This window comes from Lissotriton vulgaris, chromosome 6 (assembly GCF_964263255.1).
Source record: "Lissotriton vulgaris chromosome 6, aLisVul1.2, whole genome shotgun sequence".
Taxonomy (NCBI): domain Eukaryota; kingdom Metazoa; phylum Chordata; class Amphibia; order Caudata; family Salamandridae; genus Lissotriton; species Lissotriton vulgaris.
Window position 1 is genome coordinate 283,172,110 of NC_141694.1, and position 144,179 is coordinate 283,316,288.

The window sequence follows — 144,179 nt, forward strand, 5'->3', positions numbered from 1 at the left end:
ACTGCAAAGTATACCTGAGTTCACGCAATGTTTACATTCCCAATTTTGTATTTCAAAGTTTTTGTTTAAGGATATTTAGCATTAGTCTGTATTTGTGGTTTGTTGTCTCTACTTTGTCAGAGGATGTGACTTATTACATATATATAAAACTCTACTTTCGTAAATTTGCGGATCATTAAATCACCACCAATGCTGTTAGTAATATCCCAGTCCTAGCTCAGAAATAGTTTCTATTTTCCCAGTTAATCATATTTCAGAGCTACAGACTGGCAAGTGCAAACAAGATAATGCATATATTTAAGACATTAAGGTGTATATTTACAAGGAGCTCGAGTCGCCCCTTGATGCAACAGCGGCACACTTCTTGCTCCATACTTGCAAAGTGATGCAGTAGGCAACATATGTCACTTTTCTCTGCCTGTGTCATTTTGTTTACATGCGGCTCAGTCAGGTTACGTTATTCATATGCAACGTAAGCGTTCCCCTGTAAGATCCAACGCAGAATTGACACATCTATATTTACACGTTTTTGGGAAAGGGACACATTGTTGGTAAATGACGTGCTGAGTCCAAAATGTGTCAAAATCCTTGCTTATCGGCAACCCAGGTTTTGGTACATAAGCAGAACATACCCAAAGCACTTTGGCAAAATAACTACACCATGAAGCTACTCATACTGCAGCTCAAGGCAGGAAGAAGATGACGATGATCCCCCACCACCACCTCCTGCACCACAACCCCCACCACTACCGCATCCACCATCACCACGGAGGCAGCACAGGAGAAGGAAGCAGACATTCCGGCACAGGAATACCCTCATTGTCCTCAAGGAAGAGGAGGAGGTCATCACCTATTATTAGCTAAGGAGGGTGTCCGTTGTCCAGCACCTGCACCAGATTACACCAAAGCTACAGACAGCATCCCAGAGGTGTGCCAACATACCTCTGCAGGCCATGCTGATGTCACATACTAGTGTCTAGCTCATTCCAAGCCAGCAAAGCTAGAGTGGTAGGAATATCTCAGTCATCCTTTTCTGCATTCCTCCCCTCCATCCTCAATGCCATCATAAGCCTCACACACTCATGTTCCCCAACACGCAGCAGAAACAATGTGAAAACAAGCAGGGCTTCCATGCCATTGCTGGATTTCCAATTGTGGTAGGGGTAATGGGTTGCACTCATATGCAACTAATGCCTCCTGCTGCTACATCCCACCTGTACGGCAATCAGAAGCACACATATCCAATCAAGGTGCAGGGAATAGTGGATAGACTGGGGTGGTCATCAATGTGCTGGCAAAGTACCCTGGGAGTGCTCATGATGCATACATCTTCAGAAATTCCACCATAAACAAGTGCTTTCAGAATGGGACACATGGAAATGGCCTACTGGTTGGTAAGTACATCTGAAATATATGACTGACCTCATGATTGTAAAATATGTTGGATAAAAAGCCATATATGTGTTCAGTGAATGAGACAGTACAGTAGGTGTGGGCCTCATACTTGCACCATACTATATCAATCAATCAATCAATCACGGGATTGTAAAGAATGCTTCTCACCCGTTAGTGTCTCAAGGCGCTAGGGGGAGGGAGGATGAAGATCCGGATCAGTCGAAGAGCCAGGTCTTGAGGTCCATCCTGAACATGTGCAGGGTCAGTGAGCATCTAATGTTAACAGGGAGCTCGTTCCAGGTCTTGGCTGCGATGTAGGAGAAGGCTCTCCAACTGGTTCTGTTTCTGCGGATGCGAGGGACCTCTGACAGGGCGAGGTCGGCGGAGCGGAGGTTCCTCTTTGGTACGTGGAGGGATACTCTGTCGTGGAGATATTTGGGTCTGATGTTGTTGATGGATTTGTAGGCAATGATGAGAAGTTTGAAGGTGACCCTCTTCTCAACGGGGAGCCAGTGGAGGCCTCGGAGGTGTTGAGTTTTGCGCTTGTGGTGTGGCATCCATAGGATGAGTCTGGCTGCGACGTTCTGGATGGTTTGGAGTTTGTGTAGAAGAGTTTTGTTGATTTCGGCATAGAGGGCATTACCATAGTCCAGTCTACTGGTTATGAGTGCGTGGGTGACAGTCTTTCTGTAGTCTGGGGGATCTATTTGAAAGTCTTACGGAGGACGCGGAGGCAGTTGAAACTGGTGGATGCGATGGCGTTGATCTGCTGGTTCATGGAGAGGAAGGAGTCAATCGAAAGAAGGGGAGCATACGTTAAATGTTGGCATAAAATCAAAGAAGCAGCAGAAGGATCCCTGAACAGCCATATATGGAGTTATTCCGTCCTACAAAATCACCAGCCAGAGAGTACCTGCAGGACTCAATCAAACTGTTAGGACTGACAGACCTCTGGAGTATTACAGTGCCACACTCTGTATTTAAAAAAACCGTAACAAAGGTATCCCGACAACTGTCAGTTGCAGAAGATAAAAACTCGCTATCCAAACAATCTCACGGTTGGGTAGTACTGAACAAAGCTCTAAAACCGCAATCTTACTTGAAAATCGGAATAAAAACAACTACAAAGGAAAAATTCTTAAAACTCCGCTTGAGGATTGGTGCAATTAATCAGTTTCTTCCCCCTTGGGAGAGAAAAGGCAGTGATCAGCCTTCTCGCCTCTGCGGCTGCGGAGTGGAGGACCTATTACATGTCATGTGCACTTGAAATAACCTAAGAAACATAAGAATAAGCCTTCTAAATCCTGTGTTCAACCAATATGGAGTTAGGACTCATAGACAAGCGGCTCTGCTGTGTTTCAACCCAGAGAGAGTGCAGCTAAATTGTCGACTAACAAAGTTTTTCGACATAACAGCTAAGCGACTAGAAAAATTACGTATGTTGCCCTTGGAACACTCAACAACAGAATCTTTGCCAAATGGATAAACCCAGTAAATAGAACAACAGGGAGAAGAGTCACTAACGGAGCCATCGTCCTAAAAATCTCTACCTACTTTCGTTACACTTAAAATAGTAAAAAGTGGTAAAAAAGGCTTTCCTCTGTGAATTAAATTATAATCTCTCCGTAGAGGTTCCTCTTAACGAAATGTCACAAGCTGTCGATAGAAAACAAGAGTCAAGGCAATGACATTGAGGATTCACCCTATACCGGCCATGACCCTTTTTACAACAGCATTGCGTCCCACCTGTAAAAGGCCAAAAATGGCGCTTTGGAGAAGTCAAATAACAGTGACATCCACCCTCCTCCATCTCTACTTTGTCTTTTTTAATGAGTAACTGAAATTAAATATGTGGACCATATAACAGTATTTTTAAGTATATATGATCAGATGTTTTATAATAAGTTTTAATGTATGCAACGGTTTTAATTAATCATGCATAATAAAGAGTCAAGGATGATGCCGAGGTTCCGAGTGTGGTCTGTTGGGTTGGGTGGGCTCCCGAGGACGTAGGCTCACCAGGTGTTGTCCCAGGCAGAGGTGCGGGGTCCGAGGACGAGGACCTCGGTCTTCTCTGAGTTTAGCTTCAGGCAGCTGTCTTTCATCCAGGCTGCCATGTTCCTCATTCCTTCCTGGAAACAGACTCTGGTGTCTTCGAGGTTCTTTGTGAGGAAGAGGATGAGCTGGGTGTCGTCGGCATAGGAAACGATGCTGAGCCAGAGCCATCTGACGATGGCGTCGATGGGGGCCATGTAGATGTTAAAGAGCGCAGAGTGATGATCCTTGGGGTACTCCGCAGTTGATGACAGTGGGTTTGGAGAGGAAGGGGGGAGTCTGATCCTCTGGGTTCTGCCGGAGAGGAAGGATTGGATCCAGTCGAGGGTGGCTCCTTGTTTCCCTGCGTCGTGGATTCTGGCAGCTAGCGTGTTATGTGAGACGGTGTCAAAGGTGGAGAGGTCTAGAAGGATGAGGGCTGCGGTGTGTCCCTGGTCTAGTAGCATGCGGATGTCGTCGGTGGCGGCGATGAGGGTGGTCTCAGTGCTGTGGTTGCTGCGGAAGCCAGACTGGGAGGTGTCTGGGATGGAGTTCTCTTCAATGAAGGCGGTCAGCTGGGTGTTCGCGAGTCTCTCTGTGACTCTGTCTGTGAATAGAAGGAGAGAGATGGGCCAATTGTTTTTCATGTCCGTTGGGTCGGCCATTTGTTTCTTGAGGAGGGGTCTCACTTCCACGAGTTTCCAGTCGTCTGGACAGATGCCGGATCTGAGGGAGGTGTTGATCATCCTTCCTAATTCGGGTGCGATGGTAGTGGCGGCCCTGTGGAAGATGTGAGGGGGGCAGTGGTCTGTTGAGGCTCCTGCGTGAGTTTTATTCATGGTAGCGGTGATTTACTCAATGGACACAGTGGTCCAGGACGTCATGGTCGGCTTCTGGGTGGTGGTGGGTAGTGGGGTGTTGTCTGGTGCTGGTTCACTGAAGTTGTCATAGAGGGCCTTGATCTTTAGGTGGAAGTAGGAGCTGAGTTTGTCACAGAGTTCCAGTGAGGGGGTGAAGTCTGTGGTTTCGCGGGAGGGTTTTGCTAACTTCTGAATGACGTTGAATAGTTCCTTGCCATTGGCTGCGTTGGTCTTGACTTTGTCTCTTATGAAGGTCCGTTTGGTGTCTCTTATACACTGGTGGTATTCCTTCAGGGTGCTCTTGTGGTTGTTCCATGTTTCCGTGGTTTTCTGGTTCCGCCAGGCTTTCTCTAGGCGTCTGCAGGAGCATCTGGCTTCTTGGAGTTCTGTGGTGAACCAGGCGGCCTTCAGAGGGCGTAGTTTTGCAGGGTGTGGAGAGGTGCCAGCTTGTCGGAGCAGCAGGAGACCCAGCTGTGAAATTCCCTGGTTGTGGAGGTGGTATCTGTTGTGGCACGAGGGGGGGTCTTGGAGGAAGGTGTTGTTGAGGTGTTCCTCAGTGACCTTGCCCCAGTTCCATCATGGCGTGCGCTGTGTGGGATTGGGTGCGGTGGTGGGGTCGAAGGTGAAATGGATGCATTGGTGGACCATCCAGTTGGGCTGGGTGGTGAGGCTGAAGCGGATGTTTGATCCTCCCACGAAGATGGGGAGTGCTGATGAGCTGCGGGTGGGAGTGCTGATGAGTTGCTTCAGTCGTAGTTGGCGAGGTTCTTGAGGAGTGTGGTGGAGTCGGGGTTGTTGCTGTTGTCGAAGTGGAAGTTCAGGTCCCCAAGTAGAATGTAGTCTGTGGAGGTGAGGCCTAGGTGCTGAGAGCTCGGCGATGGTAGTGTGGGCTGGGCACGAGGTCCTGGCAGTCTGTAGATGAGGGTGCTGCGTAGCGTGGTCCTGGGGCTGGTCTGGATCTGGAAGTGGAGGTGTTCCGTGTTGGAGTGGGGGTCACTCTTGCTGGATGTGGAGAGTCAGAGGGGGGGTTTTGTGTGCGATGGCGAGACCTCCTCCCGGTCTGTGTGGGTGGTCTTTTCTCTTGATCTTGTAGCAATCTGAGATGGTTGTGGTCATGTCGGTGCCGGAGGTGGCGTCGGTCCATGTTTCTGTGAAGAATGCAACCTCGGGCGAGAGGGTGTTGATCAGGTTCCAGATTTCGATGGTGTGTCAGTGCAGGGAGCGTACATTGAGAAGGATGCACGTCAGGGTACCGGTGGAGTGTGCAGCAGGTGGCCCTTCATTGGCTGAGGGCGCCTTTTCGACAGTGAAGGTTCTTCAGCAGGTATTGCATGAGAACTGCCCGTGGGTCTTGGTTGGCGATGACCTTACGCAGTCTGCGTGGCATCTGTGGTTGAGAGCGTGGAGTGTGTCTGAGTCGTAGCAGTGGGGTCCGGGAGAACCAGGGTTCCTGGCGCTGGTCACGGTCGGGTCACGGACGGGCACAGACGGGCTTGCCTTAGGCACATGAGCTATACAAACCGGTAAGTCACACATGGTAAGATCTGCTAAGCCACTGTGGACCTCTCGTACAAGAGACCTGGACTGCCAGAGCTTCAATTTCCATGACACTCTGGTTTAAATGTGTATGAGTCATTCAGGCAGGGGCAGCTCATCGATTAGAACTTAGGAGCACTGCTTCCACCCCTGTCAACCTGCCGACAGCAGAAAATAAAACAATAAAAATAGGGTTTTGAACCTTTTTTATTATCGTTTTATTTGAATAACCTGGACCCGTCCCCACGACTCTGATGAGTCTTGGCGGGTCCAGGGGATGACACTGCTGGTGGGGGAGTGTTGGGCATCCCCTTCAATGAGTATCAGGTGTTTGGCTGGCTGTCTCAGGCCGGCCAAACTGCTAATGTGCAGTGAAGCTCTCGCCAGCCTCAGCTGTGTTGCTGGGGCTGGAGAAAGTAGTCACAGGCTCCCAGTCTGCCTGAGAGTGCAAGTTGCTGACACTCCAGCCAATCCTGAAGCTGCTCTCATGCGTGAACAGCTTCAGGATTGGCAGAGTGCAGGCTGGAAGTCAGTGCCTTGGGCAAGAAGAAGGACAAGGCAATGCACATGAGACGGCGGCGGCAAGGGCAGTTTATTCTCTTCTTTTGCCCCCTAATCCCTCCCCACCTCCCTCCTATGGCCCAGCCCTCCCCACCACTTTGGCAGGGGATTGCATTCAGAACATATAACTGAATGTACTTGGTTGTGGGACCATCAACAATCATGACCAATGACTGACTGTTCCCCTCCTTACTTTTCAGCTGATATAGGATGTGGTCTGCAGCCATGGGTCTTGACCTCATGTGCACAGCCCAGGACGGAGGGCCAGCAGAGCTACAACCGTGCATTTTGCAGGACCCGGTCCATAGTCGGAGCGAACCTTTTGAGTTCTTAAGTCACGCTTTAACTGTCTCTACATGTCTGGGAGGAGATTGGCTACTCCCCCATATAGTATGTAAGATCATAATTATGTGTTGCATTTTGCACAGCATATGTCTGCATACAAATGTCCCATGGGACGAGGGAAATGAGGACCATGCATGCCTGAAGGATTATGATGAGGAAGATGAGCACCAACTCTACAATATACATACAATTGCTGGGACACGGTGGAGAGCCCAAATAGTACAGACTTTTTATGCAGATGCATGTGTCACATCTACGGACACAAATATATCGACTTCATGAAAACAATGTGCTAAAATTCTAATAAATGTATGAACACTACTTTGCATAAGCAATCTTACTTCATAGTCAGTGAAAATATCAAAAAAATCAAAAAACTCACATCACACATGATAGTAATTGGCCCAAAATAATTTGAAGTAAACCCTCAACATAGCAATATATTGTGATACATGTCTATAGCAAACATATACCTCCTTGGAATAAATTAGACTTAATGTGTCTACCCAAGCTACCCAAGTCTACCCAAGCTGGCCTTGTGATCACCAAAATATAGCAAAGATTTGATTCAAACACTTATGTGCATTGGCACAGGGCATGTGCCACACAGAATCTTCCAGAACCAGGCCCATAAAACAGATCTGTGTGTCCAACTACATGATATGATTGTTGTTGGTTATCACTATATGGCAACTGTTGGTTTCAACATATCAACATGTGTCATATATGCCTAGCCACATCCATTACACATCTTGACAGTCAATCTGTCCCTCAGATGCCACATACACTGTAGACTGGGTGAACCAGTAATCGTATATCATACCCTGAGTGGGTAATGCATCCATAACCCATTCCAGGATAGCAATGGAGCCAGCTATGGGCCTGTGTACCACAGGCTGGTGTCGATGGTGGCTCACAACTTTGGCATCTCAGGTGGCACAAGCATCTAAACGATATCTATGAGGCCACGGAAAATCACAATGTATGACTCATCGTTGTCTCATAGCTAGGGAGTAAATCAAGGCCAAAATGGTGAACTCTGTGCCATGGGGGAGTTGCAGGGGTATTGCAGGGGAGGGGGTCACTCACTGCACCTGCCTGCAAGGGGATCGCCAATCCCCTTTAAAAGTCAAGGCACAGTGAAATACGGAGCGGATATAAAGCAGCCGCTCTGTTTTACATGTGAATACACTGCCATCAGTCCAGCGCAGGTTGGCGGCTGCCCTTGTGGCAGTGCATTCAATTTAATAGAGTTCACTTTCTCTGTTTGTGCACGCCGCACACTCTTGAAAGTTGAGCTGTGATGCAAACAGAGAAGTGCGTATTATGCATAATAATGCCCTAGTAATACAACAAGTCATGCATATGTGCACCTTCAACATACATATGCAACACATCGCAAATCTACAAGCACGTCAGCCAAGAAAATATATGCATGAAAAGTGACCAATGGGAGTGTTTACCTGCATTGCATCAATTACTACACACTTTACTACACACAAAGGGTTGGTTAGCTGCATCAATGAAACAAGCATTGGCATAGCCAATAGGTCTCGCCTTTTGGATCTTATAAGTGTTTAGCCATGCATCACATTATCTTGGGTACTGTACCCCCAGGGATTGAAGAGCTATAGCAAAGCTGTACTGGTCACCTGTTTGCTTTTTATTGCTATATTTGAGTGTTAAACTGGTGCTAATGAGGTCTAACCAATGTCCATTCAGTGTTACCAAGTTTAAAAAGGACAAAATAATGAATAAGTAAAAAAAACTGAAGTGTAAGACTTCACGTTTACATTTACTGCATCCTAAATACGTAGTAAATGTAAACGGGAAGTCTTATACTTCAGTTTGTTTTTACTTACAAGGTCCCAAAGGCGAGACCTATTGGCTATGCCAAAGCTTGTTGTTTTAGTGAACCTCTCGTGGAGGGCAGAACTCTGAGGTCGTTGTTTGTGTTTGCAAACTTTACCGCTCCTAAAGAAATGCGAATATGGAAATTAGTTGGCGAGAGTTGTTTAAAATCATCCTCGGGTAAAAGCGATCGCGATGCTGCTTGCGTGTGGCATCACTTGCCTGAATGCTGATTTAAGCCTCGGCCTGCACTCCCGGGCTCATAAATGAATAATGAAGAATAAATTGCAAATAATAGATATGAAAAAGGAAAATGGTCAATGAGTACTTAATAAGAGATAAATTTAAAACAAAGTGAGTATTTAACCAAAATTGCAGTGCACGTTTGAGTTCAGGTCACATAATTAGTAGGAAAGGTGACACATTTGTTGGAAATGTGACACTTTTGTATGAAAAGTCCTGCTTTACCTGAAAATGTGACGCATGATTAGAAAAGATGACACTCTAGTATGAAAGGTGACACTTTAGTAGGAAAGGTGGCATATTTGTTGAAAAGGTGATACTTTTGTAGGAAAAGTCCTGCATTACCTGAAAACGTGACAATTGAGTAGAAAGGTGACACTCTAGTAGGAAAGGTGACGCTTTATTAGGAAAGGTGGCAGATTTGTCAGAAAAGTGAGGCTTTTGTAGGAAAAATCCCACTGTACCTGAAACGTGACGCTTGAATAGACAGGTGACACTCTTGTAGGAAATGTGACATTTTAGTAGGAAAGTGACGCATAGGTCGGAAACTTGATGCATTCACCCAGGAAATGATGCAACTGCTTTGCCATGCTGCAAACCAGGAAGTGTGAAATTCCTTTCACTTTCACTTACAGTCTTTATGTCTGTGCTGGCTGGTGGAGGTGTTTGGTGTTTGCTCAAGTGTTTTAGGGCATTTCTTTGTCTTGTTTGGTTTCTGTGCTGTCCCTGTGTGTCCCCAAACTGTCATTTTTGTCGTGTCGTTGTAATTTGTGTTGTTTTGTGTAGTGTGTTGTGGGGTGTTTGTCCAAACAGGTATGTATAGGTATAGGGGAAGAGACAGTGTTTCTGTTGTTTGGTTTAGGGTGGCTTTTGGGATTAGGGATCTGTCGTGCAGGGGCAGGGCCAAAAGCCTGTTGGAGGAGGAGTTTGAGGGCATGCTGTGGCTGATATGCAGGTACCTGCCCAACATGATCGGCAGTGGAGGCTGGGTCAGCCAGGAATACCCAACACGTGAGAGGTGTCAGCGTTGGGTGAAGCTATCTCGCCTCTTCAATTTCCAATGAAGCGTCCACTAACTCAAGCACCCATGGGTAGATATCATCAACCAAGAGCAAGATCTCCTAGAACACCTGGGAATCGAAGCTGGAGGGGCTACCAGTAAGTCCCTAAATACCATGAGCTTGTAGTTGTATGGCTTTTACACATTACTTTGGGTCTCATTTATGAAAAAATGGCATAGGGCCAATTTGAAAGGACAGGAGTGCACCATATTTACAAGATACTGTACATTCCTGTCCTTTCAGACAGTGCTGGTACACAATTTGCAGCTGAGCGCCAACACAGGCACCCTTGCACCAGGGTGCAAGGGTGTCTGTGTTGTTGGCAGTGCTTAATTTGTGAAAAACATACGTGTCAGGGTTCTTATCAGGAGGCCACTGAAGCTTGCACCACACATTGTAGGCACAACGAGGAGAAACACATATTTTTTTGCAGGAAGGTGTGCCTTCCTGCACAAAAACAATCATCACCACAGCCAAACACCCTTGCAAAATGAAGTAAGGCTGTCTGCGTTCGCGCACAGTTGCTGTTTGTGCTCCAGCGCAGGGAGAAGGACAGAAATGCAGCGTATCTTGTAGATACAGCACATTACTGCCCTTTTATTTTGACACACAACACTACAGCAGAAAGGCTTGCTTAGTTTAGGTTAGTGTAGTGATAGTGATATAGTAGGAATAGTGGTTTTAGGGGTTTTGTAGGGGTAGGTTAGATTTGTAATGGGTAGGGGTACTTTGTGTTTTTGGGGGTAAGGGGTTGCTGTGTATCCTATGTAAAAAAAAAATACCCCAAAAATTACACAATTTATAAAAAATATGCAAAATAAGTATTTTATGTGGTTAGGTGTAGGTGTAGTTTTTGTTGTCCTTGTGTGAATACTTGTCTTAAGGGAAATCCGGGGGGGGTTGATGTTCATCATTTTGCTTTAAATGTGTAGAGTAAGGTAGTTTAAGTTAAGGTCGTTTTAGATAGTAGATAGGATAGGATAGTGTAGGTTAGGTTAGAATAGTTAGTATAGCGTAGGTAGTTTTATATATTTTTAAATTGTTCTATTGACATTAAATGTCATTGTTTCCTACGTACATGTCTAAGTTATGATTTACTGTGTGTTTGTTAGTATGTGAGCTCAGGTAATGTTATGTAAATGCACATGTATTTCCTAGCAGTATTTGGCAGCATATGTAAGTATTTGTCCTACCTTTAGACAGGGGTCTGTCTTCATGTTCTACCTATGGACAGTGATCTATCTAGTTGTCCATGACTTTACATCATCTATCAGACATTGTTGAGCAGTGGATGTGGCAACCATGATGCAAATTGAACACAGTGCAAATCATGTGTTTGCACACAATATCTCTATGTGGATACCTCATGCAACATGCCTTGGTGGGATGTTGTGGTCAAAAACATTTGCCCAATTAGTAGGTTTTTGGACTCACACACTTACTTCTGCCCCACACTCACTCACACTTGCAGCGTGTACTTGTCAGCCCATTGTTGTATGCTTGTTAGTAACCAGGGGTGGACCCAGCACTTGTGGGGTGACTAAATTCAACATTAACATTGATGGCATGACAACAGTTGAACTTCATGTTTGCAACATTGAGTAAGCACTTGCTAGTCAACACACAAAACTTGTTCACCAAATATGTTACACTCTCACTGCCTAACATTGTTCTGACTCCACAAAAAACATGTACTTTTGGCAAGTAGTTGGTCTTTTCGCCTCCCAGAATGGTCATTGGACAACAACTCCAAAAGATGTTTAAAACCAGTGGATGTCCAAACAATGTCCATGTGGGGAACATGTCATGAGACATGTGGAGGAAAGGAGTGCTTCACTCAAGAGGATGACCACAATATCAAAAGGGAGGATAGGCCACATTGGCAGTCCACAAATGGTCAAGGTGAATAGAGCGTAGTCAAAAAGAGGACAGTGGCAGAAGATGTTCCCTAGCATGTTCCTAAGCACAGAGCAAAGAAAAAACTGGTTCTGTGGCGCAAATGAATGTCTACAGAGACTTCTTAGTTGGAAAGAGGTATCGTCTACATCTTTCTCAGTTGATGTGTGTGGTATCTCCTTTGAGGGTGGTGTTGTAGGTGTGGCAGCCAAGGGAGGCGCTCACACACCAGGGATGGATAATGTGGATTCTGTGCCTGCCGCAGCATTCATCTATGCCAACACATTAGGCAGCACAGCAGTTTGGGGGATCTGCTGGTTTTGCAACACAGACAGACATGGCAGCAAAGTGGGAGTCCTTATTCTGCTCCATATACTCCAAGATGATTCTCATTGCCCCCAGCTGGTTGGCCCCTCGCTGGTGCCACTATGGCAGGGCAGTTGTTAATGCCTCTGCCTCGTGACACCAGTCATGTCAGCCAGGGACTGCAGGAGGCCACAGAGTTTAGAGTAGGTGCCTTTGGTGGTGGAAGTGTTGTCCCTATAGGGACTGAGGCACCCACAGACACCCTTTAAACTCTACAAATACACTTGTCACCCAAAACTCTCACTTGCCCTAAACTCTAAAAATACATGTGGCACCAAAATACCCCATACTCACCCTAAGCATTAAAAAACCACCCTAAATTAAAAAAATACCCTTACCCAAATAGTCTTACTATCCCTAAACCTTAAAAATACCCTTGCCACCCAAATATTTTCTTATCCACACTAAACCCTAAAATTACCCCTTTTTTTCCAAATACCCATACCCACCCTAAATCTTTAAATACAATTACCACAAAATGCCATTGCCTACCCTAAACCCTAAAAATACTCTTGCCACCCAATACCCTTATCTATCCTATACCCTAAATACACCTTTGCCACCCAAATACCCTTACCCACCCTATACCCTAAAAACATCTGTGCCTCCCAAATACCCTTACCGACAACTAAACCCTAAAAATACCTTCACCAACCCAAATACCCTTACCCACCCTAAACCCTAAAAATATCCTACCCCCCAAACCTTTACCCACCATAAACGCCAAAAATACCCTTACCACCCAAATACCTTTTACTCACCCTAAATCCTAAGAATAGTATTCCCTTTGTAAATGCAGGGGAAAATATTTTTAAGGGCAGGCAGTGGTCGAGGGGCCACTACATCACCTTAAAAATTGAAATGAAAACATTAATTTTCTTTTTTTAAATGCATCCTGTTTTCCTTTACGGAAAACAGGCTGCATTTAAAAATAAATCTGCTTTATTTAAAAGCAGTTCCAGACATGGAGGTCTGCTGATCCCAGCAGGCCACCATCCGTGGGAGGGCAGCCATTCCCAAAGGGGTCGCAAATTGCAAGTGCCTCGTGAATATTCATGAGGCATGCAATTTGCGACACCACTGGGAATCGCAAGCAGTGTCTCAAACAAGCCATTTTGCGACTCGCAATCAAGTGCAATTTGCGAGTCGCAAATTGTTATGGTCGTACATCTGGCACTCACTCACCTTAAACCTTACAAATACCCATCAAAAATGAAACAATTCTTATACGTGCGTATTGAAATGCCAAATTGAACACAGCTCACAAATGCTGCTTAACGGTGTTTATTCTGGTTGCTGAGTTGCCGTTACGCATTTCGGTCACAGCTGCGACCTTGATCAAACAGATATTACCTTATCGACCTCTACCCCTAAACCCTAAAAATACCCTTGCCAACCAACTACCCTTACCCACCCTAAACCTTAAAAGTTCCCTTGCCACCAAATACTCTTACCCACACTAAACCTTAAAAATACCCTTTACACCCAAATTCTCTTATCCACCCTAAACTCTAAAATTACCTCTTTCCACCCAAATACCCTTACCCACCCTAAACCCTAAAACACCCTTACCTACCAGAAACCCTAAAAAAACAGACTACCCAAATACCCTTGCCAACCAAACCCTAAAAACACCCTTGCCACCCAAATACCTTTTACTCACCCTAAATCCTAAAAAATACCCTTGCCACTCAAATACCATACGAACCCTAAACCCTAAAAATACCCTTGCTACCCAAATACCTTTACCCACCCTAAAACTACCCTTGCCCTCAAATACCTTTACCCACTCTAACCCCTAAAAACGCCCTTGCCACCCTAATACCTTTATCCACTCTAAACCCTAAAAATACCCTTGCCACCCAAATGCCTTTACCCACCCGAAACCTTAAAAATACTGTTGCCACCCAAATACCTTTACACACCCACAACCCTAAAAATGCCCTTGCCAACCAAAATCCCATTCTCGCCATAAACCCTACAAATTCCATTGTCACCCAAAAACCCATACCCACTCTAAACCCTAAAAATGTCCTTGCCACCCAAAATCCCATACCTACCCTGAACCCTATAAATATAATACACTTACCTTTATAATTACATATATAATACACTTACCTTTATACATACATATTCCGTGGTAAAGAGGCATCCATAGCAACGCTGGCATTGTAATGGCATGCATAGTTTAGACTGTGTTGTAATTGCTGTTTCTCGTGGAAACTCAATCAGTCTGCTCTGCATCGAAAGGGTGGAAGAATTTGGATAACTAGCCTGGGAATATGCATTAATATAAGCACACGTTTTCTATATTGCAACTTTAATATTCTTTCTTCTTCATGTTGACCAATAAGATTTCATCGCTCTCCTGGGAACATGTCCACTCCCCATCTTCTCTCCAGAGTGCAATCCTTTCAACCATGTGCCCCTGAATGTTGCAGGCACATCCTTCCTTGTTAGCAATATCCTCTTCTCATGAATCATCCTCCATGTTGTCTACATGTTCTGTTGTGTGAACCTCACTATCAGTCCTCTAATACAGCACATGTTTATTCATTAACTAATAAACAGTAGCTTCCGAAATTGCAAGGTCTGCAGCAAAGAGAAGTAAATACACTTGCACAATAATTGTTTAAAGTAAAAATCAAGCAGTTCAGTTTTAATGGGCCTGTACGTTAAAAAAAAGGGCACTGTCAATATTAGAATACGTACTGTATTTCTAGGTTACAGGTCTGAAGGTTTTAAGTTTGGTTGCTTACTAAAATGTCTGCATTAAATATATTTCATTTTTAAAAGTAAATTCAGCAAATTTTTATTTTTCATATATCCTTTTGTAAATTATTAAATTCGCATTAGCAAACTCATGTTTGGAATCGTTTTTTGTCGGCCTTAGTGCCACTGCACCTGCTGCACACACTCCTGGGAACGTTTACTCCGTTGATAGTTTTTTTTAACTACTTCCTTCAAGTCAGTATTAAGACTTGTAATTTCTGAGAAATATATTGATGCTTTAGTTACTGTTCTTTTTCCCCATGTTTCACTCTGCAAATGCAAGCGTTTCCATACCATCAAGCTATGAGAACTTGACCACCTCAATCAAAAGTGATAATACACTGCTGAAAAGGAATGCTTTGGGCGCTCCGGAAAGGTCTAATTTTAGAAAGGCACAGCTTGTGTTGGCGCCAGTTGTAGAATTATTCTGCACAGTCTGTTCCACTTATTTTATCGAAAAACACCATTTCATGAAAGATCGCTGTTGGTTTGGAAAATTATCACTCAATTTGTAAACAGTAATCCTACAGGTATCCCTTTGATTAGAAACCTATTGAAAATGGTGTAATATGTGCTTGGTTGTCATTCATAAAATAAAGGTTATTTAGCTTTGAATGCACACATGAAAACAGCAAAAATAGTCAATAGTTGGACTAAAAATAGTCAATGGATTTCCCCTTCACGAGTCAAAGGCCTGCATCTATAAACTCTATTCAGTAGAACTGCATGTAGAGTTCCCAACCTAGACCTAAAATCTGTTTGTCGGGTGATCTTTAATTCCGTCCTACTAAACCTTACCTTTCTAATGTTCTTGATTGTACTTTGGCCATCGATTGATCGCCCCTGAGGTCAGCGTGAAGGAGACTGCGATGTAGTTTTCATGACCACTCAATGATGTGATGTAATGATGGTGGTTATTTGTGTATCGCCTGCTTTCATTGAATTGCCTTCGTTCTCATCTCAAAATCCACACAATGTTTAACACAAATAGAAAGTGGTAAAAAACCTTTGGATTTAAGTGGTACCCTGTGCACCCAACAACATGACCACGTCTTAAATGAGATGGTATTGGTCAATAGTCACAGCCATCCTTATTATTCTGTTTTATACAATAGGACTAGACTTGTTGCTGACAAAGGTGACACCTCTCACCCGTACAATTACAAGTATGATAATAAACTAGAAATTAAGGGCCAGATGTATCAAGATACCCTTTAGCGATTCTCAAATAGCGATTTTTTGCGAATCGCTATTTGAGAATTGCTAAATGGTATGTATCTAGAAATTTGCTTTTTTTTGCGATTTCTTAAAATTCCTTAATTGCGATTAGCAAATTGCTAATCGCAATTAAGGAATAATTTCCCATTCATTTCTATGGGCCAGGAGGCCCATAGAAAAGAATGGGAAGTTATTCTCAATTTGCGATTCGCAATTTGCTAATCACAAATTGAGAATAATTTCAAGGGTGTCTTAAGGACACCCTGCTGCACCCCTGAAATTCACATATGTGCGCATATGGCGCACATACATGCCCTAAGGACATGTATGAGCGTCACATGGCACCTTTAAAATTTTTAAAAAGTGCATTTTGAAAAGAATTCGCAAATTACCACCAACTACAAGTTGGTGGTAATTTGCGATTTCTTAGAGTGAAATTGCAAAACTTTCTTCTTTCTTACATACCATTTAAGGAATCGCTTTTTGCGATTCCTTAAATGGTAGCGCAAAATTAAGGAATCGCAAATTTTGCGATTCCTTACTTTTGCGATGTGATTTTTTTAATACATCGCATTTCCCGTTTTTTTGTTGCAATCGCTGCTATTTTGCGATTTGCAGTGTTTGCGACAAAAAAAAACGCTTAATACATCTGCCCCTGAATGTAATGCAGAACTTGACTCAGGCTGACAATATTGTGAAATGTGCCTCTTGCTTGGAGTCCTGAAATACATGAGCCTCTGGGTCCTGAGAAGACCTGCAAAATATTAAAATCAATGCATGTTCCTGTTTATTCAGCCAGTGCCCATTGACACACATTATTGCTGTTATTGAATTAGTGCGCCCCCTAATCTACAAGGTTCTCGCTACTTGTTGGACAGAAGCGGTGGAGCAGGCAAATCCAGGGCTGCTACTAGCAATGATAGGATTCGGGATTCAGTACCTCCGATGTTCAGCTGCTTGTGACATGTAGCACCAATAGGGTCACCTAGCAGATGTAGTACTGAGCTGAGAGAGAAAATCGTTTTGACAGAGACTCCACATGCTGAAATACCAACCGAATGGGATGAGGGGAAATGGTGATTGTTGTGGTTACATCAATACAAATTACACAGCTTCAAGGTAACCCCTGAAGTTTATTGGTAATTTGGTTAATTAAAGTAGCCCATCCTCCAGTGTCTCTCCAACTCTGCCGTCCTGCAACTGACTCGCCTAACTGGCAGAAAGACAGCTGAACTTGGAACTGTGCATAAGATACACACAAAATACAGAATGCATGTCGCCCACTGACAACAAGGCACGGGCAACATGGGGAAGCAAAATCAGCCTAGATTACAATACACAAACTACCAAACCCAAGATACAACAGCATTGTTTGAGAAGCAACAGTATTAAACAATCATTAGCAAAGCCTGGCTTGCAATTTGAGTCCTGAATAAAACATTAAAAAAGACTGCAGCATTGGAAGAACAATTAAAGAAACTTTTTCGTGTATAGTGCATCCAAGAGATGAAGGGGCTTATTTGTGAGCCCTTGCGTCCCTTTTGCAACGCCGGTGCGTCCCTTTTTGTGACGCACCAGCAGCATAAAAATGCGCCATGTTGCATGATATTTACAAAGTGACACATCTAGGTAGATGCGTCACTTTGTAAACCCCTGAGCCACATTATACCTGCGCCAGGTATAATGTATGCAGAGTGGGCGTTTTTTGACGCAAGTAAGCCTCGTAGAAGTGACGCAGTGAAATCTATGAGCTTGTACTGTGTCAATTCTAGGACACAAAAGCATCAATATCTTACGCCTGCCTCACAGCAGGAGTAAGACTGACATAGGCATATTTGCAATGGGACTTACCCATGTGAAATGGCACATTGCTGGAGATGCGTCACTTTTGTGACCCACTCCAACAATGCGTCATTTTTGCACCTACAGATACGTCAGAAATATTGACGTATCTGTAACTCCTTGCGACATGATGCGTCATACTGTAAATATGACACATCCAGCATGTCGCAAGGAGGGCGCAATGAAAAGTGACGCATTTTTGTTTTCACACAGTGATGCGTCACTTTTCATAAATGAGGCCAAAAGAATTTAACGTGTGGGGATTCACGGTAATTTTGAAATATAAAATAGCTCCTAGTGCACTGCAACACAATCACTCCATAAAAGGAAGAATGAGTCACCAAACAGTCAATAGCATGAGGTGAGATAAAAGTTCTTCTCTGGGTGTAGTTTTTAAAATATTTTAATAACTAATCTTGTAGGAAGATACAATCGGTCTTGTAGACAGCTGCACAGTCAAGTCAGATCTAAAATAAAGCATGGAGCAAAGATGGAAAAAAAAAATCCTGCAGAAAGTCAAACATTGCTAATAACAAGGTTTTCATAGCTTCCCAGTGAGCTACTCACTCCAGTAAAAGAAGGGAAATACTGTCTCAGTTTGTCATAAGCTGCAGTCTATGAGCTGAAGTTCATTCCAGGATCAATCTGCACAGGTGGACAGACTAAACGAAAGAAAACAGTGCTCTACTTCATTCTGATTGAGAGCCAGAGGAGGGCATATGTCAGGCATATGTAGTTACATCTAGCCTGGGAGATCTGTTAGTGTATTTAGCTTGTGAGATCTCTGGAAATGATAAAGCCTAGCAGATCCTCTGGCCTCTGAAGAGAGCTACCAGAGCAGCAGCTACTCTCCCTGTGGATCCATCTAGAGTGGCTTGGAATCCTCCCACCTGGCTTCATCTAGCTTGTCTCATTCTCAGAATCCACGAGGTGTGCACAGGGCTCCATTTATATATATGAACTTCTTCTCAGTGCTTTTCCACTAGCATCACTATTTCACACCCTTGCCAAATTGAGAAGCCAGGGACAGTTGCTTCATGAGTGCGTCGGAGCATTGTCCCTCTGCCTGCGACCCATTAATTAGTCAAACACCCTTTAATTCCAAGCCCATTATTGTAAAATTCAAATCACCACATACAGTGTGCCACAAATGGTATTACCACAACAGTAAGTCTCTCCAAGTTAGATTTAAAGTGCATAAACATGTTTCATGTGACAGACCCATAGGCCAAAGCTGCAGCTTCCACATGCTTCAACACCCTTCACATTCTCAGCAAGACCTTCAAATAGACCCACCCCCCGCCCCCCGAATTAAAGAAGACCATCACCCAAGCACTCATCACCAGCGGGCTAGACTATAGGAGCACCCTTTATACAGATTTTTTTATATCCACTCATTCTTTAATGCAGATCGTTATATATATATAATACATATTTAAATAACAAACCAAACCACATCCACTGGATGTTGTCATCAGTGATGTCATATGAGATGTTATCAGTGATGTCATTAACCATGTCATGAATGAAGTAATATACATAAGTAAAGAGCTGCGTATGAAGGGGCCGTACTTCTAAGGAAAGGAAAAGTCATGCAAAGTAACTTTTTCTCTCTTTGTAAATATGGAGGAGGCACCTGCGCAACCAGTATGTCACAAAAAGTGACGTACAGGTGGCGCAGAGAGCTTGTAAAGCTGCTGAAAAAAATTCATAGTGTTATTCTACACAAATAAAAGTATCCCTTGCAGTTTATAAAGATAGATTAAAAATATTAGATAAATAAATGTATTAAAACTCGTAGTAATGGAATTAAATAAATTAATACTCGGATATAAATTAGAATACTCAAAGTTTAATAGAGAGTATCTCTTGCACGGGATGTAGGAAAAATAATGGTTTAGGGTGATGACGAATATTAAAAATAGTTTTACAAAAAAAGGGAAGTTACTAGAAAAATAAGTTGAAAAAAAGGTGAATAAATGTTAATACTCGTATAAAAAAAAAGTAACCTATAGAAATTCTTTAATAAGAAAAGAAAGTTTAAATAAAGCATTTTTGAAACTATACGAAAGTTAAAAAGTATGGAAAGAGGCACGTTTACATAAACACGTGACACACTAAAACAGTACAAATGAGACCACCTGTCAACTGAAAAACGTGACTTAAAAGTGGGAGGAGCAATAAATTGATCCTATAGACTGTTAAGTAACCAAAAAGTATATAAACCACACCAGTGGGAGAATTAGTTTCATTTCAGAGAATCAATACGGGCGAAGAAACTATGAGCAAGGCAATGATTCGGGACTGCGGAAGCATCTTGACAATATCTTTCATTTCCTCAGAGGAAACATATTGTTAATGTATATTTAAAAATACATAAAACATTATGTCCCCTCGCGAGGAGTTGGATGAATTTCGACGGAGGAAGGAAAGAATATCGAAGAGAGGTAAATTTTCTTAATGGGTATATGTTTTATATATTTAAAAAAAAAAGCAAAAATATTTAAATGATTATAGAATGTGGTATGATTACGTTTAAATAGAATATAATAATGAGTTCACTAAAGAACCATTACAAGAAATATAGGTTATTTAAGGAATTACTACGTGCAAAGTAATGATTAGGAGTGATTTATCTTTCATTTCCACAGAGGGATCATATTGTTAATGTATATTTTAATTTATATATAACTTTATGATACTTCAACTGGAGTTGGATGACTTAGAACCGAGTATTTCATACATTAATGAATAATATTTTTTTATTATGCAAGTATTTCTTAATGATTGGAAAATATAATATAAATAAACTATTGACGAAACAACGAAATACTTAAGAATTAAAAAGAATACTCTTCATCTTCTAGAGTGAAAATGGGCTAAAAGTATTTATATTTCCCAATTTTCACTCGTGAAGAACAGGAAGATTATCTTCACAAAAAAGTAATATAACTGTGGCTTCAAATGTTAATAATTCTTTCAATTTTTAAAAATTACTGTTAAATGTCAAAATGACATGAAATGTACATAAAAAAGAAAGATGAAGTAGTGAGGGAGTGTTTGTCATAGCACTTCTATTCTACTTTATCTGAAAGTAAAAAAAGCCCAAACATTTATAAAAGGATGGTGGGGCAACACTTATATAATGTAAACATAAGGAATGCGTGCATATGATAAAATAAAATAAATGCGGTCCAACACGTGATACTAATGAATGTAAAAGAATTTTTGCATTTCACCCATATGATGAATATAAAAGACTCAATAAAAATATTTTGAAAACATGAGCATGTTTCTTTTTGCAGAGTTTTATATAGCGCGAACTTGACCCAAACCGAACTGGGTATCGGAACGCTTTACATATCACGTTACATGAGGACACACACTCGTTTTGTTAGGCACGGGGAGATTAAGTGAAATGCCCAGAATCACAGGATGTTTTAGCGACATTACAGTGACTCGAACCCAGTTCCCCAGGTCTGAGGTCGAGCGCCCTAGCCGTTAGGATGGTTTGAAGAATTATACATTTTATAAAAAAATATAGTACTCCATGCTAAAGGAGAAAAGTCAGCACAACTATGATAGAATAGAAATTAGAATAATATTTTTAAATACCTTTACAGTCAACAAACTCATAAGCACAGTACACAGTTTAAGTTCAAAACACCCTCCACAACTAGTTTTTGAAACGCATAGTAAAATAAAGTGCGTCACAAAATGGGCTACGTACATGGTGAGTGTATCGTAACGTCACAGTAAAAACAAGCCAATCAACATTAGGATCAGGAAGGTAGACTTAACCCACAACAGCCAATCAAATGTTTTTCAAAATCTGCGCAAGGAAAAATATTGGTCGCTAATAAGTCTTCTTACAATGCTTCACAACCTATCAAAAAGAGTTGTAGAAAGTTTCTGTTTTTAATATACGAGCAAATCAGATAACCTTGCAAGTACATGCAGCGAGAGTCAATTATTAAAGATGACTTGCTTTCGCAAGACCCCGAAAGACTTCTTCCAGAATAAGTACGCACTTCACTGCCAGACCCATGCATTTAATGATTATCCAGGCTCTCAAACCTAAATACGTCACAAATCACCCCTCGTCACTTTCTCTTCTTCCACCATGAAAGTACGTGTCTCCTTCTCCTTTAACTCCTTCCTTTTTCATAGTAATTGTTACTCATACACTATCCTGCAAATACCCCACAGATGCAACCCCCTGGATGTGCAATAGTAATTGTTACTCATACACTATCCAGCACATACCCTACAGATACACCACCTTGGGGTTTTGGAATATTTTTTTTTAGTGATACACTATCTAGCACATTCCGTAGAGATGCACCCCTCTGGTGTTAGAATAGTAATTGTTACCGCTACCGCTACACTAACCTGCACTTACCCTACTGATGCACTATACTCTCTATTTCAAAATCCAAACCAGATTTACAACACCCTTGCACCACTTTCGCGTCACTTTTCCCATCTTAAAAGTGATGCAATAGCAACGCAATGAACTTGCAAATCTACCCCTATGCACATTACGAGCAAAACAAGTACACAACTCATTCACTTCTTAATCGATCACAATTAAACAGTGTTGTTTCATGATTCACAATGAACTTCAATAAATACTTTGCGCTTATCTAAATGGTAGACAAGTTTGTCGACATTACAAAACTTAGTGGCATATTTACAAAGACAGAGTTAATATTCCCTTTAACGCCTGCAAAGTACAGAAAATAACACCGAAAATGGACTTCAAAATCCTTTGCTATCTTACCGAAGATTTTCTCAACATTGCTGTTTCCTATACAAGACTGAGAGCCATCATCCGAGGCAATAAAATTAATGGTTGTAGGGGGCTCCAACGCCCCCCTTCAAAATTAAAAGTGTGGGGAACACAACGACTCCCCTTAATCCCCGGGAACCACCACCCCCGGGATTTAGTGTATTGTGCGAGGCAGACTGCGTGGCCCTATGCCTATAGCCCTCGAAGGTCCTGGAGACCACCACGCCCCAGGGCTGGCTCCTGCAGTGTCCCGGGGTACCTACCCCCCGGGACACTGCTGTTTGCTATGAGAGGGCGTGAATCTCGCGCCTTCTGCCCTCCCATAGCAAACTTAGTTTGCATTTTGAAAGACACAACAGTGAAATCTGTTGTCACTTTCAAAATCCAAACAAGATTGCTTTTCCACATGCAAGATAGCATCTCCCCATGTGGAAAAGCAATGCCGGCTCCCGAAGAACGCGGGAAGCTGGCTGGACCGTGGGGGCATTGTGGTTCCCCCCACGGTCCCCAACATTTCTTATAAGACCCGGGGAATATGGTCCCCTGGAATATTAAAAATTACTGATAGGGGCTATTTTTTTACGGTAAAATGAAAAGTCGCGCACCCAGCTCAGTGTGGCCCCTGGTGTGCACACGCTGGATGCACAACTCATAATCTGTAGAGTGCGCAACTCCAGCGCCTTTGGTGCCCAACTTCTACGCGTTTGGGAGCCGATATTGCTTTTCCACATGGAGACCTACTAGTTGCAGCTCACCATGTGGAAAAGCAATCTCATTTACATTTTGAAAGAGAGAAAAGATTTCCTTGCCATGGGAGGGTGAGATAGACACCCCAGGACACAGCAGGAACCGTCTCTCCGACAATACATAAAGCCCCGGGATTGGTGGTCCCCGGGGCTTTGGACACCTTGCAGCGCCCCCCACCCACAACCATTTTATTTTAGCCCCGGCAGTACGGCCCCCTGGTGTGCAAGTGTTGCATGCACGACTCATAATCTGTAGGGGACCGGCGCTAGGCATGGGCAGTGTGGACAGCTGCCCAGGGCCTCCGCTCAGCCCACCAGCATGGGGCCCGAACCAATCGTGTGCCCTGTTGTTTCCCTGTCTCCTTGCAATTAGGGTCCAGGGGAGGCCCCCCTCCCTGTGCCTCTGAGGGATGCTGTATGGAGGCCTAGGGGAGGGAGACGCTTCCCCTAGTCCCAATTGCAAGGAGACCCATTCAGAGATACTGCGGAAGGCCCATTGTACAGGATTTTAGCACCCACACAGTGTTAACTCTCAGCCCACAAGCAATTCTTACACCTATCAGGCTGGAGTTGTGAGAATTGCTTGTGGGCTGATAGTTAAAACTATAGGGGCGCTAAGATCCTGTACATTGGGCCTCCTGCGGTGTCTCTGAATGCTTTGCAAGGGGTCAATTCAATAAATTAGAGGGGCCTCGCGCATTCCCTTAAGTAAATTAGAGGGGCCTCCTGCATTCCCATTTGGCCCAGGGCCTCACAAATCATACACCCGTTCCTCCTGTAGGGTGCATGAATCCAGCGGCTATGGTGCACAACTTCTACACGTTTGGGAGCCACCATTGCTTTTCCACATAGGGAGCTACTAACATGCAGCTCTCCATGTAGAAAATCAATGTCATTTAGATATTGAAAGAGAGAACAGATTTCCTTGCTATGGGAGGGCGTGATGGGCACCCCTGGACACTGCAGGAGCCGGCCCTCCCACAATACATAATGCCCGGGGGAGTGGTGCTCCCCGGGGCTTTGGACACCTTATAGCCCCCCCAACCATTTTTTTTGTAGCCCCAGGGGTAATGGGCCCTCAAGTGCTCCAGGAAGGGGGCCACACAGTCCACCTCCCACAATACATAAAGCCTCGGGGGTGATGGTCCCTGCGACTTTGGGGACCTTGGACCCCACCTCCAATCATTTTTTTCTTTTTAGCCCCGGAGGTGACGATCCCCGGGACTGGAGGGCCCCTCTGGGCCCCCCATAAAATTTAATAATTTTGCTCCCGGTATTTAGCCCTCCCCCGAGGTCTAATTATAAGGGCCCCCCATAAAATTTAATAATTTTGCCCCCGGTATTTACCCCTCCCCCTCCCCCCGGGAGCTAATTATAAAAAAAAGCTCAGTTTAATTTTATTAATTTTATGGCAGAGTCTGAGCACTCTACAGGCACCTGCAGTTTTCTTTTTTTTAAATGTGGACCCTGGGGGTCCTTCTGGGACCCCTAAGCAGGTCTAGAGGGTAAAATTATTTCTACCCTGCCCCCTTTCTCCGTTTTGCACACATATTCCACTGACTTCCTCAGCCTCACTTCTACCGAAGCACAAGATGGCTGCCAACAGTTCCTGGTTTTGAATGTTTACAACCGCTTGACTGTCAATTAGCATTGAGCGCGTGTTCGGGACGGTGTGCTTATGCTATGATGCCAATCCTCGCCCAATCCGCGGATCCACTGCGCCCATAGATATATAAATTACTTTAACCGTAATTTTCTCAGGAATTACTGAACAGATTGACACCATATAAGCTAAAGACACAAGTTGGATTGAGGACTACCTCTCTGCCAAATTTGGTGTAATTCCGTTCAGCCGTTCGAGCTGTAGCCGTGGCTAACGGTCCTATGGGAAATTGCATGGGGAAAACACGTTTTGGGATACCTCTTTTTTCTCGGCCCCCGCTTTACCAATCACCCCCAAACTTTCAGGGATGGAGCGGAACTGAGCTGGCCAAAGGTTTGCAAAATTCAGAGAAGATTTATCAATCGCCGCCAAAAAGCTATTGGCAATAGAATATTGCGGATTTCCTATGGATAATAGGTCCTAACTATAACTACCTACTGGAGACCGCCAGTAGGTGATGTATGAATATATATATTTATATATTTTTTCCACTGAAATAAACAAAGCTTAAAGTGACATTATAATTAGGTGAATATGTCAGTGACAACATTAATATTTTGAACTAAAAAAAACATACAGAAACTGTGCCCTAACAATCAATTCCTAGACCTCTGTTTGGTTACATCACTCAGGATTCGTTCAATGACATCATTTATTACATCACTGATGACATCTCAAATGACACCATTGATAACATCACTGATGACTTCATTGATGACATCATCCAAGCTTCTTTCGCATACATTACTCTATAAACTAGTATGGCATTAGAGGCCTGAAAGTAATTACAAAATAGTTCAGAATTATATGAAACATCATTAATGCCATTACAGACTCAACTCCATTTGGTGTAGAAAGCATGTGTTATGCCCACCAGTGTACCATATATTTCACAGGTAGTCTAGTTCACATAAACAATCAGTCATAGATATATAGGAAACCCTTATTGGAACCAGTGTTCAATACAAATATACTGTTCAGACAAAGTCAAGTTTCTGAAGATACTCAGCACCTATCTCAACAAGATTGTCACTTTTTATGTCATCCCGGTGGCGATAGGGGCTTTGCCTTATTTATAAGGCAGTGTTAAGCCACTTAACGTGGCTAAACGCTGCCTTGTAAATAAGGCCCACGTTCACGCTATGATTAGAATGAAAGGGGAGGGCAATTGGTGTTGCTGTGGGTGTTCCACGGCAACACCCATTGATTCTGACACTGCCCCCTATTTACAAACGAGGCGTAAATAGGAGGCAGCAGCAGAATTAATACCAGAGAAAACATGGTCTTACCCTTGCGCAGCGAGGAGAAATGTTTCATTTGTCCTTGTTTTTGCTGTTTTCATGTGTGCTGCATTGTGCAGCACACATTAGAACAGCAAAAGGCCAATGATTGTTTATGTGCAGGAAGGTCTCCCTTCCTGCACATAAATAATCATTTTTTACAAATGCAGCTTTGCAACTTTTATGTGTGCTGCATTAAGCAGCACACATAGAAATTCCATAACTGCATTTAAAGATTGATTATGTGCAGAAGGGGGACCTTGGTGCAAGGTGCCTGCGTTGGCGCTAAACTGCTAAGTGTAGTGCCAGCACAGGAAGGAAAGCAGGGCTGCAGCATATTCTTGTAAATATGGTGCAGCCCTGTGTTTCTGAAGTGGCGGAGTAAGGCGTTAAGCCAGGAAGGTTAACGCCTCACTCCGCCACTTCCCTTGTCAATATGTCTCTCAGCGTCTGTTGCAAAATTAATGCCCTAATACGGACAGCTTTTATCTGTATCAAACCCCTCACAGTCACCAAACCTATACTGAGAAATGAAGTTGATATAAGCAGAAAAATGAGTACTGTAAACAGTGTTTACTCAATGGGGAGAGTTCACTCTACACCACACTGTGACACTCTCATGAGAAATACACCACAAAGTAGTCAAAAGTATCTACTAAGAACAGCGTATGGTATGCTCTATACAACACTTGCCAAAAATGACACTATTCGCTTAAAATAACAAAGGAATTAAGGTGCAAAAGAACATACTTCTTTCAGGGTTCATACTGTGGTGAAAACTGTACAGATAGCCTGCCTTCCGAATCAAAACAAGCACATGTACATAGGTCAGTATGGTATGTAGAAATTGTCATGCTGAGACAATTCTGTCTAATAACTCAAGGCTGCTTACAATACTTAGTATCTACTAACTAGAATCTTTGTCCTCTTGGAAACTTTTTATGCAGAGCCAATAAACGAGTCTGGAACATACTGGACACAAGTCATCAACTGTCATCTGCACATAGAGTTACTTTTCAATAGACACATTAATAACATGTTCAAAACCTCTACACATCTATGATGCATTAGGAGCAGGCGTGTTTTGTAAACACTTACACCCCTTAGCTGGACAAAGGCTGTACAAAACTTGGTAGAATAGTAGTATAGTAGTTACCCTGTACTATGTAAACTATAAAACAAACTAAGACACTCATTGGGTGATATCACCAATGATGTAATTTGAGATGTTATAAGTGGTGTTATAAATGATGTCCCAGAACATATCATGAGTGATGTAATATGTGAGATCATAAGCAGGGCATGGTGGGGGCGCAAGTTATAGTTAGCTCTGCTAACTATAAATGGTGATTTAAAAAAAAAATTGTTCAACATGTCAACGTTGTCACTGACATATTCACCTAACTATAATGACACTTTCGTCTTTCGTGTTTTCAATGAATTTTCAAGATTTTTAGAAACAAAAACAGATATTTTTATTACACCTAACTATAACGTTACTTTAACCTTTGGTTTTGCCTAGTGCATAATCTACAGTTCAGCTGTGTAAAGGACCACGCGGCAATGTCTCCAAGTGACCTTGCGAGCATGTAAGTTTGGCTATTTGATTGCTCCTCGAGCGTCTTCTTACAGAAATCAGCAATGAATTGAATCATCGTATAGAGAAGATGATAAGAGTACAGACATAAAGTTAAATCTCCACCAAACAAGGGTACTTCTTTTTAATCGTACGAAGTAAGCGCTTCTTGGCTTGGTGGCATTTTTTTTCGTAATCATCTGCATCAAGAACATGCATCAAAATCCTCAGGAGTCCCGCTCGGTTCACTTTGGTAAGTTGAGCTGTTCATCAGCCTTGAAGTTGGCAGGAATACTACACATGTGGAAGGGGTGGAGCCAAGCAGGCAGAGCTTATATGTGAATTTGTGCATTTGCATACTCAGGAGTAATTAAAAGAGAGAACCATGGACTCTGCTCTCAGACCAGGAGATGACAAGAAAGAACCCACTCATCTTGGACAGCCACTGCAGAAGAGATTGCACTCCAATAAATCAATGATGCATTCACCTTCATCAAGGATTTCAGATTGTTTTCCAATATGGAATTGTAGAGAAAACACACGTGCTTATGCTTGGCCAGATGCAAAAGGTTAGAATGATTTGTTGTTTACAAAATTGGAGCTTCAACCAGGGCACCTGCTATGTTTATATTTGTAAGTGCTTCCTTTTGAAGTTTGATTACTGTGAAATGAGCATGGGGGCCAGAATGGAATCTTGCCTGTGTATTTATCCAAGAAGAGTCCACAGTTTTGCACAAAATATCTACCCAACTGGAGTACTTTCTACTGGTTAATTAGTAAGCGCTTCCTCATTGGGTGGATTTCCAGTGCATATTCTACACTACACCTGCGTAAAGGCCCACAAGGTAATGTCTCCAGTGACTCTCTGTACATGTAATTCTGGCAATGTGGTTGTTCCTCGAGCATCTTCATACAGAAATCAGTGACAGAATGAATCCTCATATAGATAAGATGACAAGATTACAGACAAAGAGTTGAATATCTGCCTAATAAGGGTAGTTCCTCTTTATTATATGAAGTAAGTGCTTCTTAGTTTGGTGTAGAAGTCCTCACATTCCTCTACATCAAAAACACACCATCAAATATGGCATGAAACACGCTCCTTTTGTAAGTTGAGCTGACCATCAGCATGGAAAATGGAGGGAACACTGTTTTTTTTATTATAAAGGGGAGGTGAGCCACGCAGCCAGTCCTCCCCTAGCCTATTATGGCCCACGGGACCCCAAACACCAGGGCCTACCTATATAATAGGTGAGTGCCCCGGTGCCACCAGGGGCACCCACAAACAACAAGTTGTGGGCCGCGGGGTGGCACCCAGCATAGTGTGGGAGCCACCATTCCTCCCACTCAGAGGGAGCAGCTATTTACTAGAAATATATTTTTCTGTTTCCCTGATCGCATCAGTGCTGGCCCGGAAACAGAATACAAGTCTGCTCCGAGCTGCTTGGAGGATTTTTTAAGCTCCCACCCGCTGGGAGTAGACTTTGTGTTTGCTTCCCTTTGGCATGGGATTTGAAAATGCTCCTGCCAGACGGGAGCAGCACATGTTTCCCTGCCCTAGCTTGGGTGGGTAGGGAAACTGCTCTGTCCTGGGGGTGGGACAGAGCAAGTGAGCTTGCCCTCGGGGTATGGTCCCTGAGGTCTTTAAAGGCTCGGATGCGAATGGCCCCCTCCTTTTTTGTAAAGTGACGGCCATACAGGATGGGGCCCCAGGTTCCCCTCCCCACAATAATTAAGTTGGACAAGGTGGAAATATGGCTCAGGGGGGGGGGCTGTGCACCGCCCTCCCTATAGTAATCAACTTGCACCCCGGTGGATAGGGTCCCCAGGGCCTAATACAATTCAGAGATGGCGGCCGGGTGCCCCTTTCCAAATTAATTAAATTGGGTCAGGGGAATGGGATACCCAGGGCCAAAAATGACTAGGGGCGGGGGATGCGCACTCCTCCCCTTAATTGAACAATGTGGCCCCAGGCTGCCATTTTTGGATGTTTTTTGCGGCGACCATGCATGATTCCCACAGGGTCGTGGAAAAAATTTGTGATTTTCTTTTATTTTTTGCCACAGGTGGGTCCCTCTGGGTTCCCCACATGGTGTCTGCAGGGCAGAGTATCTCTACTGTGCCGCCTTATATGATTATTTCTTAAACAGTTCAGGACATACGACTAAGACTCCTGCTTTGGCTGCTGACAGGGCTTTAAGTGGGCTTGTTCTCACCGGTGCTGAGCACAAGCAGTTTTTTAAGGGGGGCCTCGAAACGGGTCTCTATCGGGCTCTGGTTTGTGCCCTGACACAGGTGGACCCTTTTTTTCCAGAGTGCAGTGAAGCAGGCACCTCGATGTGCGCTGCTCACACTGCTCACTTCTTACTAGTGGGAAAGTCACAGCATGACGTCATGCTAGGTGAGCATTGCAGGGGGAAGGGAACTCCTTTAAAGAGAGTCATTTTCTCTGGATTTCCCGTCTCTTTTTTAAATGAAGGAGAAGCAACATTGTTGTGGTGTCACCAGGGCTTTAAGTTAAAGCTTTTTCAATATTATATACAAAGCATAGTTGCTGCTTATTTATCTTATGCAACAAAACAACCATTGACAAAGCCAATAGTTGTGACTTGTTGAAGGCATGATGTTACTTGTTGTATCATATATCTGGATGAAATGTCAGAAACAGCAAAATAGTCGGGCAGCACACAATGCCAAGCACAGATTTGTGGCTTCCATGTTTTTAAGCCATGCCCTTAATTACATTGGCCACTCCTCTTTGAGAGACCCCCCAGTTTTTTCATCCCACTTAAAGCCCTGGCTGCCGACCACATTTTTCTCATGTTGCTGACAGCGAATCAGAGCTCTGTGCCTTGATATTGTGGTAATGATGTTCTGTCCTGTTGATATTTGGAATTAGATATTGTAAGCCTACGCCCAGGGCTGGTCCACCGCACACTTCTGTGATGTAACAAGGCTTTTGTCATGAGTAGGGTGTAGTTAAGGTTTTGAGAAAGTATTATTTTTTTGTGATGCGACTGACCGGGTATTCTGTGCGCCACTGCACAACCTTTGCCTTACTGACTGTTCTACAGATTAGACAGATAAAGTTCAATGTAAAATCTTGGTTTATAATAATCTGAAAGACTCAAACATGAGCATCAAAAAAAAATAATCAATTGTCATGGTTTGCAAATAAAGGACCACACATGAGCAATCCCTCCCTGCTTTCATTTAAAAGGATGGCGAATGCACGTAAATAAACGTATTCTTGAGCAATGTGTTTAAATGTATGTGGCTTCTCATTTTCCCAGCTTCCAAACACAATTGTCAGATCACGCTAGATTTCACAGGGTTCTCGTGTGTAGTTCTCCATTCCATTCCAGCGCTTAGTATTTCATTTGCCATGAGTTCAAAGAACAAACACACCCAAGACACACAGGAGGGAGTGCAAAGGGTGGGGGGCAAGGAAGGGATGCCGCAGCTCAGTTTGGGAGGTTTGAAAGAAAGAAGGGACCTTAGAAAAAAGAAACTGTTCCACTCCGTCTAGCAGTGCTGCAATACATCACTCCAATTAAATCACAGCCAATAAGCAACGGGACGTGTTAAGTAAAATTCATGAGCCCAGAGTGGCTGTGAATGGAGGTGCCAGTCAGCATCAGTGCCACCCATTCATCGGCGGGAACACCATGACGATAACAATGAGCTTGACACCGGTCTTTGTTGTCATCAGCTGGGGCGACAGTTGCCGAAGCCATGGCTGAGCTCAACACTATGGGACATTTTAAATTTGGGCATGCAACCAGGCTAGAGGACATCTTTATTCATGGAAAATAGCGAGCTAGGGGTGCAAAGGGGCTGCAATACCGCACCAAAATAAAATAAACTATCACCCTCTTTAAAGAACTGCTCAGGCGAATGCGGTCGTGACGCAAAAGATAGCGTCAATTTACCTAGGATTTTAAGGCCTGCATGTCTAGTGCTAAATGTGCGTTGCATCGCCTGATCACCCAGTAAACTTTAGTAAATGTCGGCGCGTGTGTAAATCTGCAGGAGGCATGAATTGAGGTGCACATAGCAACAGTTTGCCCAGACTGAAAAGTGCTACAGTGCCATGTAAATGGTAGAAGTGTGCTTCTAACGTAGCACAGTATAACAGAACCTAAAGTATTATAATATAACATAGAACTGAACAGAGTGCAAACAATTTCAATTTCACCATTCATCTGCCCTTAAGATATACCTTAAACAGGCTGTATTACATAAAATACCCATTTGGTGTTAATTTGCACCAATGTAAGTTTTAGTAATGTATTACGTTACCACTTTTGCACAATAAACATAATTCTAACATGTATATGTGCTGTCTCAAAGCAGCACTCACTGGATCAAAACAGGACCAGGAAAAGAAGAAGCTGAAACATGAATTGTGGTGCTAAATAGCACAATATTACTATTTTGCTCGGTGTCTTTGCAGCTAATGGTGCAGGCATTCTGCAGCAACAATCAATGGTTTTATTTTGCCTTCTTAGAACAAAATATGGGCAATGACTACGTCAGTCAAACGTAGCAACAAGAAATCGACTCATGTAGCAAAGCTTTACAAAACGTTCTCTGACACTAAATAGTGTCTTGGTGTAAATTAACCTGAACTGGGCCATTTAGGTCGTCCAGCCACAGTGGAGCACCTGGGAATGGTCAGGGCACTGTGGATGTACAACATAGTTAGCAAAATCCACGGGGGTCTGTGGTTCTGGATTGTCTGTGGCTTCTTCTGCCAATGCTTGATGTTTTCATTAGGATTTCCTGTAAATGGTTTGATTTTTCACTGTTTGTACTCTTTACCCATTCCAATGTGTCTGTGATAAACATCCAGGGCCCTGCTCAAATTGCCATCGCCAAGAGCTTTGATCCCACTCTAATTACTAGTGCCCCAATCACATATTTCACTTTCAATGTGTTTCCAATAAGGGCGCTGCTTGTGGTTGGAAGCGGCACAGAGCCGGCTTTGAGGTGGATCCGCTCCCACTCATTTTGTCTGTGGCTTCATGCCGCGCGACCTACGCTCAATGTATTCCCTTCCCTCGGTATCATGTCTCCACATTGCCAGATGTATCAGGCCCATTTGGGGTTTGAATACCTTCATTTATATTCCATTAAAATGCATTGTACCTATTGGGAGCTGCTACTGGACTAGGTAAAAAAAATGCGTCTGCTAAGAGTGCAGTGAAGAATTATGCCAGAAGCCTAGAAAGAGCAATGCAGGCAAGGAAATTGGGACCCCAGAACCTTGTTTCAGACATGCCCAGTGGCGGCTCCTCCTCTAAGGCGGAGGAGTGTCGCCCCACTGAGCAGGTCGAAAAAGGAAGAAATAAAAGGATAATAACTCATTGATATTATCATTTTAATATTCCTCTTGCTCGTGTGGGTTGGGGTGGAGCTGCTCTGCTCAAAGAGCAGGGTAGGGGTGGAGTGGCTTGCCCACTCCAAGTGCGCAGGGCGCTTTGGCTGTCCGTCTCTGGATGGTCAACCCGTCATGCGCATTTTTCATATTTCCGTGTAGGCTAAACATGCCCAGCCTCTCATTCTCTGGCTGGGCGCCAAACCACGGCGCTCAGACCAATCACAGCGCTGCATTGCAGCTTGTGCTTGCCTATCGGGAGGCTGGGAGCCGGGTGATTACTGCTTTCTGCCCTAGAAGTGGGTGAAGAGGAATGAAAGGAGACAGCGGCGGTAGACAGGTAAAGGTTTTGTCTTCCCTCCTCCCACTCCCTCTCTGCCCCTGGCCTTTAAATGCCAGCCGCCACTGGACATGACAACTTCAAGAAACATTTATTGTGTAAAAGGGGGCAGTGGAACCTGGTGTGGGGATTGGACCTCAAGTCTGTTACTGTATAACATGCTTTTGAGACCCTTTGAAAAGGGGCGTGGCTCTGTGCTGATCTCTGGTTAAGAGTCACATCTAGCCTCCAAGGATGGCTCTTCCGTTATGGCGGAGGAGCGTCGCCCCACTGCTGGAACCAGCAGACGCATGTAAAATAAAATTACAATAGAGCAGTTAATAAAAATACAGGACACAACCAAGAATGTGTGGAAATGGCATCACCTGGTGAATTGATTTGTATTGATTGTATTAAAAAAATTGTTTCCACCACACCTCAGAATTTCCAAAAAGTGCAAAATATTTGCTTTCTTCATTCTGATATATTGTGAAATATTTGCACAGGTTATTACAGACTAGATGTGCTAGAAAAAGGGCTTTCATTTCACACCCCAGATTGTCAGATGATTCCTCTCACTTTGAAGTCAGAGAAAGTAAATTAAACATCAAGATTTCTCGGAAGACAGAGCCTGACATGTGATCTCTGTCTGAATACACAGCAAATATGACGGGATAAGATCAACATTTAAAAGCCTGTTTACAGAAAAGCGAGCATTTGTAGAAAAATACAGTAAATAGCTATGCTTCACAGGAGGGACAAAGACATGCTGGACAGCCTGAAACAAATAAAGCCAGTAAATATAAAACAAGCAAATGTGAGTTACACAAAGTCAATAGTCGGATTTGGGTTAAAAACCAATAAAAAGAGTTAAAAAAAAATTCCGGAAGGTATGAATAAAGCAAGAAATTCCAGAAGGTATAAATGGGAAGGGATAGGTCAACAGTAGTCACATGGAAGAGGATCACAGACATTTAGAATTCATTGTGATCTTGCGGTTTTGACAAGTTGGGAGTTTGCCCTTTGGTTAGTCTACTAAGGGCCTCATTTGGATCTGGGTCGGAAAGTCTCCGACCACAAGTCAGAGGATTTCCGACCGGCATCCAAGGGTTAAACTTTGACTGCCCTGTTACAAAGACGGCAGTTGGAGTATAAACTGGCCGAACAAACTGACTGGCTTCCAACGGGCTCAAGGGCCCCGTCAGCCAGTCAGAAACCTATCATAATCTCTAATGGGCGGCGTTTCCGCCATTGGGATTGTGATGTTGGTTTCTGACATGCTTTCCATGGTGGGCTTCCCGAAAAGGAAAGTCAGTCAGAAAGTGGTTTTAGGGGCCCCCATACTTCTGCAGCCAATGGTTATGAGCCTGGGGGTACTTATGGTGCCCCCCTAAAAATCCCTGCAACGTGTGGTGCCTGACACACGGTGCAGGGATTCACACAAACTCCAATTTCCCTATGGGAGCTTCTGCCGCAAGCAGTTTCCGCCCACACCACAAGCTCCCATAGAGAAATGAGAGTTTGCGAACACACCATGTGTGGTCGCATTGTAATACAGTGGAACTGCCGACCTATGGTCTGTCGGTTACGACACTGAGACGGTGTCGGTCGGAGGCAACTCCGACCGACATCGTGATAGGGCCCTAAATGTGAAATGTCACCTTCACCTAGTACTACAATCGAAGTAAAATTTGCATGATGATTTAGCACATTTGTGATGGCAAGAAGATTCACAATGAGTGCTTTAGGAGCTTATATCACAGAACACTTTACCTACTATATTTGGAGCAAAAATCAAGATTGCACTTTTCCTTTCATAATTCATTAGCAGTTCTATATAGCACGGACTAGGCCCTGCAGTTGATGGATTGTTTGCAAGAAGGCAGGTTACATGGTGTTGATTATAAAAGAAAGAATACACATCAAATGTGTAAGAAATCATGTTAAAGGATGAAAGGGGCAAAAGCCCCACTCACACAACAACCAAAAACCTTGTCGGAGTGATCCACAAAAGTCACTAAATTACACTGAGCTTAACCCCCTGGCAGCTTGGCACACAAACAGTAATGAAGTGAATCTACAAGACAAATACCAAACCAATTTGAAAAAATAGAGTGCATTTTAATCAAAATGAAAACAGAATAACACAAATCTAATCGGAAGAACGGGAAATATTGTTTTTTTTTAAAATGTTAGTGAAAATAGTGCCAAGAAGCTGAAAACTTCACTCCCAGTTATATGGCCATGCTGGACCAGGGTAAAGTCACCAATTCAGGCAGAACAGATACAGGGACCAGGATAGTCTAGCTTAAGGGTTACCTTCTCAAGTCCAGCACAAAGAGTTTTGTAAGTAGTGAAGGAGGCCATGAGGAGGAGGCTTTTGTTGCAAAGAGCAGGCCAAGCATTGCAAACAGTCATTGGTAAAGTGCAAAGAGCTGGTCAATGCTGGATGGTCACGTTGGTTTATCATCGCAGACAGTCGCTGTCAGCATGTAGTGCAGGTCTCGCATTACCAGTCATCACAGACAGTCACTGTTGGTGCAGAGAGCTGGTCTTACCAGACCTTTCCGTTGGTGGTCATCATGGGAGGTAGAGTTTTGGCGCAAACAGCCCAAACTTAAGGATTTTCAGCTTTTACTTCAGGTGGAGCTCAATATTATGCCAGCTTAGGGTCCAGGACCTAGAGTCACCTCTTAGGGATCCTGACTCACTCTAGCACAAGCCAGAAGCAGTACTCAGGCAGGTCCAGTTCCTGTTAGTCAGCTAGTTGCAGAAAGGCCTCTAAAAGCTTGCTGTGTCCCTGTAGCTCACACAGGAGGTCAGTTAATTGACCCTTGCACAGTAGTCTGTCTTCTGAATCTTTCACAGGTCGAGTAGTGTTCTGAAGAGCGGTTTTGAAGGTCCTTTTTTTATATCTGGTGCCAGCCATTGTTTGGTGAATTCCCTAGCCTACTCCCAAAACTGGTTCAGGTCAGTTATTCCCCTGCCCTTCTCCTGACTCCAAACTGTCTACTATGACAAGGACAAGAAGGGCAGGCCTGGTGTCAGGTTCCTTTGTGTGTGCCTTGAAATGTAATCAGTGGTACAAAAGGGGGTGGTGATGGACGGAGCATCTGAATCAATCAAACACTCACACTCAGTCAAAAGATCTGGGTTTAATCCATCACCGTTCTTTAGCCCACTCTGCCACCCCAGTTCAGAAATGGCTATATGCAAATCAGTCTGAACCTGTGCCTCATGGTAACAGTTCAGCCCGAACTGCCAAGCCATGTCTTCCCTGGACCGGAAACAAGCTTCCGAGAACCGGTTTCTGGCATTCCAGCCGTCTTCAGCCCGGCTTGCTTGAATCCAGTGGCAAAGTGAGCAAGGGACTCACGTCTCAGCATACCCTGCCACACTTATAGAGGCCAAAAGCGGTACAAAAGGGGGTGGTGATGGACGGAGCATCTGAAATAATCAAACACTCACACCCAGTCAAAAGATCTGGGTTTAATCCATCACCGTTCTTTAGCCCACTCTGCCACCCCAGTTCAGACATGGCTATATGGAAATCAGTCTGACCCTGTGCCTCATGGGAACAGTCCAGCCTGAACTACCAAGCCATGTCTTCCCTGGACCAGAAACAAGCTTCCGAGGACCAGTTTCCGGCATTCCAGCCGTCTTCAGCCCGGCTTGCTTGAATCCAGTGGCAAAGTAAGCAAGGGACTCACGTCTGAGCATACCCTGCCACACTTATTGCAGCCAAAAGCGGTCAAAAGGGGGTGGTGATGAACGGAGCATCTGAAACAATCAAACACTCACACCCAGTCAAAAGATCTGGGTTTAATGCATCACCTAGTTGCATGAGTCAAAGTAGAAAAAATATTGTTGACCGCGATAGAGCACGGGTTGAATACAAGGAGTGGGTTAGTCGGCACTTAACTTCGGACTTGAAAAAAATTTCGAAGAAAGAATTCTGAGAAGGTAAAGTTCAGTGGGGCAAGGCTTCAGGCAGAGACCAAGGAGGAGGCGTCATCGTCGGGGAGCCGCAGGATGAAGTCACAGGTAGCATTTCTATATTTGGACTTAGTCACTTTTTTAGAAGTTGAAAATCTCCAGTAGGACAAGGCAGGAGGCTGTAGCTGAAGAGCGTTCCAGGAGGCCAGATACTTTGGTGAAAAACCACTGAACATGATTTGCTGCTGCAGAGAAGATCATAGCAGGAGCTAGCATAAAGTCAAGCCGACTGGCAATGCATTTTGGGAAGAAAGAAAATCAGGTTTGTCCCAGTCTTCCTTCAGATCTCAAAGCGATCTTTAGCAACAAAAAAATTCCGGTCCTAAGTTTTGGATTTTGGCTATCTGGGCATTCTTAAAACCACAACCAAGACAACTGGGTCTGGCGGCAACCACATGAGGGTTCAGGACTCACTCAAGCTTGGTCTAGGTGTGGTTTGAGAAAGGTGAAAACCTGTTATGTCCCTGTTGCTCTGAAGAGGAGACCAGCAAGTTAGCCCTTGAAGTCAGTCTCTGAAGTGGTTGGAATTCCCTGACTCCCCTGTCCTCGCACCAGGCTACCTGCAGGGACAATGCAGTGGTGACAATCCCTTTGTGTGATGGCAGAGCACAGCCTATTCAGTTGTAAGTGGGGCTGTGCCTTTCTCCCACTCATCTCAAATCCTGCAAGCAGATGGCCCATTCAGGAACACCTAATCCAGCTATTAAGTGCCTGTCTGGGAAGAATGCGCAAAATCTACCTGCCAACTACTTCCAGTCATGTGATCTAGGACGGGATGCAGGCACCAAATGGCAAAGGGCAGGAAAATGCCAACTTTCTAAAAGAGGCTTTTTCAAAATTGTAATTTAAATTCCAAGGATTTATAATTACACTTTCTCAAACACCAAACATGAAATGCTTACCTGTTCCCAATCAAAAGTTATCACTTATTAAGTATAATAAAACAACCCAATGTTATCCCACTGAAGATGTAGTTCTCACAGTAGTGAAAACTGAATTCAGGTGTTTTTTATTACCAGGACATGTAAAACTTAAAAGTACATGTCCAACCTTTTAATTACAATGCACCTTGCTCTATGGGCTAGCTAGGGCCTACCTTAGGCGTGAATCATGTGTAATAAAAGAGGAGTTCAAAGCTTGGCAGGGTGGGTTAAATTGCCAAGTCGATTTGACAGTTTAAAACTGCATTCAGGTTGCAATTGCTGGACTGGGACATGTTTAGGGTATACTTAATTGGGTGACGCAATAAGTGCTACAGGACCACTAGGAGCATTTAATTTAAAAGCCCGGGGTATATGATATACCACTCTACAAGAGACTTGGAAGCAAATTAAATATGCCAATCAGGTCCCGTTTTACCAATTTTAGCATGTTTTGGGGAGAAAGAACAAAAGTACTTTAGCACTGGTTAGCAGTAGGCCTGGGCAGTGAACTTCGTTCCATTCGCGGAGTTTTCTGCACTCCGCACTCCATGAAGCTCGCAGAGTGCAGAAAACTCCGCTTCGCGATGTGCAGCAGAGTTTTTTCCCCGCTCACGATCGCGAATGGTAAGTTTGTGGTCGCGAGCGGCAGGAATACCAGCACAAACTGCAGTTCGCTCTGCATTCCGCCTCACACTGAACTTCGCAGAATTTTTTTGTAACTGAGAACTATACCCAGGCCTAGCAGTGATAAAACTTTCACAGTCCTAAGCCCACAAAGGCAGCAAAAGTAGGAGTGAAGGCAAAGAGTTTAGGGGTGACCCTGCAGAGAGGATTAGGTCCAACATAACCCAAAGCGACGCATGGAGCTGCCTTGCGCTACTTTGCATCTGGGGTTGTATGATAAAGGCACGCATGGCTAAACCTTGCATGCCTCTACAATGCTCCCCTGCCCATGAATGCGTATGAACAGCGTATTCCTTTGCTACGCATGCCTTTACCACGCAATTTAATGGTAAAGGCATGACTAGTCAAGGTATATGTGTGGTAAAGTTTACACCCAAGCCCCCCAAAGAGCCTGAAAAACTACTGAACCCACTTGGACCCTAAAAACGACCCCACCACTTGAGCCCTAAAAACTAACCTGACCTCCTCTGATCCGTAAAAAGTACCTAGGCCCCCCAGACCTAAAAAGTACCCTGAATCCCCAAGCCCTAAAAATTACCCTGAGCCCTAAACACTACCCTGACCCCTAAAAAATTCCCCGAAGCCCCAACCCTAAAAAGGGCCCTCAACCCTTAAAAACTATCCACCGCCCCACCCAAAACCGGTCCCAGCCCACTTACTTTATCGTGTTCTCTCCTGAATCCTCTTGTTTCAGGTCCCGCCTTTCAAGCATCTAGACCACGCATATGCCTTAACCACGCATATGCGTGGCTAAGGCAAGCGTGGTTGCGCTTGCGAGGACACAGCATACGTGGCATAGCCCACGTTGTAAAGGCTGTTTCCCTGCATCGGGGTGCATTCCATGAGTAGAGAATGGGAGTTCTAGTACATTCACCCATGGATTTTGATGTGAAACCAGATTTTCCAAAGTCTGTAAACCTATGTTTGCACCAAAATGGAGCGCCTTTCCACGTTACTTCGTCTTGCATGTGTGCTGTGTTCTGCAGCACACATGCAAACAGAAATAAGCCTTTGCTGGGTTGCATTGCATTAACCGTTAGTGAATCTGCCCCTTTATCGGTGAAGTATACCTAGGAATCGTTTGGAAAGACACGTCTAGACTACTTTGGACAGTACAAAAAGTGCTGTTGAATGTTTGAATAAATGTCGTTGACTCGACCTCATTCCATTTCATCATTTTGTAACTTGTTTGTGGCTTTGTAGACAGGGGCTAATCATATCCAAATAAGTCTCGGTCCCATCTAAAAAATGTGATAGCCAAGTCCAAACTGCCTGGCTATGCCCCTTCCAGGAAAACGAAAGCGCTGCAATGTCCTTAAAAAGGAAGGCCGACGGTCAGCTATACATATGGTAATACCATAATAGAACATCTTTTGAGCTTTGCAAAGGGTACTTATCTTTGATGTTCTTCAAAACTGGTATAAAATGAATAGCATTCGGACAAGGCTTATTTATAAAAACTATGGCTTATGTTGGCACGGGCTTCATTACAACAGCTGTAATAAAAATGAGCAGAGAAAAGCTGAGTGTGCACAGCCACCGAACAGGAAAGTATGGGTGAATTATTTATGGCATTGACCCATTAGACATTAATGCAGTCTTATCTCATCGCGCTTCCGGCTCAGACGAAGCAGTTCTGGCCTGATGGTCTCTTTTTGTTTTTTTTATTAATGTGAAGATATCTTCACAGAACCCGAAATCTACAAAAGATTGAAATACAGAAGAAAGTGTAAGATGGGAAATAAGCGGCGGATTCACAAACATGTATTTAACTTCAGGAGTCCTACCTGTGATTTTGCTAAGGTTAGCAATTTAATGAGGTTTACAAAAATCTCCTGGCATAGGGAAGAACATATCTATGAATAGCGCATATTTTATGCACAGCCTCAAGAGTGCACTGGCAGATCTTGTTATGGTTTCAGAAAAGGGGCGAGTAACCTTAACTTTATTTACTTTTTTGTGAGCCGGGAAACTTGTCATCCAAATGGATAAACATAAATACCAACAGAGTCCTCGAACGTTTTATTGGTTTTCTCATCCAATGTGCACAATTAGTCCAGACCTTTTGGCACTGAACTGTGCAAAGTTTTGTGGATATCATTGACAATTTTGAGAAATAGCTGCACATGTACTACTTATGGGTTTTTCAACAAACAGAATGGCCACGGAAGTCCCTTCCCTGTGAAAAACCACTGGGCATATCACCAACAACGAGCGATAAAAATCGCTAAACGTGTCTAGCGCGTTTTACATTATCGCCGTATATCGCCGGATCACATCGTCATGTTAGCAGCGTATTTGCAACTATTTGCTAACAGGCGATGTGAAATCCGGGGATATACGGTGATCGTCATCAAAACCGCATAAAAGCTAGCGATGTTAGAACAGTGCTGAATAAAATTTTGTAAATAGGGAGAAGTGAATGTAACCAAACAATCCACCTCCCATTATGTACATGGCTAAGTGAGAATTTAGCAGACGTTAATATTAGGCGATATCAGCGGTTACCGCACAGTTTTTCATCACTAAGCTTTTTCTGGGACGGCTTATAAATACGTCGATGTACGGTTAGCGATCATTTTCCTGTTGTTTCCTGAAAGAAACGCCTACTTTGGAACTTATTAGCGATGCAAAGCCTGGCGTTTGAAAAACAGCAGCTTACATGCGCTAATGCATGTCAGCGCCGCCTTGTAAATAGGGCGATGTCATTTTTGCCGCTTTTTTGGCTTTTAAAGCCGAAAAAGAGGCAAAGTGACGCTTGATAATATGTCCCACGTACCTACCTCTAACACTAAATGTAGAATTGAGGAACACCTATACTTGGGGATTTTCCTAGGTTGAAGGTTCCATCTGCAGGCAGTAAGGTCTGCACACTCTTTCATTTGCACCGACAGCTGGCACCTTTTGCACACCTAAATTTAACGTATTTTACCATTCATGCCTTTAACCACGAAAGTTGTTGTTCAGGCATGCGTGATAAATGCATATGCGTTGTTAAAAAATGAATGGTAAAGGTTATGCGTGGTAACAATACCTGGCTGCGTTGTAAGGGCTGTTTCCCCAAAATGTTAGGTTCTAGTGTCCATGTCATAGTATAAATACTTTTCAGAATGTTTGCCAAAGCTTTTAATTGCACACACCTAATGGTGTTAATAAAAATAAAGCAGAACAATGGAAGAGACATGTAAATGGGTTTGGTCGGCAAATAAGGACAGTGAACCAGAAGTATTTTATGCTCTCAAAGTCACTGAATCGGAGTTTGTGATCTCAATCAAGGGGTTTTCTTTGTATCAATCCCATTTTAGAAGTCAGTAACGTTTCAACAGCCCCTAAACTGGGATTGAGACTGGATACCCATTCAGTATTTGGAAGTGGGGTATTTTGGTTGTCCCTTCCAAATTTCAATTCTCTACCCTATGTATCAATGTGTTGTAAAGATAATTCCGGCCACAAACAATTGAAAATTTACCAACCACAAAGTTAAAAAAAAAAATTGCTATTAATTTTACAGCATCAATAGTCAGTTACATCATGCAACTTGCATCAATATGTTGATATTTGTGATTAGATCATACCAATTCCATTTCTGTTCCCCTCCGCCCCCGCCCCTGTGGAATTCAGGTGTATTAACATAATGATAACATTTTGGTGCGGATAAAGGTATGCAACAAGGCGTGATCACAATATACAGTATACATTGAAAAGGTTACAGGCCCACATTTTCCAAGCCACAAGTGTTCCCCACGGCTGCCTAGGATTACAATGTATTGCAATGTATATATCATTTATCATTACAATTTGCAATTCGTCTGAGCCCTCCCGAACCGGTGTACTGTCTGCAGATCCAAGAGTATCTGTCTCCATGCCCTTAGATCATCTTCTAGCTTTTCATCCCTTCTAACATGTTTCATTCTGATCTCTTCCACAGTTGCCCACTCCAGCATATCCCACAGCCATTCCCCAAGATCCGATGGGTTTACATTCAGCCATTCACCGTTTGGCAAGTACTAATCCCAGGCTCAGAAATGTATGGCTTAGCTTTCTTTTGAAAGGTGCCAGGAGAAGGCCTAACAACATTTCACGAGGGGGTACCTTCAAATTCCCATCCAGTAGCTTGTTTAATTTCAGCAGAACCTCTCTCCAATACGATTCAATGTGCACACATTGCCAAACCATATGCAGGAAGTCAGCCGCAAGGCCCCTGCATCACATGCACCCGTCTGATCTCATAGGTTAAGCAACATGCAAGATCTTAGGGATGAGATACAGTTAATGAACATAATTATATTGTATTAGCTTGAACCGAGCATTTGAGCTAATCTTACGTGTTTCCTTGTGGATCTTTTGCCAATCTCATTGGGTAAAGTCTTCCCCTAAGCCCTCTTCCCATCGAGATGAGGTGATCGACTGAGCATCATCCCATAGCACGCTGTATAGGTGAGTTATAGATCGATTCAGTGTTTGGGAAGGGGTAGGCTCTTCTGCAAAACTAGGCCAGAGCTAAGGTGCAGTGGCTGACATCTTGTCATACTGTAAATATTCTCCCATGCCAAGGGCAAATGAGTCTATCGCGTCTTCCCGGGTTATAAATTGACACTCCGATATAAATCTCCTAGCACCTCACAGCCTTAATTTTTTTATTTTTTGAGTGCCCATATTGGTATATCGTGTGCAAATGGGGCTCTACGTAGGACTGTCATGACCACTCGCTCCCAAATACTGCCCATCTGCCTAACCAAGAATGGGTAAGTGTCCGAGATGCGTGCCCCAATCATGAGGTTCTCCGGTAGGCCTTGACGACCATGTAGGTGGCAAAACAGCCTCTTCTCCCAATTATCCCCCTCATCGAACCTGTGGGTTGCATGTTGGTGGTTTGCTGCCATATAATAGAACTCTAGGTTGAGGAGTCCCTCTTTCCTAGAGTTGTTGCAACATAAAAAGTCCAATTATTTTCCGTTTCGTGGACCATAGTAATTCCATGAGACCAACCACCAAGTTGGAGTGGTAATTAATTTGCGAAAGAGAAGAGGTACCCTTTTGACCCCTTTTCACTTGTGAACTGTCGTAAACATTTCTGGGAGAATAAACAATGGGCAGGAGGACCACTGGCAACTCTCAAAGAAATATTTAAAAACAGATTTTGTTAAAGCAGTCCTGTTTCCTATAATTGCTCTGCTTTGAAGAAAACATTTCTTGATTCAAAAGCAATCACAAACATAGTGGTCTGACAACCTTGCAGGCCACATTCCCTGTAAATTGTATTCAAACAGAATGAGTCATAATTTGCAACCTGTCTAATGATTATTAAAAAGGTAGCTTGGTTTACAACTCACTCCGATTTGGAATTTTACCTACCAACCTATTTGTACATAGGTTTGGTCACAAAATGTAATATTGGTCGCAAAAGCTCTGGTTGAAAAATGCAAGCGTTATAATGACACATCTGACCCAAAATTTGGTGTCATGATGTAAAAGTAACAAACAAGGATAACAGGTAGTGGGGTATTGACTGCGCACAATAATTTAACTAGATATTTCCAAAAATCCAAATTCTATTTTTTTGTGTCTGAGGGTGCTCCAAGGAGATTGAACAACGACCACCCTACGTTGTTAAATGAGTGTAAAACAAGTCTACACAAATATATTATAAAGAACAAAGTAAATATCCTGAGCCACACTCATATAGTAATGCCAAAAATTAAATCCACATGGTAGTCTTCTGAAAGTTCTTCTTTGTTGTTTTTATTCTAAGTTTTGTAAAGTATATGCTTCAGTTACACGCCAGGATTAGGAGCAGGGCACTCTCCGTCGAGGATTTAAGAATTGTTCAGGATGGGATTCGAACTCTTAAGGATCGTTTTTTACTGATGAAGCTACTGTGCTGATCTTCAAGATTCTCGTATTAATCAGGCTCATTCGTGTACAAGGACAGTATTTCATATTACAGTATTAAAGTATTTCATTGACTGTGACAGAGGATTATATTTATACCTCCCTTATGGATATTGTTGCTCGCGCCCTGATGAAGTCTAAGGTTAATTCCTTAAAATGAGACACGTGTTGGCTCTGTGGCTGTCTGTTGTTGAGATGAAGAACTGAAGCATATACTTTACAAGACTTGGGATACAAAGAAGAACTTTTCAGAAGACTACCGTGTGGATTTAATTGTTGGCATTACTATATGATGTAAAAGTACTTTGTTCATGATCAGCTATGTATGACTCAAGAGCTGGTGGGTAGATTTAGTCACTTGAACTTCAGGTTCCTCAGTGACCTCGTCCCAGTGTTTTCTTCGCACATCCAAAATATATAAGGCAAGTAGGGATTCTACTTTATGTTTTAGCAAATCTCAGCACCTCATCACTATTAGTTCACCACCTGTAAGGGTAGGTCCAACCCTGTTTGCATGCACACTGCGCAGGCCACTACTTCCTACTGGTCAAGCCCAGGGAATTACATGTCCCTTAGCCAACAGAATAAACCTTTTAATTAAGACAGGGAAAAATAGCAGCGGGCCCATCAATCCCAGAATACTTACCTTAGGCAATGGCCTCTAATACAGACTGCAAATGAGGTGCACCCCAATCCCTGAGGGCAACACTCTGGACCTCCCATGGACCCCTCAGACATCCCCTGCAGGTGGGTGCAATAACTCACTGCACCCACGTGCATGGGGATCTTTCTCCCCTATTGAACATGCAGACATGTTGTAATATGCACAGAGAAACACGAATCGGTTTGTAAACAGCTGCTCCGTATTTCACTCAAATGTGCTGCCCCTAGGGCATGCACGCATCCATACCTGCCCTGAGGGCAAGCAGCGCATTCAGCTTAATAGTGCGCACTTTACCTGTTTGCGTCCAGCTCACCTTTTGAAAGGTTTGATGTGATGGAAACAGGGAAAGGGTGCCCTGTGAGTGATATGGCCTTAGGTGTTGAAAAGAAGAATAAAGTACAAGTAAGTTAGTACAGGGAGTATGCTCACAAGGCAGAATCACTGCTAATCTCACCTGTACTTGCAATAGTATATCTTTCAGGCATTAAACCTCCAACCCTTGCTTTAAGTGTTCAACGTCAACATCAACATGCTTGGAGTCTTAAGGATTTGGCGCTTCCCCAGGTTTACAGGATTCTGTAAATCTGGGACAGCATCAAAATCCATAGGTGGTGCATGGGTAAACACACCGCAACGCCCATGGACTGCCTCCTGGGAGCAAAGTAAATTGATGTAGCGATTTGCGCTGCTTTTCCTTACTCACTATTTATGAGGTCACTAAAAGCCACAGAGGTGGCTTTGAGTGATTTATACATCAAATTCAGAGCGCTGTGTCATGTATGTACCACTTTACATGGTGCAAAAGTGATGCAGGGCTCTCATAAATAAGCCCCTAAGAATACAGAAGTTGCTTGTTCGGGAAAGCCCTCCAATACATCATATTGATAAAAACGTTTTTCTATGAAAATAAAAACATAGAAAGAAAATGATTTTTTGAATGTCACTATGCTGCCCGAGTGTACACATTGCAGAGACTCGACCTGCATCGAGCTATGGAAAACAGGATGATACCAGGAATCTGTGCAACTCACATACAAGTGTATGCGTGCAGTAGCGTAGCCAGTGCTTGGAAGGCCCGAGTGCAAGGAAGGAAAAAGTGGCCTGCAGGAGTAGCTTGTGCAGGTAAGAGCAGTTGGGCGGTGCCCCCCGGCTGCTTTTTAGGTCTTGCCTGTGTAGCGCGCAAGCGCTGCATTGGAGTGACCTCTTGGAATCACTCCAGACTTTTTCAGAAATTCGTTCATGTACTGCACTGTTTTCAATGAGCACTCGTGAATGTACGGTGTTTAAATGCGGGAGCGAGCAGCGGCGCCATCTGTTTGCAATTACCGTGCCTGCGCTTTGGAAACAGATGGCGCTGTTGCTTGCTCCCGCAAGGTACATGGTGTACATGGACGGATCCTCGAAGCCGCGCCCCCATTCCCCACCGAGGATAATCCCTTGTGTGAACTTCAAACATGTGCCTTATATTCGCTAAAATAGATGCCCTCTTTGGCTTTGATTCAGATTGCATAAAGATGCTGACATTTGTTTCCCCACAGTGGCGAGGAGAATCATGAGGCCGGTAAACTTCTTCCTCCATATCATACTCATGATAGCCTCTACATCGTTTTTTTGCTGGGCTGTCTCTTTGATCCATATTCGAGGAGGTGACCTATTTCACTCCAATGCAGATAGGGGGCTTGCAGGCACACTTGCAGCTGGCAGCGTCCAAGCCTTGATCCACTCCCCTCATGTCCGCCTCTGCCACGCTTGTGTTTTTTCACTCCCTCAACCTTTCCTGGCCTCGCCTTGTGCATTGCGGCAACTTGAGAAGATGTGATGAAACACAGGGGGGAAATCTCAAACTTGTGATCCGCCCGTCACCTGTGATCAGACCACCTCGCCTCTTGGAAACGCAGAGCAGGCCTTGCAGGCACAATTGCAGTCGGCGACGTCCAAGCCTTGATCTGCTCCCGGCTTGTGCAGACTGATTAGTCAGGAGGATTAACCTGTTGAGTTCACAACTTCTTGCCGGAGGAGCGGTACGCGAGACCTAACAGTGTGGATTTTGATTACTCTGATTCCAATGTAGCGCCTGCGGGGCGTGCATGGGCTGCCGGCATCACCAGGGAAGCCGGCCACCTCTTGGTCGCCTCTGACCGCAGGGGGCATGGGGGACTTGGTGTTCTGTGTTATGCAACTGTCTTATACAGTAAGTACCCCCTGGGTGGTGTGTCTTTGCTTTTCGCTCCCACTCTATCAAGTGTGTCTGTTGGAGGAAACGGGGCTGGAGCCGGTGTTGTAGGACAGTCACATACTCTGTTGCATTTCCTTTCAGGCACCATGCACAGGTTTTTGGGAGGAGACTAGACACAGGATCCCACTAACATAATGCAGTGAGCACACATTTTAACGTTCTCTTGTATTCTTTGCTTTAATGGATGTTGCACCAATCTCCTCTGTCATTTCCATTGCATTTTTATTTGCTTTGGGGAAAGTGACAAGACCCAACCTCGCCCACCTTCTGAACATCTTGCCCCTTGTTAAACAGTTATTGTACCTCAGCACTCAAATATTAGTTTTACAAAGAAGCAAGTGCTTCTAAGGGCGATAGTTCACTGTCCCGACCTTCTTAAGGAGTCACAGCTTTTGATGATTCAAATACACATCCAATATTCAACTGTATATAGAGGACATCCAAAACATGAAATGTCTTTGCTGTTTTAATATCATATTTTACACAATCATTGTCTATATAATCTCATATCGTTGATACATATTGTACAGCTTGTTGTTAGGGGTTCTTCTGTATATATATCCCAGAGAGAAACACAATAGTCAGCCGTCCCGTGTTTCGTTACTAGAAAGTAACTTCCTCAAGGCTGCAAATAGAAAATTGTTGGGATAAACAATTTGGTTTCTGTCATCATTTTATCTTTTATGTTGGTGACAAAAATTCACATATAGTGTGTCCTGACAGAATCCAAGAAATCCGAATGGTGATGTTCTCTTTAGACAGGAAGTGTGCAAAAGAAGAATTTGTGAGGTCAACAGGAATGAAAAAAGTGATTAAAAAGATTCTAAAAGTGAATTATAAAAGTGACCCAAATTGGAGAAAAGTGTGAGATGCAGTGCTACAGCGGATATAAACATCTCCTCCAAGTGTTCATACAGGCAGTCAAATTATACCTTTTATTGTTTCCTATTTGAGATACGTCATGTCCAGCTTAAAAATTTCTCAAAGATGAAAGGATTTGATGAGCCTGTGAACCAACAGAAAAATCCTTACATAATAGTGATCAACAGTTATAGGAATACCTAATTGCATGTTGGGCGGAGTAGTAATATTTCCTTGAATGAGAGCATGAGTTGCCTCTAAATCTTATTTCTCAACTTGTTATTCCCCCAAACATCACGTAGATGTACTCCTAAAAAGAGATGTCCAGACATTATTTCTTGCTAACGGTCATTTTACAAAACACCAACATAATAGGATTTGTTTAGAGGCCTTGCTGCTTAGTAAAATTGCCTTGTTCAAAGGTTTCGCTCAGCTGTGTTTAGTATATTTGTCCACAGCCAGCTAGTACGAAGTCCAAAGCAGGATTATATGGACCTATGTTTAAAATTCTGAATTGAGAAAAGTATCCTTATAAAAAAATTTAAGAGATGAAAAAGATATCCCATTTTTAACCTTCTTAACAAGTTTGAAGAGAAAAAAAGGATACAAGAAGGCAAAACATTGAGGCATGTTATATCCAAGGCCTACTGTATAGTGGTACTGAGATGCCTATGTACATAAAGAAAGAATAAGGCAATAGAGGAAATGACACGTAATTTGTCACAAACATGCTGTTCATTTGTTACCTGGAAATGCAACGGCGTATATGGGAAATTTCCCAATATCCAGATTCCTGTTGATTCTATGTGCGATTCCCAGCACACATTGTCAAGAATAATATCTCAATGAAAGAGAAAATAGTAAGATTTTGAAAATATTAAGAGACTTATCAAAAAATAATGGTCAACTGTGTATGTGACAGATCTGACTCAGTTCCCATAAATCCATCAAATGTTGGGGTTTCGACGTGTGGCTTAGCATAAGATTTTTACACTAATGAGAATCATAACATACTATCCTACCATCCCCGATCGTACTTAGTTCGCACCCACGAAGAGAGGTTCAAATAAATCTTTTTTGTTAACTGGGTACATTCTGCTTACCAACGAATGTGTCCTCAGATGGTAAGCCGAGAACTCTGATATGTCCCTGAGCAAAGCCTAAAAAATATTAAAATACATATATTAGAACAAATGAGAACAGAACATCCAGTTCTTCACGCTAAGAATAAAAAAATGAGATTTCAAAGCAATTTTCGTGACTACCGACTTGACTGATGTGCATATTCAATTAATATCGAGGCACGTACTGGGAATGAACCATTTATCAAGGAGTCAAGATTGGCGGTTAGACCATGTTAATTACAAAGTTCTCTAAAACAATGTAAGAAAAGAATTGTAAAAAAATCGCTCGAACGATGGCCGTCTGCAAATGTTCAAAAACGTGCTATTACATGTACTCTTGCCGATTGAAGTCGTCAGTAGTACTTACAAAATCACAAATTAAAAAAGTCCAAAGTGATAATTATCGTAGGTGTGCTTACCGGTGCGAAGTCTTTAACGCTAAAAAAGAAGAGCTCTGATAGGCTCCTAGGTAGATACAAAAGAGAGAAAAACGAAAAAAAAAATACTGTTAATCGAAGTGACAATGACAAAAGTTTAGTCATTCAGCCGGGAATTGGTGGGGAATAGAACATACGGGAATCCGAGTAAAACAGTTACTATTAACACTTACTTAAAAAAAAAACGCCGCACATCGCGAAGAACCAAGTTGTCTAAAGGAAGTATAATCGGACAGGCGCGCCCGTGTCCTACTTCCGTTTATAAAGTTCATTGTCATGGCAATAGAAAACGGACTTCGAAAAAGTAAGATTTAAGGCAGCCTCACAGTATGTCGCATAAGGCTAGCTTATTTGGCGGACATCTTGAAATGGTGTGAGTTTAGGTTTCCCTAACTAGGGTCATACTTTGAAAACAGTGTACATACAATAATGGAGTTGTGATAGATGAGAACAGAACAATAGGGGACAGGTTGTGAGAGATAAATAAATCACAGTAATAATAGTTGGTTCCACTTTTTACAATGATCCTATTCAGTTTGCATCAAATAACACGATTATGTCACTGTTGAATTTGGACATTATTTCAGAAATACATCGAAGCAGCTCAGTAATCAGAGCAGGAAGCTCATGGGGCATCTGAGGCCAAACGGTTACACAATATTTATAAACACAGCTTTAGATGTCATTTGGAAGATGTGTTTTAGCAGATTAATAATCCCAAAATGCATACATCATTTTACGTCATTTTTTTGCATTTATCATATACAGGAAATCATTCAGAATACATTCCGGATGGCACAGTGTCATAGTATTGGTATACAGAGTAGTGCAGCATTATACCAACGCTTATTTGTGACCAAATGTTCAAAACAAAAAGTTCATTCGTAAACTCCTACCGATGGTTGTATGTGCTAAACCCCAGAGTTTGAGAGTGATCATATCCTAATACAGAAAATGCATGGCGGAAATTGATATACAGGCAGTTAGTTAGTCTTTCAGAAATACATGTAGTTCTTTATCATAATTCAAGCCTAGCTCCACAGCCCGTAAGCAAATTATCCATTCGACTTCAAGTTTTCTAAGAGTGGCTGTACGGTTGAGTAGCGTATGTCTGGATGTTTACATTATGCGTTGTTTTGCTGGTTCTAGCATGTCCGGAGAATAACCCCTACATTTAAAGCGTTCCTGTAGGTTGTCAATTTCTAAGGAATACTTTATCTTCACTGCAATTGCGGAGAATACGGGTCATTTCTCCCATGGGTATGGCCCTGATTTGGCTCTTTGTGTGCGCACTGTCCGCATGCAACACTGCGTTACATGCTGTTTTCTTTCTATATAGTCTCAACATAATTTTGTTTTCCTTGGTGTAAATGATAGTATCTAGGAATTCTATCCCTGCTGTATTGTAGTTAGTGGTGAATTGTAGATTAAAAGAGTTGTTATTCAAGTATTCTGTGAGTTTCAAAAATTCCAATTCACTGCCTGACCAGATGATGAAAACATCATTGATGTATCGGCCCCAGTATATAATGTGTGTAGTCAGATTTGGTGGGCCATTGGTCCACAGATGTCTTTGTTCAAACTTTCCCATGTATAAATTTGCTATGGATGGGGAAGTTGAAGTCGACATCTGTGGTAGTGGGATGTCACTGTTACCTCGAGGGGCACCTTTACCTTATTGAAAAGTATTTGGACTGACTAAATTAATTTTAATAAAATCAAGCAAAATCTTAAGATTGGAAGTGCGACAATCTATACCACTACTACCTGCGATGTATCATTGTAAAACATCTTGCCCCTTGTATTGTGACGGGGGTCTTGAGGAGTGTTTAACAGGCACTGCTCGCACCCTGCAGTGCCTTCAGCACCCCTCACTGAGTGGTATATAGCAAGAACCATACACAACAGTAAGACCCGAGGCATGGGCTCGCTCACAGGTCTCTCTCTCTCCTGCGGTTCTCCTCTGCTTCTTCCTGCTCACCCGAGCTGTTCCTGCTGTTGAAGCGCGCCTGCTGCAGAGGCCAAGATAACAGTAAAACAAGCATTGGCATGGCCAATAGGTCTCGCCTTTGGGATCTTATAAGTGTTTAGTTATCCAGCACAATATCCTTGGTGCAACAACATCAACTGTTGCATGGCTAAACACTTATAAGGTCCCAAAGGTGAGGCCTATTGGCTATGTCAAAGCTTTTTAATTATAAAATACAGCAATAATCAGGCTTCAGTGGGTCACTCAGGCCTCTGGGCCCCAGTGCCATGTATAAGTAGCAAGCAGGTATGCTACTTACCTGCATGCGTGTATTTCACACATAAGTTGCTGGCTTGTACACTTGGGAGTTTTGCAGCTCAGCAAACTAATTGTAAAACTCTGATATACAATACTCATCCATAGGTTTAGGATATTCTTTACAAACTGAGGCAACATGATTTACCTCTTGCATTATGGACCCAGGCAGAATCTGGTGTTCCACTGGCTTCCCGCAGTAATGTTTTACTCCTGCAGCAATACATAATAGCATCCAATCAAGGAGAATTTTGGAATGGGTGCATCTAATTTCAAATCACTGTAGCAAGCCTTATGGAGGTTAGGTGCAGAAATATTGTATGGAACACACAGGTTCTCCAAACTCGGTCCTGGAGGGTTGGACCCATATTGGGGCGTGAGGACGTGCCATATATACAGTGAACCATGCCAGATGTTTGCCATATCCACATTTAGATAAATGCAGCTATCCTAAAAATCTGAAATGGACCCTGCCCTCCAGGACTGACTTTGGAGAACGCTGCTATAGAATGAAGCACTGCACATTGTTTACATTCGGCAAAGGATAAGCTTAGTTGCCACTTAGGTACTGTAGTGTCCTGCAGGACACGTTCCAGTGTTTGCAGGCTTTAGTATTTCCCAGACACTCCCTTGAGGGCTGGACACACTTACACCCCCACCCATCCATCACGGCAGTCACGAGTGGCGTGGCCCCGCCAATAAAAGGGCCCGGGTACAGGTGCTCGGGCCAGTTACTGCAGTACATACCTTGCGTCTGTGTCCGTTATTTCATAATGAAGGCCCGAGGCCAACACCACAGGGTCCAATGCGACATAATTGTTGGTGTGTGGTAATTTGTGGTAATTTGTGCCAATTCCTCAATCAGGCCTCCTTGAGCTCTCTACAACAAAGCATCTTGCTTCCAACGCCCTGCTCTCCACAAAGTGATCAACAAAGCATATTCAACTTACTTAAAACGCAGCATCCCTTGGCAGCATTGGCGCGCGGCTTAAGGCTCACATGGCAGCATCTGTCATTTATAGCTCCGATGACTCAGACACTTTACATTCGATATATTATAAGTGGTGTTAAAGTTAAAAAAAGGATGAAACCGTTAGCCGCCTGCCTGGATTCGTTCTCTGATAGCCCACCACTGCTGCTGCCTGACTTACAAGCCCAGTGCACCTCCCAGAAACAAGGGGAGAAAGGCAGGCGTGGCAGTGAAGAGAGAAAGCTTGCTGAATAGATTTATATTTACATGATGTGGATGATTAAATCACCCGGATCAACTTTGAGGTGTTTTGTTTGAGCTGTGCTTGGCTGTTAGCATTGCACTAAATATAGGGGTGCTGGACAACAAAACTGAGGTGTGCTTACAAATCTGTGTGTCAGGTTCTGTAAGCTGTGGCTGAGGTGCATTGGAGGAGCAGTTTTCTTTTTCTACTTCTAGAATAGCACATGTAAGGCTTACGGTGACTTTGCTTTCTCAATGAATTTTTTGTATTGTAGATGGGTTTACACATACTTATCAGATATTGTTTTCATACAATTATTTTAAGTTTTCCCATTCTTCAGAAAACTCCTCAACCTTCAGAAAACTCCTCGAGACCTGGCTTTTCGAGCAGTAGCAGCATTCCCCACCCCAGCGCCCTGAGACCCTCACGGGTGAGTAGTGCGCTTTACAAATGACATGATTGATTGATTGATTCTTGTAACGATATACTTATATTTAGACGTAACAACTTTTCATTTTTGTACATTACTGTGAGATTTGTAATTCTTTGTTCTATCGTGTCTTTTTTATCTTCCTTGACTCTTTTGTCTATTTATGTCTTAGATTGCATCATTGGCACTCTTTGTGTATGTGCAGGTATTTGTTTCATGATTATTGTTTGCTTAATTTCGAAAAAATGTAATAAAGAATTGAAATACAAAAAAAGAATAGCACGTGTAGATCAGTTGTGAGCCATTGTGGAAGAGACGTGCATAATTGCAGAGTCTGAATGGCCTAAGACCCTTCATCTCACGACTGAGGGGCTTTGGTAAGGCATTTTTGTTATTTCCAGTGCTGACACAGTGGGTGTGGCTGCAGACTGGCACGCAGGTGCCAAAGGAGCGGTGTGTGTGGAGGGAATGGGAATGTGAGGGAATGGAAGTGAGTGGTATAGTGCATGCTTGAGTAGCATGTGCAGATTTTTATGTGGGTCTCATTGCGATCAGTATATTCAATGTTCACCTGGAAAGACCCTGAACATGCTATTCTCGAGAACTTAGCTATCACTAAATGGCAATATAAAGCGGTAGAAAGACAGTTGAGATGTACAACTGACGGCCGCAACGGACGACATCAGAACTATCCTCAATTAAAGAGAATCCACTGCCCTTATCCTCCTCAACCTCTCTGCGGCTTTCGACACCGTGTTCCACCACATCCTGCTCAACAGACTTCACCACACATCGGCATCAGCGGTAACGTACTCAAGCTGATTACCTTATTTCACCCAGGATGCACACAAAGAATCCTCCCACCACCCTACACCTCCAAACCCAAGTACACCATCTGCGGCATTCCCTAGGGCTCCTTGCTCAGCCCCACCCTCTTCAACATCTACAAGACTCCACTGGCCAACATCCATCATAGCAGCCACGGACTCAACATCATCTCATAGCCGAAGGCACCCAACGCATCCTCTCACTCACCAAAGCCACCTCCAACACCAGAGCCAATTTCTGGAATGCTATGACCAAAGTCGCCGACTGGATGAAGAGCAACAGCCTGAAAATGAACATGAACAATACGGAAGTGCTCATCTTCGGAAGAAGCCCCTCCCCTTGGGATAACTTCTGGTGGGCCCCCACTCTCGGGCCTGCACCGACCTCCCCCACCCATGCCAGGAACCTGGGTGTCATCTTGGACAGCGAGCTCTCCTTGAAGTGCCAGGTTACTGCAGTAACCTCCACAAGCTTCCAAATCATCCAAATGCTCTGCAAGATCATCAGGTAAATCCCGCCCAGCACCAGAATAACAGTAACACAGGACCTCGTCCCCAGACAACTGGACTACGGAAATGCACTCTACATCAGAATCACCACCCAGCTCCTGAAATGACTCAAGACCATCCAAAATGCAGCAGCCAGCATCATTCTTGATCTCCCAAGATGATCAAGCATCACCCGCACCTGAGAAACCTCCACTAGCTCCCAATCAAGAAGAGATGCCACTTCAAACTACTCACTCACGCTTACAAGGCCCTCCACACACTGGACCAGCCTACTTCAACCACGGCATGACCTTCCACCAGCCCACCAGACAACTCCGCTCAGCCCACCTTGCCCGTGCACACGTCCCATGCATCCATTGGATCCATGGAGAAGGCCGATCCTTCTCCTATTTCGCTGCCAAGTGCTGGAACGACCTGCCCCGTAACCTCCGGACCTCCACTACCTCCACTGACTTCAGGAGAGCACTCAAGACCTATCTGTTTGACTAAATGGCTCATCCTCAGCGCCTGGATACCCCCAGAGGGATAAGCAGCTCTCAACAAATCCTGCTGAGTGAGTGAGAGAATTGCTGTTGTTTACTTCACCTGTTATCTTTAACTTGGAAGTATTGGCATCATCTGGTTGTATGTACAGCTGAAGGTATCGTCTGGTTCAGTGAGCTCCATAAGACTGCATAGAGAAATACATTTCTACTTAATTGATTATGAGTGATTATCTCAATGGAACATGTTCTCCTGTTGCCTCCTCTCTATATTAAAATATTTATTTTAAGCATAAGATGCAAACTTTCTTTAAATTATTGCTGTGTTCTTTTTTTGAAGTGCACTTCTAAAGGATAATTGAGGTTTTGATTTTTTATCACTCTGAGGTACAATGACACTCTGGCCCTATGATGTTGGGCAGAAGTACCATTACGGAAAGGAAATGCCCGACCTTAGGTTGGCGGTTCCAACTGCAGTATTACGATGCGACCACCCACAGGGCAGTCGCAAAACTCAATTTGTCAATGGAAGCTTATGCGGTGGGCCGAAAAGTCCTGTAGCACCAACTTCCATTGACATATGGAGGTTTTTAAACATCGCTGCACCATGTGGCAGGCACCTCACACGGTACAGGGATGTTTAGGGGGGCACCATAGGTGCCCCCAGGTCCCATTGCGGAGGGACAGGAGGCATAGGGGGCCCTGCTAGGGGCCCCTAATGTTGCTTTCGGACAGCCTTTATATGTCGAAAAGGCCCACATGGAATGGTTGTCGGAAACCAACATCATAATCCAGATAGCAGAGCTGCTGTCATTTGGGGATTATGCGATCTGTCCAATGCAGCAAAGGCTCCATGAGCACGTTGGAAGCATTTCGGAATCCCCCGCAGGTTTCACGCTGACCGCTGTCATCCTAAAACGGCGGTCAGACTGTAAACCTACCATGTTGAGCGAAAGCCTTCAGCCACTGGTTGGAGGCTTTCCACCCTGTTTTCATTCTTGGGCTATACTGGGTTCCAATGCATATATAAGCATTGTCTTTCACATGTGATGTACAATAGTTTTTCCTGTCTATTTCCATGCCATGATAGTTTCAAATGTCTTGCAGTGCTAAGCTTATTTACATGCTTTCCATTTCCTACAGGAAGAAACCCTTTGACCTTCTGTGTCAAAAACACTGAATCTTTTCTTTTTTTTCTACGAATTGTACCTCTACAGAAGGTTACGTGTGAATGGACTACTATGCTCTGTAAGACAAAAGACACACAAAAACGATAGATTAAAGCCCAGATCTCTGTACTGGGGTGAATGTATGACATTGTTCTGCATTCTGTCCATCAATAGTTGTTTTTGCAATTCTCTGTAAGACATCTTCATTCATTTTTAATATTTGCCAGAGTCTGTGTCTGTTTATTTTATTTCTTTCTCCTCCTGGCAACGCAACGTATCTAATGGACCTTTCTGTATCTTAGTTTTTAGAAGCTTTGTGAGTTTTGTGGGGCTGTTTCTGATGCTGTTTATTTGAAACCAGGAGTACAGTTCTATCTACCTGATCAGATTGTTTTCTTGCATTGATCACCACAGAGGTCGAATCTCCCTTCTGAGTGGATAGTTGCTAGATCTTACGGGCTAGTTCTATGTAATTTTCTTCACTCAAACAATTTTATTTAGGCCTTTCAAATTTTCCCAAGGCATGCTTCAGTTTAGATGGTTAGATGCATATCTATCTATCTATCTATTCTATCTATCTATCTATCTATCTATCTATCTATCTATCTATCTATCTATCTATCTATCTATCTACCTCTATATTCACAGAAAACATCAAAGGTTACAGGGACATTATAGTTAGGAAATTGAATTTAAAAACCTAAGAAATTGACTGAAAAACCAGAGGTTACAGGAATGTTATAGTTCGGTTCAAATTTCACTTGTACAAAATCAGGATATTCAGCAGTTATAGTTACCTGAGCTAACTCTATCTTACGCCCCCACAATGCACTGCCTATGACCTCACACATTACATCATTCATCATGCAGAACTAGTCACATACTCATTCACAGACCCATACCAGTACTCACACACCCATTCACTTTCCCATAGAGGCACTCACACACCCACTCACTCACTTGTAAAACCACTAACACAACCATTCACTCACTCATACCCACTCATACACCCATTCACTCACCCATAGAGCCAGTCACATAGGAACAACACTCACCCATACAGCTATTCACACACACCCTTATTTACTTACACAGTCACTTACATACCACTCACTTACCCAAATACCCTCTCAACACAGCCACTCACCCATACAAGCACTCACACACTCACACCCACACAACCACTTATATACCCATTTGCACAGTAAGTGTATGAGTCTCAGAGTAATCCTTTGAGTGGTTTTGTGACTCTAAGTGTGTCTGCAAGTGGGTGTGTGAGTCTCTGAATGAGTATGTCTGTGGGTGCATACATTTGAGGGATAGGTGAGTGACTGGGTGCATGAGTATCTTAGTGGGTCTATGAGTAGGCGCATGAGTGTCTGAGTGAGTATAGACAAGGTGCATGACTGTCTGAGTGTGTCTGTGAGTAGGTCTGTGACTGAGTGGTTCTGTGAGTGAACGTATGAGTCTCTGAGTGGATCTGTGAGTGGGTGTATGAGTGTCTCACTGGGTCTGACAGTGGATGAATGAGTACCTATGAGTGGGTGCATAAGTATCCAAGTGAGTCTGTAAGGGGTGCATGAGTCTCTCAGTGGTTCTGTGTGTCTCTTAGTGTGACTGTGAGTGGGTGTATCAGTATTTGAGTTTGTGTGTGTGAGTGAGTGCATGAGTCTCTGACTGGGTCTACGAGTGGGTAAATGAGTTTCTCAATCAGCCTCTGACTGGGTGCATACATCTCTGAGTGGGTGAGTGACTGTGTGTGAGTGTCTAAGTGGGTGCATAAGTCTTCAAATGGGTCTGTGAGTAGGTGTACAAGTCTCTAAGTTGGTCTATGAGTAGGTGCATGGGTGTGTGAGTGGATTTGTGAATGCTTGCATGAATCTCTGAGTGGGACTATGAGTGGGTGCAGGAGTCTCTGAGTGGGCCAATGACTGGGTGATTGAGTCTCTGAGTGGTTCTGTGAGTGATTGTATGAGTTTTTGTGTGTATCTGTCCATGGGTGCATTACACTGTGAATGAGTCTCTGAGTGGTGAGTGACTGTTTTTTAGTGCTCCTGTAAGTGGGTGTGCGAGTCTCTGAGTGGGTGTCTCAGAGAGGGGATGCATCTATGAGTGGGTCTGTAAGTGGATGTGCAACTGTCTGTCTGACTCTATAAGAGCATGCATTAATGTATGACTGAGGGTTGAAATTTGTTGTTTTTAATTTATTTTAAAGAAGTACATGATCTCACTTTGACACTGCACAGGGTTGTCGCTCTGAGTGCCATGAGGGGTTTGCGACTTCCCCCTTGTGAAAAAAAAACAAATTACAATATTTAACAACTAGTAAGGAATGCCTTGCAAACCTCTACATTACAATATTGGAGTCAGCGTACCCCTACCCTGATCCCTTAAAAACCTTTTACCATTCTCATATATCCCTCAGGACTGGCACTGCTTCATTAAATGGTGGCAGTTTTGGTGGGTGCGTGACTGCACTTCAATGTTAAATAGGGGCTGAGCTGAGTGGGTCAGTGACTGGGTGCTTGAGTATCGACCCCACCCACGTACAAAAAAATGATAATTTCACTATTCCAAAACACAAATAGATCGCCATAACACACTACAACACTCACATCGGGTCAAATTCTACTACCTGACCCCTTCTATTTTTTTTTACCTTTAAACAATCCCCAATAACCAGCTTGCTTCACAAAATGGCAGCCACAACATTTTCCAAAGCTTTCCTCCAGCCAATGGCAGCTCTCCTCCTATCGCGTGGCTTCGTGTAGCAACATGTCAGAGACACAAACCCTTCGCATCCCCAGTTGTATATCTGAAATACTTTAAATAACTACTCAATGGATTCACACCACTTCACAGAAAGGCACCTCACTGAACCCACATCTACCTCATGCCAAATTTGGTGTGATTCAGTACAGGAGTTCGACTATAGCCGTGTCTAAAGTTCCTAGGTAAATGAACATGGGAAAAACGTATTTTAGGCCCCCCTTTTTCTTGGCCCGCATAAGGATCACCCCTAAATTTTTAAGACTATAGCTGAAGTGAGCAGCAAACTAGTTTTTAATTTTGCGAGGATTCGTCCAACAATGTCAAAGTTATTGGCAAAACAAAAAAAACTCTCCTGTGGAAACGACATCTTGGGGCATATTACCAAGCAATAGCGATAATTATTGCTATTGCTTGGTTAGAGACAGAAATTTACCGCAGAGCTGTGGCGATTTTTACCGCAAATAAACCTTGGTATTACCAAGGTTTATCGCAAATGCGATAAAAATCACAGCAATGCATGAATATCGCTGAAAAGTCAGCGATATTCATGCATTACCGAGCTAATGCTCTTAGCCATGTTATCCACCTCCCATTGGATAACATGGCTAAGAACTGCTCAGGGCAGGTGTTAGCTTTTGGAGATATTCGCGCTTAGCGCGAACATCTCCAAAAGTTGGTAATAGGAGATAGCGATGTTAGCGACTGTTTTCAGTCGCTAACATCTTGGCACGCCCACTTTGCATGTCATTAGTGATAAATATCACTGACATGCAAAGTGGGGCCTAAGATGGTCGTTATCTCCTACTAGCTGTTGCTAACTGGTGTTAGCGAAAGCTAGGTAATAGGGAGATAATTTTATCTCCGCTTTCTTGGCTTTTAAAGCCAAAAAAGCGGAGATAAACCCCCTTGATAATATGCCCCCTTAACTAGAACTATCTACTGGCAATGCCAGTGGGTAATATATACACATATATGTACTCTAGCAGCCCATCCCGACGTTGTCCGGGAGCAATTAGGCTTCAGGGTCACCGCCCGCCCCGATGTTGTCCGTGGTTCCCCCGGAGCCTTCCTCCATATATTGCAGTATTATACCTCTATGTTTACTTTGTATGCTTTTGTAACCTGCACACGTAACTTTTTCCTCCTGTAATGCACTGTTTGGCTCACTTTTTTAATGCTCCGTTTGCTTCCTCTTGCTACCTACACACGTCACTTTTTCCTCCTTTACCTCTATATTTACTTTCTACGCTTTTGTAACCTGCACACGTAACGTTTTCCTCCTGTAATGCACCGTTTGGCTCACTTTTTTAATGCTCCGTTTGCTTCCTCTTGCTACCTGCACACGTCACTTTTTCCTCCTTTACCTCTATATTTACTTTCTACGCTTTTGTAACCTGCACACGTAACGTTTTCCTCCTGTAATGCACCGTTTGGCTCACTTTTTTAATGCTCCGTTTGCTTCCTCTTGCTACCTGCACACGTCACTTTGTCCTCCTATACCTCTATGTTTACTTTCTACGCTTTTGTAACCTGCACACATAACTTTTTCCTCCTGTAATGCACCGTTTGGCTCACTTTTGTAATGCTCCGTTTGCTTCCTCTTGCTTACGGTACGCTTTTGTAACCTGCACACGTAACTTTTTCCTCCTGTAATGCACCGTTTGGCTCACTTTTGTACTGCTCCGTTTGCTTCCTCTTGCTCACGATTTTCATTTTTGCTTCATTTTTCCGCCACTCACCGCTCATAAATAAATAAATAACCTACCACATCCGCCGCTCACCGCTCCTCCCCGCCTGTCCGTCGCTCCTCACCGCCTGTCCGCTGCTCCTCACCGTCTGTCCGCCGCACCTCACCGCTCCTCCCCACGCCATGTCCGCCGGTCCTCCTCGCGCTCCTGAATGCCACTCCTCCCCGCGCTCCTCACGTCGGGCACGCACGTCGCGGCCGGCGCTTCTTCCAAGGAACTACCTTTTTTTGGGGGTGAATTTTTTAAATAACGTTTATTTATTAATTTTATATAGCCTATGTCCATCTGCACACCCTGGCGATTACAACGATGTATTGGGTGTGTGGATTGACGCTGTGGTTCCCGAGTTTACCCACCTCAAAGGTTCAAAGTTCTTCCTTTATAATAGTAGTATAGATAAACAAACACACACACACACACACATCTATAATACTATTATTACTAGTATATATATATATATATATATATATATATATATATATATATATTGCCTACTGGCAGTCGCCAGTAGGTAGCTATAGTTAGGACCTCGGTTCTATTCAAAAAGTGTATTTTCTTTTCCCAATAACGTCGGTACTGGTTGACCAATCTTCGCAAAATTTTCAAAACTAGTGGGGCACTCTAGTCAGCTCCTGGCTTGAACGTTTCGGGGTGATTCGTCAAGCGGGGCCCGAGAAAAAAGGGGGTCCCAAAACGCATTTTCCCCATGTTAATTTCTATAAGAAACTTTAGACAAAGCTACAGCCCAAACTGCTGAACAGAATTACACCAAATTTGGCAAAAAGGTAGCACTTGGTTCAGAAAGAGACTTTTTTAAAATGGTGTAAATCCGTTCAGCAGTTTCTGAGAAATTAGAAAAAGAAAAAATGTATATATCTGTGGGTGGAATGGGTTCACAAACCATCCCAACCACGAGCTTCATTCTCGTTGTAAGTTGGGGAATTAATTCCCCTTGAATACTGAAAAAAGAAGATATTCGGAACAATCAGGGAATCACAGAGTAAGATTTTCAATACGTCATGAAGGATGTAATATGTGAAGTCATCAGCAGTGCATTGAGAGGGCGCGAGTTATAGTTAGCTGAACTAACTATGACGGCCGAATTTCTATGGTTTTGTATGAGTGAAATGTCCAACTAATTATAACGTCCCTGAATGTTTTTTTACACCTCTCTGCAAGGCAGCTCTGTGGCGCTTACTGGAGGTACCTGGTTGGCTAGTTGGACTCAAGGAACCCTCAGGATTCAAGGGGACTTAATCCCCAACTTACAACATGCCAGACGACCCATTTGCACAGTGGTGAAGGGAGAGGGTGGGGCCTGATGTGACAATTGTGCAAATGGGCCCTTTGCGCATTTTAAGATGGGGAATTAAGTCCCCTTGAATACTGAGGGTCCCTGGGGCCACACCCCTGGGGTCCTACCTTTGTAGGCATAGTTAGAAATTAACATTATAAAAAACCATTGAAATTCACTGACAAAACCATAGGATTCAGGAACGTTATAGTTAGAAATTAGCATTTAAAAAAAACTTTGAAATTCACTGAAAAAACAATAGGTTTCAGGGACTTTATAGTTAGAAATTAGCATTTAAAAAACCTTAGAAATTCACTGAAAAAAACACAGGCTTCACAGATGTTATAGTTAAAAATTAGCATTTAAAAAACCCTAGAAATTCACTGAAAAAATCATTCAGGGACGTTATAATTAGTTGGACATTTCACTCATACAAAACCATAGAAATTCGGCCGTCATAGTTAGTTCACCTAACTATAACTCGCGCCCCCGCAATGCACTGCTGATGACGTCACATATTACATCATTCATGACTTATTGAAAATCTTACTCTGTGATGCCCTGATTGTTCCGAATATCTTCTTTTTTCACAGGAAACAACAGCTCAATTACACATGTTAGATCCAGGAACTAGGTCAATATGGAACAGGAAGAATCTTTGGAATAGGATTCTGCTTATGTTTATTTACAGGTATTCAGGAGTTTAAAGCATTTATTTCAATGTTTCTTCAAGTAATTATATGGAAGATAATTATTCTAGATATTTTCTCCTTAGGTCTCCTTCCCAGCTGTTCCTTCCCTTTCCTTCCCTCGCTTGATCTGATCAACATTCTGTATTATTTATTGATGAAATTGAGACAATCAAGAGGTGGACCAATGTTTGAGCATCGAATCAACTCCAAGGTATTCGCAGACTGACAACCACGGAAACCTGGGGGCCGCCACCTACCCAAGGTTCGTCTACTGAATAGTGGGGGGCTATGCAGCCCCCCTGCTGCCCCAGGGACCGCCACCCCCCAGGGGCTACATTTAAAATATTGCGTGGAGGACTACAGCCTCCCCTCTCAGCCCCTGGACCACCACCTCCCCAGGGCACAAATGAAGAAATGACGCGGGTCTCTTGCGGACACCTGGCCTGGGGCACCACCACCTCCCCAGGGCTCAACAGATGATGGTAGGGGGCCATGTGGCCCCCCTCCAGGAGCCCTCCATGGCCCTGGGGACCACCAACCCCCAGGGCTGGCTCCAGCAATGTCCCAGGTGCCTAACCCCAGGACATTGCAGTTTAACATGGGATGGTGGGAGCACTGCACATGCCAAGCCAATGCATGCTCTGCTCCGCTTCATGGAAGCGAGAGCTGTAAAAATGCTTTTGCTTCCATGAAGCGGGCAGAATTGTTTTTGAACAGAGGGAGCTGCATGTTAGCAATGCTGGCTCCCGCAGGAGATGGAGTGCTGGAGATGAGGGCTTTGATGCTCCCCTTGGTCCCAAATTGAGGCCATACCCCGGGTGATGGGGTCCCCTGGGCAATATTGGCCCAGGCAGGGGGGTTGTGCCGGCCCCCCTCCCTATTTAAAAAAAGGTGTAGGCTTGGTCCCAAGGATGAGGTCCACGGGGCCAAAATAGGCCAAGGGAGAGGTGCCGCATGGCCCCCCTACTTATTTAAAAAAAAAAAAAAAAAAAATAAAGCCTGCCACAGGGAATGGGGTCCATGGGCCGAAATAGGCCTGGGGAGGAGGGCCGTGTGGCCCCCCTCTCTTATAAAAAAAATATAAATGGAGGGGAGGTCCCGGGGGATGAGGTCCCTGGGGAAAATCTGCCCCAGGGAAACGCAGCCACGCAGCCTCCCTTTATTTATCTTTAAAAAAAAGTAAAATGCCGGGCCCCAGGGGATGGGGTCACAGGGGCCATAATCGGCTTGGGGAGGGAGGTTGCGCGGACCCCAGTCTCATTAAAAAAAAAAAGACTGTCCCGGGGGATGGGGTCCCCAGGGCTGAAATGGACCCAGGGAAGAGGGGCTACGCAGCTACCCCTCCTCTTACCTCCAGTAAGTCCCACACAGCAGGATTTCTGAAGTTGTCACATGCCACGCCCCTTTTCCCACCACTCTGCAAACTACTAGTTAGGAGATAAAGTCACCTTGGCTCCAGAGGGACCTTAGGGGCCAAGAAGAACTCTTGGTACCTTTTGTAAGTCCTACACAGCTGAATTCCTGGGAGCTGGTCCTCTTTCTCCACCAATCTGCAAACGTGACTGCTAGTTAAAAAACCTTAGAAATTCTGTAAAAAAACAAAGGGTACAGGGACGTTATAGTTAGAAATTAGCATTTAGAAATCCTTCGAAATTCACTGAAAAAAAACAAATATTACAGGGACGTTATAGTTAAGCTGGCATTTTACTCATACCAAACCAGAGAAATTCAATTCATTACCCCGCAATGCACTGCTTCATCAGTGATGTTATTTGAGATGTAATCAGTGATGTCATCAGTGATCTCACTGACCATGTCATGAGTGATGTAATATGTGAGGTCATAAGCAGTGCATTCCAGGGGTGTGAGTTATCGGTAGCTCTTCTAAGTATAACTGCAAAATTTCTCTGGTTTTGTACGTGTGAAATGTCAGCCTAACTATAACGTTTTTAACGTCTTTCTTAATACCTTTGGCACTGTTTGATAAATCTTCCCAAAAGATTCCACAAAACAAAAGTTCATTCACTTTTGCTCCTTGTACTTATCTGTCAGTGGAGGAAGCAAGGAAAAGGAGGGAGGGGGCTAAAACGTCAATTTCCCATTGTAAAATGTGCTCTTTGTACAGAAGAAATCCTTGTACAAAATTACACCAAATTTGGCAGGAAAGTTAGAACTTTTTGGCAGAAAGCTTGCTTTTTCCGCTTTTGTGAACCTATTCAGCCCTTTTAGAGAAATTAGCCCATAAAGAGGGGTTCTGGTTGGACATGGAGGGGTTAAAAAGTTTGAGATATCTGTATGGGTTGCCCTACAATACTCTTGCAACCCAGTACAATGGTACTCCAGCAGTACCAACATTTTAAACATTTTAAATAATGGAACTTGATTGGGCAAGAGAGCTTTGTCTACCATCAGTCATTTTGGTACAGTTGTACCAGTAACACGGTATTGAAACAATATGATTAGCTCCCCGCAACACTGAAGAAAAGGTTGCAGATGCCACTACAGGACATGAGGGTAGCCCGCTGCCCGCGACCCTCCGCAGAGGTTGGATAAGGGAGTTGGATGTGTTTGAGATGTCATAAGTAATATTATCAATGATGTAATTTAACATTTGCAACTAGTCAGTTTCTGTGTTTTTCCATTTTTTTATCTGTTGGTTTTGCAAATTTTAACAAAAGAAAAGTTGTTTCTAGCTAAAACAGATCAAAAGTTACTAAAAACATAGCAACACGTGATGCAGCGCAGTAAAATGTCCTTTACAAAGTTTGACTCATCACTTATCCATGACCTAGTCCTGGATTTGGGTGTTAAACTAGTACTAATCAGGTGGAACGTCTTACAAGACAGTGGGGCATATTATCAAGGGGGTTTATCTCTGCTTTTTTGGCTTTTAAAGCCAAGAAAGCAGAGATAAAATGATCTCCCTATTACCTAGCTATCGCTAACACCAGTTAGCGACAGCTAGTAGGAGATAGCGACCATCTTGGGCCCCACTTTGCATGTCAGTGATATTTATCACTAATGACATGCAAAGTGGGCGTGCTAAGATGTTAGCGACTGGAAACAGTCGCTAACATTGCTATCTCCTATTACCAACTTTTGGAGATATTCGCGCTAAGCGCGAATATCTCCAAAAGCTAACACCTGCCCTGAGCAGTTCTTAGCCATGTTATCCAATGGGAGGTGGATAAGCTCGGTAATGCATGAATATCGCGGACTTTTCAGCGATATTCATGCATTGCGGCCGATTTTTATCGCATTTGCGGTAAACCTTGGTAATACCAAGGTTTATCTGCGATAAAAATCGCCGCAGCTCAGCGGTACATTTTTGTCTCTAACCAAGCAATAGAGATAATTATCGCTATTGCTTGGTAATATGCCCCAGTGTTATCATGTGTATAACTGACAAAATAATGATGCAAACCTATCAGAAAATTTGCCACAATAAGCTTCATAATTTGTCTTTTCTAACCACATGATTTAGTTAACCCTGCCACATAAATTGGTCCTCTCCTGCCGAAAAAATAACGTTACTTTAACCTTTTGATTTTTCAATGAATTTCAGGGGGTCTTAACGTAAACTAAGATCCTATTACTATACCTTAAAAATTGATATACCATTGATGTGAAAGTAAATATTTAGACTGTTCATTCCCTATTCTTTCATGGATTCACATATCCAGGTAAAAAAGTAAAAAGGCACATTATTGGACAATGGTGCTTTTCTCCCACATTCTGCATTGTGGATTCATGAATCAGTCTGGGGATTTGCGACTATGCTGCACCATCATTGACTGAACACCACAGAAAAATTTCTGTTGCAGCAGCCATTACCCAACATAGGGTTATATTCACAAGAACGTGTGATAACTACTGTAAGATTGGCGTAACGCAACTTTCAACAATGCAGCCTATCATGGGAAAATGACCCTGTGTCAACGTGGAATTCACAACAAGGTGGAAGCATGCGAGAGTCACCAGATAACATGGACAATGTCTGCTAGACAACCACCTTGATGGAGGCAAAAACACAAACCATAACACCAAAAAAACTGAGATGGGCCAAAGCGCAATGAGGAAATCAGCGATAAGCTGAGCCAGGCCTGCGACACACACCCAGCAGGCTGGATAAATCCCCATAAAAGTAGAAAAAACACTCAAACACAAACTGACCAACACCCAAGCACAATCGAGGCAGCTGGAGCAGGCGCAGTGGACGAGTACAACCCCACAAGCACCCCGGACGACCAGCCCGGTACCTCTGGGACAGGGAAGGGCAAGGACAAGAAGAAGAGGAAGACAAAGTTCAGTCCGGAGGCGAACAGGATTATAGTCACAGAGGTGATGGAACACCATCAACAACTGTTCGTCACCTCCAGCGTGTCATTGGTAAGCATGGGCGAATTTTGCAAATCTGGCGTTCGCGAATTTTGCGAATTTGCGAACTCGCAATCCGCAAAATCTGCGAATTCTCGCGAATTTGCGTTTTTTGGATTTTTTTGTGTTCGCAAGGATTTCTGCCAGTTCGCAAGGATTTCTGCCAGTTCGCGAGGGTTTTGTACCAGTTCGCAATTGCGAACTTACATGTCGGCTCGCAACGGTCACGATTATGTTGTTTCTACGTCTGGTTCATCATCACAGGTTCCCAGCACCCTCTGTTTCACCCCTGCCACCCTCTGTTTCACCCATGCCACCCTCTGGTACATCAATGCCACCCTCTGGTTCATCATCACTGTAGATTATGGGGGGGAAAAGCAAGCACACCTGCCTGCTTCAACTGACATGAATTAATTTGGGTTTGATTTGTCACTGTTTTAAAATTCCAGTCTGGCACCTGCTTCCTTATCTGTAATTTGCTTTCTATTGCCGTGCAATTTTTTTTTCAGGACCTTTGTGGCCTACTTGTAGCTATTCTATGAGCCTGCTGTGAGGGTCAGAGCAGGGTCATACAATTGTTGCAACTAGCAACTGAACTCTGGAAGGGCCCTTGTCAGGAAGCACTATAGGGAATGGTTACTAATGATGAGTTTGAACTTTTGAACCTGCTTTCACTTTTGCAAAACTCGTTTTTCTGCAGAACAGCATTACAGCAACTGTAATGCCCCAAACAAGCTTATATGAGAAAGTTGATTTCTAATCCAAAGTTATCCAAAGAAAATAAAAAGGCCTCAAATCCAAAAAAGTGCAGGCAAATGTCAACCTGAGGAGTTATTCTGATAAAAATCATCATTTTCAGAAGGTCTATGCTGCTTGCTAGTAGATTTCTTGTGCAGAATTGCAATTTTTGTAATTTCGCGAGTGCGAGATTGTTGCTGCCCGCCGCACCTACATGTTCACAATTGCGAACTTACACCGCACGCAGCAAAATTGTATCACCAAGAAAAAAAAATCCGCTGCGTGCGAATTTGCGGATTTTCGGTAAATTCGCGAGCGTTCGCGGATTGCGAATTTACCGAAAATCCGCAAAATCCGCGAGCGGAACGGATTTTCCGCCCATGCTTAGTCATTGGGCACTAAAAATGGAATATGGCGGGACATCGTGGACAAGGTGAATGCCGTTGGAGAGCACAAGAGGACAATGGACGAGGTCAAGAGGCGATGGAATGACATCAAGCAGAGGACCAAGGAGAAACTCTCCGCCAACCAGTAGGCAGCAACGCAGACTGGAGGTGGGAGCCCAGCACTACAGCTCGAGCTGGATGACACGGAGGAGCTGGTGTGGACAGTCATCAGTGTGGAGACTGTGGCCGGAGTTGGGGGATCGGACACTGCCCAACAGGACCCAACACAACAGCAACATGGTGAGTAACCACCAGGTACTGAGGGGACGGGTGGAGATGGGCACAATGGCATACATGCACAATCAAGCAGAGCACAGTGCGCACTCACAATGACTCTGGGTCCTCGCCCTGATCTACAGACATAGGGTACAATGCCATGCTGTCTGAATGTCAACATGTACCATGTGGCTACATACATGTGGACACATTGTAATACACCATCTCCCCTTCACATCGCAGGGGCACCGTCAACACCTCCTGCAGAGCAGTCCAAGCCACTCTTCACTAATGACAAGGAGGACAACACCAGCATCGACATCCAAACCATCCAAGACATCATTGACCTCATCCACCACTCACCTCTAGGATCAGGGCAGCCCAGCTACATCAAGGAGACCCCACCCACTACTCAAAGCACCCAGCAGGAGGCTCCCACAGCCCCAGCACTCCCCCAAGAACCCCAGGAACAACACATGGCCTTCCATTGCCGTGTGCTGGAGTACCAGACGGAGACGCAGAGAAGGTGCTGTTGGGCTTCGGCATCATGGCAACCAAACTTGACGCCATCCATGGGTGTGTAGGCCCGCTCCATGGTCTCTAACGAGCCCTGACTGATATCGCTGGAGTCATGACGAAAAGAGAAGAACACATGTCCGCTCAGAGTAGCTCAAGCGATACCAGCCATGAGATGGCACACATGCGGAGGCTCATGGAGGACATGGTGTGGATGGAGGCGGAAAGGATGGCAACCACTCCTGCACATCAGCGGAATGTAGCTGGGATCTACCATGCCTTGCATATCATCATCATGGCATTGCTGCCACAAGGCGTGGCGATTATGAATGCTGCTGCCGTGACACCATCCACATCTAGGCCCCCTGGTGTGTCTCTGCCTCCCGGTGCAGCAGGCCTAACCACTCCGGCACCTGATGTGTCAGTGGGACACAGTGCGGCCGACAATCCACCTCCGGCCCTTGATGTGTCTGTGGCACACAATGCTGCAGCCGTTACAGCAACACCCACAGGTGGGGCAGATCACTCATTCGGGGACGAGGACGTGGATGTGCCTGTGATCAGAAGGACTCAGTAGCATTCATTTCTCCCACCTGGCCTGTTTCTGCTTGGTCTCGCACATGGTCTCATGACCTTCCACTGACCCCGATTCACTCAGATGCACTCACCTTGGACAACGACATGGACTGCCACATCCTGTTTGATGACCAATGACACGGCCACCAGTCTGCTGACTGTAGCCTTCCTCTCCTGCAGTAGTTGTCATCACAGCCCGGGTGTGCATGAGCTGGCAGGCAACGTTGTCTTGTGCAAGTGTGTGTACTGTGCCAGTCATGTATCTGGACTCTGTTTCAGATGACGGCTCTGACATGTGACCTGGTGTACTGCTATACATACCGGCAAGTGGTTGGAGACACACCGTGGCCAGCAGATGAGTAGTGTGGCCTGGGTGCGCAGGGGCAACACTCTCTCTCTCCCCCCCTCTCTTCTTCTCTCTCTCTCTCTCTCTCTCTCTCTCTCTCTCTCTCCCTCCTCTCTCCCTCTCTTCTTCTCTCTCTCTCTCCCCCTCTCTTCTTCTCTCTCTCTCTCCCCTCTCTTCTTCTGTCTCCTCTCTCTCTCTCTCTCCCCCCTCTCTTCGTCTCTCTCTCTCTCTCTCTCCCCCTCTCTTCTTCTCTCTCTCTCTCTCTGTCCTTTGATGGGCAGGACACACCTTCTCATCATGTTTTTTGTCTTGCGGACGGTGACCTACAGATTGTGTCGAGGGGAGCCGCTTTGTGTCTTCATTTCATTTCAGTGTTCACTTCAATAAAGTTTCATTGGTTGCTTCGAAAGTGAATGTGTGATGCTCATTTCTGGGACGACACATGCATGTCACCAGTTGTGGTTGTGCAACATCAGGCAGATTATTTTGTACATGTTTAGGTGTAGCTGATGTGGCATGTCTTTGGATGGGGGTGCCAGGGATGGGTGGTCCTGGGTGTGGTATCGGTTATGTGGGCCCCTCGGGTGTCCGTGCTGCATATTCAGTTGCTCCATGGCATCTGTTTGTCTTCAGGTGTGACTCTGGGCTGTGCTCCCTTTTGTGATGCAGACTGTGGTACGACTTTACACCAGGTCAGAGCAGGTGTTAATTTCATGCTCTAATGCGCCTTATCGTGTGTTTTGTGTCGTGTTGTTGCGACTTTTGGCACTGGAACGCCTACTCGACGTTAGCGATAGTTGCGGGGCTCCTCTGTGGCGATGTTTTTTGCGGCTGCTAATGCGTGTAAACTGGGGCCGTGGGCTGTTAGTACCAGCTTGTGAATGGGGTGGTACATTTATCACGACTTTGGATGCGGTAAAGTGTTGCTAATTCGGCGTTAGCTCCTTCTGAATATGTCCCATAGTGCGCTGAGCACTATGTTGGGAAAAATAAAGACAAAACGGCATAAAGTCGCAGGGGCTGACTTGCCATTCCTTATTGGGTGCTTCCTTTGACCCTGTGCGGTCAGGACTTTGGGTTGTCACAGGCTGTGCACTGGGGGGTTGCTAGCAAATAGGAAATTAGGCACAGTGAAGAGTTGATATGTATAAGATAAAAAAAACTAACATCACTGAAAATAATAAAGATTAAAATGAAGCTACGGGTATCTTCTGTTGTAACACATTGACATATGTTTCAAACGTCCTTAGAAATTAACTAAAATTACTAGTTATGGTTAAGAAATCTAAACATAAATCGCACCCCACCATGCACGTCTTATGACTTTATATATGACATCACTCATGATTTGTTAAATTAAATTATTGATGGATGATCATGGATTGCAGCATCCAGAGGTACCAAAGATCTGCCTTTGGCTTTGCAGTGTTGCACATCATAACGGGCACGTTTTAGGGCTTTTTCAGTTTTATGTCCACTGAACCTTAATTGATCTTTAGCTGTGTTTTTTTCTGTCAATTTCAGAGGTGTTTTTTTCACGATGCAACATATTCACTTGCCATGTACCCAAAAATTCACAAATAGCTAAATTTGGTATAATTAGAGATAAGGGAATAATGGCCTCATTTACTGTTTGTCGGATAGTACTCCATCTATTGGGGTGGAGGAAGACATTGCCTTTGCCACCCGATGGACTGCCATCTGTCAAATATAAACATGCCCATTGGCACAGCAGTCATCTCTATACATTATGGTGGTTCCTATCAAAGTAAAAAGAAAAAAAGTTATGCCGATTGGGCGAAGCCATCACCAGCCCTAGGGGTGCAGCGGTATCTATGAGCTTTCGACTTATCCAATTCAAGTATATACATCGCATATACTACACTAGGGTACGCCTATGGTGGATGGGTGTTGTTCAGTCCCCCATGTGCCTGAGGTGTGATAGAGAGGAGGGGTCATTATTACACACGGTTTTGAGCTGCTCGGCATTACAGCCGTTTTGGCGCCAAATTCGTTTGTGTCTCCATCAAGTGTTGTCATGGGATCTCCCACTCGCCCTTGCCTTTTCTTGTTACATTCCACAGAAGACATTTGGGGGAATAGATATAAGCAACAACTCTTGTTTGTAGCACTCACAGTGGCCAAGAGGGATATAGCGCAAATGTGGAAGGCAACATCGCCCGACCTTGGGCAAATGGAAAACTGATCTAGATAAATGTATGGGCACTGAGATTGCTGTTTTTGAGGCCCGAGGATGCCAAGCTAAACATCGCAAAATTTGGACACGATGGGCAGATTACCGTGGTATCGACCTTCCCCCCCTTGCCCGAGTTAGACCCCTAAATCTGAATCGCTTTGTTTGTATGCGCTGGTGTTGGACCCGGCCCGTTGGGCAGGTTCACCCCTAGACTTTTTGCTTTTGCCTAGCCTGTTTATGGAACCTGGTGTTGGTGATTTTAGGCCTCTGGGCACTTTTTCCCGCCCCGCAGCCTGGGAGGCGGGAGAAAGGAGAGAAGCATGGCGGCCGTTACGGGGCTCCTCTGACCTGAGGGAGCCCCGGAGAAGGAGGAGGAGGCGCGCAGAGAGGAGAGGAGCGGAGCCAAAGGGGCGCGAGGCACATTGTCGGTGCCTGCCCCCACCGCGAGCAAAGTCGAGCCGCCGCCCGGAGGAGCCCGCCCCTGAGAGCCCGGTGAGTCGGCAGGGCTGGGGGGGCTCCGTGTGGCTGCGGTTGGTGTTTGTGTTGAGCCCTGCAAGGCTCCAACGAGGGGGCAGAAGAGCAAGGAGGGGCACCGGGACACATTGTCGGTGTCCGCCCCTCCCCAGTAGCGCGAGCTCGCGCTCATGGTCAGTGTGAAGCCACGAGGGCTTCAAGGGCGGCCCCGGATGGCAGTGGGTTTTTCACTGTGGTACAGTGTAAAGTGCTTGAGCTCTCTGTATGTGTGGTGAGTGACCTGCCCTCCCATAGGAATGAATGGGGAATATGTATGCCCATGGTAGTTCCTGATGTGTGGGGAGTGCAGGGGCGGGTTTGGTATGTATGAACTCGTGAGAATGAATGCTGCAAAATGATATATGCGGCATGACTGTGTCTAGTCTAGAAGTACTACTTTTGGAAGTTGGCATATTTGTGTAAGTTGGTGTTGGCGTGTGATTGGCTGGTGAGCCTGGCCCAGAGTGCCTGGGACTGCTTGTGGATTGACTGTCTAGTTTGAGGATGACAGGGGCTAGAGAGCCCAGGAGGTTGTCTGAAGTCAGCATGTGCTGCCAGGGAAGTGGGAGGAGATGGCACCTGATAGTGAAGGGCTGTGCCTGCCTAACTACAAAGCTGGCTCCACCTCCCGCTGGGCGACTGTCACCTCTGTCCCTGATACTGAAGGGACTTCCCTCTAAACCAGTCCAGCTGGTTCTCACACTGAGACTTCAAAGACTTCAAAGACTTTTCACTGTATAAGAAGGGGCTGTGTCCCCTTCCATAATGTTCTTGTTTCTAACTTGAATCTGCCAGGGGCATGCTGCTGCTGGGGCTCAGGGGAATCCCTGGGCCCTGCCCAGCTCCTGGACACCTGATGGACTGATGGGGGACTCTTCGTGACTGTACCCCTGCTTACTGGACTCCTGAAGGACTTATTGCTGGGACCTGCTGTGTGCTGTCCTTGCTGGGGGCTGACTGGACTTTGCCCCCCTTGGTTCCAACGGGGGACTTTATTGATGGACTTGCTGTGTCCCTGGGACCCTTCTTGATGCAGGGGTCGTTCCTGTGGGCTTGCCTATGCCTCTAGCGCCTTGAGAGCGCTCTTTGCGATATTACGGGCGTTTTTAGCGTCTCACGCCCGATGCGTGAGACTTGGCAGGTGCCTACCCTGCGATGTTGCCCGTATGTGGATTATCGATCCTGCGAGTGCGGTATTCACCTGTTACAACGCATTTTTTACAACGCAGTACTGTTACAACGCAGTTTTTACAACGCAGGTACTGTTACAACGCATACTTTTACAACTTATACTGTTACAACGCAGGTACTGTTACAACGCAGGTACTTTTACAACGCATATATATATGTATATGTATTTTATTTTATATGTTATTTTTTTAAATTATTTTAAATTATGTCAGATTGTAGTAATATTAAAATATTAATTATATTAATTTTAAAATTTTGTTTATATATAATTTAGCTTAGATTGTAGTAATATTAACATATTAAAATTAAATTTTAATAATTAATTATTAATAATTAATAAATGAATAATTGTAAAATTATGTATTATTCAAAAGAAAAGTATAGGATACATTGTAGTAATATTAATATATTTAAATTTATTAGTAATAATTAATTAATGATAAATATTTTAATTAATAGAAAAGTAATTTATTAATTTAAAAGTATTTTTGTAAGTATTTTTGCAAAAAAATAAAAATTGATACATAAAAATATCTTTTAATATAGTATGTAATTTTATAGTTGATTTCAGGAATCTGTTTAATGAATTTTTTGGATAGTAATAATTTATATATTCATTGTAATTTAATATTGTTTATAATATTGTATAATAGAAATGTAGGAATGTATATTTAATTATAGTAACTAATATTTAGGGTACTAAAAATTAAAATTATTAGAACATATTTATTTCTTATTTGTATTTTTAATTGTTTTAGTTTTTGTATATTATTATTATTTTAATTGAAGTATTAATTAGTATGTATATATTAATAATTAAATAAGGAAATAAATATATTAGAAATATATATATATAATATTAATTTTGAATTATTTTGTATTTTAGAAATTATTATATATTTTTAAATGTTATTTATTTTTTATTTATGTTTTTAAAAATATTTTGGTCATAGATTATTTTCTATTATTTTTTTATTAAATTAAAAAAATTGTTTTCTACAGGTATACTTTATTAAGTATTTTGTTTTTTAAAAAAATTAATTTTTAATTGATTTTGTTGGTGATATACTTATATTTAAGTTTCCGTTCCCACGCTTTACTATTGTTTTCTATGGATACATTTGTCCTTCATTTATTTCCTTGACACAACTAGTTATGTAGAGCGGCTCGGAATAAAAGGAAAGGAAACGAAAGGAAAGAGGAGGAAAAAAGCGGAACAGAAAGAAGAAAACAGGTATAGTATGGAAGTATATATTTTACATTATATTTTAAAAGTTAAGATATACAGATTTAATTAAATAAATACGTAGAGATCTGTTTTTGTAAATATAAATAACTTTTTATTACATATAAAAAATATTAATACATTCAACACTTTTTAATACATTTTATGTATATTTTTCTAAATTTTTATATATACATGTAATCATATTTAAAAATAATATTTGTTTATAAATTGCAATATATTACAATGTACAGTAGTCCTTTCTTTATTGTTGCAGCTTATTCTGACGTTTTCACGTATACGCGTGCGTCGTCGGCCATTTTGTGGGTATCCGGAGCTGGAGCAGGAGGAAGCAGCAGGACGCTGATCTACGTCCAGGTAGGAAAACAATTTAATACTAACTAATAAAGTTAAATAATAGATATGCATTTATTGTAAGGATAAGTTAAGTAGAGGTTGCTCGAAATAAAAAAAAACTTAAAAAAACAACATGTCGCTACTCGTATTAATAGAATATGCCGATGTTGGGTCGGATGGGCGTGGGGAAGATCGGTAAATATAATTAAAGTAAGAATTAGTTGAATTTTAGTAAAAAAACCTGAAAAGGGGTTTTGAAATGTATAACAAATATTTTATAATGTATTTATGTATGCAAATTATTAAAATGCATTTTCGAGTGATATAACAGTTTGTAAATATTGAGTTTGAGAATGTTAGTTGCTATGTGGTTAAAATATCATATGAATGTGAATAAAGATATTTCCAATGTTATCCTGGTGCTTTTTCGAAAAAAATTTGTATTTTAAGAAGATTATGATGTAGGGTTTATTTCCGATTCACTGGTTGTCTGATTGTTTATATTGGTTACATTTCAGTTGTTTAATATTCATTTCGGAAATATTATTGCTTTGTTTATTCTATGATAATTAGAAAGTTAAAATTTAGGAGCCTTTGTATATTGTGGTATAGTAGTTTGAAAGGCATAACTGATGTATATTGATTTGAATTTAAAAAATTCGAAGTCTGTCTTTTTTTGTATTGGGAGGAGTAGAGAATATATCAATGTTAAAAAATAACATGAAAAATTAAAAATAATTTTTCTATGTTTGGAGAAATGTTGTAGGAATTATCAATTGAAGAGGAAATATGGAAATATCAATATATCGAATACATTTATATTTTAACCATTAATTTTATGGTGTGGTTTTCAAAGAAGACTTTATGATAAATTTGAAAATGCATTTTATTTTTTTTTGCAATGTACTTTAATATTATTCAAAAATGCAGGACCAAAATTTATTTCTTTTGGAAAATATTGCTTCAGTTATTGTTTCTAAAGTCTTATGTGATTCAAAAATTAAAAAAAAATATCTCATGTAAGGGATTTATTTATAAAAAATTGTTTATAAAAAAAAGAGGAAATATGACCCAACATATAATATTAAAAAATGTGTTTGTAAAAATGTTTTGACGAATTAGAATTAGAAAAATATTTAAATTTTGGTAGAAGCAGGAAAGTAATGTAAATTATAGATTAAAAAGAAAGGATGTTAGCTAGATTCTCAAGGTAATCTAAAGCCACACACAACGAAAATTGTTGTAGTAGTGCCAATAGTCGTTCAGACATATCCTTAGTTCTTTGGGTAATCCGTGAGTTTAGACTACCAGTGAGAGTTTGAGAAAGTCTCATTTCTTGGAAACTTTGCTCCTTCTTCAAAGTTTCCAGAAATGAATAGAAATTAGGGTGGGGTTTGCCGATTAAATGGTTGAAGGAGTTATGCCATCCCTCAATGGCATTATTTGTTTTTGCCTCTCCCTCTAGGCAACTCGAGTAACAGTTCCACCACTCCACATGGAAACGTGGCTTCCTCCTGCGACCCGATCTGCCTAGGTGTCCAATCCATGTGTCTTCCATATAATTTAAAATGGGTGCCAATTTATCTTCGTTACTTAAATAATACTCTGATTCTGTAATTGCAGTGTAGTACTCGTCTACACTTTCGGGAGGGACAAAACAAAGAGCAGTTAATTTTTTTAATTCGACTTGTAGTTTGCTGTCCTCTGAGTATTCAGTAACTAAGGATGTTTTTTGTAATTTACGCCAGAATGCCTGGGAAAAATGGAAAAAACACCCTTGAATTTGGGTATCCGTGTACAGTTTGGTGATCACATTGATCATACTCAATTCAAAATCGATAATAATTTTCCTAGGACTTTGGTTTGTTTTAGATTTAATCACAGTTAATAATTCTGTGTAAGTTGCTGAAGTTTTATCAGGCAGCAAACTATATACTAGGGGTATTACACTGTTATTAATTTTACCATGAATAGTATAAATTTGGGTGAATGGATGGGGCGTGCTTTTAAACGTCCCATCCATCATCCAAATTTCACTTGATTCAAGTTTAACAAGGTTGCGTGGGGTACTAAAAATTAAGATGCGCTTAAGAGGGTTTTCGTTGTCATGCAGGAGGAAAGGTTCATTAGAAAAAGTAATAGTAAGTTCAGGAGGAATAATAATATCAGAAAAGGTATGAGGTGTGTTTGTTTGTGTATTACTTGCCTGCTTTTGTCTTTGTATAATTCTGCGCAAATTATGTACGTTAGGGATATTGCTAGCAATATGAGTAGGGACATGTTGTGCAACCTGTCTTAAAATTGATCCAGTGGATTCATTGGAGGTGCTTGCAATAGCCTTCATCTCATTCACAGTTTCTCTCACATCAACTTCCATTGCAGAGGCAGAGTGGTTATGGTCAGTTGTTCTTACAATAATATCATTGACCGTAACCGCTCTGCCGCTGCAACGAGTTGTATGGTATTGCACGCATCTCCAATGAATCCGTGGATTACTTAACCTATCCTTACAATAAATGTATCCTTGATGTGCTAGTAACTGTTTCCCTTTCCTGGACGGAATATACTTAGCAGTTTGTTGTTGTGAAGACATTTTCTGGAAAGAAAAAAAGATTGTTTTAGTATTTGAATTATAGAAATGGAAAGCATAAAATTTGTATGTATTTTTCTTTTTATAAAACTCTCAATTCTGCACTTTTCTTAATGTAGCACTTTTTTGAGTTGAATTAGTAATTTACACCTCTAGACTATCCAGCACTTTCCCTACTGTAGCACTTGCCTGGAGTTGGAATAGTCATTTACACCTCTATACTATCCAGCACTTTCCCTACTGTTGCACTTACCAGGAGTTTGAATAGTAATTTACACCTTTAGACTAACCAGCACTTTCCCTACTGTAGCACTTACCAGGAGTCGGAATAGTAATTTAAACCTCTAGACTATCCAGCACTTTCCCTACTGTAGCACTTATCAGGAGTTGGAATAGTAATTTACACCTTTAGACTATCCAGCACTTTCTCTACTGTAGCACTTACCAGGAGTTGGAATTGTAATTTAAACTTTTAGACTATCCAGCACTTTATCTACTGTAGCACTTACCAGGAGTTGGAATAGTAATTTACACCTTTAGACTAACCAGCACTTTCCCTACTGTAGCACTTGCCAGGAGTTGGAATAGTAATTTAAACTTATAGACTATCCAGCACTTTCCTTACTGAAGCACTTACCAGGAGTTGGGATAGTAATTTAAACCTTTAGACTATCTAGCACTTTCCCTACTGTAGCACTAGCCTGGAGTTGGAATAATAATTTACACCTCTACACTATCCAGCACTTTTCCTACTGTAGCACTTGCCAGGAGTTGGAATAGTAATTTACACCTTTAGACTATCCAGCACTTTCCCTACTGTAGCACTTGCCAGGAGTTGGAATAGTAATTTACACCTCTAGACTATCCAGCACTTTCCCTACTGTAGCACTTGCCAGGAGTTGGAATAGTAATTTACACCTCTACACTATCCAGCACTTTTAATATTGTTGCACTTACCAGGAGTTTATATAGTTATTTACACTTATACATTTTAGAAACCTTTTTGCAAAAATACCATGTGTTATTTATTACTGCATATGCATGTATTAAAAATGTATGTGGAAAAATGTTTTTAACTTACTCTTAGTGCTTTGGATCTTTACTTTGATTAAAGATGTCTTGGTTTTTTGGTGTTTGTTGTCCTGGAGGTTGGTCAAGTTTTGGTTTGGATGGAGATCTAAAAGAAAGAAAAGTTTGTCTAAAAATGTGTAACACATACTTTTGGAGAAGACTTATTTCTAACTTTTTTTCACAGGCATGAGGTATTATATTGAAGTTCACTTTTGCACTTTCCCTGCTGTAGCATTTGCCAGGAGTTTGAATAGTAATTTACACCTTTAGACTAACCAGCACTTTCTCTACTGTTGCACTTACCAGGAGTTGGCATAGTAATTTACACCTTTAGACTATCCTGCATTTTCCCTACTGTAGCACTTGCCAGGAGTTGGAATAGTAATTTACACCTCTAGAGTATCCAGCACTTTCCCTACTGTTGCACTTATCAGGAGTTGGAATAGTAATTTACACCTTTAGACTATCCAGCACTTTCCCTACTGTAGCACTAGACTGGAGTTGGAATAATAATTTACACCTCTACACTATCCAGCACTTTCCCTACTGTAGCACTTATCAGGAGTTGGAATAGTAATTTACACCTTTAGACTATCCAGCACTTTCCCTACTGTAGCACTAGCCTGGAGTTGGAATAATAATTTACACCTCTACACTATCCAGCACTTTCCCTACTGTAGCACTTGCCAGGAGTTGGAATAGTAATTTACACCTCTAGACTATCCAGCACTTTCCCTACTGTTGCACTTACCAGGAGTTGGAATAGTAATTTAAACCTCTAGACTATCCAGCACTTTCCCTACTGTAGCACTTGCTTGGAGTTGGAATAGTAATTTACACCTCTAGACTATCCAGCACTTTCCCTACTGTAGCACTTGCCAGGAGTTGGAATAGTAATTTACACCTCTACACTATCCAGCACTTTTAATATTGTTGCACTTACCAGGAGTTTATATAGTTATTTACACTTATACATTTTAGAAACCTTTTTGCAAAAATACCATGTGTTATTTATTACTGCATATGCATGTATTAAAAATGTATGTGGAAAAATGTTTTTAAATTACTCTTAGTGCTTTGGATCTTTACTTTGATTAAAGATGTCTTGGTTTTTTGGTGTTTGTTGTCCTGGAGGTTGGTCAAGTTTTGGTTTGGATGGAGATCTAAAAGAAAGAAAATTTTGTTTAAAAATGTGTAACACATACTTTTGGAGAAGACTTATTTCTAAGTTTTTTTCACAGGCATGAGGTATTATATTGAAGTTCACTTTTGCACTTTCCCTGCTGTAGCATTTGCCAGGAGTTTGAATAGTAATTTACACCTTTAGACTAACCAGCACTTTCTCTACTGTTGCACTTACCAGGAGTTGGCATAGTAATTTACACCTTTAGACTATCCAGCACTTTCCCTACTGTAGCACTTGCCAGGAGTTGGAATAGTAATTTACACCTCTAGACTATCCAGCACTTTCCCTACTGTTGCACTTATCAGGAGTTGGAATAGTAATTTACACCTTTAGACTATCCAGCACTTTCCCTACTGTAGCACTAGCCTGGAGTTGGAATAATAATTTACACCTCTACACTATCCAGCACTTTCCCTACTGTAGCACTTATCAGGAGTTGGAATAGTAATTTACAATTTTAGACTATCCAGCACTTTCCCTACTGTAGCACTAGCCTGGAGTTGGAATAATAATTTACACCTCTACACTATCCAGCACTTTCCCTACTGTAGCACTTGCCAGGAGTTGGAATAGTAATTTAAACCTTTAGACTATCCAGCACTTTCCCTACTGTAGCACTTGCCAGGAGTTGGAATAGTAATTTACACCTCTAGACTATCCAGCACTTTCCCTACTGTTGCACTTACCTGGAGTTGGAATACTCATTTACACCTCTATACTATCCAGCACTTTCCCTTCTGTTGCACTTGTTTGGAGTTGGAATAGTAATTTACACCTCTAGACTATCCAGCACTTTCCCTACTGTAGCACTTGCTAGGAGTTGGAATAGTAATTTACACCTCTACACTATCCAGCACTTTTAATATTATTGCACTTACCAGGAGTTTATATAGTTATTTACACTTATACATTTTAGAAACCTTTTTGCAAAAATACCATGTGTTATTTATTACTGCATATGCATGTATTAAAAATGTATGTGGAAAAATGTTTTTAACTTACTCTTAGTGCTTTGGATCTTTACTTTGATTAAAGATGTCTTGGTTTTTTGGTGTTTGTTGTCCTAGAGGTTGGTCAAGTTTTGGTTTGGATGGAGATCTAAAAGAAAGAAAAGTTTGTCTAAAAATGTGTAACACATACTTTTGGAGAAGACTTATTTCTAACTTTTTTTCACAGGCATGAGGTATTATATTGAAGTTCACTTTTGCACTTTCCCTGCTGTAGCATTTGCCAGGATTTGAATAGTAATTTACACCTTTAGACTAACCAGCACTTTCTCTACTGTTGCACTTACCAGGAGTTGGAATAGTAATTTACACCTTCAGAATATCCAGCACTTTCCCTACTGTAGCACTTGCCAGGAGTTGGAATAGTAATTTACACCTCTAGACTATCCAGCACTTTCCTTACTGTTGCACTTACCAGGAGTTGGAATAGTAATTTACACCTCTAGACTATCCAGCACTTTCTCTACTGTAGCACTTATTAGGAGTTGGAATAGTAATTTACATCTTTAGACTATTCAGCACTTTCCCTACTGTACCACTTACCAGGAGTTGGAATTGTAATTTACACCTCTAGACTATCCAGCACTTTCCCTACTGTAGCACTAGCCTGGAGTTGGAATAGTAATTTAGATCTCTACACTATCCAGCACTTTCCCTACTGAAGCACTTACCAGGAGTTGAGATAGTAATTTAAACCTTTAGACTATCCAGCACTTTCCGCTCTGTAGCACTTATCAGGAGTTGGAATAGTAATTTTCACCTGTAGACTATCCTGCACTTTCCCTACTGTTGCACTTACCAGGAGTTTATATAGTTATTTACACTTATACATTTAAGTAACCTTTTTGAATAAATACCATGTGTTATTTATTACTGCATATGCATGTATTATATATGTATGTGGAAAAATGTTTTTAACTTACTCTTAGTGCTTTGGATCTTTACTTTGATTAAAGATGTCTTGGTTTTTTGGTGTTGGTTGTCCGGGAGGTTGGTCAAGTTTTGGTTTGGATGGAGATCTAAAAGAAAGAAAAGTTTGTATGGAAATGTGTAATACATACTTTTGGAGAAGACTTATTTTTATGTTTTTTTCACAGGCATGAGGTGTCATATTGAAGTCCACTTTAGCACTTTCCCTGCTGTAGCACTTGCCAGGAGTAGGAATAGTAATTTACACCTTTAGACTAACCAGCACTTTCCCTACTGTAGCACTTGCCAGGAGTTGGAATAGTAATTTACACCTTTACACTATCCAGCACTTTCCCTACTGTTGCACTTACCAGGAGTTGGAATAATAATTTACAGCTCTAGACTATCCAGCACTTTCCTTACTGTTGCAATTACCAGGAGTTGGAATAGTAATTTACACCTCTAGACTATCCAGCACTTTCCCTACTGTAGCACTAGCCTGGTGTTGGAATAGTAATTTACACCTCTAGACTATCCAGCACTTTCCTTACTGTAGCACTTACCTGGAGTTTGAATACTCATTTACACCTTTAGACTATCCAGCACTTTCCCTACTGTAGCACTTACCAGGAGTTGGAATAATTATTTACAGCTCTAGACTATCCAGCACTTTCCTTACTGTAGCACTTACCTGGAGTTGGAATACTCATTTACACCTGTATACTATCCAGCACTTTCCCTACTGTTGCACTTACCAGGAATTGGAATAGTCATTTACACCTCTAGACTATCCAGCACTTTCCCCGCTGTAGCACTTGCCTGGAGTTGGAATAGTCATTTACACCTCTAGACTATCCAGCACTTTCCCTGCTGTAGCACTTGCCTGGAGTTGGAATAGTCATTTACACCTCTAGACTATCCAGCTCTTTCCCTACTGTAGTACTTGCTTGGAGTTGGAATAGTCATTTACACCTCTAGACTATCCAGCACTTTCCCTACTGTAGCACTTGCCTGGAGTTGGAATAGTAATTTACACCTTTAGACTATCCTGCATTTTCCCTACTGTAGCACTTGCCAGGAGTTTGAATAGTCATTTACACCTGTAGACTATCCAGCACTTTTTATACTGTAGCACTTACCATGAGTTGCAATATTAATTTACACTTGTACATTTCACAAAATTTTAATTATATATAACATGTGTTATTTATTATTGCTTATGCATGTCTTACGTATGTATTTTGAAAAGTATATTTCACTTACTGGTATTGTTTTGGTTCTTTATTCTGAAAAAATTTGTTCTGGTTTTCTTGTGTAGGTTGTCGTGGAGGTTGGTCAAGTTTTGGTTTCAATGGAGACCTAAAACAAAGAAAAGTATGTTTGAAAATGTGTGACTTGTAATTTTAGAGGAGAATGATTTTAATTTTTTTTTTCACAGGCATGAGACATCTTATTTAACTTTACTTTACTATGTTCTCTTCACTTTATGTATACATCTATTTTTCATACTGAAGCAATGTTCAATAGTTTTTTTTATTTGGTGCAAGATGGTAAAGTTTTCGAGACTTTTACACAGTTTGAAATTATTCGTTTTATTTATTACTTATTAACAATTTATATATACATTGCGCAATTTTTTTTAAACTTACTTTTCGATTTGGTATTTTGAATAGTCGAAATGTGTCCTTTCCCTGGCTGTTCGTTTCTTTTTCTTACTTGGATTGGTCTACTATTCTGAAAGATTTTTAAAAAAAACATCATTTTATTTTAACCTGCTTAAAGTGATGTATGTTTTCCCTTTCAATAGTAGTGTTTAGTTTCATTTAAAATAGTTAATTTACCTTTTAAAGCGGAGTTGTAATTTTTTATCTGTCCGTTTTTTTATGAAGAAATTATTTATATGTAGTATGTCTGTGAGGGAAAAAATTTTGAACAGTTTACTCCTACTGCGGCGTTTTACATTTTTTAAAAAATAAACTAATTTTTAGACAATTAATGATTTACCTTATGTTTTTTTGCGAAAACGGGTCGCTTTCATAAAACAATGAAATGTACACGGATTTTGTGTGTAACCGTTTTGAATCGATTTCTAAAAGAAATATAATACATTATAAATCTATTAATACTACTGTATTATATTTGAAGCACGACTGGTTTTTTAGATTATTAATTTAAACATTTATGTATAATGTTATTTAGGACGTATTTACATAATATCGCATTAATCTCTATTCATTTGTAAAAAAAGCAGACATATATTTTTGAAACATTGCCATTTAAAAACATATAGTTAAAATTAAAATAGTAGCTTTTTTATTAACATGGCTCTTTTTTATGGGGTTATCGTTTTCCGTACATATTACTTACTTGTAAATAGTTCGTAGTCGTAGTATTATATAGTTTTGTATTATCGATAGGATGATAGGGTCAAAAGTTCATAGAGTGCAATCTTACGTCTGCTCTCTCGGGTAGTTGAGAATCAACTAATTTCAAAATGGTTCCTCACTACTATTTATAAGTTTGGTGTAGTATCGCAAAAATAATCTTAAAAATACGCGGTGGAAATCGCATTAAATTTTACATTTATTTCTCTGAGAACATATAATTTAAAAATTCATTTCATTAACTTTATATTACGTAATCTTTGCCGTTTTGGCATCCATTTTGGTTAATATGTTGTGGTTTGAAAACATTGAAATAAGAGTAGGACTCATTAGTATGATACTTAAGCAAAATGGCGTCCATGAAAACACTATATATGTTTCTTTTATACGAATATTGACATATTATGTAAAACAATATGTATCAATATATTTTTGAATCGTACTAAGTTAGTAGGTATATTGTTTTCATTTTTAGTTACTTAAATAGTTTGGAAAGTACTGTACTATCAAAATTAATACTCGAGTAATTATTTAATAAATAAATAAATTGAATTCGCGTTAATATGGTAGTTTTTCATGCCGTCTTTTAATACACTTACCCACCCAAAACCCCTATTTTCCCTGCATCCCGTTGCCAGATTTTTTTTTACAAAAAAAAAAAAAATATATATATTTATTGGTGAATTTTTTTAGATGGGTGAGTGCGAATTTATTAAATAATAATGAAAAATAATACTCGAGTAATAATTTAATAAATAATTAAATGAAATTCGCGTTAAAATGGCTGTTTTTAATGCCGTTTTTAATACACTTACCCACCCAAAACCCCTATTTTCCCTGCATCCCGTTGCCAGATTTTATTTTACAAGAAAATAAAAAAATATAAATTTATTGGTGAATTTATTTATAGGGTGAGTATGAATTTAGTAAAAAAAATGAAAATTAATACTCGAGTAATAATTTAATAAATAAATAAATGAAAATTGCGTTAATATGGCAGTTTTTAATGCCGTTTTTAATACACTTACCCACCCAAAACCCCTATTTTCCCTGCATCCCGTGCCAGGTTTTATTTTACATTGTAATTTTTTAACATATAAATGCGTTGTAATGGTACACGTTGTGAATTGTTGCGTTGTAATGGTACTTTTCCTATTAAAGTACTATTTTGCGTTCTAATAGTACTCGTTGTCATAACATGCGTTGTAGTAGTCTTTGCGTTTTAATATCCGCGTTGTAACGGTATGCGTTGTAATAGTATGCGTTGTAACATCATATATCCGCGAGTGCCCACCTCGCTTATTTTGGATTTATTGTCCTCTGGCAGGTGCCTACCCTGCCAGGGACCTTGCCGCGATATTATTTATTTTCCACGAGGGAGCCCACTCCTCGGGAAACTGTGCCTGTGCCTGCCTGTCTAAGGAAAGGGCCGCCGCGCTGCCCGCGGCGACCCGGAAGTACCTGGCCGGACGGCCAATTCCTTCGCGGCCGGCCGGAAGTCCCGACCCGCAGCCTGGGAGGCGGGAGAAAGGAGAGAAGCATGGCGGCCGTTACGGGGCTCCTCTGACCTGAGGGAGCCCCGGAGAAGGAGGAGGAGGCGCGCCGAGAGGAGAGGAGCGGAGCCGAAGGGGCGCGAGGCACATTGTCGGTGCATGCCCCCACCGCGAGCAAAGTAGAGCCGCCGCCCGGAGGAGCCCGCCCCTGAGAGCCCGGTGAGTCGGCAGGGCTGGGGGGGGCTCCGTGTGGCTGCGGTTGGTGCCGGTCGAGGCACCGAGGAAGGGCGGCCCCGAATGGCAGTGGGTCGCCCCACCGTGGTTGTAGAGCCCGCGAGGGGCTCTTGAGGGCCCGCAGTTGTTGCAGAAGCCCCTGTGAGGGGCTTGGGGGCCAGTGTTTGTGTTGAGCCCTGCAAGGCTCCAACGAGGGGGCAGAAGAGCAAGGAGGGGCACCGGGACACATTGTCGGTGTCCACCCCTCCCCAGTAGCGCGAGCTCGCGCACATGGTCAGTGTGAAGCCACGAGGGCTTCAAGGGCGGCCCCGGTTGGCAGTGGGTCGCCCCAACGCTTGGAGAGTCCAGGGAGGCTCCAGGGGGCATGTTGATTTAGAGCCAGTGTGGCTCCAACGTTTGACCAGTGTTGGCCAGAGCCTGTGTGGCTCCAACGTGCGCAGTGTTTGTTTTAGAGCCTGTGTGGCTCAGGTGGCGCAGATTTGTTCTAGGGGCTACTGAGAGCCCTGCCACAGCTTTTTGATCCCAGCTGCCCAGCACTTTGTGGGCGGCTGCCACGTTTAGGTTTTTGTACTTTTGAAACTGGCGCTGCATGGCAGCGCACCCTGACTTTGGATTCAGGGCATCTTTGCCCCACAAGGCCAGTTGGCCTAGGGACTGCCACAGGTGGTGGCTTATGTAAGTTATGCGCAATGTGATTTCTATGTTTTTAATAGTAATTGCCTACTGTGTGGTTTTGCGCTATTGTGTTGTTTTGGCACCTCTGAATGTTTTTAGGCATCATGTGTCTTCCTTTCCATGCGCTGCACCTCTGAATGTTTAGTCATCATGTGTCTTCTTGCGCTGCACCCCTGAATGTATTTTATTGCATCATGTGCTCTATTCTTAACACCTCTGAATGTTTATGGCATCATGTGTTTCTCTTCATACTCCTCTGAATGTGTTCATGCATCATGGGAAAGGTGTTCTGGTTTATACCCCTAAATGTGTTTATTCTTAGGTGGTTGTCTTTATTACTCCTCTGAATGTAGGTTATTGCATCATGGGTAATGTGTTCTTTTCCTAGACCCCTAAACGCTGAGTGATACTTAGGTGGTTGTCTTTTCTACTCCTCTGAATGTAGGTTTATTGCATCATGAGTAATGTATTCTTTCTTAGACCCCTAAATGCTGTGTGATACTTAGGTGGTTCTTCTCTTTTTAGTACAGGTGGTCCTAGTAAGGTCCTGGTTCCTGTTACCAGTGGTTACAGGTTGTTATCTTTGATTATTATTTTATGTTTATTATTTCTTATTCTAGAAGTACTATATCTGATCTGACAGTGGCCCATGGGGCCCTGTCTTGTAAATAATCCCATGTGAATATTGCCCGTGCCAGTTGGCACCATGTATATGTGTGATTTTATCTGATGTGTTTTTACAATACAAAAGTTATTTTTATAATAACCTTGTGTGGAGTCTCTTTTGTGGTGTGCCTAGTATGTTGTTGCTGTTGTGCGCTGGTGCAAATGCTTTACAAATTGCCTCCGAGTTTAGCCTTACTGCTTGTGCCAAGCTACCAAGGGGGTGAGCAGGGGTTATCTTGGCGTGTGACTTCCTTGCCCTGACTAGAATGGTGGTTTCTGCCTGGCTTTGGCGTCAGCCTTAGCCTACCAGAAATAGCCAGTTCTAACATTGTTGTTCAGCGGTGCGGATTTGGACTTGTGTTTGCGCAGTGCCATAGCGACAACTGGCTACATTACAAAACTCTGCAATTGTTTGTTTTCAGATAGTCACATGTATGGGATTATTGTTTTTGATTTTTTTCCTCAAGAGTGTCATTTTTAAATGTGTTTCTGCGCTTTATGTTTAGTGGCAAATGAGAGAAAGTGACAGGGCGGGATGCCATTAGAGGGGGAGGTTCCCATAGATTAGGAATCCCTTGCTGGGTCCTGTGTCCAATCCCAAATCCTGTCCCTGTGTGGGTAGATGGAAGAGAGGGAGTGTGAGGAGAAATGACTAGCTCAGGAGGGTGGTTGTTCCCTGAGTGTAGTGTGTGTGTCTGGATTCCCCAGTGTGGTAGGATCCAGTGGTGGCAGCTTAAATGTGTCCAGTGCGTGTCAATTCCCATTCCCCGCTCCCAGAGTTTGGTACCTGTGTCACGTGTGGTCAGGTTGAGTGATCAGGGGTGGTAGAAACTGCCTTACCAGTCTGAGGGGGGGGAGTGTGCGAATGAGTGATATGCTGAACTGGAGGAGTTGGTGTGAGTTTTCTTTTTGTCAAAGAGCTTGCATGAGAGGTGTACCTCTGGTGGTGTGCAGGAGGTCCTGCAGAGGAACTGGACAAGAAGGTGGATGTCTGGCGGTGTGCTAGATGTCTTGCAGAGGCATTATGGAGTGGTTCCAAAAGGAGTGGCTTGAGTATCTGATGATCCTGTGTAGGAGAAGAGGTTCAAGTGTAACCCAGCTAGGTCCCAGTAGTATGGTAGGGGTGTAGGGGCTCACGCCCTGTCTCAGTGGAGGCGGAGTGAGTGTGGGACGGTGTGTCCCACGTTGGCCTGAAACCCTATCTCAGGGCCTGGAGGGTTCCCTAAGGGAGCGCCAGGTCAGGGCCTTAGCTGTACATAGGTCATTTGAGGAGGATCTTCCTGTGTATAGAGGACGGGGAGTGTCTGTAACCAGAACTCTGGCGGTCCTGGTGTTGGGCAGCACCACTCCTAAGTGGAGGGTGCAGAAGTCCTGGTTCGCTGAGCATTTGACCGTCTAGAGTGCTTGACCATTTGTGGGGCCTCTGGAGGTCATTCCCCGAGGAGGGGGGAAAGCCGGGTTGGGGTTGTGGCCTGACCTGGGAGGAGTACTGGGGGAGAGTGTGCCGCTGATACTCCGCTGGCGTGTGCTCTGTCTAGCCTGAGACATACTGAACTGGAAGGGGGTGCAGAGGGACGGTGTCCTTACTTCTGACCCCGGTGTAACCTGAGGGTTTAGATCTTAGGTTGGGAGATTAGGAAACTTCTAGGTCAAGAGGAATCTCTACCAAAGTGGATCAGCTGAAGAGACTGAGGGGGCTGCCCTTGCTTTGTGTTTCTGGGGCTCACCTGCAGTTTGTTGTTTCCACTAAGGTAGAGGAAAGGGGACTTTGCTGTGTGTTGTGTCCCCCCACCTGCTTGAAGAGGGACTGTGCTGTGTGCTTTGTACCTCAGAAGTGGAATAGTTTCCAGGTGGTAGACCAGTGATGGAGTGAGGTCCTGATCTGGTAGGAGAATTGTGTTCTGGTGAATGCTTCTCTGTGAGGGTGCGGAAACCCAGAAGTAGAGGTAGGGTGGGGCATTCTTGCCCGTGACCTCTGGTCAGCCTGAGGGTATGGTCCCTAGGTTGTTGGATCAGTGGTAGTTGTAGCTACACTGAGAGAGAGAGTTGAGAATGGCTATTGTGTGCCAGGGGTTACTACTACCCCCCACTCTGTGGATTGGTTAGGACCTGTGATATTTGGATGGCCTCCAACGCGAGTGGTCGCTCCCCCCGCTTCCTCCCTCACCTGTGGTATTGTAGCGCCTACATTTGCTTGCTGACTGGGCACTGTGTTTGTACTTGCTAGCGCGCACTGTTGTTTATTTAATTGCATAGCGCTTTGCTGATTGGTAACTGATATCGCTTTCACCGTGCAGTACCTGTAATAATTGTAGCTGCGCATTGTCTGCATTACATTGGCTGTGCTCTTATTTGAAGTGTGTCACGATCTCCACTGTCTCCGCGCACGAACTCGCATCTTTTGACCCTCATAGCGCTCCATTGCTCCTTGTTGTTGTTGTTGGTCGGCCATTTCCCAGGTTGACCCGAGCCCTCCCTCAACCTCGCCCCCGCCTCCCTGCTGACCCTCCCACGCTCCGCCCCCTCCACTCTCCATTTATGTCAGATGTACCAACGCGCAGCGTCCACGCGCTACGTCCACGCCGAAGGTGCGCCAAAGGTAAGCCCGTCTACGCCCGTCCGCGCCTGGACCGCGCCCAGCGCCAGACCCCCTGGTCCTCGTAATGTCCACCCCTCCCGCATTACTTATGATGCCACCACCCTCCTAGCCCTCAACTCCGGCCGTTCCCCCAACTGCGTTCAAGCCTCCCCTGGACACACCCATGGACCCATTTCCTGCAACTCCTGCAAGTTCGACGGCACCAAGAACAACTCCTTACCTACGATCACACACCAGATATCCGACCCCAACCACCTACAATGCATCCTGCTCAACACCCGATCGGTCCACAGTGAGGTAATTTGAATTTTTGGTCAAGAAATGTCCCCTAACGTGAACCCCACCGTCTCCATGTACGAGCTTAAAGTGCATGTAACTTCCCTCCTCGGCCAGTTATGAAGACGCAAATACATTTGCGTCCAACGTTAACATGTCCTCTTTCAGATCCACCATGAATGGATTAATAATTCAGTTCCTAAGTATGCCTTGCCAACGTCTTTTCATGGTGCACTTTCACGTTTTCCTAGCCCTGCAGAGCTAGGCCCTGATTTCTGCCATCGAGCCCTTTCTGCTCTCTGCCTCCTGAAAGCTGCAACGTGGGATACATCCCTGACCTCTGTCCTACTCCCTGCGTGGCGAGCGGTGCCCGGCTCGGCCTGCTTGCCTGCCAAAGACAGTATTTTGCCTTCAAGTTATCAGTATAGCCGAGCTCAGCTCCTCGAAAACACATTCCAGTCTAGTAGAATAGATAAACAATCCCCCGGCTGCAGAGCAAAGGGCCCGGCCTCTCTGTCTCCATGCAAGTAATTCATTGCTCCCGTTACCATGGTAGGCCCATGGCCCCTCGCATTACACGCAGACACGTAGTCACATATGCACGTATTAATAGTCAGTATAGAGTAGCCTCTGCCCAAGAGACCTTTTCCTTCTAGATAATATAGTTCCCCAAACACAAGATATCAGATATGATTTAGGAACGAGTCGATCTGACATGCCAGACTTCTGTCTCTTTCCTCTAGTGCTAAATGTCAAGTCCCCTGCACCCTCCAGCCTAACGTCAGTCACACGTCATGCTGCTGCGCGCGCATCCTTGCTACAGATTTCTGCTGACACTGCAGGATTCCTCTATGAATCCACCCACTTGTGACACTTTCATGTGACGATTCTAGCACACACCTCTGTGTACGCCCTCGTGCACGCCTTTCTGTTACGCACATGTGTTCTTATCTCGTTTCTCTCAGCTGTTACGCCTTCTGTATCCATCACCATTGTATGCATTAACTATATATATTGTGCTCTGTTAATAAAGTATTGTCTATCCCTTCCTGATCCTTAATGGTGAAAGGAACATGATACCATGGTTCGAACCATTCCATTTTATGGAATAAAACCCTTATAACTCAGATACCACGGACTCTGCCTCTCATTTCTGATTGAGTTATTTTATTGAACTTTACCGCATAGAAATTCCGACGGTAAATATTTATTTACCACAACAGGCACGCCATTGACCTCTGGAATCTACTAGACACCATCTCTCCGGACGTCGCCTTCCTAACAGAAACATGGATGAACGCCACATCAGCCCCAGACATCACCATTGCCATCCCGGAAGACTATAAGATCATACGCAAGGACCGTATCGACCACATAGGAGGAGGTATCGCTATCGTCCATAAGAAATCCATCCGCATTTCAACCAGCTCAGACGTCAATCTCGCCAACTCTGAACACCTTCACTTCCAGATCCACATCGACCCCAAAACCACACTCAGAGGCACCCTCCTTTACAGGCCACCAGGACCCCGCGCACAGTTTAGTGAAGACATCGCGGACTTCATCACTCCACACGCGCTCCCCTCCAAGGATTACATCCTTTTGGGAGACCTCAACTTTCACCTTGAAAAGAACAACGACCGCAACACCACCACCCTTTTGGACAACCTCGCCAACCTCGGACTTAAACAACTTGTCACCACCTCCACCCACATCGCAGGTCACACACTCGACCCTATCTTCACCTCCAGCAAACATGTCTCCTTCAGCCACACCACAGCTCTCCTTTGGACTGACCACAGCTGCGTCCACTTCACCTACAACAAGCCCACCTCCAACAACCACCCTCAACCCACTCTGCAAAGAAACTGGAACAAAATCACCATCGACAAGATCTCCTCATCGCTTCTTCAAAACCCCCCAGCCCACTCCTCAAACCCAGACCAATTAGCCACCAACCTCACCCAATGGTTATCCAACAGCGCCGACATCTTAGCACCACTGAAAAAACGACAAATCAAACTAGGCAGCAAGAAGGCCTCCTGGTTCAACGATGATCTTAAGAAATCCAAGAAACTCTGCCGCTCCCTTGAGAAGGCCTGGAAAAAAGACCCAACCACCAGCACCAAGGACGCCTTCAAAAACGCCACCCGCATTCACCACCAACTGATCCGGAATGCCAAGAAAGCCGCTCTCAAGGACCGACTAGATAACAACGCCCACAACAGCAAGGAACTATTCAACATCATCAAGGAATTTACCAACCCCTCGGCCAACTCCAACGACATCACCCCCTCTCAAGCCCTCTGCGACTCCCTAGCCTCATTCTTCCACAACAAAATTGCAGACATCCACAACAGCTTCGACAACCGACCTGAAGACCAACCCACCCAACCCCCTAAAGGACCCCCACCCCCACTGAACATCCTCAATGACTGGAAGCCAATCTCCACTGAGGACACTATCCGTCTGATGAACTCTATCCACTCAGGATCCCCCACTGACCCTTGCCCTCACCACATCTTTAACAAAGCAGACTCCATTATAGCACCGCACCTCCGAGATGTCATCAACTGCTCCCTCAAATCCGCAACCTTCCCGGAAAGCTGGAAACATGCCGAACTCAGCGCCCTCCTGAAGAAACCCACAGCTGACCCCACCGAACTCAAAAACTACCGCCCTATCTCACTCCTTCCATTCCCGGCCAAAGTCATCGAGAAAGCGGTCAACAACCAGCTCTCCGCATTCCTCGAAACCAACAAATCCCTCGACCCCTCACAATCCGGCTTCCGAGCCAAACACAGCACTGAAACCGCCCTCATCGCAGCAACAGACGACATTCGAACTCTACTGGACAATGGAGACACAGTTGCCCTCATCCTCCTCGACCTCTCCGCAGCCTTCGACACGGTCTGTCATAGCACCCTTTTACAACGCCTCAGAAACGTCGGAATCCATGGAAAAGCTCTGGAATGGATCACCTCGTTCCTCACCAGAAGAACCCAGAGAGTCCGCCTCCCACCATTCAAGTCAGAGGCCACTGAAGTCATCTGCGGCGTACCCCAAGGGTCCTCTCTCAGCCCCACCCTCTTCAACGTATACATGAGCCCCCTCGCGGCCATCGCACGCCAACACAACCTCAACATCATCTCCTACGCCGACGACACTCAGCTGATCCTATCACTCACCAAAGACCCGAACACGGCCAAAACCAACCTGCATGAAGGAATGAAAGAAGTAGCCGAATGGATGAAGCACAGCCGTCTGAAACTGAACTCAGACAAAACAGAAGTCCTCATCCTAGGCACCTCCCCCTCCGCCTGGGATGACTCTTGGTGGCCAGAGGCCCTTGGAAAAGCACCTATCCCGACGGACCACGCACGCAACCTGGGCATCATCCTGGATTCCTCACTCTCGATGAACAGACAAGTCAACGCCATTTCTTCATCTTGCTTCAACATTCTTCGCATGCTCAAAAAAACATTTCGCTGGATCCCCACCGAAACTAGAAAAACAGTCACTCACGCTCTGGTCACGAGCCGACTGGACTACGGAAACACGCTCTACGCCGGTACCACCGCAAAAATCCAGAAAAAACTCCAACGCATCCAGAACGCTTCAGCCAGGCTCATATTAGACATCCCGCGTAAAGAACACATCTCTGGTCACCTGAAAAACCTCCACTGGCTCCCCGTCAATAAGAGGATTACTTTCCGGCTCCTAACCCACGCACACAAAGCACTCTACGAAATCAGACCCGAATGCCTCAACACACGACTGTCCTTCTACACCCCCTCCCGCCAGCTACGATCCTCCAACCAAGCCCTCGCCACTGTACCTCGCATCAACAAAACCACCATGGGAGGTAGATCCTTCTCCTACCTGGCAGCTAAAACCTGGAACTCACTCTCCACTCATCTTCGCCTCACTCAGAACCACCTAGCATTCAGAAAGCAACTTAAAACGTGGATATTTGACAAGTAATTCACCACCCTTCCTCAAGCGCCTTGAGACCCTCTGGGTATGTAGCGCGCTATATAAATTTATTGACTTGACTTGACTTGACTGGGAAGACTAGTGACTACCAGTGGGGTATCCTAGTTGTGTCAGAGAGTTATTGTTAGGAGGTACCCAGGTGGGTTCAGAGTGGCGTAAAACCGGAAGGTGTCCCTGCTGTGCGGGTCCGTGTCCGTGTTTTGTCGCCCAAAGCAAGGAAGCCCATCAGTGGAGTGATTGGTCTACCCTGCGTTTTGGCTGGAAGGGGGTTGTGTTGGACCCGGCCCGTTGGGCAGGTTCACCCCTAGACTTTTTGCTTTTGCCTAGCCTGTTTATGGAACCTGGTGTTGGTGATTTTAGGCCTCTGCGCACTTTTTCACTGTGGTACAGTGTAAAGTGCTTGAGCTCTCTGTATGTGTGGTGAGTGACCTGCCCTCCCATAGGAATGAATGGGGAATATGTATGCCCATGGTAGTTCCTGATGTGTGGGGAGTGCAGGGGCGAGTTTGGTATGTATGAACTCATGAGAATGAATGCTGCAAAATGATATATGCGGCATGACTGTGTCTAGTCTAGAAGTACTACTTTTGGAAGTTGGCATATTTGTGTAAGTTGGTGCTGGCGTGTGATTGGCTGGTGAGCCGGGCCCAGAGTGCCTGGGACTGCTTGTGGATTGACTGTCTGGTTTGAGGATGACATTAGCTAGAGGTCCCAGGAGGTTGTCTGAAGTCAGCCCATGGATGAAAGGCAGCATCTGCTGCCAGGGAAGTGGGAGGAGATGGCACCTGATAGTGAAGGGCTGTGCCTGCCTAACTACAAAGCTGGCTCCACCTCCCGCTGGGCGACTGTCAACTCTGTCCCTGATACTGAAGGGACTTCCCTCTAAACCAGTCCAGCTGGTTCTCACACTGAGACTTCAAAGACTTCAAAGACTTTTCACTGTATAAGAAGGGGCTTTGTCCCCTTCCATAATGTTCTTGTTTCTAACTTGAATCTGCCAGGGGCATGCTGCTGCTGGGGCTCAGGGGAATCCTGGGCCTTGCCCAGCTCCTGGACACCTGATGGACTGATGGGGGGGACTCTTCCTGACTGTACCCCTGCTTACTGGACTCCTGAAGGACTTATTGCTGGGACCTGCTGTGTGCTGTCCTTGCTGGGGGCTGACTGGACTCTGCCCCCCTTGGTTCCAGGGGGGACTTTATTGATGGACTTGCTGTGTCCCTGGGACCCTTCTTGATGCAGGGGTCGTTCCTGTGGACTTGCCTATGCCTCTAGCACCTTGAGAGCACTCTTTGCGATATTACGGGCGTTTTTAGCATCTCACGCCCGATGCGTGAGACTTGGCAGGTGCCTACCCTGCGATGTAGCCCGTATGTGGATTATCGATCCTGCGAGTGCCCACCTCGTTTATTTTGGATTTATTGTCCTTTGGCAGGTGCCTACCCTGCCAGGGACCTTGCCGCGATATTATTTATTTTCCACGAGGGAGCCCACTCCTCGGGAAACTGTGCCTGCGCCTGCCTGTCTAAGGAAAGGGCCGCCGCGCTGCCTGCGGCGACCCGGAAGTACCTGGCCGGCCGGCCAATCCCTTCGCGGCCGGCCGGAAGTCCCGCCCTGCAGCCTGGGAGGTGGGAGAAAGGAGAGAAGCATGGCGGCCGTTACAGGGCTCCTCTGACCTGAGGGAGCCTCGGAGAAGGAGGAGGAGGCGCGCCGAGAGGAGAGGAGCGGAGCGGAGGGGGAGCGAGGCACATTGTCGGTGCCTGCCCCCACCGCCAGCGAAGTAGAGCCGCCGCCCGGAGGAGCCCGCCCCTGAGAGCCCGGTGAGTCGGCAGGGCTGGGGGGGCTCCGTGTGGCTGCGGTTGGTGCCGGTCGAGGCACTGAGGAAGGGCGGCCCCGAATGGCAGTCGGTCGACCCACCGTGGTTGTAGAGCCCGCGAGGGGCTCTTGAGGGCCCGCAGTTGTTGCAGAAGCCCCTGTGAGGGGATTGGGGGCCAGTGTTTGTGTTGAGCCCTGCAAGGCTCCAACGAGGGGGCAGAAGAGGAAGGAGGGGCACCGGGACACATTGTCGGTGTCCGCCCCTCCCCAGTAGCGCGAGCTCGCACTTATGGTCAGTGTGAAGCCACGAGGGCTTCAAGGGCGGCCCCGGTTGGCAGTGGGTCGCCCCAACGCTTGGAGAGTCCAGGGAGGCTCCAGGGGGCATGTTGCTTTAGAGCCAGTGTGGCTCCAACGTTTGACCAGTGTTGGCCAGAGCCTGTGTGGCTCCAACGTGCGCAGTGTTTGTTTTAGAGCCTGTGTGGCTCAGGTGGCGCAGATTTGTTCTAGGGGCTACTGAGAGCCCTGCCACAGCTTTTTGATCCCAGCTGCCCAGCACTTTGTGGGCGGCTGCCACGTTTAGGTTTTTGTACTTTTGAAACTGGCGCTGCATGGCAGCGCACCCTGACTTTGGACTCAGGGCATCTTTGCCCCACAAGGCCAGTTGGCCTAGGGACTGCCACAGGTGGTGGCTTATGTAAGTTATGCGCAATGTGATTTCTATGTTTTTAATAGTAATTGCCTACTGTGTGGTTTTGCGCTATTGTGTTGTTTTGGCACCTCTGAATGTTTTTAGGCATCATGTGTCTTCCTTTCCATGCGCTGCACCTCTGAATGTTTAGTCATCATGTGTCTTCTTGCGCTGCACCCCTGAATGTATTTTATTGCATCATGTGCTCTATTCTTAACACCTCTGAATGTTTATGGCATCATGTGTTTCTCTTTATTACTCCTCTGAATGTGTTCATGCATCATGGGAAAGGTGTTCTGGTTTATACCCCTAAATGTGTTTATTCTTAGGTGGTTGTCTTTATTACTCCTCTGAATGTAGGTTATTGCATCATGGATAATGTGTTCTTTTCCTAGACCCCTAAACGCTGAGTGATACTTAGGTGGTTGTCTTTTCTACTCCTCTGAATGTAGGTTTATTGCATCATGAGTAATGTATTCTTTCTTAGACCCCTAAATGCTGTGTGATACTTAGGTGGTTCTTCTCTTTTTAGTACAGGTGGTCCTAGTAAGGTCCTGGTTCCTGTTACCAGTGGTTACTGGTTGTTATCTTTGATTATTATTTTATGTTTATTATTTCTTATTCTAGAAGTACTATATCTGATCTGACAGTGGCCCATGGGGCCCTGTCTTGTAAATAATCCCATGTGAATATTGCCCGTGCCAGTTGGCACCATGTATATGTGTGATTTTATCTGATGTGTTTTTACAATACAAAAGTTATTTTTATAATAACCTTGTGTGGAGTCTCTTTTGTGGTGTGCCTAGTATGTTGTTGCTGTTGTGCGCTGGCGCAAATGCTTTACACATTGCCTCCGAGTTTAGCCTTACTGCTTGTGCCAAGCTACCAAGGGGGTGAGCAGGGGTTATCTTGGCGTGTGACATCCTTGCCCTGACTAGAATGGTGGTTTCTGCCTGGCTTTGGCGTCAGCCTTAGCCTACCAGAAATAGCCAGTTCTAACAGCTGGTATATCCCCACTGTAAGTTCAAAAATATGTTTATGTATATGTTTAATGTGGCACACTATGACGAATATATTGCTTGTATGAATATGGAGACTGGAACCTGCCTGTAAGTTTTTCATTTATGTCACCTACGTGTTCGGTGGGTGTTGTTATATATTAGAAAGATGGTTATTGTCACAGGCTAAACGTTCATCTCTCTGACCATGGTGGGGCTGCAACCCCTGCATATTGCAAAATAACCAAATAAAATGTGTTATTAAAAAAAATATTTAAAAAGGTTTTGGTAGACAGCTGCTTTTGGTTTTGATTACCACTCAACAAACTTGTTTTTTCAGAAATTTAGAAACAAACCCCTTAAGCGAATACTTGTGTTGGAAGAAAATAACTAATGATCCCCACACCTTGGGGACTTTCTTCCAGATTTTCAGGGTCATTTTTTTCTTTACTCCATTGCTGACAAGAAAAATAAGACATTATAATGTCTACACTTAATAGGACTGAACTTCCTACAACATCCCCTGCTCCATTGGGCCATGGGGTGAAGTTTTCTGTTGACAGAGCCAATGGAGGCTCCATCACTAGAAACCCAGGGCCCAACTGCCTCCAAATGAGGTGGGCGACCTGCGGGTTTGCCTGGCACAGTAATCTGTTGTGTTTGCAATAGTCATTGTCATTATCACTAAGTTTATTACGTAGAAATAAAACTTAGCAATCCTAAGGAAAAGCTTTATAGGAAGATAATATAGGTAATATAAAGGTTGTAGTAACATAGTGGATAGTACATAGAGGAAACGTGTCTCACATATAAAGTAATTATGAACTAACAATAAGCAATGAGACAATATGTGTTTGTGTGGGCTTCAATTCCTAACTAAAACGTGTGGATAAGACATGGAATGGAGCATTTTAAGGGTACAAGGTTACACTGCTCTCCACAACCACATATTTATTTTCCACTGTTGCACCACGAGTACAGATTCAGGGACCATTCAGTAGAATTAAGTGGTTAATTTGTGCCAGTGGTTGCTGGTGGGCACCCATGGGCACTTATTTCTAGGTATTGGGACTCTTTCACAGTTTTGTCTCGATCTGAGCCAAGAAAACAGAAGCCCAGTCCTTCTTTTATTTCTATGACATAGAAATAGAAGGACAGCTAAAACAATCCTCTTTCTCTATTTAACTGAATTGTCACGTTTCTCTCTCTCTCTCTCTCTCTCTCTCTCTCTCTCTCTCTCTCTCTCATATGCAGTGGTGGTCAGAGGCTTTAGGGGGTAGTGCACCTAAGGTTTGCCTCCTTGCTGGTTCACACCACCTCTACAGGAAAGCTTTGTAGACTGGCACTTATAATTTTACAAATTAAGATCTGGTTGGAATATTATTTTCAGTGCTTAATTTGTAAAAAAAAAAAAAAATGCCAGAGCTCTCGTCAGATCGCCACATCAGCTTTCACCACATAGTGCTCCTGCTATGCGGTCAAAGAAAGCTACTAACCAACACACTCTTACAAGTGTGATAATTTGGACTATTCCAGGTCCCCAAAGCTATAAGAATGGCATGGGCAGCTGGTGATGATCATTTATAATGTATATTGAACTAATACCTGGCTGTTGTGGTCATCTCTAAATTAGACAGACAGTACCACCTAATGGCAGACTTTCACCAGTGCCTGTGTTGACAATTAACTGCCTGTGCAGAGCACCAGAAACCACCTTCTCAAATAAAGCACTGTTTTAATTGTTACTGCAGTTGTTTAAAATAGGGTGTTGCACAGTATGAGTCTAAATACAAAGAAACATCATCATTATGGAGTTGCAGTTCAGCATTTATATTTGGATCCATTAAAGCACAAACACATTGGTACTATTTAACAGTAATCATTCTAGGACTCTAGAGCTCTCTAAGGAATCCATATTTGTCTGTCACTTCTCATCTGATTTCATTAACCTAGGGATGTGTTTTTAATTACTCATCTATTTTGTGCAACAAAACCTTTTTGATGAGCCAATTATCTTGCGTAAAGGGCCCTTTGGGTGACATCTCTGCTGACTGAACATCTCTACAAATTGAATCAAATTCTGGTTTGTCATGAGATACCGCTGCCTAACAATGGCAGATTGCGCTATTATACAAATATATAAAAATATAATCAATAACAATATTGCTCTTGAGATTGTAATGATGAAAGAGAGAAGGGCCTATGAAACCTTATCTGCATGTCTTACTAACCAACCTGTACCGGCTGGAATCAATTACACCAACATGGAAATATGAAAATTCCAATATAAATACGATTTTGGGGACAGAATGGTGATCCCCTGCACTAAGTACACTCTCAATTAGGCACACACTAGCCGCCTGTGTTAAAATTATATATGAGAAAACGGCAGCATACCAGTCTGGTCACAGTGTGCTCTATGAATATACCATTCAAATACAAATACAAATCTAAATTCAAAGACAAGAGAAGTGCTTGCAACAATGTATTTGTGTGTTGTGGGTGTTTCCTTTTATTTATTACAATGGTGTCGCTCTTCCGTGGACAAATTGAACCATCGCTCGTAGAGTAAAAGTAATAATGTGAGTTTCATACCCACTGATGTAAAATGTGAGAAAAAGAGGGTGAATTACACAAGAAGAGAAATATTTCCACAGTAAGGTCAGCGGTTCAATCTTTAGCAAAGGAAAGTTGTTGAAACGCAGGTATGGATGGCTGCATAGGTGGATATTAACGCCTGATAAGAAACGGTAAGGCTGCAATGTAAACATCCAGAGAGCAGATGTCTGAAACAAGTTAAAGAGTGTGCCCAGTGTGCATGCTGTTATCACAACAGGAAGTAAAAGTGTCATGCTGTGCAAATTAAGCAATATACTGACAGGTGTTTGATAACATCATACTACTGTCATGAATTGGCGAGCCTTTAACTATAGCTGGGATGTGCCTTTGTTACATTTATTCCCTAACTTCTGGAGTGGGTGAGTGAGAGGTCAGTGTTTGGGCGATCTTGATGCTCTCTGACACCCAGAACACAAACGTTTTAGGCTACCCTTGGTGGTAAGGCAGTGCTTGGTGCAAACATATTTTACCGCTGTATTATGAAAGCACATTTGTAAAGAGGGTAAAGTGTCCCAAGAATTCTCATGCTTATTTGTTGTGTTGCACTGTGGGCTGTAGAACATTAAGCATTGGAAGAGCTAGCTCAAAGAAGAGCCCCAGACTTATTGAAGATTTGCACCAGCGCAAAGTCACACAAAAACTTGGAAGGGTAAAAGCTGTCCTGTGCAAAATGTATTTTCCACTGGAAATGTGTCCTTTTCTCAATGCAAACCATCTGTTGTGCTACTTTGCACGACTTTGCGTTAATGTGGTGTTACTGGGTAGGAACTTGGGCTGATCAGCTCGCACACCAATAGCTTTTGACCCAAATTCTAATCTACTAAAGTAGGCATACCAGGCTTTGTGTCAAAAAATAATGACTTCTTGAAGCAGGTTAAAAGGAGGAAGGCTTTAATTTCTCCAAACAATCCACATATTGCATGTGTGCTGCAATGCACAACTCACATCCAATATGTCATATGCTTTGGAGTTTGTCTTGGCAATACTTTCAGTACAAATCCTATGCTAGACGGTGCACATTGACCTTTGCACCTTGGAACAAGGGTGTGCGTTACACAAAGCAACCTTTATTATGCACCAGCACAGGGGATGACAACAGTAACAGGCTATTTTGAATAAATATGGCTCACCGCAGATGTCTCCTGGGAGAAATTGGGTTACTGGTTGACTAGGATGTGAGTATTGGTCAAGCAGCAAACTCAGTCCTTGTCTGGGTAAGGCACAAGCAAACCCCAATTTACCCTGTGCTCAACCCACTGGTAGCTTGGCCAGGAACGGCAGGCTTAACTTAGAAGCAAAGTGTAAAGTATTTGTGCAACACTGCAAACAGTAAAGCAGTGAAAACTCCACACAAAAGTACCCTTCATCAGGTTACAATAGAGCTAAATTTATAAAAATAAAAAATACCAAAATCACAAAAATCCAATACGTAGAACCAGAGAAAACAATTTTTTAAAGAATAAAATTTAAAACAGTGGCTAAAAGCACAAAGTGTCAACCATGGCTATGTGGTTACATTGGACCAGGTCAAATTCAAATGTTCAGGCCAACCGCAATAGAGCACAGGTCAGATACAGCCCCAGGTTATTCACGCTAAAGGTTTACCTTCTCAAGTTCATGCCAAGAGTCTCATTCACATTGCAAAGGGCTTTGAGGAGCAGGGAGAGTGTCCTGGTATTCTGTCAGTAAAATGCAAGGAGCCTGCCGATGTTGCGGGTGGGTGTTGCTGGAGCTTTTTGGTGGCGGTACCCACAACCTGTCAATGCTGCAGTGCAAATCTTCAGGCTGACGGAGCTAATCCCTGATTTGTGGTACAAGCGATGAGATCTCAGTGTGAACAGGCCCATTTGTGGTCGCGAACAGCCCAAAACCTTGATTCCAGGGAAAGTGAGCCACAGCAAGGGTCAGATCAGGTGGCCAATAGACTAGCCTTTAGATTCACTCTGGGATCTTGGGTTCAAGATGAAGTTGCAGATCCAATTCTTTTTCCCCAGGCAAGATGGCAGAATATCAACACAGCAGGACAGCAGTTCCTTCAGAGCAGCAGTCCAGCAGAGTGGCAGTCCTTTCAGCAGCACAGCAATCCTTCTTTAGGGCAGAGTATTCACAGGTTAGAAGTGTACTCAAGAGTTGGTGTCTGAAGCCCAGTATTTAAACACATTTGTACTTTAGAGATGGGGAGAAGCTTCTGCAAGTTTCCCTTTGAAGTCCCCAGGTATCCTGCCTCCCCTGTCCTGGCTCCAGACTTACTACAGGGGATTGGCAGCCCTTTGTGTGAAGGCAGGACACAGCCTATCAAGCATAAGTCGGGCTGTTCCCAGCTCCTCTAACCCACCCTGCCAGTGATGGCCTATCCGTACACACCTAAGCTCCCTATAATGTGTGTTGGTTTAGGAGGAATTCACAAAGCTCTACTGTCAGCTACACACAGTCATGTGACCCAGGTACAGGCTACTGCCACTAAATGGCTAAGGCAGGAAAATGGAAAAACTCTAAAAGGGGCATTTTCAGAATTGCAATTTAAAATCTTACTCCACCATAAGTTAGGATTTTAAATTAGGATTCCAAAGACACCAAACATGAACTAGTTACCAATTCCCATTTTAAAATTACGCTTATAAAAGGTAATAAGGTAACTCAAAAGTTATCCTATGGGAAATGTAGGCTTTATAGTAGTGAAAAACAAATTTAAGAGTTTTGACTAACAGGATAAGTAAAACTTAAAAGTACATGGTCATCTTTTTAAATACATAGCAGCGTGCCCTCTGGGTTGACCAGATTTATTTTGCCTGGTTGAAATGGCAGTTTAAAACTACATGCCCGGGCTGCAATTGCAGGCCTGACACATGTTTTCAATGCTACTTGAGTGGGTGGCACAATCAGTGCTGCAAGCCCGCTAGTAGCATATAACTTCGAGGCTCTGGTCACAGGTAGGGCCACTTTAGTAGGGATTTATAGGTAAATTAAATATGCCAATTGGGTATAAGCCAATCCAACCATGTTTTAGGCAGAGCACAAGCATTTTAGCACTGGTTAGCAGTGGTAAAGTGCACCGAGTCCTAAGGTCAACAAAAACATTCAGCAAAAATAGGAGGAGGAAGAAGGCAAAATGTCTAGGTATGACCCTGCAGAAAGGGCCAAATTAAACATATCCCCTTTTACAATGCAGCATAGCAACTTTGGTTGCGGAACTGCATTGTTACGAAAAAGTATATATATGGGGCACTGTCGGCCACAAATTTGGGCTGACAGTTGTCCTAAGCAGTTAAAAAGCTGCTGAAACACTATTTTGCAACTTTAGACAGTGGAAATGGCAGCTTGTCACTGGAACTTTAAAGGCATCTACTGCATTTTGTCATGTTATGTTACGTGGATTTGAAAGGCGTACTGTCACTACCCTGGCACTGAGCAGGTGTGTGTGCCTAGCCCTGTCTGTTGTGGGTTGGTTAACTGAAAGCCAGCTCTTTGGCTTCTTGCAGAATTCAACAAGAGAGGAGGATAGTCTGATGTGGAGTGGGAAGTCGTTCCACGCTTTAGGAGCGATGTAAGATAACGTCCGTCTTCCTGATATTGTTCTCTGTGTATGAGTGGGTTGTTTGCAAGTAGGAGTCCTGCAAAGCCGAGGTGACAGTGCATGTTTTCAGGTGTCTGGGACTATGGATGAGTTGAAGGAGGCATTGTTGATGTGTTGTAGTCTTTTGTTGAAGGTGTGGGGGAGGCAATTGTAAGACGGAACCCCTGAGTAGATGGTCTTCATGGTAGCGACGCTTTCGACTGTGATGAATGGCAGACCACAAGGTCAGGGTTTCTACTTCGGCCATGATGGAAAGTTGAGTTGCGACATTGACGTGATCCGGTTGAGGGTCAAAGTTGCTTTGTTACAGATGAATTACGAGAGTTTACTGGAAGGGTTTTGTGTGCAGATGATGTTGCTGCTGGAAGCAAGGGGCATGGTACAATTTTTGATGAAAGGGAAGATTTCCTTGTTGCTTTTATTACTGGCATTGATGCGATCTGCAAGAGGTGTACGCTTAGCCTTGCAAATCTGTCTGTGGTATCCTCTTTGGGCTGATTTTAAGATGTATTTATCTGTAGTGTCTCGACTTGTTCTCCATTTGTGCTCCAGTTGCTTGCAGTGGTTGGAAAATCTAGCAGCATTTATGGTCATCTCTAAGGGTAAACAATAGAACGTAACAGAGTTGCATGCACAAAGCAAGTTAACAACATAATTAAACCAAAACAGGCACAACTCAAAGAAACAATCAAAGTGTGAATACAGCCACAGTAAAACACAACCATTTTGCAGTGCAATAATGGAGCACGAAGGCAAAATAGTACACAACAGTACAAAACAATAACAAATCACAACCACTAAAAATAACAGCGCACATCAAATATGCACAAACATTATTTTCCCATATTACCACCACCTGAAACCTGTTTTCATAATTCAGTGGGAAAAGCTGGTTACACCAAACAGTGACTTCAATTACCACCAAGGATATGAAGCAGTATTAATCAAAAATGTTTTGTGATCTGGCCCTTTGTTTTGGTGATATATTCTGTTATTTTGTATTGTTTATTTGCATCGCATTGTTGGATTGTTGTGTTATAGTGTGGGTGCTGTGTTCATTCTGTTTTGGCTGTTTTGCTGTCTTTGGTTAAATGTTTTATTTTTTTGCAGGGTTATCACTTTGTTTAGAGTTATGTTATTATGATATTTCGACAATCCTTGAGATATCTAATGACAAGCAAGCATTTACTACTGTTCCAGCTAATGAACTATTCAAGGCACCAGTCTACTCATACCTGTGGCAGAGACCCATGGCCATATCACATAAAGAGAGCACTAAGGGGCATATTACCAACAAGTAGGGATATTTATCGCTAAATAGGCTTAGCGACGATTTTCTTATCGCTGCCTATTGCTGGATATTTTAGCGGAGAAAACATACTATTAGCAACGTTTTTCTCCATTGTGCTAAAATCCAGCGATAGCGGCTAAATGCGTGAATATCGCTGAGAATACAGCGATATTCACGCATTAGCGATGAAATGCTCTTAGCCATGTTATACACCTGCCATTGGATAACATGGCTAAGAAACCTGCGCTCCCAAACAGCAGCAAACTTCACGGTCCCCAGGTTCAGACTGACAAGAATGGGGGGAAGATCCTTCTCTATCCGAGGGCCTATTCTTTGGAACACACTCCTCCTCCACATCCGAAAAGAAGAAAACTACGCCAGGTTCAGGAAGAACATAAAGACTTGGCTCTTCCAGAAACAACCATACTAATCATACTCATCTCATACCTCTGCTCAACTACATGTCGTTGGCGCCGGGAAACCCTTTTTGGGTAGCTGCGCGCCATACAAGTGTAAAAAATAAATAAAAAGAAATAAATAAGAACTGGTCTGGGCAGGTGTTAGTATTTGGAGATATTCGCACTTAGCGCAATATTTCCAAAGCTACGCCTGCCATGCTAATAGGCGATAGCGACGTTAGCGACAGCTTTCAGTCGCTAACTGGTTGGGTACACCCACTTTGCAAGTCATTAGCGATAAACATCGCTGACTTGCAAAGCGGGCCCCAAACAGATCGCTATCGCCTAAAAGCTTTTGCTAACATCAGTTAGCGACAGCTTGCTAATGGGGCGATAGAATTATCGCCGATTAGCGGCCGAAAACGGCCGCTAAATCGGCGATAATTGCCTATCGCCCCCCTTGGTAACATGCCCCTGAGAACACTAAGTTAAGATACATTTTCTGCAACAATTTTGAGCTGTTGGGTGTTTTGCATAGTTGACGGATTTGAGTAGAGCAGGTTTGCCACTTCGGATAGTCATAAATGGTTGCTTGTCTAATATACTTTCAAGCCATCTGCTGCTATAGGTTGTAAAACTAGCAGTATTTGTTGGCATTGTAATAAACAACAGAGCATAGCAAAATAAAAAGTAAAACATTTACCCTAACAGGGCACCATGAGACAAAATTGCAAAACAGAATGCAATACAATTGCCACGAGGCAACACAACTATCTAGCATGATAATAATGAGTACAAAAAACACAACAGAATATATTACCAGCACAATATAATGCCACACAAAAAATATGCACACACATTTTTGTCACAAATTAACTACTTCAGAAACCAGTTTTCACAATTCGATGGCAGAAGATGTTTGCACCAAGTGCAGTCTTAACTGATCACCAAGGACATGAAATAGCGTCAGTCAAACGTGTTTTGTGATCTGCTTCCATGGCTTAAATTAGCACTTCGAATGCTTACAAGTCAGGCATAACAAATCTTGCAAGCATTAATTTTGCTCCACCCAATTATGAGTGGTTAGGTTTTTCTGCACCAGGATTTACCAGTATGGAAGAGACGGACCCAATTTTTCCAGAAGGAAAAACTGCCCAGACAAAATTGCATGAGATTTTGGCTGCAGTAGCACCAAGTCTCCTGATCCATTTTTTTATAAAACAGGGGGAAAAATACAATGTTTTCTCCTCCTATAACGAGGCCTTACATCCCCCAATACCCTACACCCAGGCGCGGTGCATCCATTGGGGTTTAGCCCCACTAAGCAACATGGACGCACGCACGCTGAGCAGGCAAAATACAATTCTTTTTGCCAATGCTCCTTACCTTGACCTTCGGTCCTTCCTCACCTGCTGCTGAAGCCAGGGGGTGGGGAGGCGCAAGCTGGGCTGCGGCATCTTGTTTGAGTGGCACAGGGCTATGACCAGCCAGAGCATGCGCTGAGCACAGGCTTCCCTTTTTACAAGGGACCCAAGGGTGCAGCTTCATGCCGCCAGGGCCGCGGCAGCCCCCGGGTCTAAATGGTCGATCAGGGCGAATACTAACTGAGCCCCCCTAGCCAATCCTGGCGCTGCATGCAGCACCAGGATTGGCTGGGCCACCGGTGCACATCCATTATTGGGTGTCACGTGTGGGTAGTAGCACGCACTACAGTATGGCCAATCACTGTATGACTTCAGTGATTGGCCATACTGTAGTGATTGGCCATGGCTGTGTGTGTGGTGATGTCCCAGGCCTGCCGCAGCTCACGTCACCGGCCCACACAGGCACACTAGACCTCGTGCTGGTGAGTGGCGCCGTATTGTATTGAGTTTAGTGACTGCTAGCCACACGCTCATGCACTCACCCGCAGCGACCTTCACAGCAGCAAAAGCCGCTCTGGAAGTGCCAGCAGATCAGGGAAGACCCTCCGACATGCGAAAAACGGCAGCCCAGTCCCCATCTGCAAGCTCTGTGGCTGCCGAAGTTCCCGGTGAGTGGCTTTTCAAAGCTGGGTCTGCTTCTTGCTCAGCCATTGCTGCTGATTTCCTGATCTTTGGTCCTTTTGTAGTTTTTTTTTACGCGGGCACTCGGTGTTTGACCGTCCTTGCCCGGGCCCTCGATGTGCCTTTGTGCATGACTCGGGTTGTTACTGCAATATGCGGGACCCCCTCTAGATTCTTCTCTTTAAAAAGGATGCAGTTTATGCAGAAAAAAGCCTTTTTACATCCGGTTTGTAGCTACTAGGGCGGAATATTTCCAGTTCGGCCAAAAAACAATCTCTAGAATAATTGCTCTCCTGCAATTATTCTAGAGATTGTTTTTAGGCAGAACTGGAAATATTCCGCCCTAGTAGCTACAAATTGGATGTAAAAAGGCTTTTTTCTGCATAACCTGCATCCTTTTTAAAGAGAAGAATCTTGGCCTTGTCACTAATTTGCCACGCTGATGAGTCACCATGCTTTGATATGTTCTACTGGATTTTCCAGAGATGTTTATGCTTTGCTTACAGCCACCGTGTGGTATCCTGTGTGTCTGATCCGCTGTCTGGGATGTCGAGAGTGGATGATGTAATAGAATGATGGTAGTTGTGCAGGGTGGAGACTAGGAGAATGGGAGAGTTGGAGGGAAGGTACAGAATGTACCTGCTGTTGCAGTAAACGAAGGGCCTAATAAAAAATAAAGAACTTACCTCCTTGCGGAATGGCTCCAGACTTTTGTATGAAGAGTCTTCCTTCCAAATACAACATTTTGGGCACAAGGTGTTAAGGACCGGCGTGAAAATGCAGCAAGACTTTGGTGGCAGTTGGGAGGCGGACTAGTCAGAGGCTGCCCCCCCTCCATTCCACTGGCAAATGGTGTCAGCTCAGGCTGCTGGGCAGGAGGAGCCCAGTGAGGAGGGTGGCCAAGGTCTGGCACCGACAAGAAGCCACTTGGGAGGAGTTATAAACTGAGGTGATGTCTCCCATTGAATAGACCTAAGCTGAAGGACAGTCCTATGGAGTCAGTGTTATAAGGACAGCACAGTGGAGACAGTGAGAAAAGGCAGGAAATATCCTTTGCAATAAGTATAATTATGAAATGACCCATGGAGCTTCCGGCTGTGGCCAGAACATTAGGAGAAATATTGGTGAGGGTGCTGTATGTTTTCACAATTGCGGTGACTGAGGCACAGAGTAGACTAGACATGGGCCTTTGGTGGGTCCTGTGTGTCGGTTGATGTTAGTGTACAGCGATTATTGCACATTGCTCCATTTAAATTCAAGTACCGCTAGGCGCACGTATTACTCAGACTGTATTACTAAAGGGATGCACGCTGCATTACAAGCAAGAACCCTAGTGCACACATAAAGACTGATAATGTGAGGACAGCATACATCCCTAAATGCACTGGTTAAAGGCCATTTGCATCTTTCATGGCACCCAGCACACAGTGACCAGCGGATATGGTCACAAGATGTCTTGTAACAACGCTATCTACACAAACAAAAGTAGGTAGCCCTAAACTTACCGTTGGCACAAGACGTTATCAATGGGTGGTAGGGTAGATGAAGGAAGTGGAGGTAAGGAGAGGAGGGGTGGGGTGGGCTGGGGACGGTGAGAGGAGGAGAGGAGAGGAGAGGAGGGGGAGGGGAGGGGATGGGAGAGGAGAGGCGGAGAGGAAAGGAGGAAGGAAGAGAGAAGGTAGGATGGAAAGGCCAAGGACAGAAAAAAGGGCAGGTTGAGCAGAGAATGAAGGGAGAGATGGAGGAATTAAGGCACCCACTTCTACAGTCTTCAAATATTACCATTCTGCATACTGTGGTAATTACTGTGTAGTAATACCTGTGTACCTGTCACAGATTTATGAAGCTCTGTGGTTATACTGAATAAGCAGCTACCTATGGTAAATAACATCTCTTTATTATTGTAATAACTGAACTTTCACAATTGCTTTAATAACCTTCCTGCTTTCTCAAATTTGCTTGAAAATGCACCCTTTTTCTTCTCTTTTTTCAAATGGTGGTTCGGGCGAGCTCGCTGCGCTCGCTCACATCGGCACAGTATGCCAATCATTTTACACCTCACCACTTTCAAATGTCACCAGCCGCCCCTGCCTGCAAGTCATACATTCCAATACTAATAGAACGGGCTCAACCTTTTAACTTTCTTAAGTTTATAACATAAACACTACTGAGCGAGGCATCAGTAAAACCCAGTGGTGTAACGCAAAATTATGCCCCCTTTGCAAAATGTGTAGAGGGGCCCCTGAATCTCTCATATCTCACAGAGATAGGAGAGGAGTTGGCCTAACGGCTAGGGCGCTTGACCTCGGACCAGGGGAACTGGGTTCGAGTCTCTGTAATGTCGCTAAAACATCCTGTGATTCCGGGCAAATCTCGTATCTCCCCGAGCCTACCAAAATGAATGTAACGTAACTGGTGATATGTAAAGTGCTCTGATACCCGGTTCAGTTCGGGTCCGAGTTCACGCTATATAAAACTCTGCAAAAAAAAAAACATATTCATTGTGTTTGACTGAATAGAGACCCCTCCCACACCAATTGTTGTGGGGCCAGGAAGGGTCAGGGACCCCTGCACAACAGGGGCTGTAGGGGACCAAGTTACACCCCTTGTAATACCTAAAAAAAAACACTTAAAATGCACATGCTCTATACTATGAAATAGCCTTTATTATGTATGTTACAGATGTGAGCAGTTCCGTCTGTGAAGCCAAAGCTTTTACCATTTTAATTGAGATTAGCAGGAATCAGTGACAATCCTTTGCCCCTTTACGAAATTGTGTGGTATATGCATTCATTCTACAGCCTACCACCAAATCAGGACATCCTAGTAAATATCAACTTCACAAACACCGGTACCAAAGCCAGATCATCCATCAAAAATGCAATTAGAATGAGAGCCACAGCCACCAACATTACATTTCTAGTTGTTTAGTGTATTATGGCATTGGGTGAGTTGTGTTTATTAAATATATATTAATTAATGTTAGTTGACTGTAAGTTATATTACATGTTTAAATAGTTTTTCGTTATTTGAGTGTAAAATATTTTTATATATATTACATATACATTTTTAAATTGGCTTGTGGGGTGTATTAGTAGATTGAGTGGGCCCTTTTTAGTAATAAAATATTAAAGAATTTAGATCAAATTATTAATATTTTAACTATGCATTTTAAATTGGCTATTCAATGTATTTTGTTTTAATATTTCAGAACAAAAATATGTCTTAATATCATTTTTTCAAATCTATTTTTTAAAAGTTGTTGGAAAATTGTGGGTTTGTATCAGAGTAATTGAATTAGAAAATTGTAATTAAGTAAACATATATATATATGTATATTATAATAAAGATAACAAATAAATTCTTGTGATAATGATTCTATGTTATAGATTATTGTTAGGTGTATGTATCTTTTCTGATATGTTTGAGTTATACTGTTCATTTATACATGTTTTATTAAATTTTTAAAATAATGTTTAAAAATGTTTTTTTTGTGTGAGCTATTTTTGTAATTTCATAAATATGCTTAATTTTTAATGAGTAGTGAATGTACATGGATTAAGTGAATATGACCCCTGTCTTCAAATGCAGGACTGTAATTTGAATAGTATATTTGACATTTCCAGAGTATGTACTTCTGAATGTTTACGGAACAGGAGTTAGAATAGTAAATCTAACTGTGCCCCCCACACTCAAGGAGTGTGCATTGTCCAGCATTTGTTAGACAGGAGATAGGATTCTAAGTCTGGCTGTCCCCTGAATGTATGCACCCCTTCCTCGATATTTGTTAGACTGGACTTAGTATAGTAAATCTGACACCCACCCCAAGTATGCACTTTTCTCAATGTTTGTTAGATTGGAGTTAAAATATTAAATCGAATTCCACCCCATCCCAATGCATTCCCTTTCCTCCTCTTTTGAAGTTACAATAGTACATATAGCATTACTCCTAATGTTTACACTTTCTGCAATGTTTGTTAGAATGGAGTTAGAACAATAAATCTAACACCACCCACATTTATTCGGTTTCCCTAGTGTATATAGAGCAGGAGTTAGAATAGTAAATTTAGCCCCCGACTCCTGCCCCATGTATGCACTTTTCTCAGTGTTTGTTATACTGGAGTTAGAATCGTAAATCTGATAACCGCAGCATTCCCGAACATATCAAGTTTACCAGACTTTTTCTGGATTTGAGTTAAAATTGTACATTTAACCCTCCCCCAACAGTTACACTTCCTGCAATGGTTGTTAAAATAGAGTATGAAGAGGAACTTTAACTGCCCGAATCCAATGAATGCACTTACTCCACATTTTGTTAAACTGCAATTAGAATAGTAAAACTAACCCCATCTTTATCTGCAGTGTTGCTAATTTTGGTTTGTCTGGAGCTACAATAGTGTAGGTGTCTCCCCTATGTATGCCTTTTCATTACTGTTGGTTAGATTGGGGTTAGAATAGGAAATCTGTCCACCCACACACCCATGTAATGTCTATTCTAAGGTGCAAGATATTTTTGTAGTTGATATTATGGTACTTTACATTATATGTATGTGTAGGTATTATGTTGGACCTTGATATTTTTTCAGTGACCAATTTTTATTGTGATATTTCAGTGCTTGAAAATCTGTCCTATAACCAATTTTTTGTAACGTGACCTCATTTTTACCTTAAATTTGCATTATGTGAAGTGACTGATTTTGGCTAAAAAGTCAGATCATCTCCCTTTGATGAAGAAGAATGTCAGATTTACTGAAGGTACAGTGATGCACACTGTCCTTTCCTGTTTTACACTCCTTCATTTATTCTCGCCAGTTGTTTCTGCACCAAAAAGTCAATTTTAAATGGCATAGAATTCTATAGAGTTTTTCGTGATATCACTCACTGAAGCATAGGTCTTCAGTTTCAAGGGCCTTGCTACAAGCATGCTGCAAATCTCATTTAAGGCGCTAGCAAGAATATATGCCTTTAGCAGGATTGTGAGTTTTGCACCATTCGCACACGTTTCAGCAGGAAAAACATGACGTAATTTGTACCAACAAAATGATCGCAAAGAGGCAAAACTGGAAGAAATCATATGTGCAACTTCCAACACCACGTTATGCCTCATTCCAACCTCATTATCTCGAAATGTTCACCGATCTTGAAATTTGTACACATCATAACATGCAACCTGTAATATGTGTAGCAAGATCCCACTATGGAAGAGCAAACAGTGGAAGTATACCCTCAAGGAACAATTAATTTTTTTCCATAAGAAAATTGCAGCTCAAAAAAAAAAAAAGACAAAGCAATAACTAATTTCTCAATAGGCTAGTTTCCTGTTGGTTACTGCGCTCTTTTTTTCTGACACTATCTATATAATAGGAAATGTATTTTTCTGTAATTATGCTCTATTTGCTGTCGAGAGGACCTGTGGTAGTTAGCTTAAATGGAAGCTAGAAAAATCTGCATGAATCAATACCAAAAACATTTGTTTTCAAATTGACGATGTGCCTTGGAAAGCAGAAAGCACGTCACCCATGAAGGCCTGCGCGTGCGTTACATGGATTTCATGATTTAACGGTCAATTACTCGCTAATGAATTGTGATCTGCGCACGCATGGCTCTTTCATACCGTCAACAAGAATAAAGCCTTGTGACTAATTATCTGTCCCCTGTTTTACATAATTGCATTGAATAGTGTGGGTTGGGTTTAACAGAGGTGGCCCACTACCCTAATTGGATGATAAGGAAGTCAGTCTATGGTTAATCAAATAGTGCCAGTCATTGCCAGAACGAGCATAGTGGCTTTGCTTGGCAGGCGAAATAACGAAAATGCCTCCTGTTTTAGTACTATAACAGAAAGGACTGTTCCAGGAAGCGAATACAACTATTCCGATAGACAACATCTAAGGACTTCGGCAAAGCATACATTTGGTGTATAATTGCTCAGCTGAGAACAATTCCATGGAATAGAATGGGCAAAACCTGGCTCAACTGCTGGCAATGTAAGTATCCCAAAGGGAAAGCTAAAGGCCTGAATAAAATCAGATAACACACATTCAGAATGATTATTCTGTCATGGGATTGGCTCGAGAGGGCCTTATTAATATCAACACTTGTTACTCGATTAAGAATATAAAGTTCCTAATAGATTTCTCGAACACCTGATGGTGAGGTAGGTCACGACCTTTACCCAGTACAGTGAATGACCATTTGTCGTGAGTTCACAGCGGTGATGACTATCTGAAGGCATCCCGTCAACCCAGACCCGATTGTTCATGGCATTGAGTTGTGGTCGTTGCCAGTGGTTAATTTTGAAGAAAAAAAAAGTGTTGGAGCTCTCGCCAGGAGGCAGCTTGCACAAGCCTATTTCTCCTGTTAGGCCAGACAAAACAGAACCAACTAATAACCATGAAAGTGAGGAGATGATATGGCGTAATGGCCAGAGCTGCTGACTTTGGAGCAGGGAAGCCAGGTTGGATTCTCGGCATCGGGTCAACATCCTGTGATTCTGGGTACATTACTTAATCTCCCCGTGCCTACCTTAATTGAATGTGTCCTTAACTGGTGCTCATGAAAAGGACTAGTGTTGATGATTAAGTGCGGGTGCTGAGCACCAGAAGACACCAGCTCAAATTAAGCATAGTTTATTTGGGTTTCAGCGTCATGTTCAATGAGATGAAGGTGTGCCATTTTGATGTGTGGGAGGGCATTTGCTAGGTGCTTATGCATCTCTGATGCAGGTAACACGCCCTTTGCCTGGCGATTAAAGATAGCCTACCCCTGGTGTTGTAAGTTGTGTGACTATTTCTCCACAGTGTCTCTTGGTCACTAGTACTGTAGGAGCAACTTAGTAGCCCACTGTGAGTGGGACATGAAGGTGGGAGTGGACTGGATAATCTAATAAATATAACAATACTTTGAATATACTACATAATACGACACTTTCTGTCATTTCTGAGCTCTATAAAATTTTTGAAATCAGAAAGATGAATGACAAAGTCAACCTTGTGGGAATATGAACTTGTGAGCTGCAGTTGTCAATATTAAAGTTGAACTTGCTGAACTACCTTGCCTGTGCTCTTTGAAAGAGGTACTGTTAGACCATGGGTACTCACAAACATTTGCCCAGGGGCCACAAACTAAGGTCTGTGGTGTGACGTGACCGCGGGCTGCACAGCAGGGTGGCGGTTGGGGGTCTGGGTGGGTCAGAGATTTGTGTATGGAGGTCTTCAAAATTTTTTTAATAAATAGGCAAGCATTTCTTTGCAGGTTAATAAATGCTTGCCTGTTTATTTAACATTCTTTTCTGGATATTAGTGCACAGCAACTAAACAGCAGCTCGTGCTGCTGTTCACCCGGGGAACCGCATGTAAATACTTTGAGCATCACCGTGTTAGACTGACAGAATTCATCTGAACTATTCCAATGCCCTCTCAGTATCACCTGCGTGAGGAGTGGTTAATTACAAGAGCTTGAGTGTCAACAAATGAATTCAGCTGACAGAGCCAGCAGGGCATGTATGCAAATATAAGTAAAACCACATGGAATGGGGAATTACAGTGGAGCTGTGTTTTTGCAGCCATGAAACTGCACAGGATCCAATTTTACTCATACGTACATTTACCATGTGCTCTTAGTAGGCCATACATGTCTGCAGAGAGTGGAGTGTGGGATATGGGGGGAGGGGGGTGTAGCCGGTCACTGGTGAAGTGCTCAGCCACCTCAGTTATATCACACTAATTCTTGAATATCACAATAATATGTTACAAATGCCCTTAAAAAGGAATATGTCTGGCGCTTTTATCCGAAAAGAAGATTGATTGCACAGTTTGTGTGTGTGTGGTTGTGTGCATGAGGGTGTGGCAGAACGGGAAAATGAGTCTATGAGTGGATGAATGAATGAACTGGTAAGTGAATGCGTTCCCTGGTGGCTAAGGGCCTGAGTCTATGGATGGACGAATGGCTGATGGAGTACAAGGATAAATATTGGAACAGCAGAGTCATGAACTAATGTGAGAGCAGCTTCCTGCCACCAACTTGAAACTCATGCATCTCCGTCAGACTGCCTCAGTCATCCATCTACTTACTCATTTTACCCATTTATCTATCCAGGCTCACTGACTCGTCACTCTTAACCAACCAATCCACTCAGTCACTCATCCTTCTTTCATCTATGCGCTTAGTGTCTCTCTTAGCCATTCATCTACCCTTTTACTTATTCTGTCTCCAACTCGCTAAATTGCATGTACAAAACGACCAATAACTACAGATGCATTTTATTTTCATAAATCCAGTACCAATGTTTCCCATTAATTCGTCTCCATACATGTCTACGTGTTGCAGTATTGTAATACAATTCAGCTTAGTATGAAGCTTAATCTATGTTTTGCTTCATACCAATATTTAAAAAGGTTTCAGTGGCAAACATAACCTTTGTGACTTCTCAGCAGGAGACCGAGCCGGTTATGGGAGGATATTTGTTTCTGTCGTACTGTGGTGCACTAGAATAGAAGGGTCAAGTTCCCGATAATCACATAATTACTGCACGCTTTGAAGTGGTGGCCATTTCCATATGTGATGGAACACAATAGCACATTTCATCATCTTGCTTAGCATTACCTTTAATAGTGCTAAACCCTCTCAATGGGCACTCAAGCAGAGAGAAGCTATGGACAAATGAAGCAGGACAGAACAGATTGAATTAATGTCAAAATGCAATCAGGTCTGTTGGATATACATAAGTAATTCATTCTGTAGTTTGTTTTCCTGGAAAAATAATCTCCCACCTGCTTTTGTCCTTTTAACTCTTGCAATTATTAGTAATAACTGAAGATGTGGAACCTTACTCTGGCCCTCACGTGTAGCACGTGCATCCACTGACTTTGGGGGCTCGTTTACAGGAGAGTGGTAACTGGATGTTCCCAGAATTGCCAAACGTCCCGACTAATCTCCTTCCTGAACCACAACCCCATTTATGGGTGACGGTTTGTGATCTTCCTAATGGCAGAGCTAAAGCTAACTATACCATCTGGAATACTGTCATAAAGATGCTACAATGAAATAGATGTATGTCAGACTAGAGACAGACCACACCAACAAGGACAGGAAAGCAGAGTCTCGGTGAGCAACACGAATGTCCAGCACATAACACTCATTCCTCCAAAACATTTCCCAACAAATAAGACATAGAAAATGTCTGAACCAATATGCATTAAAATATTTAATCCAGTTGGCAGGAATATGTGACCTTCTTCCCATACTCCATCCAACAGAATCCTTCTCTCTTGAGGATGCAACCACTGCACTATCCGCAGCAGTTCCCAATTTGACAACAGCTAATCTCAACTAGATTTTTCATAAATCTAATAACATATGAAGTGTTGGTAAACTCTCTCATACCTTTTGCCCACATCCCTGGCATTATTATCCACATTGACTCACAAATCTACACACAATTGTTCATGCCCCTCCTTGTATCTCCTCTGGTTACTTTCCACACTCTCAACCACACAGTCTTAAACAACATCATACATTACCACCCACAAAAACACATGAACATCAGAGTCCCACCCCCGAAGAGACACAATTGGGGAAATACTTGTGCCTGTGCTCTGTGGTTCAATAAGATCACACTGTTTCTTGCAAAGATAGTTTAGAGAAAACATCATGCATACCAAAGCAAGATACAAACTCTCTTTTATCATTCAGTTAGTAAGTTCCTGCCCGGGAGCATGTAACAGACCACGCCACACATGAAGTTCTGATTTGCACATCTTTATTCTTCAGCATGCAAACATTAACTCAAAGCACTGTGTCACAAACTTTAATAACCATGCTCAGCCACACCCATCAGATTACATCATACTTGGAAGAAGTCTGCCCAGGCCTACTAGAGGCCTCATACACACCATAAAATTTAATAAGTATACACAAATATATACACATATGCACATTATAACTCCTCAATGAGTCATAGAGGTGCTCACACTAGTCTTCCAGATCTAGTTGTATGAGATAGAGGAGGGGTGTTTTCATCTGACATCTCTGGAGAAGAGTCGGATGCTTGACTTGGGCACCCAGGTAGACCTGCCTCACTCATGAGGTCTGAAGCTTATGAACATTGAGGTAAATGCTTAAAGTGAGCTGAGTCCCCACTTCCATATGGTGTCACATGTAGTGTAATTGCAAGCCTGTTTTATCAAACAGGAAAGTTAGAATATCATTATTCAAATTCAGATGATGTTATCGCGAAGTTAAAAAATGTTAATGCTCTGAATAAAATAAAGCCCGCCAAAGTAATGGGGGAATTCATTTTGGAAATAGATGAATTGAGCCATGAGTACGCCTTCAAAAATAATTTGACATGTAAAATGAGAGTTGAGGAGAAAGCATTTCTAGATTTGGTTTAAGAGAGAAGAATTGCTTATAAACGTAGTGAAAAAGTAAAGCATGAGAAATCCAAATATTGGGCATTTGAAGATGAAAACATTGATGATAGAAATGTGAATGTGGCTATAAATATAGATACTCCATTGTTAGGGAAATTCTGTATAAGAAGAGACAACACTGTGTATGACAATTACTTTGTGGGAGCAAGACAATGTAAAGACACCTATAGAATTATAGGGGGTTGGGGATTTAAAGGGGGAAAAGATCCAGTTTTTCCTGGAATATATTTTATCTGTGGGAACAAAGCTTACTATAGATTACCGGACCATTGGTATGGGACATGCTACGTGGGTCTGGTCTTTCCAAAAATCTTTCATGTAGATAGGGGTAGAAATGGAATACATGAGATAGGTAAACCTTTAAGTCGTAGAAAAAGAGAGAGTGTAATAGAAATAATAGGTGATATTTTTGGAGCACTGATATCAGCAGTGGGAATATCTTTTAATGCAACTCGAATTTGAAGATTGTCAACGATAGTAGATCGTTTGTCAACAGTCACAGCCGGTGGATTTTTAATGGTAAACACCGAAATGGTTGCCATGAGAGCTATGGTGATGCAAAATCGTCTTGCTCTTGATATAATATTGACAAAAGAAGGAGGAGTTTGTGTAATTTTGAAGGTACATCGCTGTTGTACCTACATTCCAGATAAAAGTCAAAACATTGAAAAGTACATTACAAACATTACAAAGTTGCATAAAGAAATTGAACCACTGGAAGTTGAGGGTGTTCTTGAACAACTTGGTAAAAGTCTTTCAGCAGTTAAACATTGGTTTCAAGAAATAGGTAGTTCAATTGTAGGTAAGATACTAATTCCAGTGACAATAATAGTATTAGTGTTTTTGATGTTAGGATTATGTTGCATATATAGAAAAATAAGGAATGTTAGAAAGTCAATAAAGAAAGCAATTCAAGAAAATCGAGAAAGAGAAAGAGAAAACTGTGACATAGAGATGGAGGAATTTCGAGAAAAGGTCTTTAAAGAAACCAGAGAAAAGGATACTAAAGTATCAATCATACTAATCTGAAGAACTCGAAACATGTTTTGATAAAATTTTGCAAACTTTTGGGAAATATTTGGTGATAAGATCACCAATGGAGGGAGTTGATGGAGCGAGGTCGAGAAACAAAATTTTGTATACCCCTCGCGAAGTAAATTCCTCATAACTATAATTTTATTAATTGCATGGTGTGGAAAACATTAACCAACGTAGTTTAGAATGCACACACAAATACATGTTCGAATACTAATCTGCTCGCATGGAAAACTGTAATTGACTAATTTAAGTATTATCGTCATATTGTTTACTAATGCAACGTTTAAATTAATGAAAAACTGCATAAATGTGCTTTCTGTTTATATATTTTGTGGTAGAAACCTGAAGACAGGTGAGCATATTATGCATATGTGTTGCTTATTTTGCGAGGTAACAACTAACATGGAAACCTTAGTATGGGGGGAGGTAAACAGAAGGGCTAAAATACAATAATTAAAATTTATTTGTGTTTGTTTCTGATAGTTCCCGTTCTGGCCTGTGAGGCCTAGCAATAAAATGGCTGCTGTGCCAAACCACAAAAGAAAGACGGAGTGCGCATGGGCACTTTGAATAGAAATGAATATGAGCTGACTGTGCCTGAGCAAAGAGGTTCAAGGACATCATGCCCCGAGAACACAGATGACTGCCAACAATTGTGGATGTCACTATTGTATAATGTGGAAAAATAGTCTGATATAAAATTTTTGAGAACGTGACTAGGCCGGACATTTTCTTAAGCAAAGGACTCTTTAAAATTCAGCTGACACAATGGAAATTGAAAATTAGAATGATGAGGTGATGCTGATCCACCCCAAATTGTCCAATCAGAACTCGAGGTTATGTTGATAGTTACTTTTGCAGATAGATAAAGTTAGTGAAAAAAAGTACATAAAGTCATGATTTTCCTTAAGAAAAAACTCCTTTTCGATTTCCTCCTGAGATGCTGTCGGAATGCTGATTTTCCTGAGATGTAAGACTTTCTTGAATAAATGTTTTATTTCTTTGGGTGAGAACTGAGCTTTAGATGAGGTTATTAGTTAGGGAAGTTAGGAGAAAATGGATTTTGGGAACTATCTGTCTTTTTCTAATATTTGTGTTCTGAAATCTGAATAAAAATGTCTATTTCTGAATCCTTAAAATAAATGAAAATGACTATTCGAAATAAAAAAATTCTTTTTAAAAGTTACTTTGAATAAAGAAAGAAATAAAGCAAATAAACTGTTAGACATGCTAAACTTTGCTTTTAAGAAAAATTAGATAAATGGGGAATTAAGCTGGTCTTGTATTTTCCTACGCCTACTTTTTTACTAGCAGATTCGTCGACCATAATGGTGGTGTGTCTAAATAAATGTCTTTTTAAATAAAACCATGGTAAACTCATTTAAACTGCAGGTGTAAATAGTATAAACATTTAGTTTTTGATTTAGACGCTCCACTATGATACAGCAACACTCCTTTGAATTTCACTGATCCATGAAGTAGGATGAAAGTGTCTTGTGAGTAACTCACAGTGTTATGGGCCTCACTGATGAGTAGATGTATGATTTGATATTTCAGGGAAAGGTGATATTGTTTTAGAAATTATTTCTGGAGTAGCGCTGCATCACTCCTAATCAAACTAAAGAATTAGAGAAGAAAGTGGTTGATTTGCTAAAATTTCACAGGGCTTCATCCATTGTCCTTACTCGATAATGGTTGTTGAACGCGTCAATGTGTTTGTCCAGTTGGAGTAGGGTGCACTTTTCGAGGGCTTTGGAGAGGAGGGGGAGGTTGGAGATAGGGCAGAGATTGTTAGGGTCATTGGGGTCAGCCTTGAGATTTTTGGGGATGGGAGTGATTTGTCCAAGTTGAAGGGAGATGAGAAAATTCCCTGTTGAGAGGGAGGTATTAATGATGTTGGTCCAGTAGGGGACAATGACGTGTTTGAGGTTTTGGATGAGTGCGGTGGGGAGAGGGTCTTTAGTTTGGGCAGATGGTTTCAGTTTGGCTAGGATGTTGAAGACTTCCCATTCAGAGACAGAGTGAAAATTATGCCATGAGGCGTTATTTTTAAGCGGTAGGATAGTGGGGAGGGGTTCAGGAGGGGTATGCGATGCGAGGAGGAGTGAGGGAGTCAGGGGTGTTTTCAAAGGGGGTGGATAAGGTGCAGTATCCCAGGGAAGTTGAGGGGTGAGTGAGGGTTGAGTATCGAGGAAAGCACGGTCAATTTTTGTGATTTTTTTCACTGAAAAAGTTGGCAATTTCTTCATATTTGTTAGTGGAGGCCGCCGGGTTAAAGGGTGCAGGGGAGGTTTGATTTCTAATAATGCTGAACAGTTCTCTGGGTCTGTTTTTGGCATGGGCGAGTTGTAGACGAAAGAATGATGCTTTTTTCCGAAAAGATGTGTTTTTTGTAAAAGGATCTTGCATTTCTAAGGAGAGCAAGATGGGATGGGGAAGGGTATTGTTCTTTCAGCCAGTCTCAGTGAGCGTCTTTCTTTATTAAGGTCTAGGGTGAACCATGATATAGAGGGGGCATTTTTTAACGTTTTAATTTTCAGAGGAGCAAGTTGGTCTAAAACCTCAGAGACAGTTTTTTTAAAGTGCTCAGTGAGTTCATTTGCATTTGAAGAGGGGGAGTAAGACTAAGTTGGGATTGGAGTTTATGTTCCAGTGCGCCAGGGGAGATTTGCTTAAGATTTCTGGTCACAATTGTAGTTTTATTGTTTTTTATAGGGTTGGGTAGGGCTGGAGGGGAGATTGTTAACAGAATGAGATGGTGGTCAGACCAGTCGATAGGGATGATGTTGGATAAGGATGTCAGATCAGGGTTGGAGCTGATGGCGTCTATAAGGAAATGTGGAAGTGAAGGCAGATTTATTGATGCTTTGGTTGACTGCATATTTGCCAGGATTTTTAACACTATAGGCCTGCCATTGCAACCTGGGTAAGCTGGTGCTAGCACCAACTTACTAAAGATATAGGTTTCCTATATCTAGGGTCACTGCACTTAAAACCTATAAGTCAACCCTATAGCAGGTCTTTGCAATCCTGAAGGCAGGGTGCTTGGTTCTAAGTGAGAGGGTGCCCCTGTATAAGCAGGACACCCCTACAGCTTATGGAGTCCATTCTCCCGGGTTGTCAGTGTAGCAGCCATATACCATATAGAGGGGGACCGCGTAATTATGCGATGACCATCTTGAAAACAAATGCACGAATCCTATCAAGTTTGGTATCAAACATGTTGGAATCATATCCCCACACCGTAAAGGGTATGGAAGGTATGATTCCAAGTACTGGAAGAGCCGTCCGTTAGACTCTCAGTGTTCCCGGTGACAACCTTCTAGACCTGGAGAGCACAAAATGGTTTCTGCCGACCAGAGACACATGTCTTCCCTCCTGCTGCTGAGCCAAGCTCAAACAGGGGAAGGCAGAACAATAGGCATCCTGTCACATGGAGGTGTAACCACCTCCCAGACAGGATTTAGTGTATTGGGACCGAGTGGGTGTGCTTGCCAGCACAACTAAGTCTGCATGAGAGGGACATTTGGTGTCCCTGTGCATAGTGAAATGAAAAACACATTTGTGTAGCGCATGGCTACCCGAAGGCATCCCAGCGCTGGTTGCAGTGGATATAGGATGTCCAGCCAGCTAAGGGAACAGCCAGGTCTTTAACGGATGGCCAAGGGATAGGTTTCCTTTCGTAGGTGAAGTGGAAGGGAGTTCCACAGCTTGGCTGCATTATATGAAAATAGCCGACCCCCTCTTCTGGCTTTCTTGATCCTGGGGACTGTGACCAAATTCATATCATCTGAATTAAGACTTCTGTTAGGCAGGTAGGGCTGAATGATTGTGTGAAGAATGGTGGGACCCTTTCCGGTTAATGACTTGTAGACGATGCAAAGTACCTTGAAATTGACCCTCTCCCGGATGGGGAGCCAGTGGAGAGATTTCAAAGCAGGTTTAGCTGAGTGATGTTTAGGAGTACCCAAGAGAAGTCTTGCTGCCCGGTTTTGTGTATTCTGGAGTTTGTAAAGTGTCACGGTAGGAGTACCCAAATAAAGGGCATTCCCATAGTCCAGCCGAGACAGGATAGGGGCCTGGACCAATATTTTTCTTGCCTGGAATGGGAGAAGGGTGAGGACTTTTCAAATCGTTTTCAAGATGCCATAGCACATGAAGAACCGTTTATACACACTTACTGGGTCTAGGTGGTGGGGGAACCGTCCAAGTCTTCCATACCCTTCTTATATAGGAAAAAGGAGACACAGGAGCCTTCGTCTGCAAGAGGAACCATGTTTTATTCGAATAGCCCGGGCTATGGAACAGAGTTCTAAGCTCGTCGGAGATAGGACAGAGGAGGCAGATGTTTCACTCCGCAGCTTACAGGCCTTATATACATATTTCCCACCATAGGAAACCAGTTTGGGTGGGGGCCTGGCGCCGCCGAGTCAAAATGCGGTTACACCATTCTTTGTTCAGGCAGGATGGGGGCTGCAACAGATGGTGCAAAGATTAAGGACAGGTCTTGCAAAACAGGATATGTACGTGAGAGAACAAACAGATCTTGAACAACAGGATATGTGAAAGAAACAAGTTTTGGGATGGTGGCGTGACCAAGTCTTGAAAAACAGGATGGATGTGTGCAGGAGTTCAGTCCGAGGGTGGTGAGGCCAATTCTTTGTTCCCTTTTTTAAAATTGGCTCAACCACAAGGAGCAGGAAGGGCAGGGTGGTTGTGACAGTTAGAATTTCATCAGACATCAGCAGAAATGACCAGGTGGGTCGTGCAGAGGTGTTTGACATGAAATGGCAATGCAAAAATAATGAAGTCCTGACACTAAATAAATGCGGACAAGTACACTTTTCCTCAGACCCTCCTTTTTCCATTGAGTGGCAAATACTCTAGGAAACGTCGATATTCATGAGATCATCTGTTTCTTGTTGGAGCATTATTTTCATATTGATGTCCTGAATGTTAGAGGGTTGAGGCTTGAGAGCCTGAACACACATTGCACAGAGCATTGGCAGGCACTGAATGCACAAACAGAAGGAGACTAGGGCAGCCACTCCCAAGGCAACGAAGATGAGGACCCTCCATCCCCATTGGGAAAAGAGGCCCCTGATCCAGCCTGTAAGGAACCAGTTGCCTTCATCCTGATGAATTTCAGAGGAAAGGTGATACAGACATTGGATGGCATCATATACTGTGCGTGCGTGATCTGGAATATACACACAGCAGCTGGAGCCAATCAAATTACACACACCACCACGATCAGTGAGGATGATGTCAAGGACCATACGATTTTGAAGTGTTACAAGGTGGTTTACCTGCAGCTCTGCAGTGATGTTGGAGAGGGCACCAGCTGTTTCTGTGATGGTGACCTCAAGGACCCTGGTCAGTCCTCTTATAGCCCGACTGTTTGCCATGGGGCCCCAGAATGGGAGGAAACCCTTAAAGAAGTCCCCGGCTTCCTGGCCTACTGTATCCTCAGCCGATATGAAACCCCTACGTGAGCGGTGCAAAGTGCCCTTCATCAACAGGTGGTAATCTCCATGGGTAGAATACGTTGGTGGAAGGCCAGATAGCAGGTACCAGACCAGTTATGGGGGAGCCAAGTGTAGGCTGCTGTGCCACAGACAAAATAAGTGTTGGGGGATGCCACCAACTTTGGAGGAGACGTAGAGTTTAAAGTTTTAATGATGTCACAGATACTAGTACCAACTTTCTTAGTTCCCAAGCCATGGATGCAGACACGGCCCGCACATTTATAATATTCAGAGTGTTTCGTACATCAGGTCTGGCACGAAATTTGGTAAATGTTTGTCGAGAAGTTGAGTTAAATACCACCATCTCACCGAGTTCATCCGTTCAGTAATAGCAATTTTGATGAGCCGGTTGGGCAAAAAGGGGTGTTGGTATTGCCAGACCTGTTTCGCCAGAAGTCATCTCGAAATGTTCCAAGGACAGAATTGGCAGTACCATTGATAGTATAGGTCTCCTGCATCAACATCCACCATGCAAGACAGGACCCAGACATGGAAAAGGGATAAGGAAAGAATGAGACAGGTTGTGTCATAGCATGCGGATCAGTCCACATACCCAACAGTTGTAAGTATTTATGATCAGCTGATGATGATGTAACATCTGGACAAAGGTGTTATTGAAAAATTCTGCATGGCGGGGTAATTCGTGGGCAGGTAACGTGAAATACAGATGCCCTGCAGGAGTCGGGGTAGGAGTTGGTGGGGTAACAGGATAGTAGATCCGTAACATCCAACCGATGATAGGCAAGACAATTGAGACAAACAGCGTCACCACGGGGGCCAGGAAGCACTTGCCATGTAGGAGACTGACACATAGTTTCTGGACTTGGGTATATTGGACGGCTGCCATTGTACTAAGTCAGGGACCTGTAGCGGCTGTCTATGATTGTTGGTTGCTTCACTGGATGCAGGTGCCAAGAACCCTAGGGGCGTACCTTAGTCTGACATACCAGCACCGGTCTTAGCCGGGAGCTCACAGCCCTACAGCCTATAGGTACCTGAGCGAAGTCAATGGTAAGCCTTCCTCTGGAACGCAAGTTATATTGGGTATAAGTAGGATCAGTATGGTCAGGGAATAATTGTTCCTGATGCTGAGCAGAGTGAGGGGAGTGTTCCACCTTTCCCTTTAGTATACTGTCACTCTCTGCTTCCGTAGATGTGAAATGTAATCTTGCGTCGCTGAATGGAACAAACGTCGTGACTATTTCTGTCTCTGAGTCTCCTAATCCTTCTCTCACCCACTGATCATAGGGGAGAGGCAGAGGCACTCGTCTGCAGTGCGTCACATGGATCCAGTTCTTCCGACCTTCAACTTTCATGGCTGGGCTCGTGTCCAGCGGGGCTCGAGGCTCTTAGTACATTGAAAGTTGCGAATCAGAACCCAGTCGCCAGGTTGGATAACGTGTCCTGGACCCTCGCTTTAATCAGGTATGGCCTCATGCACCTGGTGGTAAAGAGTACTAAAGATGTTAGTCAAACTGTACAGATAATCAGTCAACACAGGGCATTCAACATCAGACAGTTTCTGGGGCCATGGAACACCCCACACATTGGCAGGCCTCCTGAACACAATTTTATGAGGAGATAGTCCTATCCTGGTATGGGCCGTTGTGCTGACAGACAGCAGAGCCAGGGGCAGAGCATCAACCCAAGTGACACCTGTCTCGGCTACAATCTTGGCCATTTTAGGCTTTAGGATGCCATTGTACACCTCCACTAGACCTGCTGACTGGGGGTGGTTAGCTGCATGACATTTTTGTTTCACACCCAGTGCTGAACATACATACTCCATTATTTGAGCCGTGTGGCTCACTGGTTAGAGGAGGCAGACCCTGATGCAGAGGTCAGACCCGGGACCAGGGTTCAATTCCAGACGCGGCAGGGTCTTGAGCTCAAAAATGTCCACGGACTCGATAATTCTCATCTCGGTGACTACTCGAATCATGGGTTCACACTCTGCAACTCTGGGCAATAGCTTGCTTAATCTCCACTATGGCCCCACCGCGATGGGATGCCTGGTCTTCACCTTGGGGATGCCCAGTAGGGGTTATCTCGCAGGGAAAGCCAGGACGGGTTCCCTAAGCAAGCGCTAAGAGACCTGTTGGTGATTTGGCGCTATATAAATCGAAATTAACATAACAAATAGTATTTTGGCGGTAGTGATAGCGGTGCAGTATTTGACAGGGTAGGCCTTCACCCATCGGCTGTAGGTACAGACCACCACCAGGACGTATTTTAAATTGTACATCTTTCCATCTGGATATAATCCATCTGGAGGGCTTCAAAAGGAAAGGTAGGGGGGAGAATCCTCCTCCAGGGGTCACTGTACCTTTTCCCGGGTTGTACATAAGGCAAATCATGCATGTTTTGACCATCTTCTCAGCATATGCTGGTATCTTTGAGTTATACCAGGTGGGTTCCAGCAACCTACATATCCCTTTCACGCTAATGTGAGCACGGCCATGGGCCATCGTTAATACCGGTAGCACATGACTGTCGGGCAACATCCATTTTCTCTCCATAGTGATACGGGCCCAACAACCATCTATTTCCTTTACCGCTAAATGTTCTGTTCACATCCTCAGCTCCTTAGGGGTAGCATGGGACTGAATATCGATCACACTCTGTACTGTATCTTCAACCATGCCTCCCTCTGCCACCCACCTGGCGGGACCTCCCACATACATTCCTTCCTTTTTCTTAGGAGCTGTCTGTCTGGCTGTCTGGTCAGCCAGGGCATTGCCTTTTTCAACATCATCCGTCACTTTCTTATGCGCTTCACATTTTATAATAGCTACCTTTCTGGAAAATGTCAGGGAGTCTAATAATCTGTGAATTAGGGGGCAATGTTGAATTTTCGTCCCATGTGAAGTAAGGAAATTCCTTTCTTTCCACAATCTCCCAAAGTTGTGAGCCACCCCAAAGGCATACGGACTGTCAGTGTAGATATTAACCATTATTCCTTTGCTTAAGTCACAGGCTCTAGTGAGGGCCACTAATTCTGCAGCCTGAGCAGAGCACTGCAGAATCTGAGCTGTTTCTACTACATGCTCCAATGTCGTGAGGGCGTAGGCAGCTGATGTGTTACCATCTGGCCCTCTGAGACATGATCCGTCCACATACAGTGTACCTTCTGGGTCTGCTATTGGGGTATCCTGTAAGTCAACCCGCCCCTTTGTCTCCTCCTCTGTCCTCATTATACAGTCATGTGGATCTCAACATGCATCCTGAGTATCCAGTAGGAGTAAGGTGGCGGGATTCAGTACAGTGCATCTCTTGATGTTAATGTGGCTGGAAAAGTGTCAATTTATATCCTGTGAGTCGTGCGCTAGTGAGGTACTGTGCATAGGTGTTATTAAGGAGGGTATCCACAGAATGGGGAACCATCAGAGTCAAGGGGGAGTTCATGACGATCCCCGCACTCTGACGGACCATGAGTCAGAGCAGCTGTCGCACGTAGGCATCCTGGGAGAGCCCTCGCAACAGGATCTAAGGTGGCTGAAAAATAAGCACATGGCCGATGGTGACCTCCAAATATCTGGGTCACGACAGCGCATGCACAGCTGTCTGTCTCATGTACAAATAGAAAAAAATGTTTGTTATAATCAGGAGTACCGAGGACTGGAGCAGTACACAGAGCTCTTTTTAAATACTGGAAGGCCTGCGTATGCTCTCTAGTCCATGGAAAGGAACTGTCTGATATGTCTTTAGTGGTGAGGGCAAGAAGAGGTTTGACTATGGCCGAAAAATTGGAAATCCACTGTCTGCAGTATGAGGTTAGACCTATGAAAGCTCGCACCTGCTTTTGTGTCCGTGGGGCCGCCATAGCATTGATGACGGCTACACGATCAGCGGTGAGCTGCCTTCCCTCCTTCGAGAGGAGATGACCTAAATAGGTCGCCTTCTCTTGACAAAATTGAAGCTTTTTTAAAGAGACTTTGTGGTTGTGGAGGGCAAGGTGGCATAACAAACAGAGGGTAGCCTCTTTACAAGTCGGGCAGAATTTTCAGTAATGAGGAGGTCATCAACATACTGCAGCAGTGTGGAATTATCAGGGAGTTCCAAGGAATCTAGTTGACTTTTGAGAGCTTGACTATAGATACTGGAGCTCTCGGTGAAGCCTTGAGGGGCGCAGCAAAATCTAAAGCTCCGCCCACCAAGGGAGAAACCAAAAAAATGTCTGCTGTCAGGATGTATAGGAATGCTGAAAAAGGCATTCTTCAGGTCTATGACAGAAAAGTGTGTGGCGTCAGAAGGGACCATCGTCAAGAGGGCTATAATGTTGGGGACAACAGGGTATTGGGAGATCGTTATTTTGTTAAGGGCTCTCAGGTCAATCAAGAATCTGTATATTTTAGGGGAGAGAGTATCTCCATTGGTCTTTTTAAGAAACGGAATAATGGGACTGTTACAGATATTACCATGTGTCTCCTCCACTACGCCCTTGTCCATCAATTCAGATATTATTGTTAAAAGGGCTGCTTCTCCTTCCGCGGGCAGTCGATTCTGTCGAAGGCGGGGAAGGATGGCACTGGGCTGAATACGTACCACATGAGGTGGTATATTTAGACAGCCGACATCAGTGTCTGATGATGCTCAGAGGGAGGAAGGTAAAGACTGCAACTCTAGTGGGAGGGGACCGGACAGACACATATATAGAGGCTGTGGTGGGGGAAATTGTTAGGGATACACCTTGGGGACTACATGATATGGTCGCATACAGAGCTTTCAGTAAATCCAGGCCTAATAAGTTTTCACTGCAACCTGTAGTGAGGACCAAGGGAGTGTCAAAATGTGCAGGGCCAACATCGAGAGGGAGGGGTTCAGGAACAGGGCTGGTCACGGGTGTTCCTGCGAAACCCATGGAGACATTCATGTTGCCAGAAAGGGTTGCCTCTGGGACCGACAGACGTGCAATCGAAGACCTGGTGGCCCCAGTATCCAGAAGAAAATTATGATTGTTCCCCATGACTGACATTTGAACATACCGCCCCTTTGATCCACTGGAATTTGCACTCTAGTAATACCCCTTTCCTCATTGTCCTATGCTTGATAGAACCCTGTCTCATCAACTTCATCATAATCATCATTGTAATAAGTGTGTGTTGCTTCGTATCCATCAAACCTATTGGCCGGGCGTTGCCGGATAGGGGCGTCATCCCTGTATCTATGCTCTTTGTCCTGCGGACAGGGCGGGCCATGGTCCTTATTTGGCCTCCCCTCCCTAGGAGCACGAGGCTGAGTCTTCCCTGTTCGGGTGTTTTCAGCTAATACGGGACACTCATCTATCCAATGGCCGTACCCTTTACAATAAGCACACTGATCTGTTTGGAGGGCTCCGTTGCATTGAGGGCCTGAGGGGGTAGACTGGCGAGCCCTCGGAGGGGGCTGGGGCTGTGGTCTGAAATTCCTGTGGGTATCGGACCCTCGGGGAGGGTAAACCTGCTATAGAAGTACCTTAGTCTTAGTTTAGTTTTTAAATTTATAGTGCGCAACAGATACCCAAAAAGGGTTTCCCGTGCATAGGATGAATCAAGATGGAGAGAGCAGGTGGACAGGATGGTTAGTTATCAAAAAGCCAGGTTTTTAATGACTTGCGGAACTGTTTGTAATTGGCTTCATTGCGGATTGTTGTGGGTAGAGAGTTCCAGATTGCGGGGCCAAGATAGGAAAAGGCCTTGCCACCCATCCGGGCTAGTTTAAATTTAGGTACAGTGAACCTGCCTTGCAGAGCGAAGACTACGTGAGGGAAGGTAGGGACTGACCAAGGACGGGACATAATGAGGAGCACTGCAGGATTGAATTTTATGCATGTAACTCAGGGGCATATTATCAAGGGGGTTTATCTCCGCTTTTTTGGCTTTAAAAGCCAAGAAAGCGGAGATAAAATTATCTCCCTATTACCTAGCTGTCGCTAACACCAGTTAGCGACAGCTAGTAGGTGATAGCGACCATCTTGGGCCCCACTTTGCATGTCAGTGATATTTATCACTAATGACATGCAAAGTGGGCGTGCCAAGATGTTAGCGACTGGAAACAGTCGCTAACATCGCTATCTCCTATTACCAACTTTTGGAGATATTCGCACTAAGCGCGAATATCTCCAAAAGCAAACACCTGCCCTGAGCAGTTCTTAGCCATGTTATCCAATGGGAGGTGGATAACATGGCTAAGAGCATTAGCTCGCTAATGCATAAATATCGCGGACTTTTCAGCGATATTCATGCATTGCGGCCGATTTTTATCGCATTTGCGATAAACCTTGGTAATTCCAAGGTTTATCTGCGATAAAAATCGCCGCAGCTCAGCCGTAAATTTTTGTCTCTAACCAAGCAATAGCGATAATTATCGCTATTGCTTGGTAATATGCCCCCTAGGGCCAGATGTAGGTCGGTCGGTAACGGCCGAAAATCGGTATTTTCGGCCGTTACCGACCGTTATACAAGATTTGACATGTAGGGGCAATATTTTACCGAATCGGTAAAATTACCGATTCGGTAATTTTACCGATTCGGTAAAATAAAAAATCGGTAAATTCACCGATTCAGAGCCACCCATATGTAGGTGGGACTCTTCAGAGTCCCAGGAGCCTTAACGAATCGGTATTTTACCATCAAATCCAATTTGATGGTAAAATACCGATTCCGATGTGCATGCACACCTATGCCATGTGACAGGCAGACCTGCCCTTAGGGCAGGTATGCCTGCCACACCTGCCCTTAGGGCAGGTATGCCTGCCACGTGGCACCTGTGCCTGTTTTGGGGGTGCCAGAGGGTGTCAAAGTGACACCCCCTGCACCCTTGTGAAACTCGGTATTTACGGAATGAATGGGCATTACCGATTCGGTATTTACCGAATTGGTAAATACTGAATTCATCCGATTCGGTATTCCAGCACATCTGGAATACCTACATGTCGGACCCATTGATTTACCGATTTTAAATTACCGAATAGGTAAAATTCGGTAATTTAAAATCGGTAAATCTTTCCTACCTATATCTAGCCCCTAGTGCCTTAAATTTTATTCTGTTCTCAATTTTAAGCCAGTGCAGCTTGCGGCTGTAGGACGAGATGGAAGTGGCTTTAGGGACTCTGCATAAAAGTCTGACCGCGGCACTTTGTACCATCTGCAGCCTATGGACTACTGATTTGTTCGATCCTGGGTGGAGTATGTTTCCATAATCAAGTCTGGATGTTATCAGATCATTGACTACGGTTTTTCTGGATTCCGGTAGCATCCAACAGATTTTTCTTAACCATTTGAGAATGGAGAAGCAGGTTACTGCAACTTTGATGAATTGAGGATGCATGCTGAGTGAGTCATCAATAATGATGCCCATATTTTTGACTTGGGAGGATGGAGATAGAAGATTGCCCATTTTGTTTGGCCAATATTGGGGGTTCCAAAGCTCTTTTTTCTTTCCCAATACCACCATCTCCGTTTTCTATCCGTTAAGTTCAAGAACATTTTGCTGCATCCAGAGAGCTATTTTGTTTAAACCAGTTTTGAGTGTCGATGGATCATTAGTTTTGTGAGAAGACAGGGAGAAAATGATTTGAGAATCGTCGGCGTAGGAAAAAAGAAATAATCCTGATGTTTTTGCTACCTCAGCCAGTGGTCTAACATAGAGATTATATAACATGGGGCTGAGGATAGAGCCCTGAGGAATCCCATGGGCAAAAGATTGGGTTTCAGAGTAGGCTGAGTGTGAGAAGACCTGGATGGTACGTTTTGCAAGAAAGGCAGTGAGCCAGTTTAGGGCTGGCTCCTTATGCCTTGTGACTGGAGTGTGTTAATGAGCACAGTATGAGACACCGTATCAAAAGCAGCGCTCAGATCTAGTGAAATGACCGCTACGGTGTCTCCGTTGTCCAGGTGTCGACGTACGTTTTCCATGACCCCTAATAGGGTGGTTTAAGTTGAAAAGCCCACTCTGAAACCTGACTGGGAAGGATGGAGAAGACCGTGTGTTGTTATGAAGCGATTGAGGTGTTGGTGAATGTGTCTTTCTAAGATCTTAGAGAAGATGGGAAGTAATGATAGAGGGCGGTAATTACTGGGCTCATCAGGATCAGCGCTTGCCTTTTTCAAGAGTGGGTGAATCATAGCATGTTTCCAGGATGATGGAATATTAGCTTCCTGTAGTGAGGTGTTCAGGAGATTGACTATCACCGACAATGGGGAAGCGCTTAGCTGCTTTAGTATTGAGACAGGTAAGGGGTCATTCGGCGATCTAGGCTTGATGTTATTTAGGTGTGTTGTTAAGTCTTCTATGGTGAATGTAGGCCAGGTCGCCAGGGAGCGTTCGCGGAGATTAGGTTTTTCTGCTAGGTTTAGGAGTAGGTCAGTGTCAAGTGGAATAGAGGGGAGCGGTGGGGTAGTGGAAGTTATTTTTGCCTGATTGAGCACAATGTCGTGATAGATTTTGCCCACTTTTTAGGTCTCGGGACGAAGCTGCGAAGCAGCTTCCGGTCAGGAGATTTAATGATTCTTAGTAGGGCACTTTAGACCCTCCTCTCAGCTCAGTTCGCTTCCATTGGCTGGCTTCCTAAACAGAGGCCAGCCATTGGAAGAGAAGTGAGTCACTCCAAACAAGCCCCGTCTTTTTCGGATTCGGGGGCGTAAATTTTGCTGTTCTTTAGACAGTGACGTCGTCCGTCACTCAGCACAGCAAAACACGCCCCCAAATCCGAAAATGTCGCAAGCTTTGTTGCAGCCATTGTTGCCCAGCCGGCGCCGAGCACGGTGATGCAGCGCACATGCTCCGGCACAAACTGCATGGGGCTTCCGCCCAGCGCCTCGGAGCCCAGCTGCAGTCTTTTTCGCCCCTTCTGCCATCGCAAGCTGTGCGCTAGAGCCTGGACTGGGAGCCGGAGCTTCATTCTGGCGGCAGCAGCAGCGGGCATTGTGCTGGAGCACCGCAACAGCTGCCACCGCCATGGACTTCACCCCGAGCCTCCCGGAGAGAGGTGAGATGAGCGAAGCTACGATGAGAGAGGGCCTCCACACTGGCTTCGCCGCTCTGTGTTGTAAACCCTTGTTGGAGAACTGCAAACATCAATTCCGCAAAAAACAACACCCCGCAGAGACCGCCGGCTGCTTCCACTCACGGCTCAGTTGGATGGCACCTCACTCGTCGCGCTACAAGACAGCCTCTCAGAGAACTGGAAGAGATAACACCGGAGCCCGAATGGCGCCTTAACCTGAAACAGGATTGCAGCCCAGTCAGTCCCGTTTCCTATGAAGCCCGAAACAGAGAGATAACCTCGGCCCGATTGGCTGCGGGCCGTTGGATTTGGGATGGGCGTGTGGACTGATTGCGGTCCAGTCGCGAGTTAGATCGGGACCCTGTCCCCCTCATGTCAATGCCGTGCCTGGCGTGACTCGCCGGGAGGAGCAGGCCGGGTTGCCTTGTGGCGTGAGGGTATCGAGATCATGGTCAGGTCTCCTGCTGATGGTTGCGGCAGGGCCCGCGTATGTCCCCTTTATTCCGCTTGCTAAACGTACATGCACACATAACTTTATGAATAAGGTCTTTGGTTTTATGCAGGTAAAATATTTACCCTCAAGCCTCCCTGAAAACGTCTGTCCTCCAGTGCTTCATTCCCAGCCCCCCCCCCCCCCCCCCCCCCCGCTTATGCGGAGCATTGCTTGCCTGGTGACCTTTGCAGAAGCGCAGTGTCTTTTGCCGGAGTTTGGGCTCTTAAGGCATCTGGTGCGCCAGCAGCACAAAGCCTCTGCCCGCGGCGGCGTTCAGTGCCCAAAGCAAATGAGAAAGCACTTCCCGCCCGACCTGTCCACACAGGGCGGCACGAGGCAGCGGCCTGACCTGATAGCAGGGGCAGCACACAGACGGAAACAGGGCCGGCATGCAGTGATTCAGAGAGCGCGAGCCTCGCTGCTGATAGGGAAAGGCCGGGCGCAGTCCTAGAAACCGAGGAACTCTGCAGATCTGGCGACTAAGTTGGCCGCTGTCTCTGAAATCGGAGGTCTCTGGTGCTACCTAAGCACACATGTCTGCCAATATTTTCGGAGAGCAAAGTGAAAGATTAAAAATAAAAAAAAATCGGAAGAATGTATTTGCCAGGTTGACTTCTATTGAAACCGAGGTAGTTGCAGGCAGGGAGGCGGACAAAATAAAGACATTATTGGCTTTCAAAATCGGGAGTACCAGGCTTCAATCTGCTCTCTTGGTGGGTATGCCTGAGTTTGAACAATTCAGCACTCATGTGAGCTCATTGTTTCAGCTGTGACGAGTACCGTCCAAAACCATGATCAAGTATTTCAATAGAAATCAGCCAGAGTCCTAGGAATTCCCAAGGGCATCGATCGGTCAATAATCCTCCCTGCATCGGAGTCGGCCTGCCCACCTCTCGCCGTTAGGATCTTTTGTGTGTAAATAAACACTCCTTAAAATGTTGCTGATGCATGCCGAGAAGTCTGTGGCATTTGAGGGTGAGTAATCGGGTGATACAGGCATACCTAGGAGGATATGAAACAAGTGCTGGAACGAGGCCGAGCCATCGCCGGGAGGAGCAGGCCGGGTTGACTTGTGGCGTGAGGGTGTCGAGATCGGGGTCAGGTCTGCTGATGGTTGCGGCAGGGACCGCGGATGTCCCCTTTATCCCCCATAGCTCGCAAGCAGCCTGCATAGAATGCTTAATTTTAACACGCATTCTCTCATTCAATGCCTTTGTGACTTTGACATCGGTATCTCAAAGCCCAACATCCTGTCTGCATTTTTTATGAGCGTGTTCGCTGGTGATGGCATTTATCAGCAATTAAGGTGCTCACCATATGGGAATTACTTTATCTTCTGTGACGGGGAGGCCTTGCACCTGCATTCTTTGTCCAAACATTACCGGGCGATTTACCAAGGCCCCCTCCAGCAGATGCAGCAACGTAATTATGAACTATTCTTGGCGCGCAGAACGCGGAGCCACCTTCTTAAGGGGCATTTGGCGCAATGATTTTAGGGGCTTACTTAGCTGGGTTGTTAAAATAGGAAAATAAAAAGTACGGTAGTTCGCTAGTGGAACGTGCCATCCGAGCAATTATGCTTTTTTCTCACACCATAATCCATTCCAGTCTGCCCTCCCTCGCGTCTGATTGGTGGATTTGTATCTTAAATATGTTGTACATTAGCTGAAAAAGACAGTCTTCAAAACGTTTTTTCTTTTTTCTCCTTCAGTTCCAGCATCGCCCCCCATTGAATACGCCCAGTTTCCCTTCTACCTCAACGGACTGCGCGAAACGTCAGACTTCGTGGAAGCGATTGAGAAAGTGCGGGTAATCTGCAACAACTTCTCCAGGCTGGGGGTGGCTACCCCTTCCTCTTCTGGGAGCAGTACATCGGCCTCCGGCACTGGTTCCTGCTGTCCATCAGCGTGGTGTTGGCATGCACGTTCCTGGTGTGTGCCCTGTTCATGCTGAACCCCTGGACAGCTGGAATCATTGTAAGTTTATAATGGCTTCTGTGGCAGTCGAATTCCTTTCAGCATAGCTCTCGCTATAGTCCACGAGAGTTTGTTTATGTCTGGGCCTCTGCTGCAGTGTGGCTCTTACCAGGCGCGCAACACCCATTGGGTTCACAGGGCTTTAGCCTCGTCCCCCCCCCCCCCCCCCCCCCCCCCGTCGTGTGTGTCAGCCCGGGCTGACATGTCTTTGCAGGCTGGCGAGCATCTAATTGCAGCCGCACCCGAGTACTTAACCGGTCTTTAAAAGACCATTCATTGTAAATTAGGTTTTTGTTGCGTCTTCACCCCTTCTTACAGCCACTCTGTCTGTGGTTGGTAGAATAACCCCCCCACCCCCACCCCCCAGGAATTTGGCTCTAGTTGCCCGCCTGGCTCTTACATCATTCATGAAATGTCTTTTTGACCTTGGATAAGGCAGGGAGGGGCCAGGAAAAGAGATGGGGTGAACTTCAGCGCTGAAGTAACTGGGCCCTGAGCGGGGTACTCCTGCTGAGAAATGTCCCCGTGGGCGCCATATGAGCAGCACTTTTCTAAAAGGAGCCTTTTAGCAACTTTATTTGATGTTGCTTGCATAGTTAACTCCACATTGATTTGAAGCTCAGTTTTTTTTAACACTAGGTGTACGTGTCTAAATGGGGAGGAGTTTAATTGTTGTGTTCTCGGTAATGCACGTAGGATAGTGAAAGAAAAAAAGCTTATTTGTTGGTTAGTTGTACCCTGTCCATCATTAAATGCCTATCCTGTTGTGGAGATTGATCACCAGTGCCAATAGAAATTGGATTTATATCCCACATGTACATCATATATGTGTAGTCATAAAATGCCAGAATGGCGGAAGGAAATTAACTTTTCACGTTGTCTTCTATCCCTAATAGTTCTATATGCTTATAAAAGAGAATGGTAAATGTCAAACTATCAAATGAATGAATCTGTGCTTGGTGCCAGGGTTGTCCAGCTGCTTATTTCTCAGCATCTCTCTAGCAATAAGATTTTTTACCATTGCATTACAGATGTGTTTTCATACCAACTCATTCACCATAAGTCTAGCGTTAATGTTCACTTTGGGCCTTGACTGGATAGCTAAGCTGCTCCGGGGGAAATCAGCTTGTGATATTGAGCAGTCAGATTAGTAGAAACCCCAGCACCCTTTTTGGACTGGTTTGGTCAAGGGGTGACCTGTGTGTGTTGTGGATTTTACGTCTTTTGCAGTAGGCATAAATTGAGCATAAAATGTTTGTTCGGCATGCAGAGTGTTTAAATGAGCAGAATCTGCCTGCCCTGCATTCTGTCACGCTCTCACCTGTTCCTGATAGTAACTTGTGTTAGGGTGTCACTTTTTCAGAGCAACTTTGTTCTTTTAAACTGTGATATACCAAGTCCATGTTAAACTGTACTTCATTGTTTGGGGAGGCAATGAAAAGCACCGCTGTATAATCTGTTCCGCGCAATAAAGGGTGCGGTCACCATTCCATTTGTGCGAACTTAGCGTTTTTATTCAAAGCACTGGTCACATTAGAAAGTGTTTAAATTCATGCTTGCACTTGTTAGCTGGCTATTCTGGTAGCATGCATAGGCTAACTTGAGCAGAACATCGGATCACTGTTATCTACTTAAAATAAAACATTGGTGCTCTCTTGCTCCTCATTATATTGTACTTAAAGTATTGATGGCAAATCTTGAAGTAATTCCTAGACGGAGCTGGCACAGTAAGCATGGGCTATCAATGTCTGTCACAAGCAAAATGTTGTGTGCTCATCTGAGATTACTTATTTCGTTATTTAACTTGTTGGACCATTCATTGGTTCTTGGTGGTCTCACCAAAGAGTTTACAGGGTTTTTTGCATCCTTTCAGGTGATAGTGCTTGCTCTGATGACAGTGGAGCTCTTTGGAATGATGGGGCTGATCGGGATAAAGCTGAGTGCTGTGCCTGTCGTCATCCTTCTTGCATCCATCGGTATTGGAGTGGAGTTCACTGTCCACGTTGCTTTGGTAGGTACTTTCCAATACTTTTGCACGTGAATGTGAATTTGCCAACACAGGGTGCAAAATCTTTTTAAGACCTTGGGAGGAGTGCTGTAGGAACATTGGAGCCCGAGTCTATTTTTTGGGGGGGCAGTGCAGTTTGCAAATATTATTACTTATTTTTGGGAGCTAGGTTCAATCTTCTGTCACCTAAACTTGGATGTTAATTGCAGCTGTACTCTTTTGTAACACTGTCTGAATGTGTATATTTTCTTTACTGGTGGTCAGTTCAAGAGTAAAATATTCTGTAAAACGCTTGGCTTTGTGCTTAGCATAGTGTGCCACCCAACTTGTATTTTGCTGTTTCTGTCATTGCATCCATATATATGATACACCAAGTAAATAAGCAGCAACTATGGCTTGTATATTATTAAAAAACGCTTCCACTTAGAGCCCTGGTGTGTGTGGGTGACTCTGTGTGAATGACTCTGTGTGGGTGGCTCTGTATGTGTGTCAGTGGGTGGCTTTGTGTGTGTGGCTCTGTGTGGGTGTAAATGCAATAGGTCATGCATTTGCGAGCGATTAAGCTATTGGCATTGTAAATGACAATGCCATTTATTTATGATTTAAAAAAAAGTCATGAGCAATGCCAATAGCTCTACCTTTAATAATGCCGAGACCATTGCATTGTAAATGCTTGTTGATGTCTGTCCTTCGGGGAGGATTAATTAATGCACGATCTCTCTCCAAGAATGCTAGGAACATTCATGATCTTATTGTGGAGACTAATCTTGACTGGCTTCTGGTCACAGAAACATGGCTAAAACCCTGGTGTAATCCCGATTTAGCCGTAGCCCTCCCGCAAAATTTTCTTATCCAACGCTTGGATAGATCTGAATTACGGGGTGGGGGCTTAGCCATCATTTACCGTAATTCTCTTAAATGTTCTACTCACGAATTGGCTGATATCAAAGGGGCAGAGGCGTTAGCCTTCTCCTTGGGCATTCATGACTCTTTCATCTTTTCTGGCGCCTTTATCTATCGCCCTCCGGGACCCCCAACAAAGTTCCTGGAAACTGTGGGTGATGTACTAAGCGAATTAGTGCTTAGATTCTCCCATTTCACAGTACTGGGCGACTTAAACTTGCATTTAGACTCCCCTAAAGAACCAGGAGTTGGCTGCTTTATGGACATCATTGATGTACTTGGACTTACTCTCCTGAATCATGAACCCACTCATTTAGCGGGACATTTACTGGATTGTATCTGTTCTAATTCCACTAGCCTGAGAGTTAAATCCCCCAGCCCCCAGATTTGGACTGATCACTCTTTTATACCTTTCCATATTGTATTAAATCCCACATCCATAAAAACTTCTATAATAAGAATTAAAAGTCCTGAAGATAAACATACTCCTAACTGGAAAGAACTATCCAGCAGACCTGATGTTGTAGAACAATTAAGAGCCAGTATACCGGCTCCATCTGGTCATACCTCTGTAGACAATCAGACCTTTTGTGACTGGATTTCCAGAACGGGGGCCCTGTTAAAATCAACCAGTAATCATAATTCAAGAACCATTAAGACCAAAAAGAGTGCCCCTTGGTTCTCACTGGCCTTGAAATTAGAACTGGGGGAAGTAAGAGCCTTGGGACGGAGGTGGCGTAGAAATTATGATGTTACCGCCCGCAACACCTATAGGTCAGCAAGACGGAAATATCATGCTGGAATAAAGTCCGCCAAGAAAGCCCATTATTTACAGGCCCTTTCCCCAGTAGGCCAGGAACAAAAAGAAATCTTCAAGATAGTAAAGGACTTTATGAATCCATCAGCTCTATCGCAGGACATCCCTCCATCTCAAAATCTCTGTAATGCGATATCTGATTATTTTGATAACAAGATCCTCACTATCGTGAAGACTTTCCCTCCAGTACCAACTATGTCGGCGGCTTCTGAACAGACAGAGAAGACGAGGACTTCTGCCCACCTGGAGGATTTCGCCTCGGTCTCCCTGGAAGAGACCTCTAAGGCTATTCTGGCCAGCAAATCTGGATCTCCTTTTGATCCTTGTCCCCCTCTAGTTCTACAGACCTTAGTAGAGATGGTTAATCCTATTGTCAATGGGATTATTAATTCATCGCTAGCCACGGCAGACATTCCCAAGGACTGGAAGCTTGCAGCTGTCAAGCCTCTCCAAAAAAAGGCACTAGCTGATCCCACCACCCTCTCCAATCTGCGTCCTATCTCCCTGCTTCCTGTGCTGTTCAAACTGGCGGAAAAGTTCGTCAATAGTCAACTGACAAGCTTTTTGGAGAAGAACAACATTCTCCACCCCAACCAGTCAGGGTTTCGGTCAAAACACTCTACCGAGACGGCCCTGCTATTCACAGCAGAGACCCTACGAGCGGCCATGGACCAGGGAAGGAAGGCTGTCCTAATCCTACTCAACCTGTCGGCAGCCTTCGATACGGTCTCACATAACATCTTAGTGGACCGGTTGGCTGCCGCAGGTGTAGGAGGGCAGGTCTTGGCATGTCTCAGTAATTTCCTCAGTAATAGACGCCAAGTCACAGTGTTGGGTCAATACCAGTCTGAAGCAAAGGTCGTCAGCTCCGGGGTCCCTCAGGGCTCGAGTTTAAGTCCTGTACTTTTTTATTTGTACATGGTACCCCTAGTGAAACTGATCGCATCATTTCAGATCAGTTCAATATCATATGCTGACGACACCCAACTCATCCTGGTGTTGGATAGGGAAAGGCCTGGTGCCGGGGAAGATCTTAAGGAATGTCTAGCAGCAACATTTAAATGGATGACTGACAATCATTTAAAATGTAACGCTGGAAAGACAGAAATCTTGCCATTTGGGAAGGACAATCTGTTCTCCCCAAAAATGTGTTGGCCTGCTGATGCAGAAGCCCCTCCCAACACAATCACATCTGCTCGTAACTTGGGCATCAAGTTTGATGACCAACTGTCTTTTAAACATCAAGCGGTGGCTGTAGCTGGGACGTGCTTCCAGATTATAAAAGCTTTGAGGAAGTTCTTTGATCTTCTCCCGTTGTCGGCCAGAAAAACGGTCGCTGTGGCCTTAATAAATTCCAGGCTGGACTATTGTAATGGCTTATATGCTGGAGTTAACAAAGCAGTTCTCCACAGGTTACAAATGGTCCAACATGCAGCGGCCCGCCTTGTTCTACGCTGGCCCCGTAGGTCCTCAGCCTCAGCAGCACTTAACACACTCCATTGGTTACCAACAGGTAAAAGAATCCTTTTTAAGATTCTTATAATTACCTTCAGGTCATTCCATCAGCAAGGTCCAAAATACATGTATAATGGCTTTAAAAGATATCACCCTACACGCTGTCTGAGGTCTGCTAGTCAGAATCTGCTTATAATCCCTCGATTCAAGCTGGTAACAAAAGGTGGCAAATCCCTTTTTGTACTTGGCGCAAAGGCCTGGAATAAGCTCCCGCCCTTTTTACGATCACTATCCCAAGAAACCCACTTCAGGAAAGCATTAAAAACCTGGGTCTTCTCTTTGTCTGATGCTGCATGTAGGGCGCTGGTGTAATGTTGTGGTACAGTGTACAAGTCACCTCTTTTTCCCTCCAACCCCTTCATCTAGGTTGGGTGAGCGCCAAGATACTCCTTGGAGTGATAGGAGCGCTATAGAAGTGTCTTTTACATTATATCACATTACATTTTGAACAAAAAATGAAGCCAGGATCTCCCATTTGGGTTTAGTAAGTGGGGCGCTTGAGCTTGAGGTCTGGAGCCTGCCAGTTCTTTAACTGTGTTAAAAAGAGTCTTAGAGCAATTGGCAGCATTTGCAATAGTAGTTGAAACATATTCCACTCTAGCTTGTTTGCAGAGCTTATGATAGTGTTTTAAGGCACTTCTATAAATGGATTTCGATAAGGAAGTGTAATTTTTTCTCCACTTTCTTTCAAAGCTTTTGCAGTTTGATTTTTCTATTTTTAGTGTCTCATTAAACCAAGGGGCCGGAGGCCAATGGTTGTTTACTTTTTTGTTTGTTACAGGTAAACATGTATCAATGGCCTCTAAAAGCCAGTTGTGTACTGAAGGCAATAGCTGGTTTACTTGGGATACTGGACAGGGTTTGTGGGAATCCAAAAATGTGTTTAGGGCATCCATGTCTAACTTTTTCCAATTTCTGCTCCTTGAGATTGGTGTACTGGGAGTGGAAGATAGATATGCTGGAAGAGTTAGGTCGAATTTAATCAAATAATGATCCGACCAAGTTGTCAGCACAGCTGGGGAGCAAGAGATCTCAGTGAGACTTGAAAAGACTGGATCAAGGAGGTGTCACGCTAAATGTGTAGGACCGAAATTTCTTAGATGAAGGTTCAGAGAGGCTAGATCAGAAATCAGGTTTAGGCTGGTTTTATTTGAAGTGTTTTCTAAATGGAGATTGAGGTCCCCTAAGAGAGAAATTTGCTGCTTTCATAGTTAAAGGGGTTATGAGTTCCACAAAGGTTGTGGTCCAAGATAGGGAAGAAGTGGGGGGGGGGGGGGGGGGGCGCGATAGACTAT